Source organism: Salvelinus namaycush, chromosome 23, assembly GCF_016432855.1.
Source record: "Salvelinus namaycush isolate Seneca chromosome 23, SaNama_1.0, whole genome shotgun sequence".
Lineage (NCBI taxonomy): Eukaryota > Metazoa > Chordata > Actinopteri > Salmoniformes > Salmonidae > Salvelinus > Salvelinus namaycush.
Genome location: NC_052329.1, coordinates 10,360,560 through 10,504,738, shown reverse-complemented (window position 1 = coordinate 10,504,738; position 144,179 = coordinate 10,360,560). Strand labels below are relative to the sequence as shown.

The 144,179-nt window shown below is 44.2% G+C and overlaps 4 protein-coding genes and 1 pseudogene across 5 annotated transcripts; 4 read left to right on the top strand and 1 right to left on the bottom strand.

The window, feature by feature from the left end:
- The first annotated feature begins 12,959 nt into the window (after window positions 1-12,959).
- Window positions 12,960-13,826, top strand: LOC120018954 (olfactory receptor 52N5-like). Its single transcript, XM_038962164.1, has 2 exons — window positions 12,960-13,241; window positions 13,371-13,826. Exons 1-2 carry the CDS (start codon window positions 12,960-12,962, stop codon window positions 13,824-13,826), a joined length of 738 nt encoding a protein of 245 aa, XP_038818092.1.
- A 35,651-nt stretch (window positions 13,827-49,477) lies between these two features.
- On the top strand, window positions 49,478-51,688 carry LOC120018953 (annotated as a pseudogene).
- Window positions 51,689-56,069: 4,381 nt separating this feature from the next.
- On the bottom strand, window positions 56,070-59,296 carry LOC120018070 (rho-related GTP-binding protein RhoG-like). Of its 2 annotated transcripts, XM_038961033.1 has the most exons (3): window positions 59,183-59,280; window positions 57,493-58,072; window positions 56,070-57,430 (listed from the first exon to the last, which is right to left on the bottom strand). In XM_038961033.1, exons 2-3 carry the CDS (start codon window positions 58,044-58,046, stop codon window positions 57,409-57,411), a joined length of 576 nt encoding a protein of 191 aa, XP_038816961.1. In that variant the 5' UTR covers window positions 58,047-58,072; window positions 59,183-59,280; the 3' UTR covers window positions 56,070-57,408. The 2 variants fall into 2 exon arrangements, with proteins under 2 accessions (XP_038816961.1, XP_038816960.1); XM_038961032.1 differs by having other exon boundaries at window positions 56,070-58,072; window positions 59,183-59,296.
- Window positions 59,297-61,531: 2,235 nt separating this feature from the next.
- stim1a (stromal interaction molecule 1a) lies at window positions 61,532-100,266 on the top strand. The gene is made up of 13 exons (XM_038961031.1): window positions 61,532-62,065; window positions 62,675-62,798; window positions 68,401-68,531; window positions 70,247-70,361; window positions 72,208-72,316; window positions 72,426-72,541; window positions 80,494-80,671; window positions 87,963-88,140; window positions 89,995-90,162; window positions 91,931-92,031; window positions 92,146-92,378; window positions 96,805-96,868; window positions 97,831-100,266. The coding sequence occupies exons 2-13, from the start codon at window positions 62,687-62,689 to the stop codon at window positions 98,363-98,365; spliced, it is 2,040 nt and encodes a 679-aa protein (XP_038816959.1). The 5' UTR covers window positions 61,532-62,065; window positions 62,675-62,686; the 3' UTR covers window positions 98,366-100,266.
- A 906-nt stretch (window positions 100,267-101,172) lies between these two features.
- LOC120018952 (protein sel-1 homolog 3) lies at window positions 101,173-110,093 on the top strand. Its single transcript, XM_038962163.1, has 17 exons — window positions 101,173-101,623; window positions 102,344-102,459; window positions 102,561-102,597; window positions 103,632-103,843; window positions 103,972-104,151; window positions 104,262-104,381; window positions 104,468-104,608; window positions 104,718-104,780; window positions 104,879-105,052; window positions 105,158-105,285; window positions 105,375-105,458; window positions 105,549-105,643; window positions 107,144-107,227; window positions 107,324-107,433; window positions 107,563-107,690; window positions 109,282-109,387; window positions 109,745-110,093. Exons 1-17 carry the CDS (start codon window positions 101,173-101,175, stop codon window positions 109,841-109,843), a joined length of 2,328 nt encoding a protein of 775 aa, XP_038818091.1. The 3' UTR covers window positions 109,844-110,093.
- The last annotated feature ends 34,086 nt before the right edge of the window (window positions 110,094-144,179 follow it).

The window sequence follows — 144,179 nt, the reverse complement described above, 5'->3', positions numbered from 1 at the left end:
TGTTGATGCTCTATCACAACATATATCAAATCACATGTTATAAATTCATATTGTATCTAGTCATATCTATAACTCCTTCCTTCCTGTTGTGTCAGAACGTCCACAGTAAGAAACATTTATTAAGTATCTATTAAAATAGGAGGGGATAAGGGAATATGTGGACACTGACCTATGGGATTACAATGGGGACAAGCGGGCCTCTTTACCAAAGTGGCGTATAGAACTGGGGAATGGACTGAAGGGATAGGTTAATCGTTCCACCCAGGAGAGATAACCCTTTTGGACAGGGAGGTAGTTAATTACTTTTAGAGTGGTGTGTATTGTTGTGAATTGTTAGATACTACTGCACTGTTGGAGCTAGAAACACAAGCATTTCGCTACACCCACAATAACATCTGCTAAATATGTGTATGTGACCAATAACATTTTATTTAATTTTATTTAATTGAATCGAGCTCTGGTCATTGTTAGTTGATGAAGGGTTAGGGCGAGGCCACCCCTCTCGTGACTGGAGGAGTACTGTAGGATCCTGAGGGATGGAAGACTCACTTTACGCACTGCTAGCCGTGCGTCACAAACCCACTGAATTGGTGGGGAATTAGGTCTTTAAAACATATAAAAACAGAAAAGATTTACACCCCTTGACTTTTTCCACATTTTGTTGTGTTACAGCCTGACTTTAAAGTGGATTAAATGTAGATTTTTTTTTGTCACTGACCTCCACACAATACCCCATAATGTCAACGTGGAATTATGTTTTTCAGAAATGTAAAAAATTAATGAAAAGCTGAAATGTTTTGAGTCAATATGTATTCAACCCTCTGTTATGACAAGTTCAGTACTGTAGTAACTATGTTATTAACAAGTTAAATAATAAGTTGTATGGACTCACACTCGGTGCAATAACAGTGTTTAACATGCTTTTTGAATGACTACCTCATCTCTGTACCCCACATATACAATTATCTGTAAGATCCGTCAGTGAATTTCAAATACAGATTCAACCACAAAGACCAGGGAGGTTTTCCAATGCCTCACAAAGAAGGGCACCTATTGACAAAATGTATAAAAATAAAACACTAAATATCCCTTTGAGCATGGTGAAGTTATTACACTTTGGATGGTGTATCAATACACCCGTTTACTACAAAGATAGAGACGTCCTTCCTAACTCAGTTGCCAGGAGGAAGGAAACCGCTCAGGGATTTCACCATGAAGCAAAGTAATGCTGCAATAAATGTGGCAAAGCAATTAACATTTTGTCCTTTATACAAAGTGTTGCATTTGGGGCAAATCAAACACAACACATTACTGAGTACAACTCACCATATTTTCAAGCATAGTCGTCCTTGCATTATGTTATGGGTATGCTTGTAATCGTTAAGGACTAGGGAGTTTTTCAGGAATTATTTTTTACAGAATGGAGCTAAGCACAGGCAAAATCCTAGAGGAAAACCTGGTTCAGTCTGCTTTCCACCAGACACTGGGTGTCACGTTCTGACCTTAGTTCTTTTGTATTTTCTTTGTTTAAGTATGGTCAGGGTGTGAGTTGGGTGGGTAATCTATGTTTTGTGTTTCTATGTTGGGTTTTTCGTTTGGCCTGATATGGTTCTCAATCAGAGACAGGTGTTAGTCATTGTCTTTGATTGGGAACCATATTTAGGTAGCCTGTTTTCTGTGGTGTTTTGTGGGTGGTTGTCTTCCGTGTCTGTTTGTTCACGTTACGGGACTGTTTCGTTTTTCTATTCTATTCACTTTGTTATTTTTGTATTGTTGTCGTGTTCAGGATTATTAAATATAATGGACACTTACCACGCTGCGCATTGGTCCGACCTTTCTTACTCCTCGTCAGATGAGGAGGACGAATGCCGTTACACTGGGAGATTCATTTTGAAAATGTATATCGGCCAAATGTTTCGAAATCACTTAGAGACTGACACAGAAATTCCCAGTTGTAATCACTGTCAAAGGTGCTTCTACAAAGTATTGACTCAGGGGTGTGAATACATATGTAAATTAGATATTATATTTTGATTTGCAAACATTCCTAAAAACATGTTTTCACTTTGTCATCATGGGGTATTGTGTGTAGATGGGTGAGCAAAAAAATATATTTAATTAATGTTGAATTCAGGCTGTAACACAACACAATGTGGAAGGGGTATGAATACTTTCTGAAGGCACTGTACAAAACATTGCTTTATTAGGGTATTATTGATAAGATATCATGTTACAGGTGACAATGTTCTGATCTTTTACAGAACCATATTCGCTAAAGTATCATTTCTACCTGAGAAGAGGATAAAAAGCCTTCAGTCATGCTCTAAATCAAACATTACTAACATTTTTCAGGAGATTTCTTAATATTTGAATTTTTGAAAACATGAATGCAACTAGATGTAAGGTCTTGTTAATTATTCTAAAGGACCATCTGCTTTAATAACAGGGTTAAGAATTTGACTTTACAGTCCTCTTTAGTTTAATTGCAGTAAGTTGAGTCCCCGACTAAGTCCCACTGCAAAATGTATACAGTACCAGTCAAAAGTTTGGACACACCTACTAATTCAATGGTTATACTTCATTTTTTACTATTTTCTACATTGTAGAATAATAGTGAAGACATCAAATGAAATAACACATATGGAATCATACAGTAACCAAAAAAGTGTTAAACAAATCAAAATAGATTTTAGATTTTAGATTCTTCAAAGTAGCCACCCTTTGCCTTGATGACAGCTCTAATGTTTCTTGGCCCAAACATTTGTTAAGCATTTATTTGATCTGCAATCTGAGGTGCAGTAAACTCTAATCAACTTATTGTCTGCAGCAGAGGTAACTCCGGGCCTTCCTTTCCTGTGGAGGTACTCATGACAGCCAGTTTCATCATAGCGCTTGATGGTTTTTGCAACTGCACTTGAAGAAACATACTTTTTTGGGGACATTTTCCTGATTGACTGAACTTCATGTCTCAAAGAGTCATTTCTCTTTGCTTATTTGAGCTGTTCTTGCCATAATATGGACTTGGTATTTTACCAAATAAGGCTATCTTCTGTATACCACCCCTACCTTGTCACAACTCAACTGATTGGCTCAAACACGTTAAGAAGGAAAGAAATTCCACAAAATGACTTTTAAAAAGGCACACCTGTTAATTGAGGCTGGTTGGAAATACTGCCAAATTCTCTAAAATGACGTTGGAGCTGTCTTATGGTAGAGAAATTAACATTAAATTCTCTGGCAACAGGTCTGGTGGACATTCCTGAGGTGCTGAGGTGCTGACTTGCTACACCCTCGATAACTACTGTGATTATTATTATTTGACCATGCTGGTCATTTATGAACATTTGAACATCTTGGCCATGTTCTGTTATAATCTCCACCCGGCACAGCCAGAAGAGGACTGGCCACCCCTCATAGCCTGGTTCCTCTCTAGGTTTCTTCCTAGGTTTTGGCCTTTCTAGGGAGTTTTTCCTAGCCACTGTGCTTCTACACCTGCATTGCTTGCTGTTTGGGGTTTTAGGCTGGGTTTCTGTACAGCACTTCGAGATATTAGCTGATGTACGAAGGGCTATATAAAATAAACTTGATTTGATTCCTGCAGTCAGCATGCCAATTGCACGCACCCTCAAAACGTGAGACATTTGTGGAATTGCATTGTGTGACAAAACTGCACATTTTAGAGGGGCCTTTTATTGTCCCAGTACAAGCTGCACCTGACTAATGATCATGCTGTTTAATCAGCTTCTTGATATGCCACACCTGTCAAGTGGACGGATTATGTTGGCAAAGGAGAAATCCTCACTAACAGGAATGTAAACAAATTTGTGCACAACATCGTTCCATATGCTTTTTGTGCGTATGGAACATTTCTGGTATCTTTCATTTTAGCTCATGAAACATGGGACCAACACTTTAATTTGCGTTTATATTTTTGTTCAGTGTAAAAAGCTAATGTTTAAAAACCCGAAAAAGCAATTGTTTACCTTGTAGATTTCTAAACACACTATGTATTTGTTCGGCTCGCAACCTAACACTCAGATCATATTTTGGCCCAAAAGGCCCAAAGGTTTGAGCACCCTTGTTTTATTGATACAAAAGTTTGGATAACGCACACATACTTTTTTTAACAGTAAATGTAGCCATACTAATTTGTTATCACATCCACTAGTGTTTTCCTCTCCATTGCATCATTCCTCTCCCTGGTGGGAATTAGAGTTTAGGGATCCTAGATAATTAGCCCTCTGTGATTAGCCTGATTTGTTAGTGCTACAGTACATAGTGATCATGGCGTTCATTAGTTCCTATTGTCGTTGTACTCTTTTAAATAATTATAGGCCAATCTCAAAGCTGTCACCCCTGGTGAAAATACTTGAAACCCTTGTAAGCTAAAATAGTTTTTATTTACTAACTCTATTTTATCAATGTACCAATCGGGCTTCAGGAAGAAGCATAGCACAATTACAGCAGCCATGAAGGTTTTAAATGGTATCACTGAAGCCCTTGACAAAAAACAGCACTGTGTCTCACTTTTTATTGATCTCTCTAAGGCTTTTGATACAGTTGATCATGCTATACTAAGGCAGAGATTGTTGAGTGTAGGTCTTTCGGAGCATGCAGTTGCATGGTTTGCTAACTATCTCTCTGATAGAACTCAGTGCACTCAATTTGATGGGCTTATGTCTGTTAAATTGTCTGTCCTTAATGGTGTGCCCCAAGGCTCTGTACTTGGTTCTCTCTTAATCACTATTTATATAAATGATTTAGACAAAAATGTCCAAAATGCACAACTTCATTTTTATGCTGATGATACTGTTATTTACTGTTGTGCCTCGTCTCTTACAAAAGCTTTCCAGAACTTGCAAACTGCTTTTTATACTGTTCAACATACCTTGTGTCAATTGAAGCTTATCCTCAATACTGACAAAACTAAACTAATGGTGTTTTCTAATGCAAGAAATAGACCTCTGAACCTTTCACCTATTACTACCTGTCAGGGCAAGGAGATTGAGGTTGTAACCTCATATAAATATCTTGGAATTCTAATTGATGACGGCCTCTCTTTTAAATTGCATATTCAACAATTTACAAAAAAAATTAAGCTGAAATTGGGATTTTATTTTAGGAATAAGGCCTGTTTTTCTTTTGAAGTCAGAAGGAGGCTAGTATCAGCTACATTTATGCCTTTACTAGACTATGGGTATATTTTATATTTGAATGCTTCCGCTCAGTGTTTGAGATCAATTGACACTCTTTACCATGGCACTTTGAGATTTATTTTAAACTGCAAAACCCTTATGCACCACTGCACTTTGTATACCAGGGTTGGCTGGCAATCTCTAGTCACTTGTAGGCTCAGTCACTGGTATACTTTTATTTACAAAGCCATTTTGGGTTTACTACCTTTTTATTTGGGCATTTTTATTGTTCAGAAATGTGGTGGGTACTCTCTTCGTTCGCTGGACTTTATCCTGCTAACTGTTCCAAATGTCCAAACTGAATTTGATAAAGGGCTTTTATGTACTCTGCGCCATCATCTTGGAACACCTTACAAAATAATTTTAAACTGGAAGAACTTGTCCCGATTGGTGTTTTTAAATCACTGATGAAGGATTTTGAGGCTGATTCCCTGACCTGTCAATGTTTTTAATTTGCTGTTTTTGATTTTGTTATACTCTTGTGAATTCAATGGTTTTTACTAGATTACTTGTAGTTTTTCATGTTGTTTGTCTGTAATTTTTGTAATGACTTGGTGCTGCCTATCTTGGCCAGGACGCTCTTGAAAAAGAGATTTTAAATCTCAATGAGCCCTTCCTGGTTAAATAAAGGTTAAATAAAAAATAAAAAATAAAATAACAGCTTGACCAACCATAGAAAACAGACTTTTTAATGCCAGGTAACTATCACCTGACCCACTGTCAATATCAAATGTATCCACTTGCTCCACTTGGGTAATTAACAGTGAAATTATGTCATTCAAAGAGGGTTGCAGACAGGTGTCATTTCACTGACAAAGGGCACCAAATTATAGGTCTAAGTCATTGTTGAGAGTATGACAGTAGGCCATAAACGTAGATATTTATAAACATTGTGTAACGCTTGTGTTCTGGAAGAGAAGAAGAGGACCAAGGTGCAGCGTGGTAAGTACTCATAATTACTTTTAATGAAATACGAATACTAATAACAAAATAACAAACACGACAAACTAACAGTCCAGAAAGGTGAAAACAAACACTAAACCGGAAACAACCACCCACAAACACAGGTGGGAACAGGCTACCTAAGTGTGATTCTCAATCAGAGACAATGAATGACAGCTGCCTCTGATTGAGAACCATATCAGGCCAGACATAGAAATACAACACAAGGACAACATAGAACACCAGACATAGAATGCCCACCCAAACTCAAGCCCTGACCAACCAAAACAGAGACATAAAAAGGATCTCTAAGGTCAGGACGTGACACATTGAGTATATACTGCATCGTCTAGTTTACTGATAATTAAACAGCATAACTTGATTATTTGTTGCATATCTACGTACCATAAAGACTGAATGCTGTAACCAATGTGTCTCAGGCACATATTGGCCTAGAGAAGGGTGAAGGCCTGAATTAAATCACTTGAGGTATCAGCATAAAATACACTACAAGACTAAAAGTATGTGGACACCTGCTCGTCAAAAATCTCATTCCAAAATCATGCATTAATATGGAGTTGGTCCCCTGTTTGATGCTTTAACAGCCTCTACTCTTCTGGGAAGGCTTTCCACTAGATGTTGGAACATTGCTGTGGGGACTTGCTTCCATTCAGCCACAAAAGCATTAGTGAGGTCGGCGCTGATGCTGGGCGATTAGGCCTCGCTCACAGTCGGCGTTCCAATTCATCCCAAAGGTGTTCAATGGAGTTGAGGTCAGGGCTCTGTGCAGGCCAGTCCAAAAAAATTACTCCCCCTGACCCGCCAAGTAGAAGCCAACAATCTCACCCACCTTCCAACACTACTAGTCTGTTCCCTATCAGACGACCAGCGGGAGAAGTATACATCGCTACTGCGTGCTTTGAACGATTAGTTTTCTCGTCGTTTTGAGGATTTCAATGTGTTGGAAAATGACATGCTGGTTTCCTCTCCTTTCACCTTCAATGTAGATAACGCTCCTACTGAGCTTATCAATCTTCAGTCTGATGCAGTGACTGGAGAACTATTCAAAACAATGTCACTGACGAGGTTCTATGCATCTTTCGATGAACAAAACTTCCCAAAGATTAGGAGTCATGCTCAGAAGATGTTTGTACTGTTTGGGTCAACCTATGTATGTGAACAGACATTTTCAGTGATGAAATATAACAAGTCAAGGCACAGATCATCTCTTAATGACTCTCAGCAATCCTGCAAAAAAAATCCAAGATGGCGTAGCAGTCAGACGTCTTTGTCTTGTCTCGTCCCATGTATATATCTTTTTATATATTTTTCTTCGCATTCTATTTAATATTTTTCCTAAACCTCAACTTCAAAATACTCTCCTGCAACCCGCCTCACCCAATGTGGTGTGGATCTGTTTTTTTTTTCTAAAGTATTTCTATTTACCTCCGAACTGGGATACGTCAACGGAAGCTATCTAGCTAACTAACTACCAGCTATCAGTCAGCTAACCTTTAGCTCGTAAAGCTCCCACCAGTTCGTACAACGCGTTTCAAACCAGAGCATACCGGACATATTTTTATTTTTCTCTCCATATCCCCGGATTCCTACCGCAAACTCTGAACCCTTTCATCTGGATCATGGCAGCTAGCTAACCGCATCCCGGATTGACAACTCCTGGCTAATGTTTCCGTCCCGGAGCAAGCACCAACTAGCCTGGGGCTAGGCCATGCTAGACCCATCTCCGGCTAGGGCTCCTGGGCTACTCCTGAAGCCCACTCCTCGGCTACAATATCCGGACCCCTTCTACTGCCGGTACGGGGCACGGAACCCCGCTGATCCTTCACGTCTGGAATACCGACATAATCTGCCCGAGGATCCCAACAGGCCACTCATCCCCTGAAGGCCCATTCTGCTAACCGCGGCCTGCTAGCTATCTATAGCATTTTGGACTGGTAGTTGATCCACCGGCCAGTTTCTTGGACCACTATACCCATTTTGCCAATTAGACTTGGACCCCTCTGCTACTTGGAACCCTACTAATTCCACGACTGTTTTATCGATGTCACCGCACGAGGAGGCAAAAACAGACTTTTCCCGCATCGCGACGTCCCTCTAAGGCCCTTATGCTAGCCTGCTAGCCCCAGCCTGCTAACTCTCTGAATCGCCGTGTACCCAGCCAGCCCAACCACTCACTGGACCCATACGATCACTTGGCTACGCATGCCTCTCCCTAATATCAATATGCCTCGTCCATTACTGTCCTGGTTAGTGATTACTGTCTTATTTCACTGTAGAGCCTCTAGCCCTGCTCAATATGCCTTAACCAACCATGTTGTTCCACCTCCCACATATGCGATGACATCACCTGGTTTAAACGTCTCTAGAGACTATATCTCCCTCTTCATTACTCAATGCCTAGGTTTACCTCCAATGTACTCTCTTCCTACCATACCTTTGTCTGTACATTATGCCTTGAACCTATACTATCGTGCCCAGAAACCTGCTCCTTTACTCTCTGTTCCGAACGTGCTAGATGGCCAGTTCTTATAGCCTTTAGCCGTACCCTTATCCTACTTCTCCTCTGTTCCTCTGGTGATGTAGAGGTTAATCCAGGACCTGCAGTGCCTAGCTCCATTCCTACTCCCCAGTTGCTCTCATTTGTTGACTTCTGTAACCGTAAAAGCCTTGGTTTCATGCATGCTAACATTAGAAGCCTCCTCCCTAAGTTTGTTTTATTCACTGCTTCAGCACGTTCTGCCAACCCAGATGTCTGAGCCGTGTCTGAATTCTGGCTTAGGAAAACCACCAAAACCCCTGAAATTTTCATCCCTAACTATAACATTTTCCACCAAGATAGAACTGCTAAAGGGGGCGGTTGTCATGCCCTGACCTTAGAGAGCTTTTTTATGTCTCTAGTTGGTTTGGTCAGGGTGTGATTTGGGGTGGGCATTCTATGTTTTGCTTTCTATGTTTCTTTATTTCTATGTTTTGGCCGGGTATGGTTCTCAATCAGGGACAGCTGTCTATCGTTGTCTCTGATTGGGAATCATATTTAGGTAGCCCTTTTTCCCTCCTTTCAGTGTGGGTAGTTAACTTTGTTAGTGGCACTATAGCCCTGTAAGCTTCACGGTTGTTTCTTTCGTTTCTTGTTTTGTTGGTGACGTTCCAATAAAAGAGAATATGTACGCTCACCACGCTGCACGCTGTCTTCCTTTAACGACGGCCGTGACAGCGGTGTTGCAATCTACTGCAGAGATAGCCTGCAGAGTTCTGTCTTACTATCCAGGTCTGTACCAAAACAATTCCAGCTTCTACTTCTAAAAATGAACCTTTCCAGAAACAAGTCTCTCACTGTTGCCGCCTGCTATAGACCACCCTCTGTCCCCAGCTGTGCCCTGGACACCATATGTGAATTGATTGCCCCCATCTATCTTCTGAGTTCATGCTGCTATGTGACCTAAACACCCCGGCCATCCTACAGTCTAAGCTTGATGCCCTCAATCTCACCCAAATTATCAATGAACCTACCAGGTACAACCCCAAATCCGTAAACACGGGCACCCTCGTAGATATCATCCTAACTAACTCGCCCTCCAAATACACCTCTGCTGTTTTCAACCAAGATCTCAGCGATCACTGCCTCATTGCCTGCATCCGTAATGGGGACCACCCCTCATCACTGTCAAACGCACCCTAAAACACTTCTGCGAACAGACCTTTCTAATTGACCTGGCCGGGGTATCCTGGAATGACATTGACCCCATCCCGTCAGTAGAGGATGCCTGGTTATTCTTTAAAAGTGCCTTCCTCGCCATCTTAAATAAGCATGCCCCATTCAAAAAATGTAGAACTAGGAGAAGATATAGCCCTTGGTTCATTCCAGACCTGTCTGCCCTTGACCAGCACAAAAACATCCTGTGGCGTTCTGCATTAGCATCGAATAGCCCCCGTGATATGCAACTTTTTAGGGAAGTTAGGAACCAATATACACAGGCAGTTAGGAAAGCTAAGGCTAGCTTTTTCAAACAGAAATTTGCATTCTGTAGTACTAACTCAAAAACGTTCTAGGACACTGTAAAGTCTATGGAGAATAAGAGCACCTCCTCCCAGCTGCCCACTGCACTGAGGCTAGGAAACACTGTCACTACCGATAAATCCACAATAATTGAGAATTTCAATAAGCATTTTTCTACGGCTGGCCATGCTTTCCACCTGGCTACCCCTACCCCGGTCAACAGCCCTGCGCTCCCCACAGCAACTCGCCCAAACCTCCCCCACTTCTCCTTCATCCAAATCCAGATAGCTGATGTTCTGAAAGAGCTGCAAAATCTGGACCCCTGCAAATCAGCTGGTCTAGACAATCTGTACCCTCTCTTTCTAAAATGATCTGCCGAAATTTTTGCAACCCCTATTACTAGCCTTTTCAACCTCTCTTTCGTATCGTCTGAGATTCCCATAGATTGGAAAGCTGCCGCGGTCATCCCCTTCTTCAAAGGTGGAGACACTCTAGACCCAAACTGCCACAGACCTATATTTATTCTACCCTGCCTTTCTTAGGTCTTTGAAAGCCAAGTTAACAAACACATTACCAACCATTTTGAATCTCACCGTACTTTCTCCGCTATGCAATCTGGTTTCAGAGCTGGTCATGGGTGCACCTCAGCCACGCTCAAGGTCCTAAACGATATCATAACCGCCATCGATAAGAGACATTACTGTGCAGCCGTATTCATCAACCTGGCTAAGGCTTTCGACTCTGTCAATCACAACATTCTTATTGGCAGACTCAACAGCCTTGGTCTCTCAAATGATTGCCTCGCTTAGTTCACCAACTACTTCTCCGATAGAGTTCAGTGGGTCAAATCGGAGGGCCTGTTGTCCGGACCTCTGGCAGTCGCTATGGGGGTGCCACAGGGTTCAATTCTCGGGCCAACTCTCTTCTCTGTATACATCAATGATGTCTCTCTTGCTGCTGGTGATTCTTTGATCCACCTCTATGCAGACGACAACATTCTGTATACCTCTGGCCCTTCTTTGGACACTGTGTTATCTAACCTCCAGGCAAGCTTCAATTCCATACAACTCTCCTTACGTGCCCTCCAACTGCTCTTAAGTGCAAGTAAAACTAAATGCTCTTCAACCGATCGCTGCCCGAACCTGCCCGCCCGTCCAGCATCACTACTCTGGACGGTTCTGACTTAGAATATGTGGACAACTACAAATACCTAGGTGTCTGGTTAGACTGTAAACTCTCCTTCCAGACTCACATTAAAGATCTCCAATCCAAAATTCAATCTAGAATTGGCGTCCTATTTCGCAACAAAGCATCATTCACTCATGCTGCCAAACATACCCACGTAAAACTGACCATCCTACCGATCCTCGACTTCGGCGATGTCATTAACAAAATAGCCTCCAACACTCTACTCAACAAACTGGATGCAGTCTAACACAGTGCCATCCGTTTTGTCACCAATGCCCCATATACTACCCACCACTGCGACCTGTATGATCTCGTTGGCTGGCCCTCGCTTCATGCTCGTCGCCAAACCCACTGGCTCCAGGTCATCTACAAGTTTCTGCTAGAGAAAGCCCCGCCTTATCTCAGCTCACTGGTCACCATAGCAGCACCCACCCGTAGCACGCACTCCAGCAGGTATATCTCACTGGTCACCCCCAAAGCCAATTCTTCCTTTGGCCGCCTCTCCTTCCAGTTCTCTGCTGCCAATGACTGGAACGAACTGCAAAAATCTCTTTCTACTTCACAATAACATCACTTACAGTTGACCGGGGCAGCTCTAGCATGGCAGAATTTTAAGAACTGACTTGTTGGAAAGGTGGCATCCCATGACGGTGCCTCGTTGAAAGTCACTGAGCTTAGTAGTAAGACCATTCTACTGTCAATGTTTGTCTATGGAGATTGCATGGATGTGTGCTCTATTTTATACACCTGTCAGCTATGGGTGTGGCTGAAATAGCCAAATCCACTAATTTGAAGGGGTATCCACGTACGTTATATATAGTGTATCAGGATTTGATCCTTCACAGCACAAAAAGACCAGCTAGTCTAGTACCAAAACTGTTTGTACTGTCTATCCAAGTCCTATGTGGAGTAATTGTCACGCCAACCAGCCATGTTGGCCTGCTTGGTGTGAAGACGGCACAAACAGATCCAGGACCAGGCTAACAAACACCTACAGAATATCATTCAAAACATAGTTGCCAGATGGCTTCCATTAGTGGTCGCTCACACAATATTTTAAACATTTTAAATGTATAACAATTTCCTTCTCAAGAGGAGTTGTCATAACAATCTGCCTAGCTATAGCTCTTGAGACTATGACATGAAAATCCACATGTGACCATTTGACTTACCTCATCATTGTTGACATAAAATGAAGGATGATAAATGATGGGGGAGTGTTTTAGATAAAAAGGATCTGGCCGATACCTGTGGCAGGATTCATACCCTCTTCAGCAAGGTACAAGTGTGGCTTTTGAGGACTGCCTGTATACAGGTTTTCCTCTTGACTGACTACAGCTGTTAATGCTGCGGTATTCTTACTCACTCTGTCAAATGTGTTTATATGGGGTATTCAAAATTCCTAGCAGCAGATTTTAAAAAAGAGGATACAAACAGCATGTGTAGTATATCTTCATTTAAAACTTGTATTTACAATTATAACAAATGATCATTTTTATTTATATTTCTGTCCTTTTTTTACAGGTTTGCACTGCATTGCTAACAGGATGGACGACAACATGTCATTACCAAGCCATATCCTTCACATTCAGGGTTTTCAATTGCCACAGACATTCATGTATCCAATTTTTTTCTCCTTGCTGTTTGTCTATCTCGCCCTCCTTGTGTCTAACATTGGAGTCCTGGTCGCCATCATCACAGAGAGAAGCTTGCACCAACCAATGTATATCCTCTTCTGTAACCTGTCTGTAAATGATCTGATTGGCAACACTGTCTTGTTGCCTCGCCTCATGGCTGACATTGTTTCAACTGAGAGGTTTATCACGTACAGCCAATGTGTTGCTCAGGCCTTTTTCAGTCATACGTTTGGATCAGCCTCACATATGATACTGATCATTATGGCTTTTGACAGGTATGTGGCCATATGTTACCCGTTAAGGTACACGTCCATAATGACAACCAAAACTTTAGTTATGTTGTCTGTGTCTGCTTGGGGGGCTTCCCTTGTGTTAGTGTCTATCCTCCTGGGTCTCACCATAAGGCTTTCCCGCTGCAGTTCAATCATTCAGAATGCTTATTGTGACAATGCATCATTGTTCAAGCTATCCTGTGAGAACGTTTCAATCAACAACATTTATGGACTCTTTTTCACTGTGCTGCTCTTTACTTCCTCAATGGGAAGCATCGCTGTCACTTATTTCAGGATTGCTGTGATTTGCTGGACCAAGAAAAGCAAAGAGCTGAACAACAGAGCGTTGCAGACCTGTGCAAGCCACCTGGTACTGTATCTCATTATGCTGTGGAGTGGGTTTCTAACCATCATACTGCATCGCTTTCCAGACTATCCATATCTGAGAAAACTGGCTTACGTTCTATTTCATGTCGTCCCTGCTAATTTGAATCCAATTATCTACGGCTTGCAAACAAAGTCATTGAAGCAGAAAATTATACAAATACTCAGACGGAAAGTTACACACTCATAATACAGATATTTGTTTTGCACTTTGTAAATAATATTGACAGGCTTGTTGATTATTCTGGTATCCCTAAAACCCTAAAACAAAATGGATTAGAATTCACCACATACCATTCTTAAAAGTGATGTTTAAGGTACATTTCAAAAATGTTCTACTCCATATTCATAATCTCCAGCACCATCCCAACATCAACATATGTTAAAATGACACCTTTCTATGTTTTGTAGTCAAAAAGACAGAGGAAGATAAGTGTTTCCGATGACATCGAGTGTGTTTCGTGATTTTAACCAATTATGTGCAGGCAATGAACAGGCAATGTTTGGGAGTAAATTGCAATATTTCCCTTTAAAGGTTATGTCTTGCCATTTACACATTTTGATGTTGGAGATTATGAATATGAAGTAGAAAAATTGTGAAATCACCCTTTAAAGGTGATGTTCTGTAAGATATTAGGAAGTATGAATGAGGGAACTGTAAAGGTGACGAAGAGCACACATTGGTTAACAGGCTTTCCTGTCTGTGCCTAGTCATTACCTGACTGCCAGTCAAAATTGTATCTCACTCTAGTGTCTGTTAGCTGAAAATTCAGAGGGACGTCTGAGATGCTCAATTCCAAGATTTAAGGTCTGCAATACTGCTGGTTTTCAGGTGAATTGAGAGATTGTTCTTGATGGCCAGAGATTCCACTCACCTGTAGCTGATTCACTCTATAGAGTCAACCTGTAACTAATTCACTCTATAGAGTCAACCTGTACCTGATTCACTCTATAGAGCCGACCTGTAGCTGATTCACTCTATAGAGCCGACCTGTAGCTGATTCACTCTATATAGCCAATCTGTAGCTGATTCACTCTATAGAGCCGACCTGTACCTGATTCACTCTATAGAGCCAACCTGTAGCTGATTCACTCTATAGAGCCGACCTGTAGCTGATTCACTCTATAGAGCCGACCTGTAGCTGATTCACTCTATATAGCCAACCTGTAGCTGATTCACTCTATAGAGCCGACCTGTACCTGATTCACTCTATAGAGCCAACCTGTAGCTGATTCACTCTATAGAGCCGACCTGTACCTGATTCACTCTATAGAGCCGACCTGTACCTGATTCACTCTATAGAGCCGACCTGTACCTGATTCACTCTATAGAGCCGACCTGTACCTGATTCACTCTATATAGCCGACCTGTAGCTGATTCACTCTATAGAGCCGACCTGTACCTGATTCACTCTATAGAGCCGACCTGTACCTGATTCACTCTATAGAGCCGACCTGTAGCTGATTCACTCTATAGAGTCAACCTGTAGCTGATTCACTCTATAGAGTCAACCTGTAGCTGATTCACTCTATAGAGTCAACCTGTAGCTGATTCACTCTATAGAGCCGACCTGTACCTGATTCACTCTATAGAGCCAACCTGTACCTGATTCACTCTATAGAGTCAACCTGTACCTGATTCACTCTATAGAGCCAACCTGTAACTAATTCACTCTATAGAGCCAACCTGTACCTGATTCACTCTATAGAGCCAACCTGTAGCTGATTCACTCTATATAGCCAATCTGTAGCTGATTCACTCAATAGAGCCAACCTGTACCTGATTCACTCTATAGAGTCAACCTGTACCTGATTCACTCTATAGAGCCAACCTGTAACTAATTCACTCTATAGAGCCAACCTGTACCTGATTCACTCTATAGAGCCAACCTGTACCTGATTCAATCTATAGAGCCGACCTGTACCTGATTCACTCTATAGAGCCAACCTGTAGCTGATTCACTCTAGAGCCGACCTGTACCTGATTCACTCTATAGAGCCAACCTGTACCTGATTCAATCGATAGAGCCAACCTGAAGCATATCAGATATTATTATGAGTAACCAGCTCAGCGCAGTACAGTTCAACTCGGCTCAGTTTGACTATCGTGTGAATAGGAAACTGGTGCCCCAGGTCTGAATCAGTTCCTAGTTAGAGGGTAGAATGAAAAACAGCCTGGAATTGAGACAGTAAAGAGATATACACTGAGTGTACCAACATTTGTACTGGCATAGACTGATCAGGTGAATCCAGGAGAAACTATGATCCCTTATTAATGTCACTTGTTAAATCCACTTCAATCAGTGTAAATGAAGGGGAGGAGACAGGTTAAAGAAGGATTTTTAAGCCTTGAGACAATTTAGACATGGATTGTGTATGTGTGCCATTCAGAGGATGAATGGGAAAGACAAAAGATTTAAGTGCCTTTGACCAGTAGTAGGTGCCGGGCACACCGGTATAAGTGTTTCAAGAATTGCAACGCTGCTGGGGTTTTCACACTCAACAGTTTCCTGTGTGTATCAAGAATGGTCAACCACCCAACGGACAGTCAGCCAACTTGACACAACTGTGGGAAGCATTGGAGTCAACATGGGCCAGCATCCTTGTGGAACTTCGACACCTTGTAGAGTACACCCCCCGATAGTGGGGTGGGGGGTGGGGGATCACTGTAAATAAAGACAAAAAATGTTGAATAAACTGATATTAAAGAAGCAAGGTATTCACAGCTCGGGAGTCTGAATGTGAACTCAAATGTGCATAACCGGTCTAAGCATGGGCAACACTCTGGCAAAAGATGTGCATAACCGGTCTAAGCATGGGCAACACTCTGGCAAAAGATGTGCATAACCGGTCTAAGCATGGGCAACACTCTGGCAAAAGATGTGCATAACCGGTCTAAGCATGGGCAACACTCTGGCAAAACCATTATACTGTCATAGAAATATGTGCTATTTAGAACATTTTAACTGGCATCGGGCAGAAATGTGCTCTTTTTTAAAACACAACATTTTATGAAAAAGTAGACATTTAAATGATTTGAATCATAATAAACAATAAGCATCAACTTGTTATGACATTATTGCTATTCTCTATATACTTGTCTAGAAAAGTATATATCATAGGCAAAATATAATGTTTTTAATTACATTCATTTTATTTAGTCAATGCAATAAGATAGGATACTGTAAATGTTACCAGAAAACATTTGTCCTCTTTGCTGGCAAAGGAGACAGATAATATTGAATAAAATATTTCACAATCTCTTATAGATATCATTGTGACCTTGGCTGTGGCTAATTGAAATGACCATTGAACAGCAGGAAATATCCCAGATTGCCTTCAACTGATCCAAGGCCTTTTCCCTCTGAAACAGTTCCTACAGTCCTTCTGGTGCGCCCTCTCACAGGAGCAGAGCCAGGCAATTGACATTCATGTCTGTCTGTTAACTGATAACATCACAAGAGGGACATACAGTGAGCTCCAAAAGTATTGGGACAGTGACAAATGTTTTGTTGTTTTGGCTCTGTTTTCCAGCACTTTGAATGACTATGATGTTAAAGTGCTGACCGCCAGCTTTACTTTAAGCGTGTTTTCGTCCACATTGGGTGAACCGTTTAGAAATTACAGTACTTTTTGTACATAGTCCCCACATTTTAAGGGACCAAAAGTGCTGGGAAAAATGTACTTATGTGTATCAAAGTAGTCAAACGTTTACAGCAGTATTTGTTCCAATATTCATAGTAGGCAATGACTACATCAAGCTTGTGACTCTACAAATTTGTTGGATGCATTTTCTGTTTATTTTGGTTGTTTCAGATAATTTTTTTAATAAGAATATAATATTCTTCTAAACACTTCGACATTAATGTGGATGCTACTGTACCAGGATTATGGATCATCCTGAATGAATCGTGAATAATGATGAGTGAGAAAGTTACAGATGCACAAATATCAAATATGCACAAGTATACAGAAGATAGCCCTATTTGGTAAAACACCAAGTCCATATTATGGCAAGAACAGCTCAAATAAGCAAAGAGAATGACAATCCATCATTACTTTAAGTCATGAAGGTCAGTCAATACGGAATATTTCAAGCACTTTGAAAGTTTCTTCAAGTGCAGTCACAAGAACCGTCAAGTACTATGATGAAACTGGCTCTCATGAGGACCGCCACAGGAATGGAAGACCCAGAGTTACACAGCAGGAGAGGATAAATTCATTAGAGTTACCAGCCTCAGAAATTGCAGCCCAAATAAATGCTTCACAGAATTCAAGTAACAGTGTCACGGTTTTGTCACGATCGTCTTCTTTAGAGAGAGTGGACCAAGGCGCAGCGTGTGCAAAATACATCTTCTCTTTATTTTGAAGAAGAACAAACGAAAACAAAACAACAAAATGACAAACGTGAAGCTATAAATGACTAAATGACTAAGTGCAAACATGCAACATAGACTAGACATAGACAATTACCCACAACCAGCTAAAGCCCATGGCTGCCTTAAATATGGCTCCCAATCAGAGACAACAATAACCAGCTGTCTCTGATTGAGAACCAATTCAGGCAACCATAGACTCTCCTAGACACCTACACTGAACACTAAACCATCTACTCTACTTAACCCCCTAAACCATACAACACCCTAGACCAGGGGTGTCAAACTCATTCCACGGAGGGCCTAGTGTCTGCAGGTTTTTGGTTTTTCCTTTCAATAAAGCCCTAGACAACCAGGTGTGGGGAGTTCCTAACTAATTAGTGATGTTAATTCATCAATCAAGTACAAGGGAGGAGCGAAAACCCGCAGACACTCGGCCCCCCGTGGAATGAGTTTGACACCTGTGCCCTAGACAATACAAAAAACACACAAAGACAACCCACCCCAACTCACGCCCTGACCAACTAAATAAATAAAAGAAAAAGGAACAATAGGTCAGGAACGTGACAGGTTTTCTTCCATAGGTGAAGGAGAGGACCAAAATGCAGCGCGGCTAGTGTTCAACATGTTTAATTAGACGAATAAACGGTAACACTAATACAAGTAACAAAATAACAAATGTGAAAACCGAGACAGCCCTATCTGGTGCAGACAAAACACAGAGACAGGAAATAATCACCCACAAAATCCCAACACAAAACAAGCCTCCTATATATGATTCTCAATCAGGGACAACGATTGACAGCTGCCTCTGATTGAGAACCATATTAGGCTGGACACAGAAACAGACAAACTAGACACACAACATAGAATTCCCACCCAGCTCACGTCCTGACCAACACTAAACAAGCAAAACACATAAGAACTCTGGTCAGGACGTTACAATACCCCCCTCCTGAGGTGCGGACTCCGAACGCACCCATAAAACTCAAGAGGAGGGTCTGGGTGGGCATCTGTCCGCGGTGGCGGCTCCGGCGCAGGACGAGGACACCACTCTACCACTGTCTTTGTCCCCCTCCTTAGCGTCCTTTGAGTGGCGACCCTCGCCCCCGACCTTGGTCTAGGAACCTTCACCAAGGCCCCCCCTAGATAGAGGAGATAGCTCAGGACAGAGAGGTAGCTCAGGACAGAGAGGTAGCTCAAGACAGAGAGGTAGCTCAAGACAGAGAGGTAGCTCAAGACAGAGAGGTAGCTCAAGACAGAGAGGTAGCTCAAGACAGAGAGGTAGCTCAAGACAGAGCGGTAGCTCACGACAGAGAGGTAGCTCACGACAGAGGGGCAACTCCAGACTGAAAAGCAGCTCCGGACAGAGAGGCAGCTCCGGACTGAATGGCAGCTCCGGACTGAATGGCAGCTCCGGACTGAGTGGCAGCTCCGGACTGAGTGGCAGCTCCGGACTGAGTGGCAGCTCCGGACTGGAGGGCAGCTCATGACTGGAGGGCAGCTCCGGACTGAGTGGCAGCTCCGGACTGAGTGGCAGCTCCGGACTGAGTGGCAGCTCATGACTGGAGGGCAGCTCATGACTGGAGGGCAGCTCATGACTGGAAGGCGGCTCATGACTGGAAGGCGGCTCATGACTGGAAGGCGGCTCATGACTGGAGGGCGGCTCATGACTGGAGGGCGGCTCATGACTGGAGGGCGGCTCATGACTGGAGGAGCGGCTCATGACTGGAGGGCGGCTCATGACTGGAGGGCGGCTCATGACTGGAGGGCGGCTCTGGCAGCTCCTGACTGGCAGGTGGCTCTGGCAGCTCCTGACTGGCTGGCGGCTCTGGCAGCTCCTGACTGGCTGGCGGCTCTGGCAGCTCCTGACTGGCTGGCGGCTCTGGCAGCTCCTGACTGGCTGGCGGCTCTGGCAGCTCCTGACTGGCTGGCGGCTCTGGCAGCTCCTGACTGGCTGGCGGCTCTGGCAGCTCCTGACTGACGGACGGCTCTAGCGGCTCCTGACTGACGGACGGCTCTAGCGGCTCCTGACTGATGGACGGCTCTAGCGGCTCCTGACTGACGGACGGCTCTAACGGCTCGGGACAGACGGGCGGCTCTAACGGCTCGGGACAGACGGATGGCTCAGACGGCGCTGAGCAGATGGATGGCTCAGACGGCACTGGGCAGATGGATCGCTCAGACGGCACTGGGCAGACGAATCGCTCAGATGGCACTGGGCAGACGGATGGCTCAGACGGCGCTGAGCAGATGGATGGCTCAGACGGCACTGGGCAGATGGATCGCTCAGACGGCACTGGGCAGACGAATCGCTCAGATGGCACTGGGCAGACGGATCGCTCAGACGGCACTGGGCAGACGGATGGCTCAGACGGCACTGGGCAGACGGATGGCTCAGACGGCACTGGGCAGACGGATAGCTCAGACGGCGCTGGGCAGACGGATAGCTCAGACGGCGCTGGGCAGACGAGCAGTGCAGGCGGCGTTGAGCAGACGAGCAGTGCAGGCGGCGTTGGGCAGACGAGCAGTGCAGGCGGCGTTGGGCAGACGGCCGACTCTGACCTGCTGAGGCGCACAGTAGGCCTGGTGCGTGGTACCGGAACTGGAGGTACTGGGCTGGAGACACGCACCATAGGAAGAGTGCGTGGAGGAGGAACAGAGTTCTGGAGACGCACAGGAAGCCTGGTGCGTGGTGTAGGCACTGGTGGTACTGGGCTGGGGCAGGAAGGTGGCGCCGGATATACCGGACTGTGAAGGAGTACACGAGCTCGTGAGCACCGAGCCTGCCCAACCTTACCTCGTTGAATGGTCCCCGTAGCCCTGCCAGTGCGGCGAGGTGGAATAGCCCGCACTGGGCTATGCTGGCGAACCGGGGACACCATTTGTAAGGCTGGTGCCATGTACACCGGCCCGAGGAGACGTACTGGAGGCCAGATATGTTGAGCCGGCTTCATGGCACTTGGCTCAATGCTCACTCTAGCCCGGCTAGTGCGGGGAGGTGGAATAACCCGCACCGGGCTAAGCACACGTACAGGAGACTCCGTGCGCTCTTCCGCACAACACGGTGTCTGCCCGTATTCTCGCTCTCCACGGTAAGCCCGGGAAGTTGGCGCAGGTCTCCTACCTGACTTCGCCACACTCCCCTTTAGCCTCCCCCCAAGAAATTTTTGGGTGAGCCTCTCGGGCTTCCAGCCGCTCTGCCTTGCTAGCGCCTCATATTGCCGCCTCTCCGCTTTTGCTGCCTCCAGCTCCGCTTTGGGGCGGCGACACTCCTCTGGCTCTGCCCAGGGTCCTTTTCCATCCAGAATTTCCTCCCATGTCCATTCCTCCTGGTACCGCTGCTGCTGTCACTGCTGCCCGTTGCCACGCTGCTTGGTCCGGGTTTGGTGGGTGATTCTGTCACGGTTTTCTTCCATAGGTGAAAGAGAGGACCAAAATGCAGCGCGGCTAGTGTTCAACATGTTTAATTAGACGAATAAACGGTAACACTAATACAAGTAACAAAATAACAAATGTGAAAACCGAGACAGCCCTATCTGGTGCAGACAAAACACAGAGACAGGAAATAATCACCCACAAAATCCCAACACAAAACAAGCCTCCTATATATGATTCTCAATCAGGGACAACGATTGACAGCTGCCTCTGATTGAGAACCATATTAGGCTGGACACAGAAACAGACAAACTAGACACACAACATAGAATTCCCACCCAGCTCACGTCCTGACCAACACTAAACAAGCAAAACACATTAGAACTCTGGTCAGGACGTTACAAACAGACACATCTCAACATCAACTGTTCAGAGGAGACTGTGTGAATCAGGCCTTCATGGTCAAATTGCTGCAAAGAAACCACTGCCAATAAGAAGAAGACACGTGCTTTGGCCAAGAAACACGAGCAATGGACATTAGACTGGTGAAAATTTGTCCTTTGGTCTGGAGTCCAAATTTGAGATTTTTGGTTCCAACCGCTGTTGTCTTTGTGAGATGCGGTGTGGGTGAACGGATGATCTCCGCTGTGTTTTTCCCAATGTAAAGCATGGAGGAGGAGGTGTTATGGTGTGGGTGTGCTTTACTGGTGACACTGTCTGTGATTCATTTAGAATTCAAGGCACACTTAACCAGCATGGCTACCTCAGCATTATGCAGTGATACGCCATCCCATCTGGCTTGGGCTTAGTGGGACAATCATTTGTTTTTCAACAGGACAATGACCCAACACACCTCCAGGCTGTTTGAGGGCTATTTGAACAAGAAGGAGAGTGATGGAGTGCTGCATCAGATGACCTGGCCTCCACAATCCCCCGACCTCAACCAAATTGATATGGTTTGGGAGTCGGACCGCAGAGTGAAGGAAAAGCAGCCAACAAGTGATCAGTATATGTGGGAACTCCTGGTTGAGAGAATGCCAAGAGTGTGCCATCTGTAATCAAGGCAAAGGGTGGCTATTTGAAGAATCTCAGATATATTTTTTGTTTAACACTTTTTTGATTACTACGTACATGATTCCATATGTGTTATTTCATAGTTTTGATGTCTTCACTATTATTTTACAATGTAGAAAATACTAAAAATAAAGAAAAACCCTTGAATGAGTAGTTGTTCTAAAACTTTTGACTGGTAGTGTACATTTTCCCCGACACCCAAAAGTACTCATTACATTTTGAATGCTTGGCAGGACAGAAAAATGGTCCAATTCACGCACTTATCAAGAGAACATCCCTGGTCATCCCTATTGCCTCAGATCTGTCAGATTCACTAAACACACATGTTTCATTTGTAAAGTACGTCTGTGTTTTTAGACTTTGCCCCTTGATATCCATTAAAAAAAACAAGGAAATGGTGCCGTCTGGTTTGCTTAATATAGGGAATTTGAAATGATTTATTCTTTTACTTTTGATACTTAAGAATATTTTTGCAATTACATTTCATTTTGATATTTAAGTATATTTAAAACCAAGTACTTTTAGACTTTTCTCAAGTAGTATTTTACTGGGTGACTTTATTTTTACTTGAGTCATTTTCTATTAACGTATGTTTACTTTTAATCAAGTATGACAATAGGGTACTTTTTCCACCACTGGTATATAGATTATGTTCTTCTACTTAGTATATTTAATCACTGCATGAATAATGTATAATTTAATATTAAATCACAGTGTATTGGACCACAGTGTATTGAAGGGTCTCTGTGTTCTGATTAAACCAATTAGAGCTGGTGTTGTAGGTCCCAATTATGAGCTTGTGCCAGACAACATAATAAAAAGGTCCCAAAGTGACTCCTGTGTTTTCTGTCTAATTAAAAAGCTTCCTGAAAAGGATTACAGAGGAAGAGCGGGTGAAGAGTTGTTATATAAATTCCCACATTATGCAGCTCTTCCTCAATCCCAGAGATGCGGGTCTGGTGAGATGACCAACACAATGGCAAGTAAGTGAGAACTTCAGTGCTTTCTATGACATGAAAATTGTTTGTGTTTTCTAATTTTCCAATTGGAAAAATCTAATGATACAAGAGCTGTTTAAGGAACAAGAAGAACGGCAGCCATATTTAACATCTTAAATTTCTCTTTCAGGTGAACAAAATTACGTTCCCAATATTTAAATAGGAATAACTCACCATCTGATTCATTTTAAAATATATTGTCAACAGTGGCTGGTGAATTGGAGGATGCTAACAATTTCCTGGTTTCTTTAGAACGTCCTGTTAAATGTTTTTAAAATGCAATGACAACAAAATGTATAGCTACAATTGTTATCTTATTTGAGTCGATGTATTAACCCTAACATAATCCATTCAACCTTTGCAGATATTCTTTCTCCCATGACCATTTGTTTTGTCTCTGTTTGTTAAATGTATATTTATTTATTTTATTCTCAGTTGTGTGAATCAATGTTTTTTTTCTAAGTGGGATGCTTTGGATGACCCAACTCTGACCTCACCCCATTGAAATGTAAAATGGTTATGGTAAGGGTTAGGGTTGGGGTTAGGTAAGGGTTTGTGTAATGGTCAGGGTAAGGGGTCAGGATTTAGGGTAGGGTCGTCCCAAGGAACCCACTTAGCATCTAGCGAGGCTCTATGATTACCTGTGGCAACTTTAGACAACCATGCCCTTGTCTGGATCAACCTTACTCTAAACCTCCATTTGAAATGTGCTCAATGCTCATCACACTGTTGTTTGATGTTTGGTTTGGTTTCTAATAGTGAATCTTGATTTAAATGAACATCAACAGTGTAGCCTAGTGGTTCAAATACCTGAACCGGCAAAACAGTTCATCAGCAACTGCTCCCTGTGCGCCAATTATGTTGATTAAGGCAGCCCCCCCGCACCTCTTTGATCCAGCGTGGTTGGGTTAAATGCGGAAGACACATTTTGGTTGAACGCACTACGTTGTGCAACTGTGCAACTGTGCAACTGTGCAACTGTGCAACTGTGCAATTGACTAGATATCCCCCCTCCATTGTCAGCTGATTCCATACAAATCTTTGCTTTTGAGTTTTCAGTGTTGTCTATTGGTGAAACGTCTTTACCTGAACAGTGAACAACTATCAAACTAACTCTTATTTCATCCTCAGCCTTAAAAGTATTTTGTTTCATTCTATTATGATGTAACTTCTGTATCACTTGGATTTCAAAAAGGTCCTGCTATATGTGTGTGTCTGTTTGTGTGAGTGCATGTGCGTGTGTGTGTGTGTGTGAGTGTGAGTGTGTGTGTGTGTGTGTGTGTGTGCGTGCGTGCGTGCATGTGCGTGCGTGCGTGCGTGTGTGTGTGTGAAAATACTGCATGCAGATGTTGTACCTATTCATAATAAGGTCATAACAACTATACTGCTTAACAATGTACTCCTTGTAGTTACACTGTGCCTGACTATATGCTTACTATGTAAATATAAACCAGTATGTGTTTTAGACAGTACTTCCTGGATACATGTTTTTACATGAAAATCTCATTCTTCTCATGATGTTTTTCAGATGTTTCTCAACCACTGGAGTTCAACGTGAGCCTGTTTTCAGATTTCCTGATACATGGAGGGGAGCTGGGTCTCAAGGAGATCTACACAGACTTGGCCATCTTTCTTCTTGTGGTATACATCATGGTCCTCATCGGCAACGCCCTGATCATCACTCTGGTGTTGCTCGACTCCAAACTTCACACACCAATGTATATTTTCCTCTGTAATCTGTCTCTCACAGATATAGTGATCACCACCAGCGTTCTACCTAAAATGATATCAGTGTGTTTGTGGAATGATGTGTCCATTTCATTTGCAGGTTGCTTCTTGCAGATGTATACCTATTTGACATTCCAAACTGCAGAGGGATTTCTCCTATGTGCTATGGCCTACGACCGCTATGTTGCTATCTGCAATCCTTTACGCTACAACAGCATCATGACAATCAAAGTGTGTGTGATCCTGGCCTCAACAGCATGGGCTTTGGGGATAATTCTTCCAGCATTGAATGTCATTCTTGCATCACAACTACCTTTCTGTAGTAATCAGATAATGTATTGGTTTTGTGATTATCCTCCGATTGTTACATTGTCTTGTTTGGACACAACACTGTTGATAGATCTAGCCCTCGCATGTGCTTTATTTGTAATGTATGTTCCATTCACTGTCATAATTTGGTCATATTGTAAAATCATCAAATCTGTTTGCAAAATTGCCACATCTGAAGGACGGAAAAAAGCTTTCTCTACCTGCTCCTCTCATCTCATTGTTGTCCTTACCTTCTACATTGCTCATTCATGTGTCTACATCAGTGCTAAATCATATCATATTCATCCCAATGTCCTCATCTTGATATCTATTGTCAACTGTATTTTAACTCCTCTTGTGAACCCACTTGTTTACAGTTTCAGAAACAAACAGATAAAGGATTCTGTCCTGAAACTCTTGTTCGCCAATAAAGTTATTCCATAACGCACCGTGTTTGGATTTTATTACTTAAAGGTCCAAAACAGCCGTTCTTTTTCATACTTAAAAAAAAAAATCTCTAAATCAAATCATTTCTGGGTAACAATTAAGTACCTTACTGTGATTGTTTTCAATAAAAATTGTAAAAAATCTTAGCAATAAGCAATTTCTCAAGCAATACTTTTGCTAGGACAGTCTGGGAGTGGTCTGAGTTGGGAGGGAAAAACTGAAAACTAGCTGTTATTGGCAGAAAGGTTTGGAACTCTCTTTCTTATTGGTCTATTAACAAATTTACCAGGCAGGCCAAAACTCCATCTCACCAGAACAGACTGAAATTTCAGGCAGTCTTTTAAAAAATGTCTCATACTAAAAGGGCATTATCAATTTCACAGTATTATTCCAACTTCACAGTGTGGAAATATGTATACAACACAGGTAAATCACATTTCTGTCTGCACTGGGCCTTTAACAATCAATTAGCAAGTTTTTACATATATACACTTGTTCTTTCACCTTTATTTAAATAGGCAATTCAGTTAAGAACAAATTCTTATTTACAATGATAGCCTACTGGGGAACAGTGTGTTAACTGCCTTGTTCAAGGGCAGAACAACACATTTTTACCATGTCAGCTTGGGGTTTCAATCCAGCAACCTTTCAGTTACTGGCCAAACACTATGACCACTATGCTACCTGCTGCCCCTTTATAACTATACTCAAATATGATTATGTTACTTTGAAATGGTAAAAGGTTACACAGCGAGGAAAAACCCATGTCTATACATTCCGGGTTGATATTGGCTGGAGCTTCCAGATTTTAAAACTATCACACACATTTAAGTTCCATTGAGGTGTACAACTCCTTGCTGGCAACACAAGGCTGTTTGCTGCATATCAGCATTTGCAGTGAACACCTAGCTAGCCGGTGGAGTTTGTGAAGAGTTTGTTGAGCATCTATCCATGCATATAAACATTTTAGAGGATCAAAATGATGTGTTGGATATAATTAATCAGAAACGATTTGCCCCAGTCATAAGCCTACATAATGATGCAACATGGGAAGGGAAGTACAGAATAGAGTAGTAGTTATTAATATCCATTTTAGCTCTGCTCTCGTTTGCCATGAATTCCATGCACGTATTACCAATCAATGCATGCTTGGGAGTTATTAGGCCTACTGTTGTGTGAAACGCTGATTGGCTGGAATAATCCCAGGAAACCAACTATGTTCTGTAGAGTCTGCAGTTAGAGGAGGTGTTTGGAAGCCCCTGGGAACTGCAGGAGCGCCACAACATAGACAGGACAACAGAAACACAACACTTGGTCTCTAGATCAAGTCCACATGATGACCTGTACATTGAGATAAACTAGTCATATTGTCAAGTCACTATCAGATTGATATGTTATTCTGTGAATGCAGTCGTGTTAATGTAATTCATTTTGCAAACTGTATTAAGCATCATTGTTTTGTGCACACTACACAGACGGTAAGTGTTACTGTATGGTGGGCAGGCATGTCCAATCATTGGTGTTATTGGGCTAATTCAATACCAGATTCATCAATTCATCATTTGCATCAATGGCTATTCAAAATTGTTGATATTAAATGTAGTGTTTACAATAGAGATTAATGATTCATGCTTGTTTTGCTTTTTTGTGTGTCTTTTCACAGAAACAGTCCAAATAATATCCAAATCTGGAGTGTCGAAAGCATAAATGCCCTGAACACATCTTTCACAATTTAGAAAGTAAGTGTCTCATAACAAATAAGATAGTCTCATACCAAATGTCTCATACCAAATGAGATAACTATTTATGTCTTTCTCAAGCAAATGCTGATATTGTGCACCTTTGTAAAATGATCTTCCTTGACCACCAGGTGACTCGCCTTCAAGCCAATGTGACTGTTGTGACTGACTTCCTCTTTGTTGTGGGTGAGAGGGCTGAACATCTTCTACCCAGAGCTGGCCATCTTCCTATTGGTGGTCTACCTGATGATCCTGATTGGAAAGCTCATCATACTTACCCTGGTGGCAACAGACCCCAAGCTGCAGTCTGCCATGTACATTTTCCTCAGCAACCTGGCCCTCACAGACACTATGATATCAACCAGTGTTTTCGCTAAGATCATGGCAGTGTGTTTGTGGAATGACATAACCATCTCTAAGCGTGTTTCATCCGGTTGTATGTGTCATTTGAAACCATTGAGAGGGAGCTGCTGTGTGTCATAGCCTATAACCACTACGTCGCCAGCTGCATTATCACTAAGAGAATGGGGTCTATCGGCTACAGCTGCATTATCACTAAGAGAATGTGGTCTATCAGCTACAGCTGCATTATCACGAAGAGAATGGGGTCTATCGGCTACAGCTGCATTATCAGAGCATACAGTTCAGGATCAGGATATACAGTTCAGGATCAGAACATACAGTTCAGGATCAGAACATACAGTTCAGGATCAGACATACAGTTCAGGATCAGAACATACAGTTCAGGATCAGGACATACAGTTCAGGATCAGAACATACAGTTCAGGATCAGGACATACCGTTCAGGATCAGACATACCGTTCAGGATCAGACATACAGTTCAGGATCAGACATACAGTTCAGGATCAGACATACAGTTCAGGATCAGGACATACAGTTCAGGATCAGAACATACAGTTCAGGATCAGACATACAGTTCAGGATCAGGACATACAGTTCAGGATCAGACATACAGTTCAGGATCAGGACATACAGTTCAGGATCAGACATACAGTTCAGGATCAGGACATACAGTTCAGGATCAGGACATACAGTTCAGGATCAGGACATACAGTTCAGGATCAGGACATACAGTTCAGGATCAGGACATACAGTTCAGGATCAGGCAATACAGTTCAGGATCAGACATACAGTTCAGGATCAGGCAATACAGTTCAGGATCAGACATACAGTTCAGGATCAGGACATACAGTTCAATCCACCGTAAACAGGGAATAAAGCCTGGTTTACGAAACAGGTAACACTTAAAGGGATACACTTTGTTTCACTTAACAATTTCACATGCATGTTAAAGTTAAATTGTCCCTTTTAGTATGGCAGACAGACACTGGATCATGTACTGTGAGATATTGTGATGCTGTAAAATTGCTCAAATTAAGATCCGACATCTGTATGACAACTAAATTGTAAAAGTAAACAATAACGACATCTCTAGGTAACATACAAACATGAAAAAGGTTTGGAATATCAAAAAATGTAATAAAACTGGTGAAATCTTTATTAAATCCTTGTGTTCAGATTAGGCCCTGTCGTGGAAAATCGGTTCAAATATAACGCTTATAAGAACTTGTGAAATCAAATAGGCTTTTAATACAAAGTATAGTAAGCCGGAATGGTCCGCGGAACACACACCGCTTCCCAGAGCCCCGGCTCCTGTATTTATACATATATAGCATATGAGTCCGTCCCACATGCAAATAACCATTATTCCCCTAATTCCTCTGCCACCATTATCTTTTTAGTTCAGGCTTCCTGCTTGTTCACGCCTACTAACGCCCATATCTGCTTTCAGTTAGATTATAATAGTGGCAGAGCCCTTGCTTGTCCTAAAAATAATATATGACTCTCTATCCTATAGGCCTATGTCTTGGCCCTGTATTTAGCTCAGTATGTTCTCTGGTATGTGTGCCCTTATTAGGATCAGCAGACTATGTGTCTCCTCTATCATTAGTGTGTCCAGTTGTACTAGGCGCCTATGTGTCGCCTTCTCTTCGTATGGTCTGTTTTTAATGTTCAGCTTTCCTATACGTCTATGTGTTGCTTATGTGTCTCATTCACTCCCACAGCTCTCATGTATAAAAACGTGGGAGGTGGAATCTGATCATTACATACTTATTGCACACGTCGCTTTACCTGTTCTCTCATTTTGGTTATACGCAAAAGGTGTAAAACAGAAAACATTTCAGGTAATACCTCCTTAATTTCAACATATTTTCTCCTGTTCCGTACCTAATGAACACAGCCCAGGTCTGAAGTTAGATGGCTTTCACCATGATGAGCAGGCTCATGGAAAACACCATGAAGAAAAAGATCCACATGAAGAATCGGTCCAACATTTTCGCCACCTTCTTCCACTCCCCAGTCCTTTTCGCTGTGGCCCTCGTATCTCTGTAACAGTTGACAGTGTACTCAATATTTCGGAGGAACTGCTGCTGCTTCAGGTTCACTGGTTGTTACACACCTCCTCTCTCGCTCTACTCTGCTGCTTCAGGTGCACTGGGTCTTACACACCTCCTCTCTCCCTCTACTCTGCTGCTTCAGGTTCACTGGCTGTTACATACCTCCTCTCTCCTCTACTCTGCTGCTTCAGGTTCACTGGGTCTTACACACCTCCTCTCTCGCTCTACTCTGCTGCTTCAGGTGCACTGGGTCTTACACACCTCCTCTCTCCCTCTACTCTGCTGCTTCAGGTTCACTGGGTCTTACACACCTCCTCTCTCCCTCTACTCTGCTGCTTCAGGTTCACTGGCCGTTACTGTTATGAATTTTATGAATAATGACTAAATGATGTATACATTTAACGTAGAACTATAACTAACAGAATCCTACCCTGTCACTGTATGATTGTATGAAATTTATTAGAATCATACATCTAAATCTGATGTGTGTAGTTTTAGTCAGAACTAGTACAAGGACTTTTTGTTCCTTTTAGTATGTAAGCAGGTGTAACGCTCTAGGTGTCGGGGTGTAGTGGAATCAGACGCAGGAACAGCAGAGCTTCAATACGTTGAGTTTAATTCCCAACCCGTAAACCAAAAATGTCCAAACCGGACTACTGGGTGTCAAACAAACACCTGTCTTCAAACATGAAGACAAAACCAGTACACAAACACGAACCACTCCCGAAATCCAAAGAAACAGACGAACAATCCCGCACAAAGAAGCAGACAGGCTGGCTGACTAATAAAGCCACCCTGATTGCCAATTCCCTCAAACCAGGTGATACACATAAACACATAAGGAGGGGGAGGAAAAAGAGTCAGTAGCAGCTAGTAGGCCGGTGACGACGACCGCCGAGCGCCACCCGAACGGGAAGGAGAGCCTGCCTCGGTTGAAGTCGTGACAGCAGGGTGCAAGTGTGAGACAATGTATGAGATAAGAGGAGCTATCGACAGACAAGCTGTACTACTGCGTTCCTTTCAGGACATTCTGTCCCCACCCAGGGAGGGGAGAGACCTTGGGCTTGTAGTAGATTGTATAACAGGTGGCAGGCAATGTATGAGAAGGAGAAGACTCGTGAACTATATTTTCATTGTTTCTGAGAGGAGGAGGGACATTTATGACAAAATGTGAGGTATATAGACCAATGTACAGGAAATGATAAGCAGAGCTCTCGTAAATACACCTGCTGACTATGTAGACTGGCCTCTGTCTGTTTCATTTTAATAAGAACCTTACAAATTCTTAGTAACAGACAGAGTATTTTAATTGAATTGGTTAATGAACATGAGAACAAGATTCTCCTAACAGTTACACACCTCCTCTCTCCTCTACTCTGCTGCTTCAGGTTGACTGGGTCTTACACACCTCCTCTCTCCTCTACTCCATCCTACTCCGTTGCTCACTACCCCCCTTCCGGCTCCTCCTGGCCGTGACCGGCCCTGGTGAGTCCCCACAGTCCATGCTCAGGAACATGACGTTTCTCCAGGCGCTGTAGTGGTGGGCGGGGTTCCTCCACATGGAGCCGGTGGGGCTCTTCAACTGATACTCTTGTCTCCTCAATTATTTTAATTGCCATATTGACCTCTTTCCACCTTCAGAATCAAGTCCTCATGGACTACTTGTCCATTCATGGTGTAGTTGTTACTGCTCTGAGGTGTAGGTTGAGGTGACATGTCCTGTTTCTCAGGCTGGAAAGACATGCAGTTCTCCCCTACTTCATACACAAAGCACACCCTGGCCATGTACTGCAGGATGAAGATCTTGGCCCACCTGGGCAAAGGCTTGGTGTGTGGGCCACAGTGGTGGATGTTCGTGATAAAGATGGTCAGGGCCGTGGAGGCTGTTATCATGGTCATGGTGGCTATGTAGTACTTTCCTGTGGTACGTTGACAGGGGAAGATACATGTATTACTAACACTATCCTGATGTCACTTTAAGGTCATGTTTTCCCCTTGACATAGACAGTGAATGGAGTTCAATCAACAACAGAGTTACAGATATGTTCATCACTAGCTATATTATTGCCCTCAGGGGCATTTCGGGCAAATATAAAATGGGCTGGTTTTAGCCCAGTGGGCCTGTCTCACTTGGTGTTTTTTTGCTAATAATGGTGGACCCTCTGGAGGTCCATCTGGTTACCGTTGTAGGTCCAGGAGCCGTCGGTGAATCTGCACTACTGGGCATCGAACGGGAAGAAGGATACGTCTACCTTTCAGGAGCTCTTGGTGATGACAGAGGAGTCCCACATGATCTGCCCATCATGGCTGATGAACACATTAGTGTCCATGGAGCCTGTGAAATGGCTATCAGCACTGAAATACATACAGAGAGAGCGAGAGAGCGAGAGAGAGAAAGAGAGAGAGAGTGTGCGAGAGAGAGAGAGAGAGATAGAGAGAGAGAGAGAGAGAGAGAGAGAGAGAGAGAGAATTCTACTAGTTGTGTAATATTGGTTTAGTGCTAGACCAACAGAGGCTGAAGTCCATTCATATGAAGACAGTAACACACAATGTAAAGAAGTGTCACGACTTCCGCCGAAGTTGGCCCTTCTCCTTGTTCGGGTGGTGTTCGGGGGTCGACGTCACCGGCTTTCTAGTCACCACCGATCCATGTTTCAGTTTCGTTTTGTTTTGTCTGTATTACACACACCTGGTTTCAATTCCCCTATCATGTTCCCTATTTAACCCTCTGGCATACATTTCTGTTCTGTCCGTGATTGTTTGTGTCGTTAGTGGTGGTTGTAGGTGCATGTGTGTTTGTTATTATTCCTATGTGGAATTTTGCGTGTATTTTGAGTAAACTCCGTTGTGTTGCTCAACACCTGTGTCCTGCGCCTGACTCCGCTACATATCTGCACACAATCGCTGACAATAAGAAAGACATGTTAGAATAACAGACGGGCAACCAGGCATGACATGATTAGCCAAAGGCACAAGAAAAGCAACGGAAGAAGAGGGAACTCCTTATGAGAAGAGTTTGCGCTTCTTCGGTTGCCTCCACCTTGTTTCTGCATTTTATTGTCACATACACCAAGTTGGTTGCAGTGAAATGTGTTGTTCGGACAAATCTTTCAGCAGCTTCTTGGTATACTTCCCATGAGCACTCCAACAGGCTAGGACAGGGCAGAAAGAAGAGTGTCTGCTAAATGACTAAAATTACTTATTAGTCATTTAAAATGTATAAGAAAGAACAATATTAAACATGGAGAGGAATGTTAAACATGTTCAACATCGTTCTCACCTAAACACAACAGAACACATTTCATTTAATTACATTTCATTTAATTTCATTAATTTGTAATTTAGTGAACACTTGACAATTTTCACACATTTATTCAAAATTACAATCTGTGACAACCTGATGTCATCCAGAGCAAAGTCTCTGGGATATACAGATATACTGCCTGAATAAAGGAAACACCAACATAAAGTGTCTTAATAGGACGTTGGGCCACAAGGCATCAGAACAGCTTCAATGTGCCTTGACATAGGCTCTACAAGTGTCTGGAAGAAGTGTGACACCATTCTTCCATGAGAAATTGCATAATGTGGTGTTTAGTTGATGATGGTAAAAACTATGTTTTCAGGCGCCGCTCTAGAATCTCCCATTAGTGTTCAATTGGGTCTGGTGACTGAGAGACACACACACACACACACACACACACACACACACACACACACACACACACACACACACACACACACACACACACACACACACACACACACACACACACACACACACACACACACACACGCACACACACACACACACACACGCACACACCCTTTAAACCCCCTATGCTATTTTGAGACCCTACTTTCAAAGTCACTGAGATCTCTTCTTCTAGCCATGGAAGCCAAAATAAAGGGCAACTGGGCAATTTTACACATGACCCTAACTAAGCATGATGGGGCGGTAATTACTTTGTGGAAGCACCTGCTTTCAATATACAGTATTTTGTATCCGTCATTGTTTCCTTTATTCTGGCAGATACCTGTACATGGGTAAAAGTCTTCATGTGTAAAAGGACACGTGAACACATGGCAGATTATTCAGAACACTGCAATGATTTGGGAGTAGACTACTGATGCTATAGCAAGAGATCAAGCAAAGCTGCAATTAGGAGCCAGCAGATGCAACTGAGGTATCTGTTGACCCTAAGGAGAGATGTGTTGACACACATCCTAATAAACATGCAGATGGCTGTAGGGCCCTCTAATAGACATACTGTACACTGTTCTTGTAGGTCAAATGCATGCATAAAAAAAGGGGGGGGGGGGAAATGTCTTCATTGTCACACACACTAGATAGGTGCAGTGTAATGTGTTATTTTACAGAGTCAGGCATTATTTTGGTGCCCCGGGAGTAATGAGAGTAATGATCACTCCATGTAGGCTGGGTTACGTTCCTTGCTCAAGGCTACAATCAACCATTTTTTCACCTTGTCGTCTCAGGTAGCGACCTTACTGGGCCAACGCTCTAACCACTTGGCTACCTGCCACATTGAAGTCCTCTATCCTTACTTTTTCCCCCATTTGTTTAGAAAGATCTTTTGCATGAGTTTTCCACAAGATACATCTGGACAAATCCTCTGCATACTATGAATTTACTCGACCATTTCACTTTCTCTCCAGTCTTTGAACCTGTTTAAAAAATATATATATTAGAGGATATTCCCACATGTTAAAGAATATGTTTTTTCTAGGAAATAATTTCCAATTCTTAAACATAATTGAATTCGGAACACTGCCAGAAGCAACTATTTAAAGTGGTCTCAGTGGATTTGAGTGAGCCAGATGTTACTCTGCTTCGCTGTTTCAATAAAGCCTTTTGAGAGGGATGCAGAGAAGGGCCACAGGTTTACATTATATAAGACGACCCCTAAACAACTGGATCCTGCCTCCTACTTGGGAAACAGCGGTGAAGGTTTTCTAATGAGAATCTAACTGGTATAGAGGAAATAATCAGTCACTGTCACAGTGATTCATCATTACCTCTTAGCCTACAAAATCCATCTCCTCACAAAATCATATGTTGCATCTGAATAGTTTGGCCTAAAAACTATTACTATGACCATTCTATTGAATAGCTGAGACTCCCGTTTTGCTCTAGGATGCCCAAACCTCAAAATCGTTGTCTGAAGGTCCCAGGTATCAGTTTAAAAATGTAAAGGAAGTATATATAGAGATAGTTGAGTGCCTAAAATAAGGGGATAAATACACGTAAAAAAAAGAATATATATATATATAAATATATATATACACACCATATATACACACCATACATTGCTGACAGGTGCATAAAATCGAGCACTCAACCATGCAATCTCCATAGACAAACATTGGCAGTAGAATGGCTTTACTGGAGAGCTCAGTGACCATCATAGGATGCCACCTTTCTAACAAGTCAGTTTGTAAAATGTCTGCCCTGCTAGAGCTGTCCCGGTCACCTGTAAGTGCTGTTATTGTGAAGTGGAAACATCTAGGAGCAAAAACGGCTCAGATTCGAAGTGGTAGGCCACACTAGCTCACAGAACGAGACCACCGAGTGCTGAAGCACCTAGTGTGTAAAAATGGTCTGTACTCGGTTGCAACACTCACTACCGAGTTCCAAACTGCCTCTGAAAGCAACTTCAGCACAATAAATGTTCGTTGGGACCTTCCTTAAATGGGTTTCCATGGTCGAGCAGCTTCACACAAGCCTAAGATCACCATGTGCAATGCAGAGCGTCAGCTGTAGTGGTGTAAAGCTCGCCGCCATTAGACTCTGGGCAGTGAAAATGCGTGCTCTGGAGTGATGAACCACGCTTCACCATCTGTCAGTCCGACGGACGAATCTGGGTTTGTCCGTAGGAGGATGCTACCTGCCCGAATGCATAGTGCCAACTGTAAAGTTAAGTGCAGGAGGAATAATGGTCTGGGGCTGTTTTTCATGATTCGGGCTAGGCCCCTTAGTTCCAGTGAAGGGAAATATTAACACTACAGCATACAATGACATTCTAGACAATTCTGTGCTTTCAACTTTGTGGCAACAGTTCGGGGAAGGTCCTTTTCTGTTTCAGCATCACAATGCCCCTGTGCACAAACTAGGTCCATACAGAAATGGTTTGTCGAGATTAGTGTGGAAGATCTTGACTGGCCTGCACAGAGCCCTGACCTCAACCCCATCGAACACCTTTGGGATGAATTGGAACGCCAACTGCCAGCCAGGCCTAATCGCCCAACATCAGTGCCAGACCTCACTAATGCTCTTGTGGCTGAATGGAGGCAAGTCCTCGCAGCAATGTTCCAACATCTAGTGGAAAGCCTTCCCAGAAGAGTGGAGGCTGTTACAGCAGCAAAGGGGACTAACTCCATATTAATGCCCATGATTTGGGAATGACATGTTTGACGAGCAGGTGTCCACATACTTTTGGTCATGTAGTGTATATCTCTCAGATATAGGACAGACACTTCAGTACAAACATCCTTTAGATTTTCTTGGGGACTATCTGTTTTTCCATGTAGTGAATCTGTTATTTAATACGTTTCTTTTGGCTAATAGCGGTAATGCCAAATTTAATGTTTCCCCCAATAAATGCTTTATATATACACTGCTCAAAAAAATAAAGGGAACACTTAAACAACACAATGTAACTCCAAGTCAATCACACTTCTGTGAAATCAAACTGTCCACTTAGGAAGCAACACTGATTGTCACGAATCCCGTTTCCTGAGTCTGTTTTTTGCCTGTGTTCTGTTCTGGAGTGTTTTTTCCGGTGTCCTGGAACGCACCCTGTCTGGTTGCCGGGCGATTTAGCTAGTTGGGAGATCTCAGATTACCCGCACCTGTATCCCATCAGCTATCTGCACACCTGGTCCTGATCATCATCTCTCCTCTTCATAAGCCCGGACCTGACATCCATTCCCTGCCGGATCGTTAGCCATGAACAGTATGTTGTGCCAGCGTATCAGCCTCCAGCTTGATAGAATTTGTTTTGTTGTTTTGTACGTCTTGCTTGCCTTAAACTTACCTCCGTTTGTTCTGTCTTCAGTTATTCACCCGGATCACTTACCCCATTCCTGCCTGGTCGTCGGAGGCTTCCGCTACTCCCTTGGACCCACCTATTCACTCCCATCAACTCACCACCGCTGCCCGCTACGCCACCTGGATATTTCTACCCCTTCATATTCACTTGTAAATAAATACTCACCTTCTTCCTACTCTCCTTGTCCTGGTCTGCTTCTGGGTTCGATTTTGAAAGAACGTGACAGAACGATCCGGCCAAGGATGAACCCAGCGGACCTGGACTCCGTTTGCCATGCCGTTACCCAGCAGGGGAAGATATTGGAACAACACAACACGGCGCTACAGGAGATAGCGGGTTCAGTCCGGAACTTATCTGCTAGCTTGACGAATATCCAGGATCAGCTCAGTTTGCCGGCGGGACATCCACCACCTGTTTCACCCATCTCACCTGCCGATTCTGGAGAGGTTTCCTTCCGTGAGCCCAAGGTTCCGACGCCTGATAAGTACGAGGGGGATTTCGGAAGATGCCGTTCATTTCTTATGCAGTGTGGCTTAGTTTTTGATCTACAGCCCTAATCTTACGCCACAGATAAGGCTAGGATAGGTTTCGTGATTGAACTGCTGCGTGGTAGAGCTCTGGAATGGGCTTCAGCCATTTGGGAACGACAGGACACCTGCATGGCTTCATACCAGGAGTTCACGGCGGAGATGAGAAAGCTTTTTGACCATCCAGTCCGAGGTAAGGACGCAGCTAAACGTTTGTTCACTCTTCGCCAAGGAGCTCGCAGTGTGGCAGACTTTATGATCGAATTCAGGACATTGGCTGTGGAGAGTGGTTGGAATGAGGAGTCACTACAAGCGGCTTTTTACCAGGGGTTGTCGGAGCAACTCAAGGACGAGCTGATATCCTATCCAGAGCCTAGTGACCTAGACAGCTTGGTCACTTTATCTATTCGGGTAGATAATAGAGTCCGAGAGAGGAGGGAGAAGCAGTGGGGGCCGTCCAATCAATCAGCAACTCGGTTACCATTCGGTTCAGGAAATGGACCAGAACGTGTTGATCATGATTCCCCACACGGGATTAGTGGAGGGGTCTTGCCACCAGATCCTGAACCAATGCAAGTGGGGCGACACGGGCTAACTAAGGAGGAGCGCCAACGTAGACGTGAGACCAACAGCTGCCTCTACTGTGGTAGCTCGGGACATTACATCTCCGCTTGTCCACAGCGCCCGTTAAACTGCCCGGCTCGCTAGTTTTGGGAGGAAATTTTTGCGAGCCAGTTTCAACCTCTCAAGAACCCTGTCAGACCCCGTTTTCCTGCGACCCTTATGAATAAAGATCAGAGCTTAGAGATGAACGCTTTTATCGATTCAGGTGCCGATGGCAGCTTTATTGATGCCGACTTGGTGGAACAGCTGGGGCTTTCCAAGGAGCAATTGCCGGAAGCCATTGAAGCAACCACTCTGAACGGCAGTAGTCTGGCATGGATCACTATGAGGACTGAACCGGTTAAGATGTTGTTGTCGGGGAATCATTCAGAGTTTATCTCCTTCCTCATTCTGTCCTCGCCCCATGTTCCTCTGGTTCTTGGTTACCCCTGGCTGAAGGAACACAATCCCTCGTTTGATTGGGTGACGGGTAAGGTAACTAGTTGGAGCATTGAGTGTCATGCTAACTGCCTTAGGACTGTCTGTTCTCCTGCTGTTCCCAGTCAGGTCAGTGACTCTGCTCCTCCTGATTTGTCCCTGGTTCCAGAAACATATCACGAGTTGGGTGAAGTATTCAGTAAGCAGAAGGCTCTGTCGCTTCCTCCCCACCGACCTTATGACTGTGCGATTAATCTGTTCCCTGGAGCTGCCTTTCCCAAGGGACGGTTATACAGTATCTCTCGACCTGAACGTGAAGCCTTGGAGACCTACATCAAGGAATCTCTAGCTGCAGGTCTCATTCGCCCCTCGTCATCACCTCTGGGAGCAGGATTCTTTTTTGTGAGTAAGAAGGATGGCTCTCTTCGACCATGTATTGATTATCGGGGGTTGAATGATATTACGGTCAAGAACAAGTATCCCCTGCCCTTGATGAGCTCTGCTTTCGACTCTTTACAGGGTGCTACGGTTTTTACGAAGCTTGACCTACGTAATGCTTATCATTTGGTTCAGATCAAAGAGGGGGACGAGTGGTTGACTGGGTTCAATACTCCTATGGGACATTTCGAGTACCAGGTGATGCCGTTTGGACTGACCAACGCTCCTGCTGTGTTCCAAAGTATGGTGAATGATGTTCTGAGAGATATGATTGGTATTTTTGTGTTCGTTTACCTGGATGATATCCTCATCTTCTCGAGGGAGCTTTCTAGCCACGTCCAGCATGTCAAGCAGGTCCTGCAGCGGTTATTGGAGAACCGTCTGTTCGTGAAGGCTGAGAAGTGTGATTTTCACGCCCACACGACGTCCTTCCTCGGGTACATCATCTCCAGGGGAGAGATCATGATGGACCAAGAGAAGGTTCGGGTGGTTCGGGATTGGGCCCAGCCCGGTACGAGATTGCAGCTCCAGAGATTCCTGGGGTTTGCGAACTTCTATCGGAGGTTTATCCGTGATTACAGCCGGGTGGCCGTCCCTTTAACTGCCCTGACGTCTTGCACCAGAGATTTCTGTTGGACTCCTGAGGCAGACCGAGCATTTCTGGACTTGAAGAGCCGATTCACCAACGCCCCGATTCTCTCTCAACCTGACACTTCCCGTCAGTTTGTTGTTGAGGTGGACGCGTCTGATGTGGGGGTGGGCGCCATCCTGTCCCAGCGTAGCTCCACTGACGGTAAACTCCATCCCTGCGCCTTCTACTCTTGTCGTCTTTCTCCAGCTGAAAGAAACTACGATGTGGGTAACCGGGAGCTTCTCGCTGTGAAGCTTGCCTTGGAGGAGTGGTGTCACTGGTTGGAGGGAGCGGAGCAACCGTTTGTGGTCTGGACTGACCACAAGAATCTGGCTTACGTGCAATCGGCTAAACGTCTCAACTCCCGTCAGGCCAGGTGGGCTTTGTTTTTTGGACGCTTCAATTTTTCCCTGACGTTCCGACCTGGGTCGAAGAACGGGAAGGCGGACGCCCTGTCCCGGATGTTCTCCAAGACGGAGGAGAGTGGGGCCAAGACTGAGACGATTCTTCCCCAGAATGTTGTCGTGGGAGCCGTTACATGGAGGATTGAGGAGGATGTGATGGCGGCCCTTCGGACGCAGCCCGGGCCCGGTAACGGTCCACCCGGTCGGTTGTTCGTGCCTGAGTCGGTCCGTTCTGCTGTCCTTCAGTGGGCCCACGCCAGCAAGATAGCTTGTCACCCTGGCGTTGCTCGGACTATGGCGCTACTGCGCAGACGATTTTGGTGGCCCGCCATGGGAGAAGATACCCGGAGGTTTGTTGCCGCTTGTCCTGTTTGTGCGCAGAATAAGAGTACCAATCGGCCCAGCTCTGGGCTTCTTCACCCCCTACCTATTCCCCGGCGACCTTGGTCGCATCTGGCCCTGGACTTTGTCACGGGGTTGCCCTCTTCTGTTGGTAACACGGTTATTCTGACCATTGTGGACAGATTCAGCAAGTTTGCTCACTTTGTCCCCCTCTCCAAGCTGCCTTCTGCCACTGAGACGTCCGAGATCCTGGTTAGGGAGGTTTTCAGGGTCCACGGGTTGCCCTGTGACATTGTTTCTGACCGTGGTCCTCAGTTTACCTCTGCTGTCTGGAGATCCTTCTGTTTGGCCATTGGAGCTACAGTCAGTCTCACTTCTGGATTTCACCCCCAATCTAATGGTCAGGCGGAGAGAGCCAACCAGAAGATGGAGTCCACGCTGCGCTGTCTTGTTTCCTCTGATCCCACCTCTTGGTCCTCTCAATTACCCTGGGTCGAGTATGCCCATAATACTCTCCCTTCATCTGCTACTGGGATGTCTCCCTTCCAGTGCCTGTATGGTTACCAACCTCCCTTGTTTCCTTCTCAGGAGAGGGATCTCTCGGTTCCCTCTGTCCAGACCCACATTCGTCGTTGCCACCGGACCTGGCATAGGGCCAGGAAGGCTCTCCTTAGAGTTTCTGACCGGTATCAGATCCAGGCGAATCGTCGCCGTATTCCTGCCCCCGCTTATACGGTCGGAGATAAGGTTTGGTTGGCTACACGGGATCTTCCTCTACGGACTGAGTCGAGGAAACTGTCACCGAAGTTCATTGGTCCGTTTGTAGTGGAGAGAATCATTAATCCTGTTGTGGTCCGACTCAAGTTGCCTGCAACACTTAGAGTACATCCCACCTTTCATGTCTCCTGCCTCAAGCCGGTTCTCCTCAGTCCTCTGTTGCCCCCTCCTCCTCGTCCTCCTCCTCCTCGGATGATCGGAGGTGGTCCTGTCTACACGGTGCGCCGCATCATGGACTCAAGACGGCGGGGTCGAGGGTTCCAGTATCTAGTGGATTGGGAAGGATATGGTCCAGAGGAGAGGAGTTGGATTTCCCGGCGTCAGATCCTTGACGCTGACCTGCTTCGTGACTTCTACCGCCTCCACCCTGGCGCTCCGGGTAGTCCGCCCGGTGGCGTTCGTCGGAGGGGGGGTACTGTCACGAATCCCGTTTCCTGAGTCTGTTTTTTGCCTGTGTTCTGTTCTGGAGTGTTTTTTCCGGTGTCCTGGAACGCACCCTGTCTGGTTGCCGGGCGATTTAGCTAGTTGGGAGATCTCAGATTACCCGCACCTGTATCCCATCAGCTATCTGCACACCTGGTCCTGATCATCATCTCTCCTCTTCATAAGCCCGGACCTGACATCCATTCCCTGCCGGATCGTTAGCCATGAACAGTATGTTGTGCCAGCGTATCAGCCTCCAGCTTGATAGAATTTGTTTTGTTTTGTACGTCTTGCTTGCCTTAAACTTACCTCCGTTTGTTCTGTCTTCAGTTATTCACCCGGATCACTTACCCCATTCCTGCCTGGTCGTCGGAGGCTTCCGCTACTCCCTTGGACCCACCTATTCACTCCCATCAACTCACCACCGCTGCCCGCTACGCCACCTGGATATTTCTACCCCTTCATATTCACTTGTAAATAAATACTCACCTTCTTCCTACTCTCCTTGTCCTGGTCTGCTTCTGGGTTCGATTTTGAAAGAACGTGACACTGATTGACAATAAATTTCACATGCTGTTGTGCAAATGGAATAGGCAACAGGTTGAAATTATAGGCAATTAGCAAGACACCCCCAATAAAGGAGTGGTTCTGCAGGTGGTGACCACAGACCACTTCTCAGTTCCTATGCTTCCTGGCTGATGTTTTGGTCACTTTTGAATGCTGGCGGTGCTTTCACTCTAGTGGTAGCATGAGACGGAGTCTACAACCCACACAAGTGGCTCAAGTAGTGCAGCTCATCCAGGATGGCACATCAATGCGAGCTGTGGCAAGAAGGTTTTCTGTGTCTGTCAGCGTAGTGTCCAGAGCATGGAGGCGCTACCAGGAGACAGGCCAGTACATCAGGAGACGTGGAGGAGGCCGTAGGAGGGCAACAACCCAGCAGCAGGACCGCTACCCCCGCCTTTGTGCAAGGAGGAGCACTGCCAGAGCCCTGCAAAATGACCTCCAGCAGGCCAAAAATGTGCATGTGTCTGCTCAAACGGTCAGAAACAGACTCCATGAGGGTGGTATGAGGGCCCGACGTCCACAGGTGGGGGTTGTGCTTACAGCCCAACACCGTGCAGGACGTTTGGCATTTGCCAGAGAACACCAAGATTGGCAAATTCGCCACTGGCGCCCTGTGCTCTTCACAGATGAAAGCAGGTTCACACTGAGCACGTGACAGACGTGACAGAGTCTGGAGACGCCGTGGAGAACGTTCTGCTGCCTGCAACATCCTCCAGCATGACCGGTTTGGCGATGGGTCAGTCATGGTGTGGGGTGGCATTTCTTTGGGGGGCCGCACAGCCCTCCATGTGCTCGCCAGAGGTAGCCTGACTGCCATTAGGTACCGAGATGAGATCCTCAGACCCCTTGTGAGACCATATGCTGGTGCGGTTGGCCCTGGGTTCCTCCTAATGCAAGACAATGCTAGACCTCATGTGGCTGGAGTGTGTCAACAGTTCCTGCAAGAGGAAGGCATTGATGCTATGGACTGGCCCGCCCGTTCCCCAGACCTGAATCCAATTGAGCACATCTGGCACATCATGTCTCGCTCCATCCACCAACGCCACGTTGCACCACAGACTGTCCAGGAGTTGGCGGATGCTTTAGTCCAGGTCTGGGAGGAGATCCCTCAGGAGACCATCCGCCACCTCATCAGGAGCATGCCCAGGCGTTGTAGGGAGGTCATACAGGCACGTGGAGGCCACACACACTACTGAGCCTCATTTTGACTTGTTTTAAGGACATTACATCAAAGTTGGATCAGCCTGTAGTGTGGTTTTCCACTTTAATTTTGAGTGTGACTCCAAATCCAGACCTCCATGGGTTGATAAATTTGATTTCCATTGATAATTTTTGTGTGATTTTGTTGTCAGCACATTCAACTATGTAAAGAAATTTAATAATAATATTTCATTCATTCAGTTCTAGGATGTGTTATTTTAGTGTTCCCTTTATTTTTTTGAGCAGTGTATATTTGATACATAAAGGGGTCTTAAAATTCAAAATAAAAAAGCTAAATTATCCTTGGTATGACATCTTAAAATAATTCCATATGTTAGCTAAGACCCGCCCCCCATCACCTCCTCCTCCGGGAGACCAGTAATAATGGGGTTAGTTACATCAGTAACCCTTGTGTTGTTTCAGAATCCCCCCCAGAGGGCTCTGTGGGACTAGTGTGTAGCGTGTGTGTTGTTATTTATGTCTGGCTGAAGCCACGCTGTCTGACTCTCACCCATCTTCACCCTTTATCCCCCTCAGGTGAGAGATGGATATCTCATCCAGTCATGGCTTCAGCCAGTCGGACAATAGCCATGTGTCTCACCCTGTGCACGCTCAAACCACACAGTCTCTCCAGGTCCTGAATGGCTAGCCAGCGTGACCCACACTCTCCAAGGGAGTCAATATTGCCGTACCTGAACGTGAACGTGAGCGTGAACACAGAGTGAGTTGTTATTGTTGTTTAGCTTGCCTTTGTATATCACTGCGTAGCTATTACAATGTTATATGCTGACATTGTTATTAGTATAGGCTACTATTACCTTTTAGTGTAATGCTTGCTATTTATGTTGCCCATTTGTATAGACTCCCTGTATGGTATTTGGTAAGATGTTTACATGAACTCTGCTGTTGGTATTATTGTACTATTATGTCATTCCTGGTTATTAGATACTGTTCTTACCAATTGTGCTGTTGCAGGTCTGTTCCATTTTTATTCTCTGTTGTAGCTCCTTTGATATGCATACATTCATCCTGCTCTACTCATTGCATTCCATGTTTATATTTATTATCTCTCAATTTCTGTGTCTTTACAGAACCACTAATAATGGTGGGAACGGAGCAAATAGAATGGCATCAAACACCTGGAAACCATGCCTGGATTCGAACCAGGGTGTCTGTAGTGACACCTCTAGCACTGATCTGCAATACCTTAGCCGCTGCGCCACTCGGGATCATTAACTAAAATCAACCGTGGGCCGATTTTGTCTTGAGCGGATGGTCAGGTGGCCAGAACATACTGTACTTACAAATAAATTGCAAACTGACAGCAAGAAGCCCAAACAGATATATTGTTTAACGAAAACATAATCATTTCAAACCTTGCTTACATTTGTATATGATCACGTGTCTCTTTATTATGCGTGGGAATACTTGGGACTAGATTTCTTAAATAAAAATCCCCTGGAGCTGATTTCCTGGTGTTTTAACAGTCTTTTATGGCCAACAACGAAAATAAAAACCCTTTTCTTTTTCTTTTCATTTTTTGCTTAGAAAACTCGGGAGGTCAAATAAAACTATCCCCGTGCCAAATTTCGCCCACGGGCCGCCAGTTGGGGAACCTTGGTATATACATTCCTAAATATGTACATTGTGAATATACCATTTTCAACTGTGCATAGTTCAGCAAAAGAGAGAAATTATAGCCTACCTGGAATAATATTCAAAGGGAGAATTCAATTCAGTGAAGATCGAATTCCACAGAGTTTCATCTTGCTGTTACAGGTTACTGACTTCAAACAAGGTTCAGAATATCCACTGACTACCCTTCAATATTGCACACCCTTTAGTTTGTCCAATTTCATCTCACACGTTTTCACATAATTTTTTAAAAACTTTCTAATTTCAATAGCTCCTTGGTCATGTCACCTACTGACTTTAAACACAGTTCAGAATGTACACTCAGTGGGCCTACACATTGCACACCCTTAGTTTGCCCATTTTCATCTCACACGTTTTACATGAATTTGCCTGCTCTTCCCCCCTGAAGGAAATTGTCACTCACACACCTATTCACCAGGGCCTTCTCCCTGGGGCCTTCCTGACCTCCAGACAGGCCCCCATTGACCTGGTGACCTCTGACTCCTGGCCTCTAGACCTACACTCCCTGCCCGCCTGCCTGCCCTTTCCCTGGGCCTGAGAGTGTATAGCTTACTCCCTGGAACTACATACCTCCAGGCCTCCACACCTACTCTCCCTACCTGGTCAACACCCCTCTCCCTTGGCCTTAGAGTATAGCTTACTCCCTGGATTTACAAAGATGTCTATAGTCCCGCTGTCAGGATCCACGTGCACCTGGTAACCCGTAACAGGCTCTGTACGTGTGGTAATTCGAAATAGGCTTTGTGCACCTTTTAACCCGAAACAGGCTCTGTGCTTGGATTGAGGGCTGACTTTCAATAGATCGCAGCGAGTGAGCTGCTCTGCGACATACGAAACCCTGCCCAGAATCAGGTCGTCTACGAGTGATTTAGCACCAGGTTCCCCACAAACATCCGGTGTGCATCAGGAGAGGGGCAGCAACTCATCCAGCCACACCCCAACCCCATCACGAACAGCCTTACTCTCCTGCCGCACAAAAAACTTGCAATGGTGGCGAGAGCAGGGCGACGGAGCAACTGCTCCCCCAGCCGCGGTTCGAGCCCAGCCCCGCTTCGCACCCCAGCCCGACCGACCCAGCCCTTAGAGCCGATCCTGAAGTTACAGATCTTTTTTGCCAACTTTCCTTACCTACATGTCACGATCTTTCAAGATCGAACCCAGAAGCAGACCAGGACAAGGAGCGTAGGAAGAAGGTGAGTATTTATTTACAATAAAATGTGAAAAGGTAGATATGTCCAGATGGCGTAGCGGCCAGCGGTGGTGAATAGATGAGAAGAAATAGGTGAGTCCAATGTAGTAGTAGAATCCTCTGTCAACCAGGCGGGAATGGAGTGAATGATCCAGGTGAGTAACTGAAGGCAAAACAAACGGAGGTAAGTTCAAGGCAAGCAATACGTAAATGAAAACAACAAAACAAATACTATCCAACTGGAGTCTGGTACTCAGGCACAACATACTGTTCATGGCTAACGATCCGGCAGGGAATGGAAGTCAGGTCAGAGCTTTTGAAGGGTAGAGATGATGATCAGGACAGGTGTGCAGATTACTGATGGGAAACAGGTGCGGGTGAACATCAATCTCCCAATGAGCTAATTCGCCCGGCAACCAGACAGGGTGCGTTCCAGGACACCTGAAACACACTCCAGGACAGACACACAGGCAAACCCAGACTCAGGAAGCGGGATTCGTGACACTACATTGTTATAGCATACAAGAGGCTGTTCATCTTGGAGACCTGCTGCGGATATGGGTAATTCCCGGCGTGAGATTTACACACCAGGGAGAGCCAGGGAGGGCTCACCAGACACCGCCGAAACCACAACGCTTTCCAGGGCTTGGGCCCCTCTCTCGGGGTGAACCCATTCCAGGGTGCCCTGCCCTTTACAAAGAAAAGATAACTCTCGCCAGCTTTCCGGGATCGGTTGCGTTACCGCACTGGATGCCTCGTGGCACCCGTCTCCACCAGTCCGTGGACATTCTGAAAGTAGTTTGAGGTCAGTTGCTAATGAAATTTTAAGTTTGGAAAAATGAATGTAGAATTGTGTGAGATGAAAATAGACAAGCTAAAGGGTGTGCAATATAGAAGGGTTGTCAGTGGACATTCTGAACCTTTGTTATGTCTTTATTTTAGTTTGGTCAGGTCGTGAGTTGGGGTGGGCATTCTATGTTATTTTTCTATGTTTTGTTCTGTTGGTAGATTTCTATGTGTTGGGCCTAGTATGGTTTCTCAATCAGAGGCAGGTGTCAGTCGTTGTCTCTGATTGGGAGCCATATTTAGGTAGCCTGTTTTTCATTGTGTTTTGTGGGTGATTATTTTCTGTTCTGTGTTTTGTTTCACCGTACAGGAGTGTTCGTTTGTCGTTTTATTGTTTTTGTTCAGTGTTCGTTATTCGTATTAAAACAATATGGACACTTACCACGCTGCGCAATGGTCCTCTTCTTCCAACCACGACGAGCGTTACAGAATCACCCACCAACCAAGGACCAAGCAGTGTGGTATCGGGCAGCAGGGAGTTCTGGACTCCTGGACATGGGAGGAGATTTTGGACGGGAAAGGACCCTGGGCACAGGCTGGGGAATATCGCCGCCCCAAGGCAGAGCTGGAGGCAGCGAAAGCTGAGCGGCGGCGATATGAGGCAGCACGGCAGCGCGACAGGTACGAGAGGCAGCCCCCAAAAATGTTTTGGGGGGGTGGTACACGGGGAGTGTGGCAGAGTCAGGTTGGAGACCTGAGCCCACTCCTCGTGCTTATTGTAAGCAGCGCGTCACTGGTCAGGCACCGTGTTATGCGGTTAAGCGCACGGTGTCGCCAGTACGTGCCCATAGCCCAGTGCGCTATAGGACAGCCCCCCGAAAGTGTCATGCGAGTGTGGGCATCCAGCCAGGGTGTATTGTGCCTGCTCAGCGTGTCTGGTCTCCGGTACGCCGTTTCGGTCCAGGGAATCCTGTGCCGGCTCTGCGTGCTGTGTCTCCGGGGCGCTGGAAGGGTGCAGTGCGTCCTATGCCTGCGCTCCGCTCGTGCCGGGCGAATGTGGGAATTGAGCATAAGGGGGAGGTGCGCGTAGTATGCACCAGATCTCCAGTGCTCACCGACAGCCCGGTTCAACCTGTGCCTGCACTCTGGAGGGTCCGGGCTAGAGTAGTCATCCAGCCTGGGGGAGTGGTGTCAAGGCTGCGCACCAGAGCTTCAGTGCTCCCCCACAGCCCGGTCCTTCCGGTGCCTCCTCCAAGCACCAGGCCTCCTGTAGGTCTCCCCAGCCTGGTGGGTCCTGTGGCAGCCACACGCACCAGGCTGTCTCTCCGTCTCCTCCCTACAGGTGCTCCCGTCTGTCTTGAGCTGCCTGAGCCGCCCGTCTGTCCTGAGCCGCCTGAGCCGCCCGTCTGTCCTGAGCCGCCTAAGCCGCCCGTCTGTCCTGAGCCGCCTGAGCCGCCCTTCAGTCAGGAGCCGCCTGAGCTGCCCTTCAGTCAGGAGCCGCCTGAGCCGCCCTTCAGTCAGGAGCCGCCTGAGCCGCCCTTCAGTCAGGACCAGCCTGAGCCGCCCTTCAGTCAGGAGCCGCCTGAGCCGCCCTTCAGTCCAGAGGCGCCTGAGCCGCCCTTCAGTCCAGAGGCGCCTGAGCCGCCCTTCAGTCCAGAGGCGCCTGAGCCGCCCTTCAGTCCGGAGCCGCCCTTCAGTCCGGAGCCGCCCTTCAGTCCGGAGCCGCCCCTCAGTCCAGAGGTGCCCCTCAGTCCATAGGCACCCCTCAGTCCAGAGGCGCCCCTCAGTCCATTGGTGGCCTTTATTAGGGTCCCCAGTCCTAGGTCGGCGGCGAGGGTCGCCGCGCCAAAGACGCCACTTAAGCGGGCTAAGACTATGGTGGAGTGGGGTCCACGTCCCGCGCCAGAGCCGCCACCGCGGACAGATGCCCACCCAGACCCTCCTCTATAGTTTCAGGTTTTGCGGCCGGAGTCCGCACCTTTGGGGGGGGGGGGGGGGGTACTGTCACGCCCTGACCATAGTTTGCTTTGTATGTTGTATGTCTAGGTTGTCTATTTCTGTGTTATGCCTAGTATGGTTCCCAATCAGAGGCAGGTGTTTGTCGTTGTCTCTGATTGGGAGCCATATTTAGGTAGCCTGTTTTCCTTTGGGTTTTGTGGTTGGTTATTTTCTGTGTCTGTGTTTCACCATACGGAACTGTCTCGGTCGTTTGTCAGTTTATTGTTTTTGTTCATTGTTCAAGTATTCTTATTATAATGGATACTTACCACGCTGCGCATTGGTCCTCCTCTTCTCATCACTACAAGGATCGTTACACTAGGATGCTGCAGGGTCCACATGTCTTGGGTTATGAAACGCCTCTGATCAGAATATCATTCACCTCCTGTGTTGTGGGCACCATCAGTCTGCCACTGCTTGGCGTAATTACCTGCATCTTCATCTCCTCCGTGTTCCATTTCCAAGACTCCACTTACACTCTTTAGCAAGATAATCAATCATGTCCCTTTATTAAAAACGTAGCATGCAAATACATGGTCTGACTCTCTTTTTGTTTTAGTTTCCCAATGATCTACGTTCCACTAGTGCCTCCATAAGCCTGAGACCAGAGTGCCATATCTGGCGTTTCTGCATTGGCCTGCACTCTGCTCCCAGGTTCCTGGTGGCAGTGGCATATTTTAACTTCTATATATAAGGGCCTCTTCTCCACAAGGTTCCTAGAGTGGCTGCTCAGCTGCCTCAACTTTATCTGTGCCATCACTGAGAAATTTGGCCTCTTGCTGCTCACCTACGTGTCATCCAATGCCCTTTTATGCCCTTCTTTGTCCCATAGTTGTCCACAAGGAAGGTTTTGTCCTGTTCATTGCCAGTTATCCACATGGTGTTAACTTCTCGGCTGTGGCTGGTTATAAATAAGTGCTCACTGATTCCTGAGGTAAGGCATCGTTCCTTCCCTTCAGCCCTGTACTTGACCAGGAAATGTAGAAAGTGCATGAAAGACAGAAATGTAAAGTGAAGTTATCTGTAAAATGTCCCACACAACTAGCTAAATCATTTTTGGATTCCATCCCTGTTTTTTTGGGATGGCCCCCTGGTTGGGAACCACTGCTTATTTTTCAACTGAATGACGAAGTGAACCAACTCTAAAATTTCAGGTTGTGCTCATTTGGTGGTATGAGGCAGTTTCCTGGTGAAGCAGACAGTATAGTATAGGTCCTCTGTTAGTAGAGGGGCTTTTGGTGACTTAATTGTCTCCAATGTCGACAAAGTTGACACTAGAGCCCTCTAGAGTAAAAACCAACTGCTGCAGCCTAATGAAACTGCATTGTCAAGTGCAGTTCAAAGCTGTGGTAGATTCTCAAATGTTTTTTCTCGACTCCTCGCGTCTTCTCTTCCATCCTCGCCTCATCTCCTTTTGAAAAAAGTCAAAGGTAATCGAGGAGGGGAGGAAATATGGAAACAAATGCACTTGTATGAAATGAAACTCTCCTTCTCCACTAGCACATCATTTGCAAATGACCTTTACAGGGGTGGAATCCAAAAATGATTTAGCTAGTTGTGTGGGACATTTTACAGATAAAACGGTAAGAAGTGTATCATTTTTAAATGTTTGTTTCTTCTTTGAGAAAACAACAGCTGATTCAAGGGGGGTGTGGCGGATTTCAAAACACTTTGCACTACACATGAGTATCCTCGACTGTAGGAGGCAATTGAGGAGAGGAGAGGAGCAAACTCTTCCCTTTCACCTATTAACGAATTGACACTCTCTTAAACATGGCAACTGCCTTTCGGTTTGCGGGTCATGGAGGAGAGGAGGACGGAGGAGTCGAAGAGAGACAACAGACTTTTACCTAATTGAGAAGCTCCCTGTTTCCTTTCCTTTCACTCATATTTTCCATGACAACATGTGGATCCTAGAAAAATATATAATTAGAATCAAAAACAAACATTTAGCTGTTAGCTTAAAATCAAAGCAAATAGGTTTTGTGTTTGGAATTGCAGTATGTATTTAGTTTGAAAATTCAGACGTGAGCTAGCAACTTTTGAGACTGGTTTCTTCTGGACAAACAAAAAACTACCAACATCTTCTTTGGAGAAAAAAAACGTATGAGATCTAATATTTGCATTGGGGGATAGCTGTGAGGGTTATCAAACAGGATCACCCCATCTGTTCACCTCGAGCTCATTAATGATAGAATGTTCATATTTGAAGATGGCAGAAAAGACAATCTCTTTGGCAATAACAACGAGTGGCAAGGAGTGGAATGTTAGATAAAGATACTGGTCCTCAGGCTCAGCAAGAATATTATATAATCCATAGATATGTGTCAGTGTAAGAGTGCAAGCCAAGTGCGAGCACGGTTAATGTCTTTGTGCTTGCTACAATGTGTGTGTGTGTGCACGTTTGGTGAACATGACAGCCTACACTCCCAGTGAATTGTGTGTGGTGTGGAGGGGTGTGCTGGTCACAGCCCCAGACTGAGTCAGGAAACAGCTGTTCCTCCAGAACAGAGGCCCGGGTCCTGACAGGGTGAACACAGCCAGGGGCTTCTTCCAAGTCTGACTCAACAGGCCTTCAGTAACGCCCTGTACCACTGATCTGGTTGGGATAAAAATGCTGCTCTTTCTCCTAGAGTCCTAACACAGAATAACAGTGGTCCAAGTCCATCAACAATGTAGCAAGAAAAGGAAAATGAGAGATTCTATAAATAAGATTGTAATTTTTTTTAGCTAAAATGATTGACATGGCTAAATACAATAGATTGGCAGTAGCCTGCATCAGTGTGAATGTTATTTCCAACAAACAATAAGCAACTCTGCTGAAATCCAGCTTCATTGCGCACTCTTGGTCGTTACTAGTTACCACAGCCACAAAGTCATAATTCTACTATTCTCTTCTTAAAATATGATTTTAAACCTATCCCTGACATTAACCACACTGATAACCGTATGCCTAACCCTAACCTTAAATTAAGACCAAAAGGATTTTTTATTTTTCATACATGTTTACGTTATAGCCAATTTTGACTTTGTGGCTGTGTTAACTAGGGGACTCTGGCAATTACATGTAGTGGCAAGGAGTGGAATGTTAGCTAAAAAGACCGGTACCCATAAGGGCTGCTGGATATCGTTTGGAGATGACACGCCTCATACAGAACTATTAGGCTGCCACTACTGTATGTCATACATGTTTTATGGGCAATTGCCGTTGGATAATAGTTTGATACGGAGTTTGTAATCGTTTTTCATGATAACCTACTGTGGGCATTTTAGGGTAGGACCAGTAAATCATGTTGCTTGAGACACATACTGCCAGTGATCTGCAGTATAAATAGTATTTGTGGAAGGATGTGGCTGAAACTGTTTTTACAGCAGCTGCAATGTGTTACTGATGTCTCATCTCGACAGTTTCTCAGAGGGCTTAATTAAGCAGGTTCATTGTGTTCCTCATCAAGTCATACTAGCTAAATTAAATGTTTTAATTGTTCAAGTTGTAAAGTAGGAAAATACAATCGCATAGTACAATTACACGGTAGTCAAATCGAGCGAAAACCAAGCCATGAGGTCGAAGGAATTGTCTGTAGAGCTCCGAGACAGGATTTTGTCGAGGCACAGATCTGGGGAAGTGTACCAAAAAATGTCAAATCAAATCAAATTGTATTGGTTACATAGCAGATGTTAATGCGAGTCTAGCGAAATGCTTGTGCTTCTAGTTCAGACAGTGCAATAATATCTAACATGTAATCTAATAATTCCCCAACATCTACCTAATACAAACAAATCTGAAGGGGTGAATGAGAATATGTACATTTAAATATATGGATTAGCGGTGGCCGAGCAGCATAGGCAAGGTGCAATAGATGGTATAAAATACAGTATATGAGTAATGTAAGATATGTAAAAATTATTCAAGTGGCATTATTTAAAGTGGCATTGTTTAAAGTGACTAGTGATCCATTTATTAAAGTGGCCAGTGATTGGGTCTCAATGTAGGCAGCAGCATTCTGAGTTAGTGATTGCTGTTTAGCAGTCTGATGGCCTTGAGATAGAAGCTTTTTTTCAGTCTCTCGGTCCCAGCTTTGATGCACCTGTACTGACCTGGCCTTCAGGATGGTAGCGGTGTGAACAAAGTGGAAAATGTCAAGGGGTCTGAATACTTTCCGAAGGCACTATATATTCATTAGCTCACCTTAACTGACAGCTCTTTGAATAATAATAATAAAATCCTCTCAAGCAAATTTGGTGATACACAAAGTAACTCAAACATCCTTTTTTTATTTGAGCCTACAGTTTGGCATGTATCTTGGATGCGGTTCACAGCAGCATTGACGGATGTGTTGACTTGACAACTGCGTCAGGGTTTTGAAAAACCCTTCCCCCCCTTTTGTTCCAGGCTGGCGGAAGACCTAGCTAGCCAGTAACTAGCTAACATCAGACACAGATGAAGACCTGGCTAGCCACTATAGCTAACATCAAACACAGATGAAATGGGAAACATATAAGTTTCTTTGACATAGATGAATAGTGTAAACTTTTAATTATATTTGCTGACATTTTACAGTCACATTTTGGCACCAGTAGACTAGTTATCTGTCACGACTTCTGCCGAAGTCGGTTCCTCTCCTTTTTCGGCGGTGTTCGGCGGTCGATGTCACCGGTCTTCTAGCCATCATCGATCTATTTTTCATGTTCCATTTGTTTTGTCTGGTTGTCGCACTCACCTGGTTTCAATTCCCTAATTACATGTTGTATATGTTCCCTCTGTTTCCCCCATGTCCTTGTCGGGAATTGTTTATTGTAAGTACGTGTGATTTATGTGACTGGTGCGTTACAGGTTTTTGTGCCCATGTGTTTTGTTACTTTTGTATGCCGGTAGTTATGTACATTAAACGGCTCCGGCTATTTACCAAGTTCTGCTCTCCTGCGTTTGACTTCCATGCCACCAGTTACGCACCCCTTGACATTATCTAGCTATATAAACTGCAAACACACCTTCTCCGATGCTGGTTACAAGGCGGTCATTTTTTAAATTAGGTAACAGAATATCATGTTACCATTGGTGTATTAAAATGAGCGGTAAGGTGATGTCACCTTGTTCCCTTAATAATGAATCCAAGTGTTTGACATGGGGGAGGGGCCAGTAACTTTATGATCATACTTTGTTGATCATACTTTGAACTGGTTTCCTTCAAACATCATCCAATTTCTTGACAAAGATTATTTAATAAACATTAGATACAAAAGTCTATTTTCCTTTTACATTTTTTGTTAAAGTCTCCTGTCTTTCCTAACCTCTACAGGCTACACTTTTTTCACCCTCTTTGAGTATTGTGTGGTGTTCTCCAACATGGCCTTCCACACCTAACAGCCTTCTGGGACTTTAAGAGCAGAGAGACGGTGGTCATCTCCCAGAGGAGTGCAAATACTTCGGACTGGGCAACAGAGGGTCAGGTGAAAGGGGTTCAACCACTTAGGACACACCTAGCAGAGATGACACTGTTACTGAGGAGGAGGAGCAGGAAGAGAGCACCTTCTCCCATGTATTTACATGATGGTGGATGTCATAACTGTAAATAATAACTTTATTTATCTGGACTGCAACCTATAATTTAATCTCACTGCACCAACACTTTGATAATGTTGATATTTAACATACTGTATGATCAATGACATACTTAGAGTGCTCTATGATTTGGGACAGTGGGGCCACTTCGACTTGATCACCTTGACTTATGAGTATGTCCATATGTAGTCATGCTCACATGTCTATTACTTGTGAAATTTCAGAGATTTTATTTTTATGCTAATAGTGATTTTTTTTGCGTAAACATTTAGCTTTATTAAACAATTATTTCAGAAATGTTGAGTTCCACCATTACATTTAGTGAGTGAGTCAGTCAGTCAGTGAGGTCCACAACCTAAATTAAGGAAGTTACAAATACATGTTCTTCCTCATTTGTAGAGAGAGAGAGAGAGAGAGAGAGAGAGAGAGAGAGAGAGAGAGAGAGAGAGAGAGAGAGAGAGAGAGAGAGAGAGAGAGAGAGAGAGAGAGAGAGAGAGAGAGAGAGAGAGAGAGAGAGAGAGAGAGAGAGAGAGAGAGAGAGAGAGAGAGAGAGACTAGTAGATTGGGGTGATGTATACAGTAACAATATATATTGTACTAAAACAGTAAGGAGATCTATCTGTATGTCCCTCTACTGTTCCCACACAAAGAGGTGTCTGTTATCCAGCACACAGAGCAGAGGCTTTATTTCACTGTCAAATGAGTCCAGTGGCCTGAAGTATGGGAGAGGACAGTGATGTTTGGGCATCACATGAAAATAAATATTTCACAACTCTGTAACAGCCAGCTGGATAATTTCACTTCCAAATCATTTTCAGGCAAATCAGGGACTTCATCGTTGTTCAGCACGCTGGTTCTATCACATCCCATGCCTCCCTTGGAAAGGTATTGGTATTCTTGAAGTATCAATTTAATTGTATGCATTGATCAATGGGTTTGTTTGTTTCAATTTGAGACACATTTATTTGCTGTTGCTTATGATAAGAATAAAGATATGTCACATTAATCTACACTACAGTTTGTACACAATTTCCATCTCTCATTTATAACAGTAGATGTAATAATAATAATTTGGTGGGTGCTTACATTTGTCCTATTTCACACATGTAAAATGTTGTATTAATAAGCATGTGTGAAATGGAAATGTATTTTTTGCATATCCCGACTCTCCCTGAGAAACTCTCGGAGTGGGGTCACAGCCGGGGTCACCATATCCCAACTCTCCCTGAGAAACCCTCGGAGAGTGGGGTCACGGCCGGGGTCACCATATCCCAACTCTCCCTGAGAAACCCTCGGAGAGTGGGGTCACGGGCAGGGTCACCATATCCCAACTCTCCCTGAGACACCCTCGGAGAGTGGGGTTACGGCCAGGGTCACCATATCCCAACTCTCCCTGAGAAACCCTCGGAGAGTGGGGTCACGGCCAGGCCTTCTCAACATAATTGCACAACCTTAAAACAACCAGAACCCCACCATAACAAAATAGATGGCAACCTATGGACTTTCAGAGGGAAGTTACAACCAGGTTCCCTTTTTTGATCTCTCTCTCTCTCTCTCTCTCTCTCTCTAACACACACTGACTAATGACCGCAATAGGAAAATCAGCCTATGCATTTCTTATCAAAGACCTCTCTGCATTTCCTCTTTTGTGTCCAGTATTCAACACAATCAGACAGAGTAGACTAGCACTAACTTGGTGGCTTGATAGTCACACACAGCACACAAAAAAACTGATGGTGTAGAAAAACCTTCTTCTATGTTAGCTTAAAAAAAAATGATGTTTTAAACCCACTATACAGTACATTGTAAAACAAATATAATGGGAGAATTGGTATGTAGCCCTTTCCTGCAGTCAAATGACATAGTGGCTTCATGGGTGGAATGATATTAATATTTTTCATAATTAATACACTTTTTTTTATTTTTTTTAAGTTGCCATTATTTTAAAAAAGCAGCCGAAAATCCAGTGTTTCTATGTTAAATGGTTTTGCTATATTTCAGTCTTCTGTGATGTATATAACGATTAATATAGGATGCTTTATATCTTTATATATCTTTACAACTTTATATCGGACATGGTACAGGTGTCTACTTTTTTAGCCCATAGGTCTATACTTTTGTTTCAAAGTAGATTTGTTTAAGACTACCAAGAAACACTGTGTGATCCTGTTTTCGCCCACTGCAGTAAATTAAATTCCTGATATTATCTTTTTACACGTGCATTATTTAATTACTTTTGTAAAGGCCATACATGTCCAAATTTGACAATTATTCGAACACAGATAAATGAGTGAATGTATCTCCCATCAAGTCTCAGGTTTTGTTTGTCAATTGCTTTATAGGAAGAGGGAAAAATAATGGATATACAAAAGCAAGGATTCTGACAGACAAAGTTTGAGCAAGGCCCTTCTCGCCTACCTAACATTGGGTCAGTTTTGAAGCATGCATCTTGAGCCAATGCCTCTGAGATCCCCTTTTTTCTTAATGAAGTCTTGATATCGCAGTGTTTGTTATTGGCAGTACAACAAAAACATATTTCACAATAAAATCAACTCCAATGGTTTACACACATTAAATTAATTAATATTGTTCTATTGGATATGCATCTGTGATAGTATCTCTACTGCCTTTACAATAGCACACAGGGTTTCCTACTGCCTTTACAATAGCACACAGGGTTTCCTACTGCCTTTACAATAGCACACAGGGTTTCCTACTGCCTTTATAATAGCACACAGCGTTTCCTACTGCCTTTACAATAGCACACAGGGCTTCTTGGTGGCGACAGGTTGTGGGTTGAGAAAGGCTCGCACACCCTCAGCAAACACTTCTTTGATTCCATCTTGGTTGAGGGCAGAGCATTCGAGGTACTTGATGGCTTGGATCTGCCTGGCCAGGGCGGTGCCCTGCTGTTGGGTGATGGTCGTCTGGTTCTGATCCTTAAGCTTCTTCAACACCTCTGGGTCATTACGCAGGTCCTTCTTGGTGCCCACCAGCAGAATGGGCGTATTGGGACAGTGGTGGGTGACCTCTGGGTGCCACTTGTGCTTGATGTTCTCAAAGGAGGGGGGGCTGGCAACAGAGAAGCAGATGACAAACACGTTGGTCTGGGGGTAGGAGAGGGTGCGCAGGCGGTCGTACTCCTCCTGGCCTGCTGTGTCCCACAGGTTGAGGCTAATAGTCCTGCTGTCCACAGTCACCTGGGCGCTGTAGTTGTCAAACACAGTGGGGATGTACTCCTTGGGGAAGGCGTTGGTGGTGTAGGAGATAAGGAGGCAGGTCTTCCCCACTGCACCGTCTCCTACCACCACACACTTGATGCTCTGCATTCTGGCCCCTTCACTGTCTCAGACACCTGGACATGAGAAACACAGGGAGAAATGCACTTTATGCTACAATTTTCAGATGCACTTTACACCAAAAGAGACACTGGCTAGGGCCCAACAAATGTAAACTGTTGAAAAGTAAGGTTTGTGGTTTAAATTGCTCTGACACTTTATCAGATATGAACATCACTTTCACACCCTAGATATCACAATACAGTTTGACACTTTCAATTCATATCCGTCTTTGTTGATCTATTATCTTTCATTTCGACTTGAAAATAATGTTTATCTGTGGGCCTACTTAATTTATAGTTACAGTACAGAAGGCGTATGTTCCCCATGAATTCAAGTGAGAAAACCGAAACTACAAAATATGGGTGGAGACTGGATAGTATGAAATAGAGGCAGTAATTGTAATTCATTGTGAGAGAGGAGAGCTGGACTCTTCCCACTACTCTCTGAGAATGTTGGAGAAAATGTGAATATAGCTCAACCCAGCCTACAGGGACCTGAGACTGGGAGCACTGAAATGTACTGCTCTGCACACTGACTGGGGATACTATATCAAATCCAATAAACCTTTGTATTCATCACCACTGCCACATACCATTGGCCTATCCACTGAATATCTATGATAGGTGCATTTCACAGTGTAGGCCATCAACAAGGCCATAGCGTTCTGATCACATATTTTTCTAATATAATTCACCTAGATTATTAGGCTACAATTAAGAAAAGCGCTATGCGTAAATAGGGCATAATAGTACCCCTGAAATTAGAAAATATTTCAACATGAATTACAGTGAATGTTCTTCACCACCACCATCATCATCATTTCATAGAAAAAGAGCCAAATATAATCACTAGAGACACTTATAACTTTGAGCGGGCTAAATGAAACACAAAATAACTGTCACAAATAAGTATTACAATAGTGGATTTTAACATTGCTTGCCTATGGTAGGCCTATAGTGTTTTGATATAGAATAGCGCCTTCCGAAATTATAACAGCAGTAGGCTACCTCACTTTATGTTGCTCACTCAAGTGCTTCCGTAAGATTGTGTTCTCAGCCTACATATCTATTATACAGTAGTAGTACATAAAAAACATGCAAAGGTTAAAAACAAGTCAGACTCACCAAACATACTATCTTCAGTGGCAGGGTTTGTATGAACATATAGCCTACAATCTGTCCGAGAGCGTCAAAGCAGTCAAGCAAAGTGTTGCTGTAGTGGAGGAAGTGTGAGTGTTCACTGAAGAGGAAGCCGCTTGAGCAATAATAGCACTGTGAGGAAGTTTGTCTTCTCACCATGACAGCCTGAGCTATTGTTTTAAATAAACGTTGCTGGTAGAATATTAAACAGGATTTTTACATACAAATGTTACCCAATGAATTACCTTATTTGACATTCAAATGCACAGAATAGGAATAACCACATAGTCGTTAGAGGCCCATTGCAGTCAAAATTTGTTTTTCCTGTGTTTTTTATCATCTTGTACAACGGCTGATGAAACTAACACTGCAAACGTGTGATTTAAAAAAAAATAGTGTTACTCCTGATATAGTTCCTGGTTGAAAATACAATCTACACAGGACCTTCTAATCAGCATGTTTGCATGGGTGGGGATTTCTAATTCCCTGGTGACATCACCAGTCTGTAAATTGGTTAATAGACAAATAACAGAGAGTTCCGAACCTCTCTGCCAATAACAGCTAGTTTTCAGTTTTCAGACCACTCCCAGACTGTCCTAGCAAAATTCTTGCTTGATAATTTTTTGTTGTTGCTAAAAAGCTATTTTTTTTATATTTTTTATGGTAAACTATTACAGTAAGGTGCTTAATTGTTACCCAGAAATTATTTTATATTGATATACATATGGTTGCATTGGGCCTTTAAACTGAGAATTCGAGGACGTATCATTAGCTTATGATATATTATCAGATCAAGGTGTATCATACACCTTTATTATAAAAGGTTGGGATTTAGCATGATAAGGCCTACTGGCTGTCCCAGTTAGGCTCAGATTTGTTCTGATGGGGGTATTAAGACCATCAGAAGATGTACCCCCCCCCCCTTCTGATGGTATGCCTCCCCATAAAATCATGTCTCCCCTCCTGTTTTACTGTTTTCCTGTTAGCGTTGTGTAGCCCACAGCCTCAAGGTGGCATGCTTGAGCTTAGTTGTGTGGAACTGATGAGTCGATGAGCTCCACCGTTCATATGTTGTAATAGCCTACATCCACACACCTTTAGGTGGAGGTATAATGTCAGAATCAGATTGAAGAAGTGGACAGCATAGGCTGCAGTCTTCCAGCTATCGTTAAAACTACCTTCCGGTAGTCGTGACGTTGGATCCAATGCGCTGCTCATCATGATTGCTTTAACCATAGACTTATATTGACATCGCATCATTGTATCTGTTCTTTTATGGCGTATTTGGGAGCACAGGCACCGCCATTGAGGCCATATCCATTTTGAAGTAGTAAATGTTATTATTTTACAACTTCTATGAGTTGGCAAACAAACTGAAAGGGTGCACACTGCCATCTATAGTGTTTTGTTTGAACAAGTATAAGGCCAAGGTTGGCGATATACTGCCACCTGCAGATATGGTTTCCTCACAAGTATAATTAATTGGCTGATCCCTCCTGGTGACCTGGATGGAATAATGGGATCCTTCCTGAAATCATACGAAAGTCCCACCCAGTTGACTACTTCAAAATATTGAAAGTCCTGGTGCTGCACATGCTAAAACTAAGTTTTGGGCACTAGAGTTCTCTATCTATCTCTATGCCTCAAACACATCTGAACTAATATGTGTTTGAAGCCAGCATGAGCAACAGCTAGCAACATAAGGCCTAGGCGATTTCCTGAAAAATAAAAAAAAGTTACGTGTCGATATTGGTACAAATGTAGGATACTATGGTCGAAATACATTTCTTATATATTTATAAATATATATATAAATGTATATAATATATATAAATATATATAAATGTGTATATATATACACACACAGTACTTAAGAAAAAATACTTTAAAGTACTACTTAAACGTTTTCTCTGCTACCGCACGGCAAGCGGGACTGGAGTGCCAAGTCTAGGACCAAAAGGCTCCTCAGCAGCTTCTACCCCCAAGCCATTAGACTGCTGAACAATTAATAAAAATCGCCACCGGACAATTTACATTGACACCACTTTTACCTTGAGTAATTTTCTATAAAGTAAAAAAAAACTTTTACTCAATTATAACAATTAGGTACTTTTCCACAACAATACATATATATATATATATGCATGTGTGCTATGATGTGCTATGATATATATATATATATAAATATATTCAAATATATAAATATATATATATATATTTTAAATTGTATCTTCATAATTCGTTTACACCATTTACAGGGTGGTACTCTTATTTTGAAGGATTACTAAAAGCACGTGACAGGAAGTGATTCACTAAAATTGCTTGATTCACAGGTGAAGCAACCCAGTCCAGAGAATTGAACGAGTCAGCTCCAAAGCCAGCTTTTTTGAGTGTGGGGGGGAAACCAGCTGTAGCAGACATGTAGTTAGTGGATGACAATCGCTCTGTGTTTGAATCAATCATAAGTACTTTTTTCCTTACTCGAGTGTATTTTATCCAGTAAATTGACGTAAGAGGACGGGTTGGCTCGTGTGCTATGATTAGCTGCTGACAATGATCTGAAGCCTGCGTTGGTGCGTTGGTTAGCTAGCTGAAGACGCGGCCCGAACCATTACGTTACTAAGTTATCTTTATCTTAGTGTCTGTGTTAGTCGACCACCTCGGCCCTTGCCTTGGATTGCCATTAGCGGGCTAAACAGAGCGGAAAATCATTTGTCATATGCAGCTAGCCAGCTAATTTAGCTCTTTATCCATGGAGTACAGAGGGGTTTCTCTTTGCAGTTTGGACCTACGATTGATGACGTGCCTTTGATTCTACTGTAACCACGAGAGTTGTAAAAAGAGCATCAAATGCACAAGTCTTGAAAGGTAAATAACTACAATTTAATGCCTACCTATAAAATCATGGAACAACTGACCCGATTATGATCGCTATTCAGGCCTGGCTGTCAAACTCACTTATGTTTTGATAAGGGTGGTTAGCCAGCCATTTTTTATTGTCAATTAGCTGTTAACGCGTTAGCAATGATTGCTTGTGATCCATATCCAGCTAATATTGTCTTGTAATGATTTTATTGAAATAGCTAAACATGTTAATTGTTTGCTAGTAGTATTATGGTCATGATAATGTTTAGCATGAGTCAACCACTGATTTTGTTAGGGGCTGTAGGCAGGTAGAGCCTGTACTATGTGACTTCTAAACTGAGTAACTAGCCAAGTTAGATGTCCCAGATATGGGCTACCAACCCTCCTTGTCTGATGATAGTTTGCTTTTAAAGTTTCCGATGTGATCTCATTTGACACTTTTTAGCTAGTTCTTTTAGATTGTAATAATAATTTAAGTCATTGGTTTGTAATTGGTGTCATTGGTTTGAAATCTTGAGTTGTCATAGTTAAATCACTAGGCTAGTACAGTATCTAACGTTATACATTCATGTGAGATGTCACTAAAACATTTCTTCTCCACCCTCTTCCTAGCAAACCTCCATTATGGATTTCAGCAAATCGTTGACCTTGTGGATTGTATGCTTATGCCTCCTGAGCGAAAGTTGGACGGTCCAAGCCATCTCAGACCACCATCATATTGATAGTGGTGTGTCAGGTATGTAAATATCATTGAGAAATGTCCAAACATTATGGCACGCCTGCAAGTGTGTATTCATACAATACTCCATACACAAAGTGATCAAAATTGGTCACTTGTAAACTTTTGTTGCATTATCAGTGCACTAGAATCTCCAGTACCAGTTTTGTATTTAGAAATTGCGCCAGCTCTAAATGCAGCCATGCTGAGAATAGTTAGGGTATGCATTCTCCATTAAGCTCTGTCCTCGGGTGATCATGGCACACAGTCAAGTCAGGGAGTCGTGCATCTTGGTAGTGTTTTTTTCTTTTCTTGTCGATTTGACAAGTCAGTCAAAATGTATTTTACTCATTGTCACTAGTTTTGCCACAGCATTCAATATAATTCCAAAACGGAATGTGTGAAACTATTGTCATAAGTTATTTAAACTAAACAATGTGACACTGAAGATGTTTGGGACTTAGCAAAATGTAAGGAACATCATATAGGTGTCTAAGCCTCATGTCGGCTACAGTAGTACGCTAGACCTAGCCTATTCATTGTTCGTTTTAGACCAAACCAGTCTCCTCTTGTTCCATTTTGGGTGGGTATGTATACTAAAGTCATATCATATTTATACAGCTGTGGGTGAATTGGGTGCCTGCCCATAATTTTATCAACACTGTTTACACAGGGCTCCTATGATTGCACATGAACAGTGTTGATGTTGAACTTGTGGCATTTGTAATGTATCATGTAGTGCCATGCTTCCTGTCCAAGGGGCCCTTAACTATTGTAAGCCTATTCCTAAAAAATGGAGACATTTAGAAATGAATAACAATAGCTTTGAAGACTACTCTCGGCCATGACTTTTGAAAGTTAGCCTATTCTATACCACTTACAGTAATTGTGCCTCTACTTGAGAGGTTTTTTGATTTACGTCATGCAATGAGGCCAGACTGTGTAAAGGCTTCAGCTGAATTGGACAGGCCCAGTCATGGAGTGATACATGTTGGCTGTCACAGTCACCCATCTCCAATAAAGATTGCATTTGTGGTAAAACATTGAAGACTGTTGTAGTGGTCTGTTGGACCTGTTGGTGGTGAGACATTCAGTGAATGTGGCCTAGCTACCCACATACATAATGTATAGGTTGTCTGTGCTCAGAAACAGTTTAACTAGCTTGTGGCATTTGTGTGATGACGAGACTCGGGCCTGGAGAGGGTTGACTACTACAGCCTACTGCCAGCTACAGTAAGCCTGGTTGGGTATCCTGGAGTCAGGATGGAAACAGTCATTACACCGGTGAAGTGGAGTGGTGCAGAGGGCAAGTGTGTGTTCAGTCTTCTACAAGCGAATACACAGAGGGTTAGATAACTTAAACCTCTTTGAAAAGGTAGTCTCGTATGTAAATATTTAATATCCATCTTGTTTGCAAACCAAATGAGGAAGAGGGTGTGTGAGAGCTGCAGGTGATAAACGTCATTATTTTTTCAATATGGCCGTGTTTGCTGAAGTACTGGGCTGCAGTTCTGGAATGTAGACACTCTGGTATTTTCAAATGCACAGAAAACAGCCCAAAAAGTTACTTTTTCAACCAGCACCACCACACCCTTGGGTTTTAGACTTAACCTTTTATCTAGTAGGCTAGCTGTGTTCAGCACACTGACTTGCGTGGGTTGATTTGGAGCCCCCAGCAGGATTTATGCTGTTAGATTGTTGAATTAAAGAACAGGTTGACCTGAAAAGGGTTTGTTATTTGGTTATCTGGAGCCATATTAGCCAGGAGGCTTTCATTTAGAGCTGCATTGTTATTGTCTAAGTAGTAGGCCTTTTAGCTTCGGTTACTCTGTTTGCTAAAGGCTGTACGCTGGCACAAGATTGCTCAGATAGGCTACTCATTGCACCTGAAATGGGGACCAATAGGGGTGTGACTTTAGAGTCAAGCTGCCACTATAGATGTTTGAGATTCACTGCCTTCCATTGCAGCTGTAGAGCCTAGTTATGGCAGAGGAAATACTGTTTTTGATCAGAAATGCTCCACCCCACTTTCTGCTGCAGTGCAGTGGCACATTTATGTGGCATATGCTGCTGCCTGTATGTGTTGAATAGAAGGCTTTACAGTCAAAGAATGTTAACATGTCTTAACAAGCAGCTATGGGCAACCTGACAGCATGTCAGTTGATGGATTAGCAGCTTGTTGTAGCATACTTACACTTTTATTCATTTCTTTATTTTCTTGTTGGAGTTCCCAGTAGAGTGGGAGGGCGTGTAACCAAGTTGGCCGTTCCCTCCTGCACATAAAGGCTTCTTGAAGTCAGGAACAGTTTTACTCCAAAGTTGAGCATTTATTTGAAAAATAGATTGTATACATCTATGGTTAAAATCAGGATTTGAGCTAAAACAAGGATGAAAAGGTAAGAGCAAAACATGTTCTCTATTCTTGCTTTCAACCCTTCTCACTGCCTCTCATAACCACATATACCTGTATTCAATTATCTTCTTAGCCAATCCTGACTCAACACATTCCTCACATAACTACACACAACTGTAGCAGAATATACGTCTGACTGGCAGGATATGAAAAATGACTGCAAAACTGGGCGCTTTAACAAATGAACATGAACAGTCACACACACAATGGGGAATGTATGAGTCTTTAGGTGAGGATGTGTCAGCTGTGGTGGTGTTTGTTGATATGCCTGGGTATTATAGAATTGATTCCACAATGGCCACCTGTCGTAGCCTCTGTGGCTGGCTTGCTCTAGATCTTGACCGTTCGGGTATAGTGACTTTTGTGGATCCAAACAAGTTTAACAATTGACCCCTTTTCTGTAGTTGCCTACAGCTAGGCTGCTTGATAGAGTGCAATTCCACAGCTTTACTTTTCTGGCTTTGTTGCCATTTTCTTTTCAGCCCTTGCTGCCTTAATTAAGTCTTTGTCATAAATAAATCTGCAGCAGTATTCCATGCCAGAGAAGTTCCTGCCTGCCTTGTGCTGTGCTATGCTGATTCATGCCTATAAGTTGCACTCTGCATGGGGCAATCGGGGTAGGTCTTGCCTAGTATTGTAATACTACGAGTTGCCTTGTGCAGCAAATGGGAGAGCAAGCTGGAAATAAACACACACATGCACACTTGTTGTGTGCTTCCTCATGATAGATTGCACCACTCAGGAATAAACCTGATATCACGTTTCTTAGTGTGAGAACTGAAGACATTGTACTAATCCAGGCCATGACCTATTTCATTTCTGTTTTGGGCTGGTTTCTGGGCAGGATAACCTACAGTCATACAAGCAGCAATGTTTTGCAGACTCTTAGCTTTGATCTAAGTTTTTTTCCCCATTTAGGGACTATGCTATGACTTCTTTCAGCCATTTTGCCTGCTTTTAAATAGTTTTTATCCTGCTGTTTCAGCATGTAGACTACATTGCAAAGACATAGAAGGTACATTCTTTTGACCTGAGATTGTGAACTTGAAATTTAGAACATTGAAGCTTTCTGAAATGACACTTGGCTACACTGAAAATCTCTGTGGCTTAGAGGCAGCCTTGGTCATGCTCCTGCACACAGCCCAGAATGTCTGCAGACAGCAGCTCAGGCCAAACAAGGCTTTCCTGTGACTTGAAGCAAGGCCTTATCTGTGATCTGCTGAGGGTTTTTAATCCCCCAGGAGAAGGGGGAAGACTGCAGGCCAGGCAGGCTTAGATGCAACACAACAATTTCATAACCATGAATACACCCAGAGATACTCTCAGCATGTAACACCATTTTATACAACTTTTAAACAACTGAGTTGTTTTTGCTAACAGGGTTTACGTGTTATGCTCTACAAGTTGTTTTTGCTAACAGGGTTTACGTGTTATGCTCTACAAGTTGTTTTTGCTAACAGGGTTTACGTGTTATGCTCTACAAGTTGTTTTTGCTAACAGGGTTTACGTGTTATGCTCTACAAGTTGTTTTTGCTAACAGGGTTTACGTGTTATGCTCTACAAGTTGTTTTTGCTAACAGGGTTTACGTGTTATGCTCTACAAGTTGTTTTTGCTAACAGGGTTTACGTGTTATGCTCTACAAGTTGTTTTTGCTAACAGGGTTTACGTGTTATGCTCTACAAGTTGTTTTTGCTAACAGGGTTTACGTGTTATGCTCTACAAGTTGTTTTTGCTAACAGGGTTTACGTGTTATGCTCTACAAGTTGTTTTCCACCATAAAATGGAGAAAGAGTAGAACCAACACAAATAACACTGTTATTTGTCTATTAGATGTTCAATGTTTCTTTATAAAAAGTATTTAAAAAGGAATAGGCCTTGTATTTAAAAAGGAATAGGCCTTTACCATATTAAAACAAGAGTTCAGTTCAAGTAACAGGGTTGACCTTTAATGAGGGACGGACTTAATCACTATTCACATGACATAAAGTTATTTCTGAAGATTATTAATTATCAAAGCAAGAACATAACTTGGGCTTTACAATGAGGGTTAAAACTTGAAGAAATGTTGGGGTTAAGTTTGTAAAAATCTTTCTAGTAGTCGGAAAAACATGACGAGGGACATTTTACACTTTCACAAGTCATGTATAGAATCAAATTTTTATTGAATTTTTCCATGTGCTCTATATTAAAGGACACTTAGTTTAATGGGCCTACTAGTAGGCTATGCAAAGGAAAATGACGTCAGCCTAGTAATGAATCATGATTTGTATGTTTTGCCCTCATAGTTCCCCCTTGTCATTGACTTTTCCCTCACTAGAACTCTACTTCCCTACACACGTGTTGCACTGGGATTGATGACATAATATCAGCACTCATGTCACATTGAGTGTAGGCAACACTCTGCTTACACTGTTGAAAAGAAAGCAAACTCCTACCCTCCCCACCATTCTCCAATGTAACCATACAGCTGGACACAGCCTGGTTATAAATAGCCTCTTGCAAGGTTTAGTTAACGCTCAGCTAAATTTAGCATCCCTATGCTTTTCTGCTGTGAGCAGCAAAGCTCCCAGGTTACTATGGGGATTTGAACAAATGGCTCGGGATGGTTTCAAGGTGGACAGAGTTTTGGCTGTTGGCCTACCCAAAAGCTGCGGTGTGTTACAGGTCGATAGCCTCTAGTCCTACTGTATGATGTAGGGATGGGCTCTATCCAGATGTTCACATCTTGAAACCGTTCCTGTACCATACCGGGGAAACGATATTACTGGCTGCACACATGGGGCACTGCTTATTTCCCCCCAAAAATAACTATGTATTTTTGTTTTGACACACAAAACTAATTTAGGCAGCAGGGATCTTGATCCAGGATGGGTTGATTGTCTCTGCTGTAACCAAGTAGCTTGATTTGGACGCTAGGGCTTAGCTAGCAAGTTAGCAAAACAAATGCATAGCTGGAGCCCTGAGTTGGAGATGATTTATTTGGCACATCTTGGATAGTTAACTTAGTTATAAGCAGTGGTGTAGCTTTAGGGCACCCCAAACTGTCATACCATCGGTATTTCAAAATACCCTGTTATACAGTTTACCTCCCAAGCCTAGTATGATGGAGAACATATCAGGTGTTGTTGGGAGCCCTGTACAACTGTTATCACTTCAAACTTCAGTACGAGCTCTGACTCAGGTTGAACTTGTCTTTTTTCCCTCAGAACTCTGTCGCATCGACGAGCCTCGGTGTCACGATGAGAATACCATCCTCAGTTTCGAGGCGATCCGCAGTATCCACAAGCAGATGGATGATGATGCTAATGGAAATGTGGACGTGTCAGAGACGGACGGGGTGAGTAACTCTAATCCCCTGTCATCCACCAGCAGGGACTCCTTCCCAAGATGGCCAGAGATAATGAGATTAGTTAATGGCTGCCTGGTAATGGCCTTTATTTTGCTATTGAAGTAAGTGGTGGATTTGTGCACTTCCTGGCCAGGCATTGGTCTCCCAAGAGGCGCAGCGGTCTAAGGCACTGCATCTCAGCGCTAGAGGTGTCACTACAGACACCCTGGTTCGAATCCAGGCTGTGTCACAACTGGCCGTGATTGGGAGTCCCATAGGGTGGCGCACAATTGGCCCAGCGCTGTCCAGGTTTGGCCGGTGTAGGCCGTCATTGTAAATAAGAATATGTTCTTAACTGACTTGCCTAGTTAAATAAAGGTTGAACAAAAAAACATTGAAAAAATGTCTGCAGTCAGAGGTCAGGGCTGCTAAAATGACACCGATGTGGCCTGCCCTCCTCTACCGTCCCCGTAGCAGGCTTCTCTCTTGCACTGCATCCAGTAGTAGGGCAGGCTGGGAGAGGAGAGGCCTGTATGGCAGCCGGAGGTTTCTTCCTCTGCAGCTTCTTCTGCAAGGGCTGAGTAGTTTTAGAGAAGGAGACACTGGCTTTGGTTGATGATCCTTGAAGCAGCCAGCCTGTGAATTAAGCACATATCTCTGGTACCAGTCCTGGCTCAGAGCCAACACTGAGGAAGGCTGAACAAAACATGTGGAGCGTTCGGACCAAAGCAGCTCTGATGCCTGGGCACTTCTTAAAGAAATAATAGGTTTTTTTGATCATATGTTTTGGAATTTTATTAGGATCTCTATTAGCTGTTGCGAAAGCAGCAGTTGCTCCTTGGGTCCACACAAAACATGAAACATGACATAATACAGAACATTAATAGACAAGAACAGCTCAAGGACAGAACTACATTTAAAACAAGATAAGATAATTGTAACATGACACAACTAAAAAACACATGTTGAACACACCATACTAGGATTTTTAAAACATCAGCTCTTTGGCTATTTTGTCAAAGAAATGGTATGATAACAGCATGGGGGCTGGCTAGAGATGGATGAAACATAATGTCAGCTAAGCCCTGTCGCTGCACTGCTATGCTGTTGCTCAAGAGAACTGGAGACACTCAATGTGTCCGGTATTACTTACTGTAGGCTCATTAGATTGGAATATTGGTCGAGTGTTTAGAGTAGAAAGAGGAACACCTGATTTCCTGTTTTGTGTTCCTCATCATCAAATTATGTGTCCACATCTGTTAGCAACAGAGTTATAGGTTTGTACTTTACATCACAGGTTTTCAGGCCAGTAAAGCTTCAGTGGAAAATGACACATGTGCATGCTCAAACCTATAGATCTTTATTGACGTTCAGTCATAAAAGACCAAGTGTTTTCTAGCCCCTTCTCACAGTGTGAGTAAAGCATGGGCTTCCTGGCTGTTCCACACAGCCTCCTCTACTGCTTGTCATGAACACTGATAATGTTACAAGGCCGGATGCACACTGCAGGCACAGGGACGCACAAGGCTTGCTTCTCTGTTGCTTATTCTCTGAGCAAGCTAACACTTTGCAGTCTCCTAAGTCTACCTCAGCCTGGATGAAACGGTTTGATCCCTCTGCTCTGACATCATCCTATAAGTGACAGGCCACATAATCCTTCTGGCTGATTTGATTGACACCTCTCTTCCCTTCTCTCCCCCCTATGTGACCTCGGTGACCTCCAGTTCCTAAGGGAGGACCTGAACTACCACGATCCCAAAGCCAAGCACAACAGTTTCCACGGAGATGACCAGTTCATCAGTGTGGAAGACCTGTGGAATACCTGGAAGGGTTCTGAAGGTGCTGGAACTAACACCGTAGTGTTGCTGCAGCTCCCCACTCTCTCTGCTCTTTTCAGGCTAGCAGCACAAACAAGCCTCCCCTCCAGGCACGCTGCCCCACTCAGTGCATCTGTTTGCATATAAGAGAGTCTCAGACGATGAATCTCATTCGGTACACTGTGTTCTCTTCCCAGAGCTCTGCCGGTCCAGCCCACCTTGTTTGATGTCTCACTGCTGACTGACACCGTGTTAGCTAGACTCCCTGTGCTTTGTCTGTTTTAGAGTACTGCATTGTATTTACGGTTTTATCTTCAGTAATTAGATTGAATGCTTGATGTTTTGTGTGGTGACTGTAGGTAAGGGAGAGTTCTTGCTGCCCAACCATCCCAGCTACAGCAGTCAAACTTATTAGCTGGTATGTCAGCATTGTCAAGTAAAGTGCAGACCACTTAGCAGGTCAAGCATCCTGGCAGAGGGTGATCAGTGGCCCTGTCATCATAACATATACACACACAGATAGCAACCATCCACACTGACGTTCCACCGACGCCTCCTTGTTCTGCTGGCAGGACTCTGTCCCGTTTATCATATACCGTTCATGGCTTTTCACATCTAACTCTCTTTTCTCTTCTCTTTGTCCCTCACCTCTTCTTCCTCCCGCTCTCTTCATCTCCTTCTCTCTTTCAACCCTTCCATCTCCCTACCTTGCTGCTCTTTCCCCTGTTTCTCCAAATCTCTTTCACCCCCCCAACACCCTTTCTGGTTGTCTCAGTCTCTCTGCATTGCAGCTTCCTGTCAGGGGCTCAGAGCGGAGGTTGGGAGCCAGGAAATTGTCTGTGCTCAGGCCAGCAGCATGCAGCAGCACATTCATCCATCCAGCTAGCTAGCCAGGCAGCAGCACATTAACCCACCCAGCTAGCTAGCCAGGCAGTAGCACATTAACCCACCCAGCTAGCTAGCCAGGCAGTAGCACATTAACCCACCCAGCTAGCTAGCCAGGCAGCAGCACATTAACCCACCCAGCTAGCTAGCCAGGCAGCAGCACATTAACCCACCCAGCTAGCTAGCCAGGCAGCAGCACATTAACCCACCCAGCTAGCTAGCCAGGCAGCAGCACATTAACCCACCCAGCTAGCTAGCCAGGTATCAGCACATTAACCCACCCAGCTAGCTAGCCAGGCAGCAGCACATTAACCCACCCAGATAACTAGCCAGGCAACATCACATTAACCCAGCTAGCTAGCCAGGCAGCAGCACATTAACCCACCCAGCTAGCTAGCCAGGCAGCAGCACATTAACCCACCCAGCTAGCTAGCCAGGCAGCAGCACATTAACCCACCCAGCTAGCTAGCCAGGCAGCAGCACATTAACCCAACCAGCTAGCTAGGCAGCAACACATTAACCCACCCAACCAGCTAGCTAGGCAGCAACACATTAACCCACCCAACCAGCTAGCTAGGCAGCAACACATTAACCCAGCTAGCTAGCTAGGCAGCAACACATTAACCCAGCTAGCTAGCTAGGCAGCAGCACATTAACCCACCCAGCAGCACATTAACCCACCCAGCTGACTAGGCAGCCTGTGCCCACACCACACTGCTGCTGACTCCCTGCCAGTCCTGTTTCCCTTACTCTGTCTTTTATTAAGAGATGTCTAACGTGTGTAGCTACATTTAACAGTGTGTTATGATAGAGGATACCTCTAAGGGATTTTGGATACACTCCTAAGATATAAAGCAGAATCACAGATGTTCTCTGTGTGTGGGTCGGCGTTGGCTCAAAGTTGGCGTACAACCAGTGATGGGGATTACTAAGGCTCATCTGAAACGGTCAGAGAGAGGTAATATCATGTTTTTGTATTGCAGTGTGCAACTGGACAGTGGACGATGTGGAGAATTGGCTCATCTACGTGGAGCTGCCGCAGTATGTGGACGCCTTCCGCAAGATGCACTTCAACGGCACTGTCATGCCCAGGTAAATGAACCTATAGCATCCTTCATACTAACCCTCCTGGTCTTGCTCTCTTCCTCAATGTTCCTGTGACTGCACTGGAAAATCTCAATCTGTCTGTCTGTTCCCTCAGGCTGGCTGTGAAGAACGCCACTCTGACTGTGTCCATTCTGAAAATGCTGGATCGAAGCCATGTTCAGAAGCTGCAGCTCAAGGCCTTGGACACTGTGCTGTTCGGCGCCCCACTCAGTAAGTGGATTATTATTTTTTACAATTACATGACCTATTAGTGTGTATCTTTCACCCAGGCCGATAAAGGAGAAATTCTGTTGCATTCTGAAGCGACTGTTAGTGACTGTAATTATAAGAGGAAGAACAGTGTCTGCTCTGTTTGTCTCTCCAGCTGGAGACAGTTGGTTTAAAATCCACCACTCCAAACTGTGTTCATTAGTCTCAAGCAGCAGCTTGGCAGTGCTAGAAAATACTAGTTCTTATCAAGTTTCAAGTTTTAATGTCACATGCACCACAAATACAGTGAAATGCCTTTCTTGCTGCTCTAAACCCAACAATGTGGTAATCAATAACAATGTAATACTCAAAATAACAAGGTAGAACAAAAAAACACAATACAAAATAAAAAAGCTTGTCCCCCTATACGTTTAGCTAGTAATCGTCTAGGACTACCTGCAGGCAGCCTTGTTGCTGCAGCACAGAAAACAGTGAATCAGTATGACTCATTTCAATTCTGCTACAATGTCCTTTGATAAATAACAAACTGTGAGTATCACCGGGGTTACTGTAAGGCCATAAACCATGTTTTCCTGTAAAGGAAGTGAAGCCCTCTTTAGGAAGGCTATAATTTGTGGTGCTCTGTGTGCCGTACCAAAAGCCAGCCTGTTCCAGCCTCAGCAGAGAGAGAGCAGTACTATAGAAGAGGAGGTGAGTTGATGCTCAGGCTGAGCTACTCTGTATTCTAGGCACACCTCTCTGGCGCAATGAGACAAACACACCACCTCTCTAGGGCCCTATAAAATCACACCTCTCTGGCGCACTGAGACAAACACACCACACCTCTAGGGCCCTATAAAATCACACCTCTGGCGCACTGAGACAAACACACCAAAACTCTATAAAATCGGTGTTGCGAATGGAATCATGGAATACAGAGATTAAAATGGAATTCAACAATTATTAAATGTACTGAACGTAGTAGGAAATCAACTAAATGTATTGAACTTATTAGAAAATTCCGACATTTTCCCAAGTTACTCATCAGATATTAACAAAATGAATCAGTGATTTGTATTTTCCTGCAGCGTTTTGAAACAGCACAGGTATGCCCGTTTGTCCGTGACGTGCGCGTGTATGCCTACACATGTAGGAGTTAGCGATGATGCTAATGATAACATTCTAGTAGAGATGGAAAGGCTTTCCCAGAATCCTTCTCAATTAAATGTTAACTACAAAGTAGCCAATGCCTACCTGGCAGAATGATATCATGATTATTTTCATCAATCCAGTGGCCATTTGTTTTGAAAATTCTGCATTCACATGAGCGCTATAGGAACATGGCTAACCAAACAACGACCAAACAACGGTCTCTTGCTGGTGCACACTTGCGTTAACAAGGTGCATGTCCCAACCTGGCCCTAAGTCCTACCAGTTATGGAGTTAAAGGACCTGATAGGAAACAGAACATGTCAGTTGTATTTATGTGGAGCATGATCAGTCATTCCCACAGCAACCCTGGGCCTGGTTAAACAGGAAGAACACAGGACTAGGTTCCTGACAGCTATCTCACAGTTACATATTTCAGCCTGTTGCAGCATGAATCTTTAGTCCCCGGAGGCTCCTGCTGTATCAGTGGTTGGTCATGTAGATACACCCTTTTCCCCCATTGTTTTCCTACTGTAAATGTATGTCATTCTGTTGGTCATACCCTGTCAGTGGGGGCTGGGGCTTGAGAGAAACTACTGATATAATGTCACCATCAGACAAGGGGGTTCATGGGAATTGTACCAGGGAGGGAGAACCTGATGGCTCACATTCTGGGGCTGCACCACAGACAGATTGTGTAGAGTGGAGTGCGGTGGCTTTATAAAATCTTATAATATTCAAATTCCGTTTGTGGTTTTCACTCTCAAAATCACACTTTTCTAAATAGAACATCAAATTGTGATCTTTAAGTGCACAACAATGTTTAAACCACATCAGGAGACCACTTTTCAGGTCTGTGAAAAATCTAAGAAATGTTCATTTTTGGCTGTAGAACAAGAATCCGTGATCAGGTTATGTAAGGAAACCAGAATATTAATGTCGCCTTGGGCTTCCTCTGGCCTTGAAGTTCTGTCTGCTCTGCTCTCCATACTAGAGAACGGGGGGAGAAATAAAGGAGAATTTGGGTTGTTTTATAAGAAGGTTGCAGCAGCATCAGGATAAGGGAGAGTTAAGGGTCTGTCTGGAATGTGTCATTGTGTTTGTTTAGGGAAGAGTCTCAGCTGGAGGAAGAGAGGGGGTCGTCTGGACATGACAGCCCCGGGCAGAAAGCCACAGGTCCTGCTGTTGGTGGCACAGACTGTCTGTGCACAGCAGCAGCATTTTAAGACACCTTTCACAATGGGCCCGTCAGAAATGGACAGTACTCCTTGTCTTGTCTTAATGGCTGACACATTTACCAAAGGGAACCCATTCCACAGCCCTGTTTACGACTTATTACATGCAGCTGGACTGTTCACCTGAAGAAACCGGTTTGCGCAAAGTCATTCCCAGTCTAATGGTCAGTTAAACATGTCACTTTGGACTTTCTAGGCAACATTCCTGCTAATCAGCGACGTGTTTTCAGAGAAAGAAAAAGCTAATGGAGGAAAAGACCTACATGTACAGTGTCTTTGGAAAGTCTTCAGACCCCTTGACTTTTTCCACATATTGTTACGGTACAGCCTTATTCTAAAATGTATTAAATAAATACAATCCTCAGCAATCTACATACAATACCTTATAATAACAAAGTGAAAACGGGTTTTTATACGTTTTAGCAAATGTATTAAAATGTAAAATCAAATACCAATAAGTATTCAAACCCTTTGCTATGGTACTTGAAATTGAGCTCAGGTGCATCCTGTTTCCATTGATCATCCTTGAAATGCTTCTACAACTTGATTAGAGTCCACCTGTGGTAAAGTCAATTGATTGGACATGATTTGGAAAGGCACACCTTTCCTATATAAGGTCCCACAGTTGACAGTGCACGACAGAGCAAAAACCAAGCGATGAGGTTGAAGGAATTGTCCGCAGAGCTCCGAGACAGGATTGTGTTGAAGCACAGATCTGGGGAAGGGTACCAAAAAAATGTCTGCAGCATTGAAGGTCCTTAAGAACACAGTGGTCTCCATCATTCTAAAATGGAAGAAGTTTGGAACCTCCAAGACTCTTCCTAGAGTTGGCTGCCTGGCCAAACTGAGCAATCAGGGGAGAAGGGTGTTGGTCAGGGAGTTGACCAAGAACCCGATGGTCACTCTGACAGAGCTCCGGAGTTCCTCTGTGGAGATGGGAGAACCTTCCAGAAGGACTACCATCTCTGCAGCACTCCACCAATCAGGCCTTTGTGGTAGAGTGGCCAGAAGGAAGCAACTCCTCAGTAAAAAGCTCATGACAGCCCGCTTGGAGTTTGTCGTAAAGCACCTAAAGTCTCTCAGACCACGAGAAACAAGATTCTCTGGTCTGATGAAACCAGGATTGAACTCTTTGACCTTAATTCCAAGCGTCAAGTCTAGAGGAAACCTGGCACCACCCCTACGGTGAAGCATGGTGATGGTAGCATCGTGCTGTGGGGATGTTTTTCAGTGGCAGGGACTGGGAGACTAGCCAGGATTGAGGGAAAGATGAACAGAGCAAAGTACAAAGGGATCCTTGATGATCCTGCTCCAGAGCACTCAGGACCTCAGACAGGGGCAAAGGTTCATCTTCCAACAGGACAACACACGAGTGGCTTCGAGACAAGTCTGAATGTCCTTGAGTGGCCCAGCCAGAGCTCGGAACCCAATCGAACATCTCTGGAGAGACCTGAAAATAGCTGTGCAGCAAAGGTCCCCATCCAACCTGACAGCTTGAAGAAACTCAAAATACAGGTGTGCCAAGCTTGTAGTGTCATACCCAAGAAGACTCGAGGCGAATTTCTGCCAAAGGTGCTTCAACAAAGTACTGAGTAAAGGGTCTGAATGCTATTGTAATTGTCATATTTCATAAAAATAATAACATTTGCAAACATTTCAAAAATCCTGTTTTTGCTTTGTTATTATGGGGTATTGTATGTAGATTGTTGAAGGAAAAAATTATATTTAATCAATTTTTAGATACACATAACAAAATGTGGACAAGTCAATGGGTCTGAATATTTTCCGAAGGCACTGTAACTACCAAAATAAAGGAAACACCAACATAGTGTCTTAATAGGGCGTTGGGCCACCAGAACAGCTTCATTGTGCCTTTGTATAGATTCTACAATTGTCTGGAACTCTATTGGAGGGATGCGACAACATTCAAGATATTCCATCATTTGGTGTTGATGGGGGTGGAAAACGCAGTCTCAGGTACCGCTCCAGAATCTCCCACTTTAATAATGTTTACATATCTTGCATTACATTTATTTTATTTAACCTTTATTTAACTAGGCAAGTCAGTTCTGAACAAATTCTTATTTACTAGGAACAGTGGGTTAACTCCCTTGTTCAGGGGTAGAACGACAGATTTTTACCTTGTCAGCTCGGGGATTCAATCCACCAACCTTTCGGTTACTGGCCCAACGCTCTAACCACTAGGCTACCTGCCGCCCCATATCACATGTATTTACCGTATTTTATACCATCTATTGCACCTTGCCTATGCCGCTCGGCCATCACTCATCCATATACTTATATGTACATATTCTCATTCACCCATTTAGATTTGTGTGTATTAGGTAGTTGTTGGGTAATTTGTTAGATTACTTGTTAGATATTACCTCACTGTCGGAACTAGAAGCACAAGCATTTCACTACACTCGCATTAACATCTACCATGTGTATGTGACCAATAAAATTTGATTTAATTAAGTGTTTAATAGGGTTAAGATATGCTGACTGAGACACATGCACACACACCTGTTAAACCCCCTATGCTCCTTTGAGACTTGTCTTTCAAAGTCACTGAGATCTATTCTAGTCACGGTCTAGGCATTTTTAAACATGACCCTAAGCATGATGGGATGTTAATTAAGTAATTAACCACACCTGTGTGGAAGAATCTGCTTTCAATATACTTGTGTCCCTCATTTACTCAAGTGTTTCCTTTATTCTGGCAGTTACCTGTTTTGTGCTGGCAGTTACCTGAACATGTTTGTGTGTTAAAATGGTTGTATTCAACCACCGGTAATTGGACTATAGCAACAGGAGATTTAAATGATTTAGTTGAGTATGACCTTAGGGGATCATATATTCCTCTGCAGTGTCTGGTCTTCCACGGATGAAGAGTTGGATTCTAATGCTGCAGACCCACTGCAAATTGAGCGTGAAGACACTGAACTGAAATGTCATGACGACAACGCGAGAGGGAGTTATTTTCCTGTGGGAGGGAACGGATGATTGGCTTGATATCTATAAAATCGAGCACACAGCCATGTGATCTCCAAAGAAAAACATTTCTGGAGTGGTGTAAAGCTCGCCACCAATTGACTCTGGAGCAGTGGAAACATGTTCTCTGGAATGATGAATCACGCTTCACCATCTGGCAGTCCGACGGACAAATCTGGGTTTGGCGGATGCCAGGAGAACGCTACCTGCCTGAATGCATAGTGTCAACAGTCAAGTTTGGTGGATGAGGAATAATGGTCTGGTGCTGTTTTTCATGGTTCGGGCTTGGACCCTTAGTTCCAGTGAAGGGAAATCTTAACGCTACAGCATACAATTACATTCTAGACAATTCTGTGCCTCCAACTTTGTGTCAACAGTTTGGGGAAGGCTCTTTTCTGTTTCAGCATGAAAATGCCCCTGTGCACAAAATGAGGTCCATACAGAAATGGTTTGTCGAGATCGGTGTGGAAGAACTTGACTGGCCTGCACAGAGCCCTGACCTCAACCCCACCTTTGGGATGAACTGGAACCCCCGACTGCGAGCCAGGCCTAATCGCCCAACATCAGTGCCGGACCTAACTAACGCTCTTGTGGCTGAATGGATGTTTCAACATCTAGTGGAAAGCCTTCACAGAAGAGTGGAAGCTGTTCTAGCAGCGAAGCGGCGACCAACTCCATATTAATGCCCATGATTTTGGAATGAGATGTTTGACTAACTTTTGGTCATGTAGTGTATATTAGATGATTAATAATATTATGAACCCTGTTATCTCTCTTCTGTCAGGCCACAGACACACACAGCTCTGCTGTACTGTTACTGTAGGAAGCCCTAGTGCATTGTTCCCATATAGGCAGACCGCGGGCCAAATTTTTCCCACAAGTGATTTTTATTTTGCCCACAATTTCTCTCAGTAAATCAAAAAACAAACAAACGTTTGTTGGACATAACTTTAAAATCAAAAGGAAATCGGCTCAAAGTGATTTTTAATTTACGAAATCTGTTCCCAAGTATTCCCACGCCTAAATAGAGGCTTATGTGATTGTATCCCAATGTAGTCAAGGTTAGAATTATTCTGTTTTTGTGAAATACCATATCTGTTTGGGTTTCTTGCGGTCAATTTGCAGTGTACAAATTATTTATAACTATGTTCCAGGCCCCCGACCATCCGCTCAAGGAAAAATATGTCCACAGCTGACTGTAATTGGGGACGCCTGCCCTAGAACTTTATAGCCAAGCTAGTTCCCCCTCGTATGGTTTTCCTGGTTGCTGTATCTTTGGCCCGACACCAGTCTAGTCATTCACCACTATCCGGCCAAGTTCCACTGTCAATGGCCAACTGTTTGTACTGAATTGTGTAGGCAAGGCTACAAGAGCCCACACAGAGCTCTTGACTCATGACGGACTAATGATGAGCACATTACCCTATGTTGGTGACATTAAAGGGAGCCTTGTGTCAGGGGGATGTTGTTTTTCTGTGAGACGGAGGGAGGTCTTTGTTCCATGTCAGTAACAGCCAGCAGAGAGAGCTTAGTGTGTAAGGCTTGTTTGTAAGTTGGCACGCCCTCTGAGCCGGTATAGAGAGGGATGCCAGGCCCAGGCTTTAGCTGACACTCCACTTCCTCTTTTGTTTCACTCCAGGAAATAAGTGCTGTGTTTGCTAATAGGTTATGCTATGTGTTTGCGTAGATCTTATCCCTTTCCAGGCCCTACGGCGGCTCACAGCTTTAAGAGAATGGGCTTTGTAATCCTTTGTCTCTCTGTGCTTTAAGGGTGATGGATCGTGTCTAAGGCGTTGTGGCTAATTTTACATGAGGGTTAGTTGCTGCCTGCCTGGCTGGCGTGCTGTCGGTGACTGAGGAATGGGACTGTTCTGGATCCCTTAGGATGTCAACATTATGACTGAGGACATTCACACCTCTCTACCCGGGCCGAGTCAATCCCTCAGAGGACAGGAAGGGTGAGATGGTGGCTGTCAGGGCCGGGGGTTTGATTCGTTGCCTCATGTAAACGTAAACTCCCATGTCCTCGTGTTCTTCAGCGTCTTTTAGCAGACTGAAATAGCGTGTTAATCTGCCTTTTATCTTGGTCTTTTGGCCTGGTGCCTCCTCACCCCCCCCCCCCCCCCCCCACACACACACACACACACACACTACTATCACACATCTCTATTGGACAGACCTCGCCACAGTCGAGTATCATGACTTGAATTCATTCAGTTTCACATTTTCATATCATTAGTTCACCACCAATGAGTTTTCTGGATGAAGGGACAATCCGAAAACGTTACCGCCATACAATGTGTGCTATTCTTTAAAGGGATACATTTAGGCAATCAAGCCCTTTATCTACTTAACCAGAGTCAGATGAACCCATGTAGACCATTTTATGTGTCTGCATCCAGTATGAAGGAAGTTGGAGGTAGTTTCACGAGCCAATGCTAACTAGGGTCAGTGCAACAACTGGAAGGCAATGGTATCCACTAGCATGCTAACAGACTTCCAGTCATTGCGCTAATGCTAGGGGAAGTAAATAAAGGGCTTCTTTGCCAAAATCCTGAAGTATCCATTTAACCTAACACTTTTCTCTCTCCCCAGTGAACAGACATAACCACCTGAAGGACTTCATGCTGGTGGTGTCCATAGTGATCGGCATTGGAGGCTGCTGGTTCGCCTACATCCAGAACCGTTACTCCAAGGACCACATGAAGAAGATGATGACGGACCTGGATGGACTACAGAGGGCTGAGCAGAGCCTGCATGATCTACAGAAGAAGTGAGTGTCTTTCACTTCAGCCACTGTAGCAGAAGGAAGCAGGCCAATCAATGTAAGCCCATAGAAGTAGTGACTGAATTATATCATTCTAGAATTATAATGGAGCCTCATTTATCTGCTGGTGTTTCATAGTATCAGCCAGTTCCATGCTATGTTGTTTTTGGTACTAATCTAGGCTCTTTCTATTAGGCCTGCTTCATTAGCAGATTAATCATATTGGTTTGCTGTTCTCATAATAAAACGTCTCCTACTTGATGTCGTGGTGGCTTGACGTTGTGGTGGGAATTTGGGGACAGTCAGTGTCCATTTAGTCAAGAATTAGCGGCTTTTTCAAGTTTGTCATGTTGAAAGGCCAATCCATAATCTAACGGAAACAGAAGGTGGAGGTTTAACTGTTCTGAGGCCATCAGTTGAGTTCCTCATTCTATAGATGTAGTATTTATTAGGATCCCCAATTTTAGCGGCTAGTCTTACTTGGGTCCAAACTTTTAGTGCAGTCAAAAAAAAATCCTGTCCGCAAAGAGTGGAAGTGATCTCTATGGAACAGCAATGAACATCCTTTGAACTAAGCCTCACAGCTGATCACAAGAGGAACTTGTTGTCACCTGTCCATGGAAATGATTTTTCTTAATGATTATTCCGCAACCACCTTTTGAAATCTGAGCTAGCATATGCTTGTGGTTTGACTCGGAGAGAGAAACTGAAGTCTTTGGTTTCTCCCATTGGGATCTAGTGGAAGTATACCTCAACTCCCCTTCCTCTTCTGTGGCCCTCTCTCTCTGGCGTCTGTCCTGGTCACTAGTATTATAGTACCCCGCACAGCTGCTTTGGTGGGGTGTGCGTGGGTGGGTGTTTCTGTATCGTGACAGGGGAGCGGATAGTATGTCTTACAGCATGGTGTAGTGTGGCTGTTGAATACAGACCAACAGGCTCATTCGCCATTCCAGGGCATGGGGACAAGCCAGGAAGGTCAAACTCTTTCCCCTGCCAGGAGGCTCAAGCGCTTTCCCCTTTGCCAGGAGGCTCAAGCGCTTTCCCCTGGCAGGCAGACTGCCTGGCTGTCCTCCCCTTTTTTTATGCTGCAGTCTAGGCTTGGGCGATAAACCGTATACCAGGATATTTTAGATATACAGATGGCATGATTTTCAGTACCTTTTAAAAAAAGTGCTACGCCACTGGTTATATCAAGAAGTTAAGTATAACTATAAGAAATCTAAGACATGTCAAATAAATGATATCCAGCTTCAGCTATGCATTTGGTTTGCTAACTTTCTAGATAGGTGGCTAGATGTCAAGATTAAGCTTCTTGTTTACAGCAGAGAGATTCAACCCCCTCCAGGATCAAGATCTCTGTTGCCTAAATAGTTTTGTGTGTCACTGTTTCTTATTTGTAATATAAATTTGAAATAGTGCCTCTTGTATGCACTTCTGGTAACGCCGTATCCCCGGTATGGTACAGAAACAGTATGAACATTTGTAGAACACTGTAGTTTCTTGCCTTGTAATTTCTGCCATTAGCACTGACTATATTCATGCTTTCTGATGACAGGATGGAGATGGGTTATTTTCACATCCTCCTGTTCATCTATGGCTCAATCATGCTGACTCGTACAGTGGCTTACTTGACGTAGAGCACAGGAGGCTGCTGACTGGAGAACAGCTCATAATAATCTCCAGAACGGAGCTAATGGAATGGTATCAAACACCTGGAAACCATGTGTTTGATACCATTCTACTTATTCCACTCCAGCCATTGCCACAAGCTTGTCCACCAGCCAACCTCCTGTGACGTAGGCCTACTGATCCACCAACCTAGCCTAACCATAAAGAGGTCCCCATCTGATGTCCTTGCTACCAGGTCATTGATTCTGCATGGGCGTGCTGTGTGTGTTCCATAGCCTTGCTAGCTGAGAGTTTTACCGGGGCTGTGTCCTGTGCTGAGAGGAGAGCAGCCCTGGAACAGAGTCATGTTATGCCTCTTGACGTCCCTCTCTCCCCAGACAGAAACGTTGTATATCACATCCTGTCAGTTGGGAACAGGGGTTAGTAATGCCCTCCCTGTTCATTCACTGTGATAGTAAAACATCTCTGGCATTCCTCACGCCACCATGTTGTCTGTGTTGTCTGTTTTAAAAAACAATCTCACCCCCCTGCTGTGGGACATTCAGATGAGGCTGCAACTCTCTGAAACACCTAGTGACTGTCTTATAAAGCATAATCATTTGACGTGCCAATTAGATGTATGTATGTATTCTTGTTTTTTTTCAGAGGCAGTGCAATATCTCATGCATACTAGGTAATGTGCATGCAGTTTTTGTATTGTTGCTGTTTTGTAGTTTGTTACTATGGTGTTATAGACTTTCATCTACAGTTGTTATACCACAGCAAACCAAAGCATTGAGATGCCTGGTACCCTCCTGTTAAACACTTGTTACTGTAACAGTGAATGGGAGCATACAGACTGACTGTGTGGGAGTGTGTGAGCCCTTTAATGGAAGCAGGGGAACAGAACATGCAAGACAGGGTGACTCAGTGTGACTGGGTGGACAGGCTGGCAATGTCTCCTGTGCTCCTCCGGGGAGCTGGGGAGAGGGGTCATCTCCTCTGTGTCTTTAGCCGTTCCTGCGTCCTGCTGCCAGCTGCTGTCTGGCCAGACCTTCAAGGGAGATCCCGTGGCCGGATCAAGTCGCCTGGCCACGAACCTCAGCCTTCCGTTTTAACTGCAGTGGGACGGATGTAGGGAGGGACGTAAGGGAGGGAGGGGGCGCTCCTTGGAGCGGTAGGCCTATTTGACCTCGTTTTTACTCTGGGTGCCTTTTAACAACACCAGCGGGTGCCAGGCATTACCTCTTCACACGCTTTCCATGTCACCTCCACCACTTACTCACTCCTATGTGGACGGATGTCTGCTGTAGTGTGTGTCTGCTGTAGTGTGTGTCTGCTGTAGTGTGTCTGCTGAATGCAGGACAAGGACAGGTCTCTACTAAACAGGATCATTAGATGATGTGGGTGATGGATATTGTGTTTATACACCTCCTATATATGGCTCTTGATAGGTATATTTAAGTGATAATGCCAGAGAAGCCTGTGTTTGTAGCATATATTGGCACGGATGTTAGGCCCGAGACGAAGTTGAAATGCGCCAATATATCCTCCAAACACTGGCTTCGAGGGCATTATCACTTTTATACAATGGGTTACAAACATATTCAAATAATGATTGACATTATTTTATTTTTATTTTTTTTATTTATTCATACTATTTCATCCTTCCACAAGATATAGTCCCGACACAAATCTAGGGTTGCTACCCAAGCCGGCTGGTTGTTGTTCTATCAGTTCCGTTGCCAGAGACGAGACCCAGTCGTTCAGTCTTTTTGTTCTGTATCTATGGACGCGACCCAGGCGTTCATTCTATATGTTCCATTGCGATACTGGCTGGTAACGTTCTTCTTGCTTGCTAGCTAGCCAACTACGGCTAATTTATGGTCACGTCAAATAGTGCAGCCAGAATAACAGCAAAGTAGCTACATTTGCATTTGTTTAAGCTGTATTATTATTTGGATACATCCATAACAATGAGCTAATGAGGTGCAATTTTGTCTGGCATAGAAAATGTGCTCACTTGTCAGGACACTGTTGTTCAGAGGAGCTAGCCAACAACACAGCTAACAACACAGCTAACACAATCACTTCAAACTGAAGCTGGAAAGACTGCAAACTAGCTGCACTCCATTTCGTTTGACCTTTTTTCAATTGACATTTCGTTGTATACAGTGCATACGGTATATCTAGTCCTCATACAGTATACAGTGCGCATTCAAAGTATTCAGACCCCTTCAACTTTTCTAAATGTTATGTTACAGCCTTAATCTAAAATTGATTAAATAAATGTATTCCCTCATGAATCTACACACAATACCCCATAATGCCAAAGCGAATTTTTGCTGTGGAGATGGGAGAACCTTCCAGTATGACATCCATCCCTGCAGCACTCCACCAATCAGGCCTTTATGGTAGAGTTTCCAGACGGAAGCCACTCCTCAGTAAACGGCACATGACAGCCTGCTTGGAGTTTGCCAAAAGGCACCTAAAAGATTCTCAGACCATGATAAACAAGATTCTCTGTTCTGATGAAGCCAAGATTGAACTTTTTGGCCTGAATGCCAAGCGTCACGTCTGGAGGAAACCAGACACCACCATCACCTGGCCAATACCATCCCTACGGTGAAGCATGGTGGTGGTGGAATCATGCTGTGGGGATGTTTTTAGGGACTGGGAGACTAGTCAGAAACGTGAGAGAGATTAATGGCGCAAAGTACAGATGCTTGATGAAAACCTGCTCCAGAACGCTCAGGACCTCAGACTGGGGTGAAGGTTCATCTTCCAACAGGACAACGACCCTAAGTACACAGCCAAGACAATGCAGGAATGGCTTCGGGACAAGTAACAATGTCCTTGAGTGGCCCAGCCAGTGCCTGGACTTGAACCCTATCGAACATCTCTGGAGAGACTTGAAAATAGCTGTGCAGCGACGCTCCCCATCTATCCTGAGCTTGAGAGCATCTGCAGAGAAGAATGGAAGAAACTCCTCAAATACAGGCTGTCATGTGGTCTGAATACTTTTTGAATGCAGTGTATCCATAAAAATGATGCCAGCTGATCCATAATTTAGACAGGCAGCGTTTCTTAGCCAGTCTGACTCGTCCCAACTCCCGACACGTTCATTACTATGGGACAGCTGGAGATCAAATTTGAATATTAGAACAATGATGCAAATGTCGGAGAGACAGACAAAGGTTTATACAAATCTCCGCTGTTGAAAACTAAATGCTAGTCTAAAAGAAATGTAAGATAATGTCTAGATGCTTTTTATAGTGGAGATCAAGTGTATAAATTGTCTGGCTGGGCTGATGAGACAGTGGATTGCACAGTCAGATGGAACAGAGTAAATAGGCATTTTAACATCATAGATTTAGCTGGTGGTAACTTGTGGAATAGACACCGGATGAAATGCGGTTTTAACCAATCAGCATTCAGGATTAGATCCACCCGTTGTATAAACAGATGTGTATATATATCTCCACATTCTGCTGCTGTTCATTTTCCAGTTGCTCATAAATGACATTGATTTAAAACTAGTCTCACTCGTAGGAATGCTATTCATGCAAATCTATATCAGCCCAGTTACAGCCTGGAGGTACTGAGCCGGTCCTGCAAATAGGCTTTGATGATGTTCGCTTGTACAGTACATAAGTCCTTTGTTGGACCCTGCAGTGCAGTGGGGCTGAGTGTCTGCATTGGTCTTCTCTCAGTGGAGTGCCTGCCTGGCCTGCCGTTGTTGTTGCTGCTGGAGCTGTGGCTAGTGAATGGTAGAGGTCAGGGTCGAGAGCATTAGTGGGAGGGCCCACTGCCCACATTTTCCATCCTCAGACCCCAGGATCACCTTTCACTGTTGCCTAGCTACCCATCCACATCATTCCGACCAACAGATGTTTCTTCTCCATGATCAGTCTGGATTTGCCTCCCTCCCTGACAATTTCTAGAATGTGCAACACATTCTGACCATTCTGATTGGCCCCAGAAACTAATGGGTTGGGCCAGAGCCAACCTACATGATCATGTTGTCAACTTCGATACTCTGGTTAGATTTGTTAGGCTATCGAATCGCTGATGAATTTTTGCATAACACTCCCCACATTTTGAAATGAAATCACACAAACAACATGTAGGATGGCAGATTCAGACAATGTATGTAATAGAGCAGCATAATTCAATTCAGGGTGATTCGTCAGGCTACTCTTGACTGCAGCTCTGCCACCTCTCCCTCTGGTGGGAGGAGGCTGCTCTCTGGTGGTGTAAAACAGCATTCTCTCAACCCACACCCAGTAAAACCTGTTATCACTCTTACTGATTGTTTTTGTAACTTGTGCGGATACTCCATGGATTCAGGTTAGTTTATATAAATTGAAATTCTGTTAATAATTCCAATGCACCAATTCTAATCAGATATTGATCATCTCAAATATATGTGATCTCTTTAAAACATAGCAGCCTAGGTTGTATACAAGCTAAAGCAGTCTCCCTGTGGATCACGTGAATATCTACAGTTCTATCTCTCCATGTGGGCCCTCTGTGTGTTTGAACTGTGGTCTTGTGACAGACCTCACAGGATAGTGTGACGTGACACTGTACTAGCCCAGCATGACAAAGCCAGCCATCCCACAAATGGACTCCATGTTGGTCTTGATATAGTAATGTTTGAGGCGCTGGGGACCACATGTTTATGATGGTAATACAGTACATTATCATTCTACTGTGGCAGAAGAAGAGCACCATAATCCCAACACAGAAAGACCATAGCGTACTGGGCTCTGTCACAGCTGGGGCTCCCATTCCTGGCCTGTCCAAGCCTTGATGTCATTCAGCCCTCTGACAGCTGCCCTCTGCACGTTAGCTATTGTTTTCAGCCACATACTGTAAGATGCAAGCCCCTCATTTTATCGTTACACACAGTCACTTACATACTTAGCCGCTGGGCTGGTGCAGCCGCATACTTAACTGCTGGGCTGGTGTTAAGCCTCATGGCATTGTCTACAGAGTGAGTAGACTCTCTCTTGACTGCGTCTCCGTTGCTTTTGTTCCACTGAATAATGCATTTAAGTTATTTTGTAGTTTTCATGAATGACGGTTCAGTTGTGTGTGTGTGTGAAATGTCAAGGAAGCGTGGAAATTCCTGTGATAGGCTTACAATCCGGAACTACAAACTAGTGCTCAACTGTTTGATGTAGTTACAAGGCAACAGGCTGCTGGAGGCAGTGTACTTCCACTACTGTAGCTAGCTCTTGAAACTGGGCCCTGCCTGGAAAACAAACCATGTCTTTGTCTGCCCGGGGAATCTCAACTACATGTAGCATATAAATCAGAGGACGACAGAGACTCCTAGCTCTCCAGTGATGGATCCCTTGCTTCCTTGGGCTCTATAGTGGTCATTCTTTATAGCCAGGAGCATTGAGGTCCGAGGACAGCTGGTTGGAGGATGCTATGTGGACATGCCAGTCTCCCTGGCATCTAGTAGTAAAAAGATACAGGCACTTCTATTGTTTGCCCCTGTCATTGCTGAGTCACTGATTACTAGCACCTGTAACAAGACCCTAGAATTCTTCCTGGTCAGGCCATGTGGTCAGGAAAAGAACAGATTACATCTCATGCTTTTCCTTGTCTGATTATTTCTCTCTCGCGCTCTCGCTCACTCACACTCACTCTCTCTCTCTCCCTCCCCCTCCCCCAGGCTGCAGATAGCCCAGGAGGAGCACCGTACGGTTGAGGTGGAGAAGGTGAACCTGGAACAGAAGCTGAGGGATGAAATTAACTGTGCCAAGCAGGAGGCCCAGCGGCTCAAGGAGCTCCGCGAGGGCACCGAGAACGAGCTGAGTCGGCAGAAATATGCCGAGGAGGAGCTGGACCAGGTACTGGACTGTACCACTTTGGAGAGGGACGGGTGGAGAATCAATGCAGGTGGATGAGGGGGAACTAGTCTAGTGGGATACTTTTTGAGAGACGAGGTGTGGTTGAGGCCAGTAACAGAAACCTGTAGAGTAAAGCCCAAGAGGAGAGACACCCCAACTGACAACCCTGTTAACCAGTATATATTCTCGGGAACCAGCTATATATTTAGATGGATTAGATGCCGAATGCGATCAGTAGGCATAACTCCCACTCAGCTCAGGAAAGGAAGCAGCGATCAGCCCGCACAAGACAGGTGAGCAGAGGGCTCATGTTGTGTACTCTCATCAATCTGCTACTTTCACTATGGTCTCCTGAGAACAAATCAAATCAAATGTATTTATATAGCCCTTCGTACATCAGCTGATATCTCAAAGTGCTGTACAGAAACCCAGCCTAAAACCTCAAACAGCAAACAATGCAGGTGTAGAAGCACGGTGGCTAGGAAAAACTCCCTAGAAAGGCCAAAACCTAGGAAGAAGCCTAGAGAGGAACCAGGCTATGAGGGGTGGCCAGTCCTCTTCTGGCTGTGCCTGGTGGAGATTATAACAGAACATGGCCAAGTTGTTCAAATGTACATAAATGACCAGCATGGTCAAATAATAATAATCACAGTAGTTGTCGAGGATGCAGCAAGTCAGCACCTCAGGAGTAAATGTCAGTTGGCTTTTCATAGCCGATCATTAAGATTATCTCTACCGCTCCTGCGGACTCTAGAGAGTTGAAAACAGCAGGTCTGGGACAGGTAGCACATCCGGTGAACAGGTCAGGGTTCCATAGCCGCAGGCAGAACAGTTGAAACTGGAGCAGCAGCACGGCCAGGTGGACTGGGGACAGCAAGGAGTCATCATGCCAGGTCGTCCTGAGAGGCATGGTCCTAGGGCTCAGGTCCTCCGAGAGAGAGAGAGAATTAGAGAGAGCATACTTAAATTCACACAGGACACATTGCAGTCTGCTGGAGGAAGCAATAGTCACTCCTTTATCTGAGTTCAGTTCTCAATATTTGACTAGAGAAAGGGCCTGAGATACATCCTTTCCTAGGCATGCTAAAAACAGGGAGCTATTTTATTTAGCCTACTTTCTGCAGAGGAACCACTGTGCTAAATTTCAGGAAAATCAAAAAATGCATTAATATTCTTATTCCGTTTTCACACATAATCAGCCAGAGAATATTTTGAATCCATCTCTGAATGCTTTCATATGACATAACAATTAGATTCGCAGCTCCTGACTGCAGGGCCCATTGCACCATACCCTAAACCATGGCCTAGTTCTTCAGAGGATTTGGAATGCTCATTTCATCTGGAGGGTTTCTCTGGAGGTTTGTTCTCTTGTTGTCGTGTCCCAGTGGAGGTCAAACCAGGTCAGCCCTCGTGCCTGCCTGATCAGACAGGAGAACCACTCTGATGTCACATGGCCCCCATATACAGCCCTAACTGTCCCTGTGCACATGGCTTGCAGGCCCTCTGCTCCCCTGGCTGGCCCAGTGCTGCTCCATTAAAGCTTGGCAGTGATTGAGTCTAAGGGCGTCTGGATGCCTCTGTGGCTCTGGGCTCATTTGCACAGCTCTTAATGAGGCTGTCAGGAGACAAAGAGCTCTAGCTTTCACGAGCCAATGAGATCACGTTTCCTTCTCCCACCTCCACATCCACACCAGAGAGACTTGTCACAGTGTGGGAATGACACATTTGTCCTGAATACTCAACTTGTGTGTTGGACTTTGACCTTAAAGTGTGGACTTTGGTGTGTTCCTTTTGCTGCTGTATTGAGTCAATAAGACGTTATGTGCTGTATGTTGACTTTGTGTGGGTGTGCAGGTGCGCATGGCCCTCAAGAAGGCAGAGAAGGAGCTGGAGTCTCGCTGCAGCTGGTCCCCACCAGAGTCCCTCCAGAAGTGGCTGCAGCTCACCCATGAGGTGGAGGTGCAGTACTACAACATCAAGAAGCAGAACGCTGAGAAGCAGCTACTGGTGGCTAAAGAAGGGGTGAGATGCCACAGGACTGGATATACCGCATGAGGACTAGAGATGGCGATACTGCATGAGGGCTAGATGCAGTGCATTCGAAAAGTATTCAAACCCCTTGACTTTTTCCACATTTTGTTACGTTACAGCCTTATTCTAAAATAGATTAAATTGTTTTCCCTCCCTCATCAATCTAAACACAATACCCCATAATGATAAAGCAGGAACAGGTTTTTATAAATTTTTGCAAATGTAATAAAATAAATGAAATATCACATTTACATAAATATTCAGACCCTTTACTCAGTACTTTGAAGCACCTTTGGTAGCGATTTACAGCCTTGAGTCTTCTTGGGTACAAGCTTGGCACACCTGTATTTGGGGATTTTCTCCCATTCTTCTCTGCAGATCCTCTCTAGCTCTATCAGGTTGGATGAGGAGCGTCGCTGCACAGCTATTTTCAGGTATCTCCAGAGATGTTCAAGTTTGGGCTCTAGCTGGGCCACTCAAGGACAATTCAGAATCTTGTCCCGAAGCCACTCATGTGTTGTCTTGGCTGTGTGCTTAAAGTCGCTGTCCTATTGGAAGGTGAACCTTATCCCCAGTCTAAGGTCCTGAGTGCTCTGGAGCAGGTTTTCATCAAGGCTCTCTCTGTACTTTGCTCTGTTCATCTTTCCCTTGATCCTAACGAGTCTCCCAGTCCCTGCCGCTGAAAAACATCTCCACAGCATGATGCTGCCACAATGCTTCACCATAGGGATGGCGCCTGGTTTCCTCCAGATGTGACGCTTGGCATTCAGGCCAAAGAGTTCAACCCTGGGTTCATCAGAAAAAGAGAATCTTGTTTCTCATGGTCTTTGAGTCCTTTCGGTGCTTTTTGGCAAATGGGCTGTCGTGTGCCTTTTTTACTGAGGAGTGGCTTCTGTCTGGCCACTCTACCATAAAGGCCTGATTGGTGGAGTGTGCTGCAGAGATGGTTGTCCTTCTGGAAGTTTCTCCCATCTCCACCGAGGAACTGTAGAGCTCTGTCAGAGTGACCATCAGGTTCTTGGTCACCTCCCTGACCAAGGCCCTTCTCCCCCGATTGCTCAGTTTGGCCGGGTGGTCAGCTCTAGGAACAGTCTTGGTGGTTCCAAACTTCTTCCATTTAAGAATGATCGAGGCCACTGTGATCTTGGGGACCTTCAATGCTGCAGAAATGTTTTAGTACCCTTCCCCAGATCTGTGCTTCGGCACAATCTTGTCTCGGAGCTCTGCGGACATTTCGTTCAAACTCCAGACTTGGTTTTTGCTCTTACATGCGGGACCTTTTTATAGACGGGTGTGTGTGCTTTTCCAAATCATGTCCAATCAATTGACTTTACCACAGGTGGACTCTAATCAAGTTGTAGAAGCATTTCAAGGATGATCAATGGAAACAGGATGCACCTGAGCTCAATTTCAAGTCTCATAGCAAAGGGTCTAAATACTTATGTAAATAAGGTATTTTTATTTTTAATAATTTTTCAACATTTTCTAAAAACCTGTTCTCTGTCATTATGGGGTATTGTGTGTAGATTGAAGGAAAAAAATATTTTATCCATTTTAGAATACGGCTGTAACAATGTGGATAAAGGGAAGGGGCTTGAATAGTTTCCGAATGCACTGTATACAGTATGGGGACTAGATATACCGTATGAGTAGGGCCAGGAGATTTCTCTGACAATGTGAGCAGAAGAAACTCTGGACCCTTAGTGTGACAGAGTTGAAAGAACCTGGGATTAATGTTTTATCGTGTTTGTGACTGCAGGCAGAGAAGATCAAGAAGAAGAGAAACACCATCTTTGGGACCTTCCATGTGGCACACAGCTCCTGTCTGGACAATGTGGATCACCAAATTCTGACAGCCAAGTGAGTTTAATTACAGAGAGTATTTTGGGATTTGTCTAAAGCCAATATCTCCTATATCTATGTTCACATTGTGATTTCTGCTTGTATTCCTCTGCCCCCTCCTCTCCGATCCAGACAAGCCCTGGGTGAGGTGACTGCTGCTCTGAGGGAGAGGCTGCACCGCTGGCAGCAGATTGAGATTCTGACTGGGTTCACCATTGTCAATAACCCTGGCCTCTCCTCCCTGGCCTCCACCCTGAACCTTGACCCCAGCCTCATGGGTGGCCGGGCCACACCCCAGCACTTCATTATGTCTGATGACATGGACGACATGGACGAGGACATCATATCGCCCGGTACTCTGCAATGTAAGGGCTCGTCCGACTCCCTCGGCCCCACTGTGGGACTCTGTAGCAAAAGACCTCCTAAATACACCAAGGGCCTCCTGGGGAAATCCAAAAGTCAACCCTCATATGAAAATTAGCATATAGACACAAAATATTAACATTATAAACGATTATCTCAATTTATTAAAATGAGCAGCCAGGTTTGTGAAGGGGGTGTTTTGTCTGGGTTGTTGTCTGTGATTGAGAGTGTCCCACAGTGAGAGTCCCACAGTGGACCCCAGGAAGCGTAGTTGCTGCTTTCGCAACAACTAATGGGGATCCTAATAAAATACCCCAAAACGTGTTCTGTGTTTGCAAATCTGTAATGTATGAATTGTAATTTCACATTTTTTTTGTATTTTTTTAATACATATTTTCAGTTGGTTGGTGTTTTTATGTTCTCTCATTTTGGAAATGAGTGCCTCGATATATATATGGGAATTTCACTTCTGGGATGGAGTGTAAGACGAGAACAAGGTGCACAATGTTGATATCCATTGCTGTGGAAATTGAACCTCTGAAGAAATACATCATGACACCAAATCTTTGTGCTGATCTATTTTTAGCAGTTATCTCCTAGTCTGACCAATGGAATGTGCTGTTTGGACACGGCTGAAATGAAGGACTGAACATGAAGTATTAGTAAGCAATATGAAAGGCCATTGTCCTCCTATAAGGTTTAGCTTTGATCTAGACCTATTTGGGAAAGAGGAAGGCACAATGGTGCATGCACTCAATTAAGTCTCTCTTGTAGTGCTGCCCGGAAGACCATTTTAGTTCTCTCCTTACATAGCAAGGCTCTTTCTATTGTTGTCAAGTCATTCCCCTGGGGGTACACATTTATCACCTTGTTTCAGCCACTAAGGAATTAAATACTGAGGGTTTCTTCTTTTGAAATGGAGAATTACAGCTTTTATTAACCAGTTACGATCTCAAAGGGAGTTATGATGCGAACAACGTACTTGACTTCTTATTTCTAGTCCTTGTCTTGGTAACCTAAATGTATTATATTTATTGGAACATGTTTATTGACTTAATAGGTCAACATTGTGTTCTATGGTATTCTGGTAGCCAGCTCTACTGGGCAGTAACTGGGTTTTGATTATAGCAGACCTAGAGAGGGCTGATACTGTGAGTTATGATTATAGCAGACCTAGAGAGGGCTGATACTGTGAGTTATGATTATAGCAGACCTAGAGAGAAGGGCTGATACTGTCTGTTATGATTATAGCAGACCTAGAGAGGCTGATACTGTGAGTTATGATTATAGCAGGCCTAGAGAGGGCTGATACTGTCTGAGTTATGATTATAGCAGACCTAGAGAGAAGGGCTGATACTGTCTGAGTTATGATTATAGCAGACCTAGAGAGAAGGGCTGATACTGTCTGTTATGATTATAGCAGACCTAGAGAGAAGGGCTGATACTGTCTGTTATGATTATAGCAGACCTAGAGAGAAGGGCTGATACTGTCTGTTATGATTATAGCAGACCTAGAGAGAAGGGCTGATACTGTCTGTTATGATTATAGCAGACCTAGAGAGAAGGGCTGATACTGTCTGTTATGATTATAGCAGACCTAGAGAGAAGGGCTGATACTGTCTGTTATGATTATAGCAGACCTAGAGAGAAGGGCTGATACTGTCGTGAGTTATGATTATAGCAGACCTAGAGAGAAGGGCTGATAATGTCTGAGTTATGATTATAGCAGACCTAGAGAGAAGGGCTGATAATGTCTGTTATGATTATAGCAGACCTAGAGAGAAGGGCTGATACTGTCTGTTATGATTATAGCAGACCTAGAGAGAAGGGCTGATACTGTCTGTTATGATTATAGCAGACCTAGAGAGGGCTGATACTGTCTGAGTTATGATTATAGCAGACCTAGAGAGAAGGGCTGATAATGTCTGTTATGATTATAGCAGACCTAGAGAGAAGGGCTGATAATGTCTGTTATGATTATAGCAGACCTAGAGAGAAGGGCTGATACTGTCTGTTATGATTATAGCAGACCTAGAGAGGGCTGATACTGTCGTGAGTTATGATTATAGCAGACCTAGAGAGAAGGGCTGATAATGTCTGAGTTATGATTATAGCAGACCTAGAGAGAAGGGCTGATAATGTCTGAGTTATGATTATAGCAGACCTAGAGAGAAGGGCTGATAATGTCTGAGTTATGATTATAGCAGACCTAGAGAGAAGGGCTGATACTGTCTGTTATGATTATAGCAGACCTAGAGAGAAGGGCTGATACTGTCTGTTATGATTATAGCAGACCTAGAGAGGGCTGATACTGTCTGAGTTATGATTATAGCAGACCTAGAGAGAAGGGCTGATAATGTCTGAGTTATGATTATAGCAGACCTAGAGAGAAGGGCTGATACTGTCTGTTATGATTATAGCAGACCTAGAGAGAAGGGCTGATACTGTCTGTTATGATTATAGCAGACCTAGAGAGGGCTGATACTGTCTGAGTTATGATTATAGCAGACCTAGAGAGGGCTGATACTGTCTGAGTTATGATTATAGCAGACCTAGAGAGAAGGGCTGATCCTAACTGCAGCGGTAAGCTGAGCTCTAGTTCTGCAGTCTCCTTCTTGACCTCTGTCACTGCAGTCCGCTAGTAAGTCTTCTAATCCACATTAATCACGTCCCCTCCTCCCTCACTACCCCTCTCTGTCCACCAACACTTCTCTTTGGCTGCGGCGGCCGTTCGTGTCTCTGGTCAACCCCCAGACACCAATTGGCTCAAGGACCAGCGAGCAAGTGGTCTGTGGGTTCGGACAGCCAGTCCCTCAGGAAATACTCTGGTTGGCCTGTTAGCTACCCCTCGTCCTGACCTCAACCCTCCCTCTATCTCCTAAAGTCACCCACCCCTGTCAAAACCACAGAGCATATACTGTAACACTATGGGCAGGGCCTGTAGATGGATATAGCTGTAACACTATGGACAGGGCCTGTAGATGGATATAGCTGTAGCACTAATGGCAGGGCCTGTAGATGGATATAACTGTAACACTATGGGCAGGGCCTGTAGATGGATATAACTAACACTATGGGCAGGGCCTGTAGATGGATATAACTGTAACACTATGGACAGGGCCTGTAGATGGATATAGCTGTAACACTCTGGCCTGGGACAGGGCCTGTAGATGGATATAGCTGTAACACTCTGGCCTGGGGCAGGGCCTGTAGATGGATATAGCTGTAACACTCTGGCCTGGGGCAGGGCCTGTAGATGGATATAGCTGTAACACTCTGGCCTGGGACAGGGACTGTAGATGGATATAGCTGTAACACTCTGGCCTGGGACAGGGACTGTAGATGGATATAGCTGTAACACTCTGGCCTGGGGCAGGGCCTGTAGATGGATATAGCTGTAACACTCTGGCCTGGGGCAGGGCCTGTAGATGGATATAGCTGTAACACTCTGGCCTGGGACAGGGCCTGTAGATGGATATAGCTGTAACACTCTGGCCTGGGACAGGGACTGTAGATGGATATAGCTGTAACACTCTGGCCTGGGACAGGGACTGTAGATGGATATAGCTGTAACACTCTGGCCTGGGACAGGGACTGTAGATGGATATAGCTGTAACACTCTGGCCTGGGACAGGGACTGTAGATGGATATAGCTGTAACACTCTGGCCTGGGACAGGGACTGTAGATGGATATAGCTGTAACACTCTGGCCTGGGGCAGGGCCTGTAGATGGATAAGGCGTCCACATACCCCTGGCCGTACTGTCTCCAGCTGTCCAATGACTTGCTCTTCTTCCTTAGTCTGATCCTCAATCTTCTTCCTCATCACCCAGAGAACTCTTCCACTCACCAGTAACTAATGTTCTTAGACCCCCTCACAACATACTGCCACTGACTGTTTTTACAAATAATGATCTACAATGAAGGGGAAGGGTTGGTTATGATTAAAGATTTTAACTTTCGTCCCCCCTGCAAGAATCCTCACCAGGCACCAGCCAGACATCTCACCAGACAGACATCTCACCAGACAGACATCTCACCAGCCAGACATCTCACCAGCCAGACATCTCACCAGCCAGACATCTCACCAGCCAGACATCTCACCAGCCAGACATCTCACCAGCCAGACATCTCACCAGACAGTGCCATCCCTCCTGTTCTCTTGTCAATACTGGCATAGCTAAGGCCCAGGTGTTTGAACATCTGATATTTTGCATCCATCACTTGCATTTCTCTCAACCGAACATTACTGAATTGCTCAACACAAAGGTCAACAACACTAATTCAATACTGAAATGTCTCAAACACCCATGTCTTCTGCTAGTGCCCTCCCAGTCGAATTCCAGCCTACTCTTGTCCCTCACCCTGTGTTGTATGTGTATAATCAGAGAGTGGTTGTTAATGGTGGTGTTCTGTGTTGTCTCTATAGCTCCCAGTATGATGTCCCTGCGTCAGCGCCACATGGACACCCAGCTGGCCATGGGCTCCCAGAGGTTGGTAGAGACCTGCCTGTTGGCGGGGCAGCAGGGAGACGGTACCTCCTACTCATCCAGGCCTAGGGCCACCCTCCAACAGTCACACAGCCAGTCCTTCCAACAGTTTGAGGCTCTCCCCCTGCCTCACCTGTCCTCGGCTGTCTCTCACCCCGCAATCATCTGCTCCTCCCCATCTCTTTCCTACTGTCAGCCCCACTCCTCCCACTTCCACTCTTCCTCGTCCTTACACTCCACCACTCCTCATTCCTCCCATGTCTATCACTCGTCTTATTTTCAACCCATGGACACCATCCCAGACTTCCAGCGCAGCAGCAGCTTCGGGTACCCCTCTGCTCTCTTCCCTCCACACGCACCGCATGCGCCTGGGATTTTCTCTCTGCCTACATTTTCACCCCATTGAACTATAACTCACCCATTTAGCAAAATGTGACATTTTGCGTACATTCTTATGCATTATTACTTTTTCTTTAAATACATTTTTCTGCCTAATTCATTATTTCCTATTTTAGTTTTTGCCATCCACTCCCAACTCTTGTCTTGCTCGATTGCTCAAACAACCCGTCCCTCTGCCTGCACTACTAACAGGAGGTGGAGTTGCTGTTGGCGAGTAGTGCCCACTGTGTCCTTGGCTTTACAGGCATGGGATAGATTACTTCAAGCATGCAGTAGTTTAGCTTGGATCCACTTTTCAGTCAGGCTCAGTCCAGAACAGCCTCTACCCCATAGGCCTTTACCCCATAGTTCTGAAACGATTAGAAATATGTAGGCATTCCATCTGATGGTAAAAAAGCCACCTAGCCTATCAGAGGGGAAAATGGAGATACTACCATTGCTTATATCTGTCCAGTTCTTTCGGGTCTACTTGAAGTGCCTAGGGGGTAGAGGCTATAGAATGTCTCTGGACCCCGGGCCTCACTGTACCTCTCTTCCTCCACCGACTCTCTTCTGTTCTTCCACAGGGATTTGAACCGCTCAGACTCAGACTCCTCCCTGTCCCTCTCCCAAATCGGTGATCGTCTGTCCGCCTACAGCTCCAAGGGCCAGCTGGTGAAACCCACCTCCTTCCTGTATGGCCAACCCGTCCGCTCCGCCTCCGACGAGCCCTCCCTGCATGCCCACACCCCTAACGGAGGGAACCGTGGCCATGAAGGAGGAGCCCTGGTCGAGCCAGTCCCAGAGAGCCCTATCCTGATGAAGAAGGTGTACAGCATCGAGAAGTCAGCCAGCCTGGGAGAGATGAATGTTGGTCCCGTTGGTATATCTATGTCAGAGTCCTCCCGCTCCCTCAGCCCCAACTCCACTGATGCTGACACCCCCTCCCCCACGGGGGGCCAGCCTGGGGCCGCAGGGACCAAGGGCAGCAGCCGCATCCCACAGCTCTCTTCCAAGAAGAGCCCTCTGGAGGAAGACAGCGGCTCCACGGGAGAAGACACAGACTCCGTCGCCAGCCGTAAGAAACACACCTTCAAGATCTTCAAAAAACAGAAGAAATAATAACGAGGGCTACTAAAGACTATTAAAGAGCTGTCCAATGTGTTTCACTTATTATTGTTTCTGTTTTGGAGAAGTTGTTTTGGGTTGTTCACTGGTCACACTCGATGGAGCAACTCTTTGCCTTTATGGATTTGTAGGTACTTTCCCTGAGGAACTGTGGGAGCAACCAGCTATCTGATTATATGATTTTTGTCCTGATTTATGTTGGGAATGGGTGGTATTGTATAGTGGAATGTAAAGCACTATTTATTTAGTAGGAAAGGGTGCCAGTCTCTGAAAGGGAAACAAGTCTCCTGGGTGGATGTCTTTTGGTTTACTTCAACCTGTATCAGTTTGCATGTCTTCACCTTTGTTTGACTGATAGTCTCTGAATGTTCCTAGGTGTTTGCTTGGTTCTTGTCCCTATTCTGCTTAGACAACACTTAACTCAGTTTCATTTGGTTAATCCCCAACCACCTTTGTGTTTTGACAAAAAACGGTGTCAGATGGACCTTTTTAAGTACTTAATGGTAGTCATTTTGGTCAATTGTTAGAGGGGGGGCTGAACAATACTTGCAAAAACCGCCCGAGTCAATTGTGCTAACAAGAAATCTAGCAATCAATGTTAGCAGAACTCTTCCAGTACAGCTGCAGACACAGCAACACACTAGGCAAACATTTCCCTCGGATTGTGCACCTTTTGGAAGTGATGTAGAAGTGCTTGATTTAAACCCCTTGAAGACCCCCAGCACATACAAAGCTAGGTAGCCTGTGTCACAGGGCAAGAAGTAATTGTCCACGATCTAAGTTCCCTAATAGAGGGGAAAGTTATTAAAAGGACTACTTGAACTATATGAATGTAATATCAATGTCAAATGTTTATTGAAGTAAACGTCTACATTTTCAAATTGCAAATCGTATCAATCTACTTTGCAGTTGTTGTAAGAGATATGTGAATCATTAGGAGTGCTGTAGGTGGATGTTGGAGATGCCAAAACAAAGACTCTGGTCCAGTGGCCTTTATTCTCATCAGCTATATATGTACTGTACGTTAGAGGCCGCTTTAGAATGAGTAGCACTGCCTTCCATTTTTGTATCTGGGAACTCCAAACCAAAATAAGGTGATCAATTTGACATTGTCACCCACATACTTTCAAGCAGAGAGTTTCAGGCAGTGTTTGTATTTTAAAGACTCCCAAGTTGTTCAGAGCATTCTGGAGAGGTGTGTGCTACTTTAGCTTGTACTGTAGACTACCCTGATAACCCATATTCACATTATACAGATCCAAAGTCAAGCACACAATAACAGTAATGGTATCTACTTGTCACAATTATGAACTCACTTGCCATTAATGGTTTTGAGGGCACACATGGTTTAGAAAAGGATGTCACGATACATTCTGGTAGTAGGGACTCCTATAACTTCCTAAACAATTGACTTGCTCGACTGCTCCTGGATCTGTGTAATAACCACAGCAGTTCTCCAAACGATACCATCGCCCCCCATTGGAGGCCTCACACAGTGCGATGGATGAAAATGTAATTATTTTCTTTCATTGATCAGTTGAAAACATGAACTTCCAATTGGTACTTTTTAAAGTGTAATTTGTACCTCTTCTGCACGATGAAGCTGTAATATGGATTATGCCGTCTATCTATGAGTGTCTGTCTGTTGCCAGGATACTGAGTTGTATTGATGCATGTCAGCTACTGTATTAACGTCTATAATGGGCTTGAGGCAGAGGTCAGCTCGAGCATCATGATGTCATCATGACTCTCTCCACCCCTACTTTAACCCCCGACTTCTCCTTTTGAGCTTCTATTTATGAATACATATATTTGTACAGAGAAAAAAAATGTTGCATCTTCTGTGACGTTCTCTAGACTTTTATGGCACTCCTGCATGATAGCAATAAACGATTTTGAATGAAAGACATGGCCTTTGTTTATCAGATACGAAGAGCTCTGTTTGGTGTGCTATAAGTGGGGATACTAACACATAAAACAGTAGCAAGGCGTAAATTGTTATCGTATCACAGGTTTTCTAGAGTAATTCGCACGAACAGACTTGGGTATTGTTATTTTTTTTTTTAAACATTATTATTCCTCTAGTTCACAGTGAAAGACAAGCGCAATATGTATTAAATGTGTAAACATTTTCGAATGCCGTAACACATTCAGAGGGAATTTAGGCGAGTTGGACTGCTCCGTATATCTAATAACCCGTCAATCTATTGGTTACGTGACGCGTCTGATTGCGCAGCTAACAGGTGGAGCTGTGTGTGCATTTATTCCAATATTTACATAAGCACTTGTTTCACTTGTGGACAAAGCAGGATATTAGTCCGGGTTCTCGTCATTGAAACTTTCTCAGGTCTCTTCCAGTCAAAAGGACAGCAAACGCACCTTTTTTAAACTAGATTTGACAATATGGCCCTTTATTGGCGTATTTACTGCTAACCTTTTAATTTGACATATTTTAGTGTTTGTCTTTCGTGTGCTTCTCAGCATGAAAACATTTAAAACTACTTTTTATTGAGCAGCCATCATCTTAAAGGAATTAAACACCCCCACACTCGGACCATGAATCACACTCGGACCATGAATCAGCATTACTTGGATAAGTTTGTATTACTGTTTCTCCTCAGTTTACAGGTAGGCTATGTTGTACTATATCTATTTTCTAAATACCTGTTATACGCACACACAGTAATGTTTCAATTTAGGTGCTTAATTTTAAAGAAATGTATCAACTTTCGATGTACATACTATTTTGGTGGCTTTCCTCCTCTCCCTCCACACAGATGGTTTGGTGTTCAGATCATGTGATGTTTCTGAACCCACCAGCTGAGCCAGTGCCTGGCTACTCTCTGAAAGTGTTGTACTCCTGTTCTAAACCAGCTGTGGTGCTGGTGGAGTGTCTGGTGTCTTATGACACTGGAGTAAGCTCCACAGTATTCCAGAGACACTGGAGCTGTGAGCCGGGTCCGGACCGGATTAGGACTCTGCTACTGAGCCTCCCTGACTGGCTGGTGTACCAGCCTGACTGGGTTGTGCCTGACACTCAGTGGGTGCTCAGTGGCATGCTGCGTGCCTCAGTCAGTGAGCAGGAATCTGAGGACAGTTACAGGTCAGGCCAGGCCACTGCGGTGGTCAGCTTGCAGCCCACGTCCCCTCTCAGTCGCCCCATGAAGCAGCATCAACTCTGCCCTGGCTGGGCTACACAGATGCTGTGGTTAACCCGCAGGACCACCACCTCACAATGCCCTGTGGAACAAGGTAATTACTGTAGTGCAGAGTTAGTTAGAAAAATGTCAGTCCACAATGATACAATAGTTGACAATACAAAGTAAAGATTTTAAAAACGACATTGTGGACCACTCAAATAGAGCATTGAGACACTAAAAGCAGTCATAGTCAAACAAGGTATAGTAGTGTAAGACATCTATTAATTTTCAACATATTTAGTCTATAAACTATAACAAACTTCATACAAACCTTTATATCCTAGCATTTCTCATTTTATCACCAAATAATCTCCCATTCAGAGACAGTCCATTTGTTGTCGTCCATGTATGCCTCAACTGGAGAGAACTTTGGCATCACCAAGACTTTAAATGCCTATAGCAACGAGGTCCTGGAGTACTTGCGACTTCAAGATATTTCTTTTCCATGGTAAGACCACTAGCTACATAGTCTATGTGCCTGCTAAAAGACGTGGGCTTCATGTTGGGGATATTAACATAGGATAATATTTGATACTTTTATTCTCTCCTGTTGCCAGGTGTGTGTTCTCCATCTGGGTGTTCCTGACCCAATCCTGCCAGGAAAACTTGTGTGCCGTTTTTCACCACATAGACTATCAAAATAACTATGCCACTCCCAATTTGTTCCTTAAAAGATCAGGTAACATTGCTCTTCTATCCTCACTTCTCAAATGGCCAGATGCATTATTATACCAGTATAATGCCTATTCCTTAGTTATAACGTGTTCTGCAGGCCAGCTGCATGTCCAGATGCATGGGGAGACTGGGAGATCCTCAGCGTTCCTTTGCCCGTTCCAGGTGCCCCTGGCCCAGTGGTGCCACATCAACGTGGAGCTGCGTGGCAGAATGGTCAGTATTAACCCCATACCCACAGCAGACAGGAGATCAGTGTTTTGGGAGTCTAACCAGTAATGTCTCTTCTTCTCACTCTTCTTCTGGATTCTTTTTAGGTGGATGTCACCATGGTGTGCATTGATGGGAAGCAACGTTTGGTTCATACTGCAGAACACATGTAAGGATGAACACAGAACAAAAGAAAGAAACCTATAGCACAGGGGTGTGCAATTCTAGTCCTCGAGGGCCTGATTGGTGTCACAGTTTTGCCCCAGCCCCTGCTAACACACCTGAATCCAATAATCACCTAATCATGATCTTCAGTTTAGAATGCATTTTGATTAATCAGCTGTGTTTGCTAGGGTTGGAGAAAAAGTGTGACACCAATCAGGCCCTCGAGGAGTTGCCCACCCCTGCTATAGCATGTCAGCATCATTTTGAATATGGAACTGGTTTCCTACAGGTTCAGAGATCCTATACACCTGGATGACACGGAGGGCTACTTTGTGGTCAGTGGAGGTCAATTTATGAGAGGAATTGAAGGTTATTATGGACCGTTGGTGTACTATCGAAACAGAATACCTGAGGTCAGGCCGGTAAGAATCACAGTCAAACGCATCCAAATCCATCTGTAATTCAACAAAACATGTTACACCTGTATTAATTGGTCTCCCGCAGTCTGAAGTCATTGTTCCAGACCCTATTAGGATTCTGAATTTGACTGGATGGCTACAGTCCTGTCAGGAATTTCAGTTGGAGCTTCATGTCAAAATGACTGGATATTTACTGAGAGCCAGAGAGAAACAAGAGTCTGGTAATGACTTGTAATATCCACTAGATGGCATGATGGTGTATAAAATATTCAGTGGCTCACAAACTCCATCCAAACTGAAACTACCTCTGTTTTCCAGAGAACTGTATGGATGCTTATCATGAGTGGACATTAAAATGTAATTTAGCTGTGACACCACACTGTGAACCCTGGGAGGCACCCAATGCCCCTCAAAGACGCTATGCAGTTAATCTGGCAAAGATACTGGCCACCAAGCATGGTAAGAGCTGGTCATAATAATACTCTTCTACAATTATTTGAACCTACGAAGGTGTTCCACCAGTTAACACCATCAACACCATTTAATGAGGATGTTGCAATCTCTCTAATGTTATTGTTTATACTGTATACCCAGGTGGCAGAAAGGTTGATCTGGCATCAGTGGGAAGGGCTTTGTACTCCTTGTCTCTGCGTAAGCTGCGTCAAGAGAGCACTGGATTCACTGCAGTAGTTAACAAGATAATGACCCTTCTGCTGCAAGCTGGCTGTCTGGGGAACAACAGAGCTCTACACCTGTCATCAGTGCTCTACAGCAGTGGTGTAGGAGTGGAGAGGCAGCCCAATAAGGTGGGTGGATGAGTGTGTGTATTCAGGTGTATGTCGTCATGTCTACGGCCAGGAGTTTTTCATGGTCAGGAGAAACTCCAGACCTCCTATTTGTACTTTGCATGTCTCTTATTCCCCTCATCCTCCAGGCATGGCTACTGTCCCTGCTGTCAGCCCAGAAGGACTGGAGACTGGCCTTGCTGCGTCTGGGGCACCTGCACCAGCTAGGTGAGCATGGCATCCCCCCAGACTCTGACCTGGCCTATGCCTACTACTCTAACATCGCCAAGCAGACATCCTCCGACCATCACAACCCCTCACCTCAGCAGGTAGGCCTTTGTGCCTGAAGCAAGATCATCTCAGTCTGTGCAAGTATTATACAATCCTAAAACATGTTATTTAATGGAACTGCTCCTCATCTAGTATGTCTGTTTTGTAGATGTTTGTAGAATCTATTTACCTGAACAATGAGGAAGTGCTTCGGTTCCAAACCAATGAAAACCATGATATCTTTCACTGGTTAAAACTCCAGGCTCGCAATGGAGCCGCAGATGCAGAGGTACTATACATCTGTCTGATTGTTTTCAGTATTAAACATAATCTCAATAAATCTTTTGTGATAATGGTTAAACTGCTCTTCTATAGCAAGCTGTGGCCCGTATGCTGTTCTGGGGCCAGCAGGGCGTGTCTCCAGACATCCAGACTGCTGTGAGACACTATGAGAGAGGAGCTGTCCGTCTGGGGGACCCGGTGTCCATGTATGACTATGCCATAGTCCTCATGCAGGTCGGAGGTCAATTATTCAGTTTGATGACACAGTCAGTCTCTATAGTCATTCTAAGTTCAATGATAGTAATGTCTAGCCTATTTTGACAATACCATCATTACGTTTAAGGGCCAAGGAGTCAAGAAAGACATTCCAAGGGCAGTCACTTTCCTGAAGAAAGCAGTAGAGCAGGTTGGTCAAAATTATGTTCAGGACTTTATCATTTTGCATGGGCTGTAGGACTACAATGACGCCTTCAAAATTGCTCATCATACCATTCGATCCCACAGGGTTTCACGCCAGCGATCAACGCCCTTGGCTGGTACTATGAGCAGTTTGAGAAAGATTACCAGCGGGCAGTGCAGCTGTGGGAACAGGCTGATAAACAAGGAAGCTCAGATGGTGCTATGAATCTGGGTGTCATGTACTCCCAAGGCCTGTATCCTGGGAAAGCTGCAGACAAGGTCAGGTCGACTGTCAGTATACCCTGTGGTCTCCTACGTAGCTTACACACTGACCGGTATCTATTGGACTGAGATAATGAACCAACAGTGTTTTGTCTCTCCCAGTTCATGGCCTATACCTACTACCTGAAGTCTGCCCAAAGAGGAAACATAGATGGCTCCATTCAGCTGGCTGATGTGTGGACCACAGGGATCCCTGGCCGAGTCAAGAGGCGTCCAGCAGATGCTCTATTGTTAGTCTCTAAATTCATTAGTTCTTTTTAATGAATCTGATTAAAACATTACTTTGCATTGCTTGCCAATCACTCTGTTTTTACCACAGATGGGTTAAGTGGGCAGCTGAGCACAACGGACACCTTGGAATGGTCCTCAGGAAGGCCTTGGATTCCTATTTTAAAGGGGATAGGTGACCATCTCTCTTGTTAGAACATTACATGATAACACTAATTTGTAATGTTTATTATTGTATGAACCTAATGTCTCTACTGTTTTACAGCTTAATGGCCTTGTTGTATTACATGATGGCAGCTGAGTCAGGATTTGCAGCCGCCCAGTTCAATGTGGCGTACCTATGTGAACAAAACCCTGTGAGTTTGATTGGTGAAACTTGTTTCCACTGTGATGATACAGTATATCAATGCATAACTATAACTATACTGAACAAAAATATAAAACGCACCATGCGAAAAGATTTAATAGAAGGAAATCAGTCAATTGAAATACATTTATTAGGCCCTAGTCTATGGATTTCACATGACTGGGAATACAGATATGCATTGGGTTTACAGATACCTTAAAAAAAAGGTGACGTCATACAGCGTGACACATCTCCTTCGCATTGAGTTGATCAGGCTGTTGATTGTGGTCTGTGGAATGTTGTCCCACTCCTTTTCAATGGCTGTGCGAAGTTTCTGGATATTGCCGGGAACTGGAACACGCTGTCTTACACATCGATCCAGAGCATTCCAAACAGACACAATGGGGGACATGTCTGGTGAGTATGCAGGCCATGGAAGAACTGGGACATTTTCAGCTTCCAGGAATTGTGTACAGATCCTTGCGACATGGGGCCGTGCATTATCACGCTGAAACATGAGGTGATGGCGGCGGATGAATGGCACGACAATGGGCCTCAGGATCTCATCACAATATCTCTGTGCTTTCAAATTGCCATCAATAAAATGCAATTGTATTTGTTGTCTGTAGCTTATACCTGCCCATAACATAACCCCACCGCTACCATGTGGCACTCTGTTCACAACGTTGTCATCAGCAAACCACTCGCCCACAGGATGCCATACACCCTTGTCTGCCATCTGCATGGCACAGTTGAAACCAGCATTCATCTTGCCAAGCATGCCAGTGGCCCTCGAAGGTGAGCATTTGCCCACTGAAGTTGGTTTACGACATTGAACTGCAGTCAGGTCAAGACCCTGGCGAGGACAACGAGCACGCGGATGAGCTTCTCTGAGACAGTTTCGGACAGTTTGTGCAGAAATTCTTCAGTTGTGCAAACCCACACTTTCATCAGCTGTCCGGGTGGCTGGTCTCAGGTGAAGAAGCTGGATGTGAAGTTCCTGGGCTGCGGTTGTGAGGCTGGTTGGACGTACTGCTGAATTCTCTGCAACATGGACTTGGCTTATGGCAGAGAAATTCACATTAAATTATATGTCAACAACTCTGGTGGGAATTGCTGCAGTCAGCATGCTAATTTCACGCTCCTTCAAAACTTGAGACATCTGTGGCATTGTGTTGTGTGACAACTGCACATTTTAGAGTGGCCTTTTGTTGACCCCAGCACAAAGTGCACCTGGGTAAAGGTCATGCTGTTTAATCAGCTTCTTGATATGCCACACCTGTCAGGTGGATGGATTATCTTGGCATAGGAGAAATGCTCACTAACAGGGATGTACACAATTTGTGCACAACATTTGAGAGAATTTGGAACATGTGTATATGGAACATTTCTGGGATCTTTTATTTTAGCTCATGAAACATGGGACCAACACTTTTCATTTTGCATTTTTATTTTTATTCAGTATATATAAATACGTGACACATGTAGTTATAACTGACCTTTCCAATAGGGAGGTTTCCTGGATCCCACTTTTGCAGCGCAGTGTATGAGGAGACACTACAACCTGACCAGCCAGGCACAAGATCCTGATCCCTATGGTGAATTGTCTTTGACATATACAGTCTGCATTGACTCCGTCGTTGCACTTTTCTCAGAGAGATTGTTTTAATATTACCTCCATCCATCCTCTCCAGCCCTGATCAGGATGGGTGACCTGCTGTATGAAGGACATGGGCGGAGACCAAGAGATGTGGCAGCAGCAGCAGAGATGTACAAACAGGCAGCACTAAGGAGTGACCCTCAGGTATGCCAGCCATGTTACATACGTGTGATGTCATTGCCATCTCATTAAAGAAATGCCTTCCCACTCATCTGCAACCCTTGTGTGCGCATGTGTGTGTGTGTGTGTGTCTCCGCATGCTTTTTCTCACAGGGCTGGTACAGTCTTGGTGTGCTTGTTCAAGAGGAACAGGGGTTACCGTTGTCCGTCCTGTCTGAACTGGGTCTGACACAGCATTACATGGCAGATAACACTGAGCTGGCGACTACACTTTACCGCAGGTATGTACTGTGGTACTGTACACCATTTACAACAGGAGAATGCCATGCACACTACCTGAGGATATGATGGTATATCAGTGGCGGTCGGTGCCGTTAAGATTTGGGAGGACGATCATTTTTTTTAGGATCATGGCCTTATTTCTGTTACAGCATATTGGATGACTGTCATTCATATTCCATTCACCCAGTTCAATTTAACATCGATAGGTTTAGACTACTACATAATATTCTAATTTTCCCTATACCAATCATGAGGTTGCTACAACCTAGCCTATGAATGAAAGTTTACAACGTAGGTGCGCACAAGTCGAGATACATTTTAGTAATCAAGGTGACAGACATTGAAACATTCAATACTGCCTTACACAATCTTGCCTGCATCTAGCTGATATAAGGTGTAATCATTAGTCCAAGAGTTGCAAATGAGAGTTTGTATTGGAATAATTCAGGTATGTTTATCCCCGCTTCGTTCCGTTTGCTTCCGTTTAAGAAACCTTTTTCAACCGAATCGGCGGAATGAATACACCCCTGATCACATGCAAACACAGTTCACTTTCATAGCAGCCATATCATTGTATAATACCTTCTCGCATCTACAAGCTCTCTCACCTTTTCCCTTCGCTTGTGGACATCAGTGCACAACACATCAGCTGTCTGTGTGTTGTGCACAGAAAATCTTTAACCTTTATATCAAAACTGCTAACCGCTACACACAGCCTTCATCATTGTCACCATATTAGCTAACATCAAGTCAACAACATAGCTACCAGAACTAACACGTTAGTAAATCCACTACTATCATGCAGTACAGTGTACAGTTAGCAAGCAGTTTAGCAGTTACACTGCTGGCAATAAATTAATAAAACCAAAAGCTTACCTTGACTTGGAGGAGTTAGCCATAGCCAGCTAGGTAACATAGCATCCCTCTCTGTTTGAGCTGGGTGTTTGCATAGGCTAAACTAACTAGCTAGCTGCATTTGCTAGCTAAGTAAGTGTAAAAACAAATCTCTCTCTCGCGCTTCTCCTTCATTTTTGAATAAATGAATTTGTTCAAAACTGTTTAACTATTGTCTTTCTCTCTCTTTGAGTCAACTACTCACCACATTTTAAGTAGTACTAGCTAGCTGTAGCTTATGCTTTCAGTACTAGATTCATTCTCTAATCCTTTGATTGGGTGGACAACATGTCAGTTCCTGCTGCAAGAGCTCTGATAGGCTGGAGGACATCCTCCGGAAGTTGTCATAATTACTGTGTAAATCTATGAGAACCATGAGCAACCTTGGTTTTGTATTGAAGTCAATGTACCCAGAGGAGGATGGAAACCAGCTGTCCTCCAGCTACACCATGGTGCTACCCTACTGTTGAGGCTACTGTAGACATTCATTGCAAAACAGTGTGTTTTAATCAATTATTTAGTGACAATAATATATTTAGTATAGTTTTATCTAAAAAGGATAACTTTTATAATGTTTCACTATTTTAATTTTTATGAAATTCACTGAGGAGGATGGTCCTCCCCTTATCCAGTCTGGTATATTATTATCAACTGGTTAGGCTGTTCTCACTGTACAATTCCTATACTTTTCCATAGGTGCAGAGACTCCAACAGCACAGCAGAGTCCTACTTACCCTGCAGCATTGCCCTATTCCATGCCTATCTGCAGTCTTTCCAAAAGGACTACAGTGCTACTATCAAGGTATGTATGATGTTTGAACATTGAACTTGTAGTATTCAACATTTACATTTACATTTAAGTCATTTAGCAGACGCTCTTATCCAGAGCGACTTACAAATTTTACCTTTTTTTTTATATTTAACTAGGCAAGTCAGTTAAGAACAAACTCTTATTTTTCAATGACGGCCTAGGAACAGTGGGTTAACTGCCTGTTCAGGGGCAGAACGACAGATTTGTACCTTGTCAGCTCGGGGATTTGAACTTGCAACCTTTCGGTTACTAGTCCAACGCTCTAACCACTAGGCTACCCTGCCGCCCCATTCAACATAGGTACAGTATGCCATGAACGTTGATATTGGGCTGTCTTCTCTCTCTCAGGTCTCTGGTACTGTGGTCATGGCAGTTGCAGTTCCACCAATCCTCTTCATCATCCTCCGTGTTCTGAGGGGGCGTGGCATCATGTCTTATTATCACTAGGACCAGGAGACCCATCAGCCTATCAGCACTATGAGGAAGAAGACTTGATTGTATCGGGAGCAAAAACTTTTTCACCGATTTTTTTTTATTTGACTGATTTTGTTTTTATAGCTAAAGGTAAATTGTTTTTGTGTTTTTATCTTTGTTTTATCTGGAATGAAGATAGCACAATTTCTTAAACTGAATGTATAAAGGTATTTCAATGTTCTGTATGATCATGGTTTACAAAACTGTCTATTGATTGAGCAGTATTAATAAAGCAAACTGATTTGAAAAATCATTACTACTGACTGGGGCTCCAGTGTAGAACAGATCATCCAGGGGGTGGGGATTGACTAGCACCGTGGTGTCCCTGACCAGAGTCATTTTCCAGGCCCATGGAGAACCGTGCTGTGGGCCTCTTGGCTCCTGGTAATGAATGGCTGGTAATGCCCCAGGGGTTCACCAGGCCTGGCGCAAACAGCAGGTGAACAGCAAGTTGTCACCTGTACACAGACAAACTGGAGACTGGAAAGCACACAGGTAGTTACCCCTCTAAATGAAACAACATGAAATGACTGAATCATGAGCTGGGCCAGTTGTCTGTTATTAGAGTGTGGTCTGTGGTAACGTCACAGTCAAACCTCGCAATACATTCATAAGCAGGGTGTACATTACTCTGTGTACCACATGTTTTCTCATACCAGAGTTCTCTGTATAGAGATGTTAAGGTACAGTAAATGTAAATACTACATGATACTGATGATCAGGTTATTCATGTAATTATTTTATTGTTTTTTCTACTCATAAACATGCTTTTGCTAATTGCTACATTTTTATGACATGCATAATCAGTCCCCCCAAAAAAAGAAGTTATCCCAGGTGTGTTAGATTTTACTCTGAATTTGGCAACTTACATAAGCAAGCATAACTGTTTTAAATATTTACAGCAGGCTATACACTGAGTGGACAAAACATTAGGAACCCATTCCTAATATTGAGTTGCACTCCCTTTTGCCCTCAGAACAGCCTCAATTTGTCGGACTCTACAAGGTGTTGAAAGGATTCCACAGGGATGCTGGCCCATGGTACCGCCAATGCTTCCCACGTTGGCTGGATGTCCTTTGGGTGGTGGACTGTTGACTGTTGAACGTGAAAAACCCAGCAGCGTTGCAGCTCTTGACACATTCAAACCCGTGCGCCTGGCACCTACAACCATACCCCGTTCAAAGTTACTTAAATATTTTGTCTTGTACATTCACCCTCTGAATGGCACACATGCACAATCCATGTCTCAATTGTCTCAAGGCTTAAAAATCATTCTTTAACCTGTCTCCTCCCCTTCATATACACTGATTGAAGTGGATTTAACAACGGCATCAATAAGGGATCATAGCTTTCACCTGGATTCACCTGGATTCATCTGGTCTCCCCTTCGTCTGCACTGATTGAAGTGGATTTAACAAGTGACATCAATAAGGGATCACAGCTTTCCCCTGGATTACCTGGTCAGTCTGTGTCATGGAAAGAGCCGTCTGTGTTATGGAATGTTTTGTATACACAGGCAAAGGCCTGTGACTAAGATTCCCTAGTGAGATAAGCTGATATGACGGCTTGGTGGGCAAAGGTCCACCAAGCCATCATATCAGCTTATCTCACTAGGGAATCTTCCCTATCATTGTTAGTAACCAATATCTACTGTTTGTTATGCATTTCTGTGATTATTTAGTTGGTTAGTAAATAAATTATTAAGCCAATTGGTGTATGGATGATTCATGGTTTAGGCTGGGTTCGTGCAGATAACCAACAATTTACGACGTTTGGAATGAGACTGACGTAAGGTAAAGAATAATTAATTAATAGACTAATTGATCAGATATTAAATTATCGGAAGATTTATATTCAGAAAATTATAACTTTGCAATCTAAAATTTTTCCATGGTTTCCCGACTTCCTAGTTAATTCAATTTACATGATTAGTTTAATCACGTAATAATAATTACAGAGCATTGATTTGATAAAATAACAGTCTTTAATGATGCCAAAGACACGCCAAAACCAACAAGTGGGGTGACTGCCTTTTGACTGAGAACAAATTATATAGCCTATTATTGTGCCTTTAATTTACTATCCATAACACAATCCAATAAGCAGGACATGTTTGTGCTGAGAGAAATACATCCCAGTGCCCAAAATGAGCCAGAGATCTGCTAATATGATTCCATTGGAGGAATGTTGCGGGCCTCATTGATATTTGAAGAAACAGCACCTTGTATTTTACTGCTCTGTCACAAAAGCAATTTCCACATTTATTAGTTTGAATTTAAAGTGCATACTCAAATGAAACCCCCATGGATTTGGAGATAAAGTTTCCATGGGAGGCTGGGCCCAGTGAGCCACCATTTAGGACACAATGAAAAGTAGGCAGCCTGGCTGTTAAAACAGGAGGCACAACTGTCTTCCCTTCAGCTGCCATATTAATCAATTGACCATGACCTTCTGACACATTTTTGCAGCCTAATTTTGAGAAGTACACCGCGTGTCTTCCGGAGCGTGGCATGTTAATTACGCTGATGGACTCCAGTGGACTTTCCAGAGCGCCCGGAGGAAGCTGGAGCGCCGGCCGGGCTGAGAGGCACTACCTTCACAATTCAAATGAGAGACGCTGTGTCAGCCTTTGACAGGTATACATTTCATTCACTGTATAAATCTGCTCATAATATACAATAATACAAAAAACATGCTTGTGTCCTGTGCTTATATTTTACTGCTCAAGCAAGATACATTTGCCATGTCATGGAAGTAGATTTACTGCACAGATAACGGCAACAGGTTCAGCAATAATACAGCAATACTACTACACTACGTACAGTATTCAGTTCTTTTTGGCAGTCAGTTAACCTTTGTCCTGGGAACATCCCACAGTCTGTGTGTTATCATAACTGCCACAAATGACCACCAGACAAACAGACAGAAGTAGCATTGATGGTCAAGACACACTTCAGTCACACTAGACATACTGAAGTTCAATATGTGCTGTACACGGTAGCTGCACCAGACCACATGCTATATTTCGACAGTATTTTACCTGAAGATATTGGAGAGAAATAGTTGGACTTTAACTCCCATTAACTGCACAGCAGGACAGGTTAATTTGTGGTCAGAAGCTGGGGAGCCAAAATGTGAATAAATGAATGGCAAAGAAGCCATGCAGTTTAATGGAGGGAGACCAGAATCAAATCAGTTTAATTAAGTCTGGTGAGATGACAGAGGCTTTTACTCCACTTGGATTGGATTACCAGAAATGCAACCCTCCTATGGCAATGTGCATTATCAAGGCAATTTCTCTCCCACTCGCTCTCTTTCTTCCCTCTCTCCCCTCTCTCTCCCCCTCTGCCTACCTCCCTCCCTCTCTCTTTGCTGTACTTGGGCAACGGGAGAGCGCTTTACCGGTTGTGTGTGTGCAGGAGAGGCAGAGAGAAGGAACTCCAAGCTCTGTTAGGTAGAACAAGAGTCTTGATTCTCTCTCAGGCAGAGAGAATGAACTCCAAGCTCTGTCAGGCAGAACGAGAGTCCTGATTCTCTCTCAGGCTTGTGGGATATACAGCAGTGACACAGTCCTGTGGTGCCACAGAACCCACAGATCCAGGTAAGACAAATGTGTGTGTGTGTTTGTTTGTAAGGATGTACTGTATATAACTTGTTTACCACAGTAGGGTAGGCTCATGGTTACCCTCTCTGGATAGGTCTGTATTAGTAGGAACGTTGGAAGCATTGGAGAGAACGAGAATAATTTTCAGTCCTCAAATGCCACTGCTTTTCTCTCAAATTAGATATTGATTTATTGAAGAACTGTTCAGTTGGAGACAAGTACTTTGTTTGTGATATTTTGCTAGATGTATAAATTTGGGTTGATTAATACCTGTTTAGGGCATCAAAATCAGTCAACAGTGTTTTGGGTCAGGACTGTCATTGTTACTGCCATATGTTTGTGTTTGTACAATTTAAACATAATCTCTGCTTTATTTCAGTCAAGTTTATTTTGACTGTCCTTTAATGTCCAACCTGATACAGTGACTTTGGAAAGTCTTCAGACCCCTTGACTTTTTCCACATTTTGTTGCGTCACAGCCTTATTCTAAAATGGATTAAATAAATAAAAATCCTCAGCAATCTACATACAATACCCCATAATGACAAAGTGAAAACAGGGTTTTAGAAATGTTTAGAAATGTATTAAATATAAAAACCATAAATACCTTATTTACATAAGTATTCAGACACTTTGCTATGAGACTCGAAATTGAGCTCAGGTGCATCTTGTTTCCATTAATCATCCTTGAGATGTTTCTACAACTTGATTGGAGTCCACCTGTGGTAAATTCAATTGATTGGACATGATTTGGAAAGGCACACACCTGTCTATATAAGGTCCCACAGTTGACAATGCAGGTCAGAGCAAAACCAAGCCATGTGGTTGAAGGAATTGTCCATAGAGCGCCGAGACTGCAGCATTGAAGGTCCCCAAGAACACAGTGGCCAACGTCATTCTTAAATGGAAGAAGTTTGGAACCACCAAGACTCTTCCTAGAGCTGGCCGCCCAGCCAAACTGAGCAGTCTGGGGAGAAGGGCCTTGGTCAGGGATGTGACCAAGAACCCAATGGTCACTGTGACAGAGCCCTACAGTTAGGAGAAGGACAACCATCTCTGCAGCACTCCACCAATCAGGCCGTTATGTTAGAGTGGCCAGCTGGAAGCCACTCCTCAGTAAAAGGCACATAACAGCCTGCTTGGAGTTTGCAAAAAGGCACCTAAAGACTCTCAGACCATGAGAAACAAGATTCTCTGGTCTGATGAAACTAAGATTGAACTCTTTGGCCTGAATGCCAAGCGTCAAGTCTGGAGAAAACCTGGCACCATCCATACGGTGAAGCATGGTGGTGGCAGCATCATGCTGTGGGGATGTTTTTCAGCGGCAGGAACTGGGAGACTAGTCAGGATCGAGGCAAAGATGAACGGAGCAAAGTATAGAGATCCTTCATGAAAACCTGCTCCAGATCGCTCAGAACCTCAGACTGGGGCGAAGATTTACTTTCCAACAGGACAACAACCCTAAGCACACAGCCAAGACAACACAGGAGTGGCTTCGGGACAGGTCTCTGAATTTCCATGAGTGGCCCAGCCAGAGCTCGGACTTGAACCCGATTGAACATTTCTGAAGACACCTGAAAATAGCTGTGCAGCAACGCTCCCCATCCAACCTGATAGAGGTTGAGAGGATCTGCAGAGGAGAATGGAAGAAACTTCCCAAATACAGGTGTGCCAAGCTTGTAGCGTCATGTCCAAGAAGAATCGAGGCTGTAATCGCTGCCAAAGGTGCTTCAACAAAGTACTGAGTAAAGGGTCTGAATACTTTTGTAAATGTGTTTATTTTTTGTATTTTTTATAACTTATCAAAAATGATTGATGAGGAAAAAATACAGTTAAATACATTTTAGAATAAGGCTGTAATGTAACAAAATGTCAAACAAGTCAAGGGGTCTGAATATTTTCTGAATGTACTTTACCAATAGAGCTATACCCACACCACCACCATGTTAATCTCTACAGTAAGCAGTGATTTATTTGGCTTTACCTTACCTTTATTAGGTCAATTACATAATCAATGCCAATGTATGGTTTTTGTAAAAGCTAACTTGAATTTGGTGCTGAAGCAATGCCTCCCACTATGTTTAATGGCATGCCGATACCGAGAGGCCACTGAGGGAATGGGAGGTCGAATATTTCTAGTCACGGCATGGAACACTTTTTAATCACCTCACCTCCACTGAGAAAGCCATAATTGGTTTGTGACAATGTTACCCTGTAAAAGCTTTTTTTTATCTCCGGCCCCCTGCTGTTTAGTTTGATCATGGCATTCTGTGCTTCAGCACAAGATAGCGATGTTGGATGTGTGAGACAGCTTGCTGAATATTTTGCATAGAGTGAACGCAGTATGCTTTTCACAGACTTATTTTGTCCTCAGTGGCACAGGAGGGCTCCTGCATAATTGCATTTTGACAGTGTGTCTGACAGCACCGCTGTCTGTACCTTACCCATGGCCAGAGTAGATTCTACACCTTACCCATGGCCAGAGTAGATTCACCACCTTACCCATGGCCAGAGTAGATTCTACACCTTACCCATGGCCAGAGTAGATTCACCACCTTACCCATGGCCAGAGTAGATTCACCACCTTACCCATGGCCAGAGTAGATTCACCACCTTACCCGTGGCCAGAGTAGATTCACCACCTTACCCATGGCCAGAGTAGATTCACCACCTTACCCCTGGCCAGAGTAGATTCACCACCTTACCCATGGCCAGAGTAGATTCACCACCTTACCCATGGCCAGAGTAGATTCACCACCTTACCCATGGCCAGAGTAGATTCACCACCTTACCCATGGCCAGAGTAGATTCACCACCTTACCCATGGCTAGAGTAGATTCTACACCTTGCCAGAGTAGATTCACCACCTTGCCCATGGCCAGAGTAGTGGTGTGTCTTACCCATGGCCAGAGTAGTGGTGTGTCTTATCCATGGCAGGAGTAGTGGTGTGTCTTACCCATGGCCAGAGTAGTGGTGTGTCTTACCCACAACAAAAGTAAGAACCTCATATTGGAAATGTGGATTCAGGACCTTGGACAGTTCCTCTTTAGCAGTTCTCCATTTCTAGTAGAACAGATGATGGAGAACCCCTTCGTGTGTTTTTTCAGCACTGCTGTTCCATGAGAGTGGGTTGGGGGAGAGTAATATATAACAGATTGCTGCATTACCACGTTGTGGTATGTTGCTCTTCCAGGAGGCAGGCAGGCAGGCAGAGGAATAACACAATCCTAATACTTGCGTTCTAAATAATAGGCTTTATGGGATTGCGAAATATAACTTTTTTTAGTACGTGACACTTTGAAAGTTGAGAATGTTATAAATGCTAGGATGCTATACTCATTTAGTTTTTTCCTCTAGTAGAATTTATTGCATGCTTTTTAGGAAGAGAAGTGTTTTTTCATCTTGTCGAATTCGCAGCATGCTATTGAGGAAGAGATTTGTCTTTTCATTTAGTAGAAATCGCTGCACGCTATTGAGGAAGATAATTGTTTTTTCATCTATTAGAATTCGCTGCACGCTATTGAGAAAGAGAATTGTATTTTCATCTCATAGAATTTACTGCGTGCTATTGAGGAAGAAAGTCGTTTTTTCACAAGTAGAATTTGATGCACGCTATTGAGGAAGATAATTGTTTGTTCATCTAGTAGAATTCGCTGCACGGTATTGAGGAAGAGAATTGTTTTTTCATCTAGTAGAATTCATTGCACGCAATTGAGGGAGATATTTGTTTTTCATCTAGTCGAAATCGCTACACGCTATTGAGGAAGATAATTATCTTGTAATCTCGGAGAATTTGCTGTGCGCTTTTGAGGAAAAGAATTGTTTTTTCATTTTGGAGAATTCGCTGCATGCTGCTGAGGAAGATAATCGTTTTTTCATCTAGTAGAATTGAGGGAGAGAATTGTCTTTTCATGTTGTAGAATTCGATGCATGCTATTGATGACAATATCTTTTTTTCTATCTAATAGATTTCGCAGCATGCTATTGAGAAAGAGAATTGTCTTTTCATGTAATAGAATTTACTGCATTCTATTGAGGAAGATAGTCATTTTTTTATCTCGTAGAATTTGCTGCATGCCATTGAGGTAGAGAATTGTTTTTTAATCTAGCAGAATTCTCTGCATGCTACTGAGGAAGAGAATTGTGGTTTCATTTTAGTAGAATTCGTTACACACTATTAAGGAAGATAATAGTTGTTTCATCTAGTAGAATTTGCTGCACGCTATTGAGGAAGAGAATTCTCTTTTCATGTCGTAGAATTCGCTACACTCTATTGAGGAAGATAATTGTTTTCCCATCTAGTAGAATTTGCTGCATGCTATTGAGGAAGAGAATTTTCTTTTCATGTCGTAGAATTCGCTACACTCTATTGAGGAAGAGAATTGTTTTCCCATCTAGTAGAATTCGCTGCATGCTATTGAGGAAGATAATTGTTTTCCCATCTAGTAGAATTTGCTGCATGCTATTGAGGAAGAGAATTCTCTTTTCATGTCGTAGAATTCGCTACACTCTATTGAGGAAGAGAATTGTCTTTTCATCTAGATGGGCTCCCGAGTGGCACAGCGATCTAAGGCACAGCATCTCAGTGCAAGAGTGGTCACTACAGTCACTGGTTCGAATACAGGCTGTCTCACATTCAACTGTCCCATAGGGCAGCGCACAATTGGCCCAGCGTCGTCCACGTTTGGCTAGGGTAGGCCGTCATTGTAAATAAGAATTTGTTCTTAATTGACTTGCCTAGTTAAATAAAGGAAAATATATATATATTTATAAAAATTCGCTGAGTGCTATTGAGGAAGAGAATTGTGTTTTCAACTAGACTAATTCACTGCACGCTATTGAGGAAGAGAATTGTGTTTTCAACTAGACTAATTCACTGCACGCTATTGAGGAAGAGAATTGTGTTTTCAACTAGACTAATTCACTGCACGCTATTGAGGAAGAGAATTGTCTTTTCAGACCCACTTGTGTCTGACAACAGCTGATTATCAGCTGATAATGACGCCAAGTATGAAAATGAACGAAAGCGGGAAACAACACAGTTGGGCCTCAGATGACGCATTCTCAGTACGGGTGAGCAGTATGTTGATGTTTGGTGTTTACTGCATACATTTTAACTAAACAGGACGTTCTAAATGGTATATTATATGATTAGTACACAGTATTAAGTTTTAGTAAGTAGTAGGCCGAGACATATTTCGGACACGGCCACTGACTAATGGAGCCACATGGCTGGTGCTACGCTCCTTTTCAATCTGTTTCCCCCTGGGACTGTGTCCAGCTCAGTGCCTTTCTGTCCAGCCCTGGTCCTCTGACCACCCACTCCCCTCTCTATCCAACCCTGGCCCTCTAACCACCCACTCCCCTCTCTGTCCAACCCTGGCCCTCTAACCACCCACTCCCCTCTCTGTCCATGTCACACCCTGATCTGTTTCACCTGTTCCTCTAATTGTCTCCATCCCCTCCAGGTGTCACTCATTTCCCCCAGTGTATTTATCCCTGTGATTCCTGTCTCTCTATGCCAGTTCGTCTTGTATGTTTAGTCAAGTCAACCAGCGTGTTTTTCCCGTACCCCTTTTGCTATTCTCCTTTTTCTTTCTGGTCTCTGTACCCGCCTGCCTGACCATTCTGCCTGCCTTGACCACGAGCCTGTCTGCCACTCTGTACCTCCTGGACTCTGATCTGGTTTTGACCTTATTAAACATTGTAAGACTCCAACCTCCTGTGTCTGCATCTGGGTCTCGCCTTGTGCCTTGATAGTCCAACCCTGGTCCTCTGACCACCCACTCCCCTCTCTGTCCAACCCTGGTCCTCTGACCACTCACTACCCTCTCTGTCCAGCCCTGGACCTCTGACCACCCACTCCCCTCTCTGTCCTTCCTGCCCCTCCGACCACCCACTCCCCTCTCTTTCCAGCACTGGACCTCTGACCACCCACTCCCCTCTCTGTCCTTCCTGCCCCTCTGACCACCCACTCCCCTCCCTCTCTGTCCTTCCTGCCCCTCTGACCACCCACTCCCCTCTCTGTCCTTCATGCCCCTCTGACCACCCACTCCCCTCTCTTTCCAGCACTGGACCTCTGACCACCCACTCCACTCTCTGAATTAGACATGACTCCAACTTCTCATGGAAGATTTAATAACAGTGGGTTTTATAGTGGTAAATACACTGTACAATGAAGTGGGAATGCTAAATAGGGATCTCAGTGATTATTGTTTGTTCAATTCCATTAGGAGGATCATGATTCTACAACTTGGCTACTTTTCAGAATTCCTTTACTAGATATTGAGTAGGTCTAAGTGAGTTACTAAACTGTTATTATCTTAGTGGTCCACTATTTAATGTGATAATATTTCACTTGCCTCCTCTTGCATAGTACTGGAGCTGGTGTCATGCTGATGACCTTGGAGAAGACTCTCAATGTCTTTCGACTTTCAGAAGTGAAATTGAACAAATTCTGTCCTATCATGAGAGACAAATTATTATATTTAATAACACACAGCAATTATACCGTCACTCACAGGAAATTACTAGTTTGTAAATGATCACTTTTGACAACTTCAATTTGAGGTGAAGTGTATCTGTTCTACTTAGACAGACTTTACCATGTCCTACTTCCTGTCTTTGGAACAGCTTTACCTTCTCCTACTTCCTGTCCTTGGAACAGCTTTACCATCTCCTACTTCATGTCCTTGAAACAGCTTTACCATCTCCTATTTCCTGTCCTTGGAACAGCTTTACCATCACCTACTTCCTGTCCTTGGAACAGCTTTACCATCACCTACTTCCTGTTCTTGGAACAGCTTTACCATCACCAACTTCCTGTCCCGGGAACAGCTTTACCATCACCTACTTCCTGTCCTTGGAACAGCTTTACCATCACCTACTTCCTGTCCTTGAAACAGCTTTACCATCACCTACTTCCTGTCCTTGGAACAGCTTTACCATCACCTACTTCCTGTCCTTGAAACAGCTTTACCATCACCTACTTCCTGTCCTTGGAACAGCTTTACCATCACCTACTTCCTGTCCTTGGAACAGCTTTACCATCTCCTACTTCCTGTCCTTGGAACAGCTTTGTGGTTGTTTGGCATCATGAAGGTGTATGTAAATGATTACACCTCACCAATAATGAATCTCTCTCAGGGGTGTCTGGATGGGAAGATAAATGGCTGAGATGTAAGTGTACGCTTATTGATTTTCCTCCCTCTGGAAGCTTGTTGTGAAATGTCAGAGTGACTGATAGCACTTCATGAACTGTGTCATGTGATGTAGTCCAACGTTGGTTATGGGCAGGACTGGACACGGCTGGACTCTCTACTTTGGGAATGCGTCCTACTTCACTGTTTGCTAAGGCTAAATGGTGATATCTTCATTCTCCACCCAGATGGAGACCTGCCCCAGCTCTGCCTGTCAGCACAAACAGATGAGGTAGTCGGGCTACGGTAACGTCTCTTTCACACTGCAGTGCACAAAGTCATCCATATGGACCAGAGGAGGCTGGTGTTGGGAGCTATAGGAGGATGGGCTCACCGGCCTCCTCTGATATGGATACAATGGAGATAAAGAATAGTATCTATATCAGCTGGAAGCCTATAGTCTTTCAATAGATCTATGGAGACTTTTAGAACACACAGTTCCTGTACATTATGATGTCACAGTCACACTCATTTTATTCCCACATAGTCACTTTAAAAAGCTCAGCAACTTCCGGGACAAAAATGGCACCGTCCTTTTTTATAAATGTCGGGTGGATAAATTTCTCTGCTTCAACTTCCAAAAACGCCATGGTTAGAAATTAGAATGGATTTTGTGTCTTTCGGGGCGGTCCTCTGACAGTTTTTCTTCAGATGGTAGATGACTATCTTATTTCTCATTAACTGGGGACTGTATCCAGAACTGGTACATTGTAGGTGTTATACAGGCCTGGGGAAGCTCATCTGCTTAATGAGCTCAGCCTCATCTATCATCTGACTTTTATCTCTTGTATACTGTAAATATTCTGGCCAGACCATTCTGCCAAGCTTTTAACTTGTTCCACCGTCTATCTGCTGGCATATTTTATTCACTCAGATCATGAAGAAATAATACTTAATTAAGTATAATGGTAACACCATAAATTTTGCCCCAGATATGCATGGCTACAAATGTATCCTTAAGATTTGATGAATTGTTGGTTCATAAAAGCTTTGTGTTTAATGACTGGTTCATTCAGACCAAAGACTTATATTTAGCAGTATTACACTCAGTGAATTAAAACAGGCTTGGCTGGGTATCTTTTTTTGTTATTTTATTAGTATCCTCATTAGCTGTTGCGAAAGCAGCAGCTACTCTTCCTGGGGTCCACACAAAACATGACATAATACAGAACATTTATATACAAGAACAGCTCAAGGACAGAACTACATCAATTTAAAAATGGCACACGTAGCCTGCATATCAATACGCACAAACAAACTAACTAGGGCAAATAGGGGAGAGGCGTTGTGCCGTGAGGTGTTGCTTTGTCTGTTTTTTGAAACCAGGTTTGATGTTCATTTGAGCAATATGAGATGTGTATAATACTGTACACTTTCTTGAATTTGTTGTGGATTTGAGGACTGTGAAAAGACCCCTGGTGGCATGTCTGGTGGGGTAAGTGTGTGTCAGAGCTGTGTATAAGTTAACTATGCAAACAATTTGGAATATTCAACACATGAATGTTTCTTATAACGTATCCTTTCACATGACAGAGTGCCTGCTCAGGAACTACTTAGCAGTATTAACAGACCGCTAGCAGGATGTTACTCAAATCTGTAATATATATTCTATACAGTGCCTTGTGAAAGTATTCACGCCCTTGGCGTTTCTCCTATTTTGTTGCATTACAACCTGTAATTTAAATGGATTTTAATTTGGATTTCATGTAATGGACATACACAAAATAGTCAAAATTGGTGAAGTGAAATTTAAAAAATAAAAAACGGAAAAGTGGTGCGTGCATATGTATTCACCCCCTTTGCTATGAAGCCCCTAAATAAGATCTGGTGCAACCAATTACCTTCAGAACTCACATAATTACTTAAATAAAGTTCACCTGTGTGCAATCTAAGTGTCACATGATCTGTCACATGATCTCAGTAATTTACACCTGTTCTGAAAGGCCCCAGAGACTGCAACACCACTAAGCAAGGGGCACCATCAAGCAAGCGGCACTATGAAGACCAAGGAGCTCTCCAAACAGGTCAGGGACAAAATTGTGGAGAAGTACAGATCAGGGTTGGGTTATAAAAAAATATCAGAAACTTTGAACATCCCACGGAGCACCATTAAATCCATTATTAAAAAAATGGAAATATGGCACCACAACAAACCTGCCAAGAGAGGGCCGCCCACCAAAACTCACAGACCACGCAAGGAGGGCATTAATCAGAGAGGCAACAAAGAGACCAAAGATAACCCTGAAGGAGCTGCAAAGCTCCACAGCGGAGATTGGAGTATCTGTTTATAGGACCACTTTAAGCCGTACACTCCACAGAGCTGGGCTTTACGGAAGAGTGGCCAGAAAATGACCCTAAGCATAGTGTTAAAGCAACACTCGAGTGGTTTAAGGGGAAACATTTAAATGTCTTGGAATGGCCTAGTCAAAGCCCAGACCTCAATCCAAATGAGAATTTGTGGTATGACTTAAAGATTGCTGTTCACCAGCGGAACCCATCCAACTTGAAAGAGCTGGAGCAGTTTTGCCTTGAAGAATGGGCAAAAATCCCAGTGGCTAGATGTGCCAAGCTTAGTGCCAAGGTGGCTCTACAAAGTATTGACTTTGGGAGGGTGAATAGTTATGCACGCTCAAGTGTTCCATTTTTTTTTTGTCTCATTTGTTGTTTGTTTCACAGTAAAAAATATTTTGCATCTTCAAAGTGGTAGTCATGTTGTGTAAATCATATGATATAAACCCCCCAAAAATAAATTTTATTTCCAGGTTGTAAGGCAACAAAATAGGAAAAATGCCAAGGGAGCTGAATACTTTCGCAAGCCACTGTATTACATTGTTATGTTGTCATAGTTCAGGACCAACTGGCTGTGTCAACTCTTTAGTCATCATAACGTCTGTTGAGGGATTTATTGCTTCTTGTAGCCAGGTGAGCTTATGGTTTGCCCTTCCCACAAGGATGATATTTATTTTAAACAGCTAAAGAAAGTGCAAGACATCAACTATTATGTTCTGATGATGTAATATGATGTTATGATGTGTTCTTCTGTGGTTTAATTCAGTTGGTCCGTTGTGTTCCCAGAATCCAATGGTTTGATGGCCCCAAGACAGGGCAGTGTGGGACTTATAGGTCCTCCAGCAGGCGTGCCTCTCCCCTTCTTCCTACTCCTTCTCAGCCTCTGTGGCCAGACACTGCATGCCCAGGGTCAAGGTAAGACTTTGATTACTCTCAGTGTTACTTCCACATGGCTCTGTAGGGTTTGGATGTTCAATAGGACAACACCTTTGGGAGCAACATTGCTTGTCTAGGGTAATTTCCAGCTATGTATCCAATGTGCATTTTGTTCCATCCAGTTGGACAATTTGTATTCCCAGGGGACTGCAGCCAATTTCAGTGGTATTGCTTTCCTATGCACATCTTGTTTAATCTGGGAAACCAGTTTGTGCTTTTCAGTCTTGAACTGTTGTTCATTCATCACATAGACCTCTTCCAGGGGTAATACTGACATTTTGCATACAGTAATTGGGTGCTTGGCTTATTACCTGGGTGCCATGTGGGCTGGGCTTTGGGTCCAGATTGAATGTGCATCTCCCAGGGAGACAAGGTCACTGTGCCCTCTGCTGTCAGATCCCTCCACTGGCTGCCCACAGGGAGAGGTGGGCATCTTATTTATAGCATGGTGGGAACTGCCACACTAACTGGTGAGGGCACAACACACACACACCATGCTCTCTCTCACTCCAAACAATTTGCCAAGTTTTGGGGTGGGGGTGTGCAGATGGAAGCAGCTACAAGGTTAATGTGTAGGAGTGGAGAGGAGTGAGAATTTTAACATTCAGCCCCCATACAATGAGACCTGATTAATGGGACTCAATTGTGGCACATGCCAGGGTAAAATATACCAGCCATAGAGGAGGACGGGTAAAAACCAGGGAGGAACTAGGGTGAGAAACACAGACCTTTACATGAATTCAAACCTAAGTCGTATTGAAAGGATATTAAAAGGAAACACAGGTTATTATGTCAAAAAGCCTAATGCAGTCTAATCTTATTTCTGTTTCTGAGTCATTTCTAATGTAGAAAGCTTATGTACATTGAAGGAACATTTCAGGATAGGGCTAGTTTTAAGGGAGTGGGGTAAGTTGAGCATTCAGCATCACTACATCAAGGGAAATATATTATTTATATACATATATTTCAGGATGTTGTGTATGACTAGAAATAATCAGAACTTACGTAAACATAACAGTTTTGAAAACAGCTTGTCCAAAAACGTGACCTTTTGGCACAACCCTGTCCCTTTGCTCAGTAAATTGAGCAAAGGGACAGGGTAAATTGAGCTGCCTTGAGGTAAGTGGGTGATGGTGTCCTGTGACAATTGGTGATTGTGCTGGTAGCTCAAAGTTGAATTCATGGAATGAGGGTGTGGTATATTGTATATATTAAATGTATGCCTACATTCAGATATACTGTAGATATTTTTGTTCTATATCACTTACCCAGTTTCTTGGGACAGAGATGTTGTTTCAATGTGTCAATTCGTAGGCAAGTTCTCTGCATTTGAGGCTACTAAGCCCACGAAACTGGTCTGTGAGATTCTTGATATGTTTAGCAAACTCAGACTCCATGTCATCAGATAAGACCTTGTGTGTCTCTGCTACTCTGTCACAGCCTCTCTTTAGCACAGGCTCATGTTCATTGTCTTTTTTGTCAGTGTACCTCTTCATTGTCATTCAGTCTCTTTTTTCATCCCTAGCTGATGGAATGGATTTCTTCCCTTCTCTCACTTCCTATGCTGCTCTCTCAAGAACCTCAAGGGGGGCTAGACCCCTGCTTGTTTTATATTTGTATGAACGGGGTATGATAAAGTCTGCTCAGTAACAATAAAAATGCACAATCTTGAGTTCATATGTATCACACATTGCAAAGATAATATACATACAACTAACTAAAGGTAATAATAATTTCTATGAAGAATAGTGGCCATTGGCTCAACTTACCCCAAGGCAAACATTTTGACTATTAGCCCATACAGCTACAAGGACGCACATTCATGCTAGGTTTAGGACCTCATATTGTAGCTTATAGAGACCCCAACTGATGCATAGAACAATCAGAAAACAATCTACTTTGGTTTATATACAAGCATCAAGAACCGTATATTACCATGCACTCATTTGACTTTGTGAAAATCGTTTTTTTTGCACCCAATTTACCACTTTTTCCATGTGGTTTCTTCCTTCACAGACTCCATTAAATGATGACCTCTTCCTAAATCTTTGGTCACATGATTAATTTTGTGTATGGTTACCAAGAAACAAGGGGAGGCCCAACTAACCCTTTGACTTAACTTACCCCACTCTCCCCTACTGGATGAGATTAAGATCCCACAATAACCTTCAAACATGAAACTTTGTCGGAGAGGTGAACGCTGTCTTTCTTTTGGCTCTTGTTGCGTCAAAAGGCTATGATTGATTGCTGTGAAGGCTCGAGTCTGGGCGGCAGAGAACATAAAACTTTAGACAAGTGCCTATGTAGTTTGTCTTCTACAAGAGCAGTGAATTGTATTGAAAAAGGCAACAGGAGGGAGGGACAAAGCCACAGAATGTGAAAGGCCTGTATTATCCTGACCTGTAATATATGATGCTCCATGAGCCAAAATGTCATTCAACCTCTGACCTTAGTGGATGTCATATATGAATAATCAGAAATAGTATGGTTTGTCATATCTGTAGACACAGTAGGGCATAAACCTGATGATGTTTGAGGAAGTCTGAGTGTGCCCACGAGACCATTGCGTCATGGATCCCACCATCTGCAGTGGCTGGAGCAGCTGCCTTGTGGACTAACCACATTACTGAAGATCCATCTTCCTTACCTCATCTGGTTTGGTTCCTGTGACTTTGTTTAAAACTTCTTATGGCTGCAATCCCGGTAACGGGATCGATATGACAAAAACCAAAAAAAGTGCAGGGCGCCAAATTCAAAAAACAGAAATCTCATAATTAATATTCCTCAGACATTCATGTGTCTTATATCATTTTAAAGGTAATCTTGTTGTTAATCCCACCAAAGTGTCCGATTTCAAATAGGCTTTTCAGCGAAAGCACTACAAACGATTATGTTAGGTCACCACAAAACCACAATAAGCACAGCCATTTTTTCAGCGAAAGATAGCTTTCACAAAAACCAGAAATAGAGAAAAAATGAATCACTAACCTTTGATTATCTTCATCAGATGCCACTCATAGGATTTCATGTTACACAATACATGCATGTTTTGTTTGATAAAGTTCATATTTATATAAAAAAATCGGAGTTTACGTTGGTGCGTTAGATTCACTAATTGCAAAAAAATCAAGTGATTTTGCATAGCCACATATTTTCAACAAAAATACTCATCATAAATATAGATGATAATACAAGTTATACACATGGAATTATAGATATACCTCTCCTTAATGCAGCCCTTCAGAAGATGAGTTGTAACCTTCATAGTGGTAACTATCCTCCTTCCTTTCAGTCTGTGGTTGGTAACTATCTTCCTCCCTTTCAGTCTGTGGTTGGTAACTATCCTCCATCCTTTCAGTCTGTGGTTGGTAACTATCTCCCTCCCTCTCCGTCTGTGGTTGGTAACTATCTTCCTCCCTCCCAGTCTGTGGTTGGTAACTTTCTTCCTCCCTCTCCGTCTGTGGTTGGCAACTATCCTCCTCCCTCTCAGTCTGTGGTTGGTAACTATCCTCCTCCCTCTCAGTCTGTGGTTGGTAACTATCCTCCTCCCTCTCAGTCTGTGGTTGGTAACTATCCTCCTCCCTCTCAGTCTGTGGTTGGTAACTATCCTCCTCCCTCTCAGTCTGTGGTTGGTAACTATCCTCCTCCCTCTCAGTCTGTGGTTGGTAACTATCTTCCTCCCTCTCAGTCTGTGGTTGGCAACAATCTTCCTCCCTTTCAGTCTGTGGTTGGCAACAATCTTCCTCCCTTTCAGTCTGTGGCTGGTAAACTTTCTTCCTCCCTCTCCGTCTGTGGTTGGTAACTATCTTCCTCCTTCCTTTCAGTCTATGGTTGGTAACTATCTTCCTCCCCCTCAGTCTGTGGTTGGTAACTATCTTCCTCCCCCTCAGTCTGTGGTTGGTAACTATCTTCCTCCCCCTCAGTCTGTGGTTGGTAACTATCTTCCTCCCTCTCTGTCTGTGGTTGGTAACTATCTTTCTCCCTTTCAGTCTGTGGTTGGTAACTATCTTCCTCCCTTTCAGTCTGTGGTTGGTAACTATCTTCCTCCCTCTCAGTCTGTGGTTGGTAACTCTCTTCCTCCCTCTCAGTCTGTGGTTGGTAACTCTCTTCCTCCCTTTCAGTCTGTGGTTGGTAACTATCTTTCTCCCTTTCAGTCTGTGGTTGGTAACTATCCTCCTCCCTCTCAGTCTGTGGTTGGTAACTATCTTTCTCCCTTTCAGTCTGTGGTTGGTAACTATCCTCCTCCCTCTCAGTCTGTGGTTGGTAACTATCCTCCTCCCTCTCAGTCTGTGGTTGGTAACTATCCTCCTTCCTTTCAGTCTGTGGTTGAGTCCAAAGCTTTTCGAGATTCAAATCCATCAAACGTACATTAATCTGATAAGCGATAAAGGCTCTTCCTCTTGCATTAGGAAAGACACTACAGTTCCACTTGCACAAAAAAGCGCTGCTTTCTCACTGGCTTCATTTCATCACATTGTTCCCAATGGGACCATCAGGACATGGTGACCAGTCTGACTACTTATCTATGCACTCAAATTGTGGATTTTGCCCAGCACCCGCTAGAAATGTACAGATGTGTTATAGGTACATTCAACATATTAGTTCAGCCTAGTCAAACCCATAGTGTCTGTTTCTGCCCTACCACGCTGGGAGCACAGTACATTGCACACATGACTGAGGATCAACCTCTATGGACTAAGTTTTAGTTGCAGGGGTGGGATTAATTTGCTAGAGTATTATAAACTAATTTGGGCTACCAATCAAGCAGCCTTTGAAGTAGAAATTGAAGCCGTGCCTTTTAAGAATGACAGAGACAACTTCACGTCCCTCAGCGTTGGAGACATTTAATCATATCCTTTACATAAACCAATAAGATCCAGCTATGATGTACGGTATAAACATGTAGAATGGGCATTATACAGCTAGTATAGGAACTGTTGTGTGGTTTACAGCCTACAGCACACGTCCTATGTGTTCGTCATAAGGATGTCGTGTTCATCAAAGGATGTCGTGTTCATTATAAGGATGTTGTGTCCATCATAAGGATGTTGTGTTCATCATAAGGATGTTGTGTCCATCATAAGGATGTTGTGTCCATCATAAGGATGTTGTGTCCATCATAAGGATGTTGTGTCCATCATAAGGATGTTGTGTCCATCATAAGGATGTTGTGTCCATCATAAGGATGTTGTGTCCATCATAAGGATGTTGTGTCCATCATAAGGATGTTGTGTCCATCATAAGGATGTCGTGTTCATCATAAGGATGTCATGTCCATCATAAGGATGTTGTGGTCATTATAAGGATGTTGTGTTCATTATAAGGATGTTGTGTCCATCATAAGGATGTTGTGTCCATCATAAGGATGTTGTGTTCATTATAAGGATGTTGTGTTCATTATAAGGATGTTGTGTTCATTATAAGGATGTTGTGTTCATTATAAGGATGTTGTGTCCATCATAAGGATGTTGTGCTCGTCAAAGGATGTTGTGTTCATTATAAGGATGTTGTGGTCATCATAAGGATGTTGTGTTCATTATAAGGATGTTGTGTCCATCATAAGGATGTTGTGCTCGTCAAAGGATGTCGTGTTCATTATAAGGATGTTGTGTCCATTATAAGGATGTTGTGTTCATCATAAGGATGTTGTGTTCATTATAAGGATGTTGTGTTCATTATAAGGATGTTGTGTTCATTATAAGGATGTTGTGTTCATTATAAGGATGTTGTGTTCATTATAAGGATGTTGTGTTCATTATAAGGATGTTGTGTCCATCATAAGGATGTTGTGCTCGTCAAAGGATGTTGTGTTCATTATAAGGATGTTGTGGTCATCATAAGGATGTTGTGTTCATTATAAGGATGTTGTGTCCATCATAAGGATGTTGTGCTCGTCAAAGGATGTCGTGTTCATTATAAGGAAGTTGTGTCCATTATAAGGATGTTGTGTTCATCATAAGGATGTTGTGTTCATTATAAGGATGTTGTGTTCATTATAAGGATGTTGTGTTCATTATAAGGATGTTGTGTTCATTATAAGGATGTTGTGTTCATTATAAGGATGTTGTGTTCATTATAAGGATGTTGTGTTCATTATAAGGATGTTGTGTTCATTATAAGGATGTTGTGTTCATTATAAGGATGTTGTGTTCATTATAAGGATGTTGTGTCCATCATACGGATGTTGTGTCCATCATAAGGATGTCGTGTTCATTATAAGGATGTTGTGTCCATTATAAGGATGTTGTGTTCATTATAAGGATGTTGTGTTCATTATAAGGATGTTGTGTCCATCATAAGGATGTTGTGTTCATCATACGGATGTTGTGTTCATCATACGGATGTTGTGTTCATCATAAGGATGTTGTGTCCATCATAAGGATGTTGTGTCCATCATAAGGATGTTGTGTCCATCATAAGGATGTTGTGTCCATCATAAGGATGTTGTGTCCATCATAAGGATGTTGTGTCCATCATAAGGATGTCGTGTTCATTATAAGGATGTTGTGTCCATTATAAGGATGTTGTGTCCATTATAAGGATGTTGTGTCCATCATAAGGATGTTGTGTCCATCATAAGGATGTCGTGTTCATCATAAGGATGTCGTGTTCATCATAAGGATGTCGTGTTCATCATAAGGATGTCGTGTTCATTATAAGGATGTCGTGTTCATTATAAGGATGTTGTGTTCATTATAAGGATGTTGTGTTCATTATAAGGATGTTGTGTTCATTATAAGGATGTTGTGTTCATTATAAGGATGTTGTGTTCATCATAAGGATGTTGTGTTCATCATAAGGATGTTGTGTTCATCATAAGGATGTTGTGTTCATTATAAGGATGTTGTGTTCATTATAAGGATGTTGTGTTCATCATAAGGATGTTGTGTTCATCATACGGATGTTGTGTTCATTATAAGGATGTTGTGTTCATTATATGGATGTTAAACAGTAAGTGTCTTAAATGTAGGTCTCCTGCTCTATGTCCTGTTATGTATCAATCTGTCACACTATCAGGCAACTCACTGCCCTGGCAGATGTGCTGTCTCCCCCCGTGCCACGCTGACACACACACACACACACACACACATCTCAGGTGTGCAGCAGGCAACAGCTGCATCTTATTTACGACCCCTTCCAAGGCAGGACTTCCTTCTGTATTTCATCATGACATCTACATCTGCTGTCAGGCTGGTTTTACTGCCTGGGTGAGCTGCTGGTCCCTAGACAGGGGGCTGCTGATGACTAAGTCAGAACTCATCACATTCAGGAAACAGGTCGGAAGGTCCATGTCAGCAGCTGTACTTGCCCAGAATCTGTGTTCCTGTTTCAGAGCACCCTGTTTGCAAAGGTCTAAGTTGAAAAAGATTAGATCACTACTTCTCTGCATCCTGTAAGATTTCTTAGGCCTAGATTAAATCCAGACTGCGGAAGATCCGCATTATAGCACCATTGAAATGTAAATGGTAATTTCCCATTGAGCCGACATATGCAAAATAATGTCTTAATTTGGTCTCCGCGAATGCAGGTCGTCTTTAAAACATGTTTCGAGAACAAAACACGATCGGAAAAAATGTTGCCCTTAAAACCCTCTAGAGTCTAAGCCCTGTCTAAGCGGATCTTCTTTTTAATTAAACATTGAATTTGGCATTACTGCTATTAGCCCATAGAAACACATTGAATAACAGATTCACTACATGGAACAACAGATAGTCCCCCCAGAAAACACCACATTCCTGTACTGTGTAGTGGTGTTATTCCCATACTGTGGTGTTGTGTTATTCCCATACTGTGTTGTGGTGTTATTCCTGTACTTTGTAGTGGTGTTATTCCTGTACTGTGTTGTGGTGTTATTCCTGTACTATGTAGTGGTGTTATTCCTATGCTGTGTTGTGGTATTATTCCTATGCTGTGTTGTGGTATTATTCCTGTACTATGTAGTGGTGTTAGTCCTGTAATGTGGTGTTATTCCTGTACTATGTAATGGTGTTAGTCCTATACTGTGTTGTGGTGTTATTCCTGTTCTATGTGGTGGTGTTATTCCTATACTGTGTAGTGGTGTTATTCCTATACTGTGCAGTGGTGTTATTCCTATACTGTGCAGTGGTGTTATTCCTATACTGTGTAGTGGTGTTATTCCTGTTCTATATAGTGGTGTTATTCCTGTACTATGTGATTGTGTTAGTCCTGTACATTGTAGTGGTGTTATTCCTATACTGTGTGGTGGTGTTATTCCTATACTGTTTAGTGGTGTTATTCCTGTACTATGTAGTGGTGTTATTCCTGTACTATGTAGTGGTGTTAGTCCTGTACTGTGTAGTGGTGTTATTCCCGTACTATGTGGCGGTGTTATTCCTGTAATGTGGTGGTGTTATTCCTATACTGGTTAGTGGTGTTATTCCTAGACTGTGTAGTGGTGTTATTCCTGTACTATGTAGTGCTGTTATTCCTGTACTGTGTAGTGTTGTTATTCCTATACTGTGTAGTGGTGTTATTCCTGTGTTGTGTAGTGGTGTTATTCCTGTGCTGTGTAGTGGTGTTATTCCTGTGCTGTGTAGTGGTGTTATTTCTGTGCTGTGTAGTGGTGTTATTCCTGTGCTGTGTAGTGGTGTTATTTCTGTGCTGTGTAGTGGTGTTATTCCTGTGCTGTGTAGTGGTGTTATTCCTGTGCTGTGTAGTGGTGTTATTCCTGTGCTGTGTAGTGGTGTTATTCCTGTGCTGTGTAGTGGTGTTATTTCTGTGCAGACAGACAGTCGCTGGGGTGTCTCTGTGACTCCTGGCTGCAGTTCCGTCTGGTTATTAGCTCCTCTGCTTCCCTTAAGCAACTGTTTCCATCTTCCTTCCTTCCTTCCTTCCGCCCAGCCGTCCGGCTGGGGTATGGCACACTGTCAAGGTGAACTGGCTGCTGCTGGGCAGGGAGACAGACTGACGTGATGCCAGGCCAGAGGAGCAAGACCGCTCTGGAGTTATGACCTGTTACATGGCTGGTAGAAGTGCATGAGTTGTTATAACACTAACAGTGGAAGTTAACAGGTAAATAGCATCACATACACTGAGTGTACAAAACTCTTTCCATGACATAGACTGACCAGGTGAAGCCAGCTGAAAGCTATGATCCCTTATTGATGTCACTTAATTAAATCCGCTTCAATCAGTGTAGATTTTGTATTTGAATTTATTAGAGATCCCCACATATTAAATCAATTGTATTATATTTATAACAAAATATATAACAGTACATCATATAACATTATTACACCACTACATATCTACAATACAAAATGTATAATACCACCATACAACAATATCACAATGTGTGCATATGCATGTATCTGTACCTTTGTCAGTGTCTCTTCTCATTCCCCGTTGTTCCATAAGGTGTATTTTTTACCAGTTATTTAAAATCTGATTCTACTGCTTGCATCAGTTACCTGAAGGGGATGAGACAGGTTAAATAAGGATTTTTAAGCCATGAGACAATTCAAAGGGTGAACGGGCAAGACAACAGATTTAAGTGCCTTTGAACAGGGTATGGTAGTAGCTGCCAGTCGGACCGATTTGAGTGTGTCAAGATCTGCAACGCTGCTGGGTTTTTCACACTCAGAAATGTGTTGTTTATCAAGAATGGTCCACCTCCCAAAGGACATTCATCCAACTTGACACAACTGTGGGAAGCATTGGTGCCAACATGGGCCAGCATCTCTGTGGAACGCTTTGGACACCTTGTAGAGTCCATGCCCCGATGAATTGAGGCTGTTCTGATGGCAAAAGGAGGTGCAACTCTATAGTAGGAAGTTGTTCCTAATGATTTGTCCACTCAGTGTATAATAGGCATTGCATTGCTTCTGATATTTATTGTGGATGTTTTCTTAGACATGGCTTTAATCTTTGACAGCAAGAATAAGAATTGCAGGCTTCCGCAACAGTTATTTCCAACCTGAAAACGATTGAGATTGTTATTCCGTAATGGCTCTGAGAGTCTCTGAAGGAGAAGTCATCCTCTGTGAGCGGATGTGTTTTATTCCCCTGGTCAGTGTTCAGCTATTGTTGGCTGTCAGACTGAGCCTCGGTCTGTCATTCGCTGCTCTAACTCATCTCCAGATAATTCCCAGAATGCATCATGGAAATTGCTCAGGATTGGCCATTAGTTGTTTTGTATTTTTCTTCCCTGTGAAACTGGACGACTGATTGATATTACAGAGAGACATTTCAGATCAAAAACGAGTGAAATTACAAGAACCAACATCTAATAGATGGCTCGGGTGAATTTGTAATGAGTAGTGCTTTTGACAAATGAATGTCAGAGACATTCTTCAAAGTGATTGTGTCCCAGGTGGCTTCATAGACTCATGCGGCTAACCATAAATACATTTTTCCTCATTAGAAGGGGTAGAGGTCAGGACTAGTTATCATGACAAATGGCAAAATTACACGCACCCCTTTCCCAGAATTCTGTTTGAGCCATGAGTCATATAAACTTAATAGAATATGATGAATTCTCTGGAAACATCCAAACATTATTGAGCCTTTGGCATCACAGTCCCCACTGGGTTCAGGCCTTTGGCATCACAGTCCCCACTGGGTTCAGGCCTTTGGCATCACAGTCCTCACTGGGTTCAGGCCTTTGGCATCACAGTCCTCACTGGGTTCAGGCCTTTGGCATCATATCCCCACTGGGTTCAGGCCTTTGGCATCACAGTCCCAACTGGGTTCAGGCCTTTGGCATCACAGTCCCAACTGGGTTCAGGCCTTTGGCATCACAGTCCTCACTGGGTTCAGGCCTTTGGCATCACAGTCCTCACTGGGTTCAGGCCTTTGGCATCACAGTCCTCACTGGGTTCAGGCCTTTGGCATCACAGTCCCAACTGGGTTCAGGCCTTTGGCATCACAGTCCTCACTGGGTTCAGGCCTTTGGCATCACAGTCCTCACTGGGTTCAGGCCTTTGGCATCACAGTCCCCACTGGGTTCAGGCCTTTGGCATCACAGTCCTCACTGGGTTCAGGCCTTTGGCATCACAGTCCCCACTGGGTTCAGGCCTTTGGCATCACAGTCCTCACTGGGTTCAGGCCTTTGGCATCACAGTCCTCACTGGGTTCAGGCCTTTGGCATCACAGTCCTCACTGGGTTCAGGCCTTTGGCATCACAGTCCTCACTGGGTTCAGGCCTTTGGCATCACAGTCCTCACTGGGTTCAGGCCTTTGGCATCACAGTCCCCACTGGGTTCAGGCCTTTGGCATCACAGTCCCCACTGGGTTCAGGCCTTTGGCATCACAGTCCCAACTGGGTTCAGGCCTTTGGCATCACAGTCCTCACTGGGTTCAGGCCTTTGGCATCACAGTCCCCACTGGGTTCAGGCCTTTGGCATCACAGTCCCAACTGGGTTCAGGCCTTTGGCATCACAGTCCCCACTGGGTTCAGGCCTTTGGCATCACAGTCCCCACTGGGTTCAGGCCTTTGGCATCACAGTCCTCACTGGGTTCAGGCCTTTGGCATCACAGTCCCAACTGGGTTCAGGCCTTTGGCATCACAGTCCTCACTGGGTTCAGGCCTTTGGCATCACAGTCCCCACTGGGTTCAGGCCTTTGGCATCACAGTCCCCACTGGGTTCAGGCCTTTGGCATCACAGTCCCCACTGGGTTCAGGCCTTTGGCATCACAGTCCCCACTGGGTTCAGGCCTTTGGCATCACAGTCCCCACTGGGTTCAGGCCTTTGGCATCACAGTCCCCACTGGGTTCAGGCCTTTGGCATCACAGTCCCAACTGGGTTCAGGCCTTTGGTATCACAGTCCTCACTGGGTTCAGGCCTTTGGCATCACAGTCCTCACTGGGTTCAGGCCTTTGGCATCACAGTCCTCACTGGGTTCAGGCCTTTGGCATCACAGTCCCAACTGGGTTCAGGCCTTTGGCATCACAGTCCTCACTGGGTTCAGGCCTTTGGCATCACAGTCCCAACTGGGTTCAGGCCTTTGGCATCACAGTCCTCACTGGGTTCAGGCCTTTGGCATCACAGTCCCCACTGGGTTCAGGCCTTTGGCATCACAGTCCCCACTGGGTTCAGGCCTTTGGCATCACAGTCCCCACTGGGTTCAGGCCTTTGGCATCACAGTCCCCACTGGGTTCAGGCCTTTGGCATCACAGTCCCCACTGGGTTCAGGCCTTTGGCATCACAGTCCCCACTGGGTTCAGGCCTTTGGCATCACAGTCCCCACTGGGTTCAGGCCTTTGGCATCACAGTCCCAACTGGGTTCAGGCCTTTGGCATCACAGTCCCCACTGGGTTCAGGCCTTTGGCATCACAGTCCCCACTGGGTTCAGGCCTTTGGCATCACAGTCCCAACTGGGTTCAGGCCTTTGGCATCACAGTCCCAACTGGGTTCAGGCCTTTGGCATCACAGTCCCCACTGGGTTCAGGCCTTTGGCATCACAGTCCCCACTGGGTTCAGGCCTTTGGCATCACAGTCCCAACTGGGTTCAGGCCTTTGGCATCATATCCCCACTGGGTTCAGGCCTTTGGCATCACAGTCCCCACTGGGTTCAGGCCTTTGGCATCACAGTCCCCACTGGGTTCAGGCCTTTGGCATCACAGTCCCCACTGGGTTCAGGCCTTTGGCATCACAGTCCCCACTGGGTTCAGGCCTTTGGCATCACAGTCCCCACTGGGTTCAGGCCTTTGGCATCACAGTCCCCACTGGGTTCAGGCCTTTGGCATCACAGTCCCCACTGGGTTCAGGCCTTTGGCATCACAGTCCCCACTGGGTTCAGGCCTTTGGCATCATATCCTCACTGGGTTCAGGCCTTTGGCATCACAGTCCTCACTGGGTTCAGGCCTTTGGCATCACAGTCCTCACTGGGTTCAGGCCTTTGGCATCACAGTCCCCACTGGGTTCAGGCCTTTGGCATCACAGTCCTCACTGGGTTCAGGCCTTTGGCATCACAGTCCCAACTGGGTTCAGGCCTTTGGCATCACAGTCCTCACTGGGTTCAGGCCTTTGGCATCACAGTCCTCACTGGGTTCAGGCCTTTGGCATCACAGTCCTCACTGGGTTCAGGCCTTTGGCATCACAGTCCTCACTGGGTTCAGGCCTTTGGCATCACAGTCCTCACTGGGTTCAGGCCTTTGGCATCACAGTCCCCACTGGGTTCAGGCCTTTGGCATCACAGTCCCCACTGGGTTCAGGCCTTTGGCATCACAGTCCCCACTGGGTTCAGGCCTTTGGCATCACAGTCCCAACTGGGTTCAGGCCTTTGGCATCATATCCCCACTGGGTTCAGGCCTTTGGCATCACAGTCCCCACTGGGTTCAGGCCTTTGGCATCACAGTCCCCACTGGGTTCAGGCCTTTGGCATCACAGTCCCCACTGGGTTCAGGCCTTTGGCATCACAGTCCCCACTGGGTTCAGGCCTTTGGCATCACAGTCCCCACTGGGTTCAGGCCTTTGGCATCACAGTCCCCACTGGGTTCAGGCCTTTGGCATCACAGTCCCCACTGGGTTCAGGCCTTTGGCATCACAGTCCCCACTGGGTTCAGGCCTTTGGCATCATATCCCCACTGGGTTCAGGCCTTTGGCATCACAGTCCCAACTGGGTTCAGGCCTTTGGCATCACAGTCCTCACTGGGTTCAGGCCTTTGGCATCACAGTCCCCACTGGGTTCAGGCCTTTGGCATCATATCCCCACTGGGTTCAGGCCTTTGGCATCACAGTCCCCACTGGGTTCAGGCCTTTGGCATCACAGTCCCCACTGGGTTCAGGCCTTTGGCATCACAGTCCCCACTGGGTTCAGGCCTTTGGCATCACAGTCCCCACTGGGTTCAGGCCTTTGGCATCATATCCCCACTGGGTTCAGGCCTTTGGCATCACAGTCCCCACTGGGTTCAGGCCTTTGGCATCACAGTCCTCACTGGGTTCAGGCCTTTGGCATCACAGTCCTCACTGGGTTCAGGCCTTTGGCATCACAGTCCCCACTGGGTTCAGGCCTTTGGCATCACAGTCCCCACTGGGTTCAGGCCTTTGGCATCACAGTCCTCACTGGGTTCAGGCCTTTGGCATCACAGTCCTCACTGGGTTCAGGCCTTTGGCATCACAGTCCCCACTGGGTTCAGGCCTTTGGCATCACAGTCCCAACTGGGTTCAGGCCTTTGGCATCACAGTCCCCACTGGGTTCAGGCCTTTGGCATCACAGTCCCCACTGGGTTCAGGCCTTTGGCATCACAGTCCCCACTGGGTTCAGGCCTTTGGCATCACAGTCCCCACTGGGTTCAGGCCTTTGGCATCACAGTCCCCACTGGGTTCAGGCCTTTGGCATCACAGTCCCCACTGGGTTCAGGCCTTTGGCATCACAGTCCCCACTGGGTTCAGGCCTTTGGCATCACAGTCCCCACTGGGTTCAGGCCTTTGGCATCACAGTCCCCACTGGGTTCAGGCCTTTGGCATCATATCCCCACTGGGTTCAGGCCTTTGGCATCACAGTCCCCACTGGGTTCAGGCCTTTGGCATCACAGTCCTCACTGGGTTCAGGCCTTTGGCATCATATCCCCACTGGGTTCAGGCCTTTGGCATCACAGTCCCAACTGGGTTCAGGCCTTTGGCATCACAGTCCCCACTGGGTTCAGGCCTTTGGCATCACAATCCCCACTGGGTTCAGGCCTTTGGCATCACAGTCCCCACTGGGTTCAGGCCTTTGGCATCACAGTCCCCACTGGGTTCAGGCCTTTGGCATCACAGTCCCAACTGGGTTCAGGCCTTTGGCATCACAGTCCCCACTGGGTTCAGGCCTTTGGCATCACAGTCCCCACTGGGTTCAGGCCTTTGGCATCACAGTCCCCACTGGGTTCAGGCCTTTGGCATCACAGTCCTCACTGGGTTCAGGCCTTTGGCATCACAGTCCTCACTGGGTTCAGGCCTTTGGCATCACAGTCCTCACTGGGTTCAGGCCTTTGGCATCACAGTCCCCACTTCCCAGGTTGGTGCTGGGTGTACTCCATTAGAGGTGAGAGGGACACTGTTTATCTCTGGTTCCCTTGAACCTGAAGTCACACAAGTTTTACACACAGTACAGCCCCAGGACCTACAGTGAGGGCACGTCCAGCCCTTCAGGATGTGCCAAGATCCAAGATCCACCTTATCAGATGCCATGGATGCCTGCCAAACACCATGATTGATTTTTTTATTACGAAGAATAAATGGATATTGAATCTGAGTAATGGAGGGGCCTCGCAATGAAGACTGTAATGTTTCCCAGTGTCAGAGAGTGCTGTTTGACGGCCAAGCTGATTCTAATGGGGGGCAGTGTTTTACATTCACTCAATGGAGGGTATTATTATTGGCAGTGGACTAAATACATCACAACGTATCTCCTTTTCCTTTACCATATATATTTAGTGTGAACACCTGGAGCTCCTAAATGTATTTCAAAGGTTTCACTCATTTAGTTATAAACATGAAAAAATATATCTTACACACTGAAGCAATATAGAAGTGTGTATTATGAGTCCTTATTGAGATGAGGATCTGTTCAGGTTGAAATCCCTACCTACTGTACCTACTGTACCTACTGTACCTACTGTACCTACTGTACCTACTGTACCTACTGTACCTACTGGTTGGTGAGTTTGACAAGAGAAATGCTTTGTGACTGAGGCCCCCTTGTGGGATGATGATGATAAAACAACTCAGTCCTCTGATGATTGACTAGTACACGTGACAGGTTAGAGTGCTCAGTGTTAGGAACCCAACATATTGATGGGATACATAACTATTCATCATAGGAGATTAAACTGAGTGTGACCACAGATCACATCTGTCCTATTATTTGTACCAGACCAGTATATGTACTAGTCACTAAGACATCTCATGAATTTTATTGCCGGGTGAAACTCATTGAGAGTTCCTACAGATCTTTGTTCTACACCCCAGGATATCCATGTTAAGATACAGACTGGGGTCAGAATGACTGCATGGTTCCATTTTGTTTTGTGGATGGAGGGTGGTGAAACCCAATGGTAGAGCAGAAATACATGTGCATGCGGGAGTGACACTAACTCTGCACTAGATGGCACAATTGCTTTGTGTTGGACGTCGTCTCATACTGCCAAGAGTAGGAACAAAGACCTGTTTCAAAATCGTTGTGTAAGCCTATGGACATGACTGGTAAGATACTAAATAATAGGGTCATGATTTCCTGTTATACGTTGCTATTGAATACGATGCTGTATTCACAATGCCTGTGCACAACACCATCGGTATAACACATCATTTAGCTTACTGATTGCAAACAGTTCAACATTCCTGTGAAATGGACTGTACACATCGTGATGTTTGTTTATCTCTTGTTTTCCTACTGTTTGTGCGACTCCAGTCAGTCCTGTGGGGCCGCAGGAGGCCGTGTTCTCCTTCCTCTCCCAGTGTAAGTTCTAGTAGTGAGTCATCTAAGATTTATCAAGGCCGTGCATGGCTGGGCTGTTGTAGTCAAAAGCAATAAGGGCACAACACAGCGGGATGCATTGCCGCTCAGCCATTAATAAATTCAGAGGCATTTTATGAGAACCACTATTTAGACAGTTCATTTGGTTTGCCTGGTTATTTTATTTAGACGAACTTGTTGTCACTGATTCAGGAGACGGCATGGGAATGCATGCATCTCTGGTAAGACTTTTGTGGTTGTAGTGTTATGGGCTGTTCCACTATAGCTTCTCTAGCTTCAGCTCTCTTTCCCTCCCTAATGTCTGGCCATAGATGGGCTCATGAAACATTATAGAGGGCTATAAACAGCGTGGCTCTTACATGGCCCAGTACGGACGAGGCAGGGGGAGAGATGCCCCAGTGGACTACATCACATACCCATACAGCCTCATAGCCCCACACTGACTCCCAACACAAGGCGAGGCCCATTAACTCTACACTCAGCTCTACTACCTCCTCTTTTGAATAGAATTGATGATGATCTTTATTTCTATTTAAATGAGGAAACTGGCCGAGAAGCTGCACAGAGAGACTCATAAGTGAATATTATGAGGTTGTGTCCTCTGCAATCTGTTTTTCCTGATGAACTGGAGAGACCAGATAAATGGGAAATATTATCTAGATGCCACTGGTTTTATAGATGGGACCATTGTCAATATTATATTGCCCATTGTTTATTGTTGAAATAGCAGATTGTCTTGGATATTTTTGCATGTGCACTAAACCAACCTGACTTGATATCAAGGCACATTTTAGAACAGAAAAATAATAATACAAAAAATAAATATTGTTTCATTTTTTTCAAGGCACGTTTTTTAAAGGCTGTGTTTGGCGTTATAAATCCAAAGTACACTGAACACAAATATAAACGTAACATGTAAAGTGTTGGTCTGATGTTTCATGAGCTGAAATAAAAGGTCCCAGAAATGTTCCATATGCACAAAGAGGTTATTTCTCTCAAAATGTTGGAACAAATTTGTTTGCATCCCTGTTAGTGAGATTTTATACTTTGTCAAGATAATCAATCCACCTGACAGGTGTGGCATATCAAGAGACTGATTAAATAGCATGATCATTACACAGGTACACCTTGTGCTGGTGACAATAAAAGGCCACTGTAAAATGTGTAGTTTTGTCACACAATTTAATGCCACAGATGTCTCAAATTTTGAGGGAGTGTGCAATTGGCATGCTGACTGCAGGAATGTCCACCAAAGCTGTTGCCAGATAATTACATTTTAATTTCTCTACCATAAGCTGCCTCCAATGCCATTTTAGAGAATTTGACGTCCAACCGACCTCACAACACCTTAGACCACGTGTAACCACATCAACCAGGACCTCCACATCCGGCTTCTTCACCTGCGGGATCGTCTGAGACCAGCAATCCAGACAGCTGATGAAACTGTGGGTTTACACAACCGAAGAATTTCTGCACAAACTGTCAGAAACCGTCTCAGAGAAGCTCATCTGCATGCTCGTTGTCCTCACCAGGGTCTTGACCTGACTGCAGTTCAGCGTCTCAACCAACTTCAGTAGGCAAATGCTCACCTTTAATGGACACTGCCACGCTAAAGAAGTGTGCTCTTCACTGATGAATCCCGGTTTCAACTGTACCGGGCAGATAGGTGAGCGGTTTGCTGATGTCAACATTGTGAACAGAGTGCCCCATTGTGGTGGTGGGATTATGGTATGGGCAAGTATAAGCTATGGAAAATGAACACAATTGCATTTTTTCGATGGCAATTTGAATGCACAGAGATATGGTGATGAGATCCTGAGGCCCATTGTCGTGCCATTCATCCGCCGCCATCACCTCATGTTTCAGTATGATAATATATGGCCCCATGTCGCAAGGATCTGTACACAATTCCTGGAAGTTAAAAATGTCCCAGTTCTTCCATGGCCTGCATACTCACCAGACATGTCACTCATTGAACCCGTTTGGGATGCTCTGGATCGACATGTACGACTGCGTGTTCCAGTTCCCGCCAATATCTAGCAACTTCGCACGGCCATTGAAGAGGAAGGGCAACATGATCAACTCTATACAAAGGAAATGTGTCACGCTGCATGAGGCAAATGGTGGTCACACCAGGTACTGACTGGTTTTCTCATCCACACTCCTGCCTTGTTTTCTGTATTCCCAGTCATGTGAAATCCATAGATTAGGGCCTAAGGAATTTATTTCAATTGACTGATTTCCTTGTATGCGGAAATCAGGCGACACCAATAATCCTGTTTGTAAAACACCAAAAAACGACATCTGGACAGGACCCCAAAAAAAGACGTTGGCTCGTGCTTACTGGGGTGTAGCCTAACATGTCTGCCTGCAATGGCATTTCTGAATGCCCATGTTGTAGGCCCATCCATGTGGTAGGCCCATCCATGTGGTAGGCCCATCCATGTGGTAGGATCATCGGAAAACAGGCTGTTGCATTGGCTTTATTAGACCTGATTCCTGTGACCAATCAATTAGTCTATTTAAGCTCTGAATATCAGCTACCCAACTTTATCAGGAGTTATCGTGAGCCTATTTGCAATGTGTTTATGCTGCACAGCGGGAAATGCAGAAGTATTTTCTTTTTCGCTATGATCAGCTTGTCAAAAATGTATGGATAGGCTACAAACTTGAAACCACTGATCATTACAATGGGGTGAAACTCCTGGACAACAGTTGTGATTGTCCATTTTACTTTGTCCTGTCCTGTTTTTAGGATTTGTTGCTTGTTAACACGACAGCAAATGTTTTTATTTGATTGAGCGCCATTTAGGTTAGGCTATTTGATCGGAGAAACCTGTATGATTTAAAAAGTGTCCGTCTCATTACATTGTCAGACATTGTATCTCCAGCCTGTAGGCTACAGAAAGGCCACATACTCTTTATACCATATCCTTTATCTGCTACACGATTTATGACAGATCATTCTTTTGATTGAGCGCTGCAGAGATGTCTCTCCAGCAGCACCCTGGAGAAGCATGCTGGGAATGGACGAGCAAAATACTTTGTGCCCCGGCCTTTGATGGGTACTGCTTATAAAAGGGCGTCATCAGCGCTCACCTAAAAGCCAATATGCCACTGGTTGAGATAAAAAATGTTTGGGGCAGAATTAAGCATGGTTTTATGTGTTGTTGTTGGAGGTGCATCTTGGTCAGTTTAGCTCAGAAAATACCGTCCCTCGTCAATTTGCCTAATGAGCGGGCCGGCCTTGAGTGTACATCCGTCATTCTGAATCGCAATCTGCATTATTGTCCTTCAGAACATGGACTTTCCTTGAACAAGCACTAAAACCCAGGTGAATGTAATGCTGTGGAAGATCATGTATCCCTCTCCAAAATAAACACGTTGCTGTGATTTGACCTGCCCTGAGGGAAATGTTACACTTACACAAGAAAAGCTCCACCGTGCCCTCTGACCTCGGCATTGTGCGTCTCTGTGTTACCCTGGCATCCCCTGAGAGAGAGGCAGGCCTGCTCTTTCTCCTTTCCTATTCCTCCCCTCTCTCCTCTCCTCTTCCTCCCCTCTTCTCTCTTTTCTCTGAGGGTGATGGATGCCTCTTTCGTTGTCTCAGTCAGAAACAATGTTACTCCACCCTCTGCCTTGTCTTCTCCACAGAGACCAGATCACCCTTAGGGAAATGTCTGATTTGACAAATGAATCCTGGTCAGCAGATAGGGGTTGTTGAATGGGCAGAGTAGTATGTCTGTGCTGCTGGCACATTATCATTGTGGCTGCGTTGAGTGGGAGGGTCTCCAAGTGTCCTCTGAGTGTATTGGTGGCTGGTAGGGTGTCATCTGTATGGGTCTGTACTCCTGCAGTTA

What these genes read in the sequence shown, in the direction of transcription:
- LOC120018952 (XM_038962163.1), top strand. Translation starts at nt 101,173, where the DNA reads ATGTTTCTGAACCCACCAGCTGAGCCAGTGCCTGGCTACTCTCTGAAA. An exon ending in ACAACCCCTCACCTCAGCAG is followed by an intron (nt 104,152 to 104,261) that starts GTAGGCCTTTGT and finishes TCTGTTTTGTAG; the next exon opens with ATGTTTGTAGAATCTATTTA. An exon ending in ACAAGATCCTGATCCCTATG is followed by an intron (nt 107,228 to 107,323) that starts GTGAATTGTCTT and finishes CATCCTCTCCAG; the next exon opens with CCCTGATCAGGATGGGTGAC.
- LOC120018954 (XM_038962164.1), top strand. Translation starts at nt 12,960, where the DNA reads ATGTATCCAATTTTTTTCTCCTTGCTGTTTGTCTATCTCGCCCTCCTT. An exon ending in CACATATGATACTGATCATT is followed by an intron (nt 13,242 to 13,370) that starts ATGGCTTTTGAC and finishes TCTATCCTCCTG; the next exon opens with GGTCTCACCATAAGGCTTTC.
- LOC120018070 (XM_038961032.1), bottom strand. Translation starts at nt 58,046, where the DNA reads ATGCAGAGCATCAAGTGTGTGGTGGTAGGAGACGGTGCAGTGGGGAAG.
- stim1a (XM_038961031.1), top strand. Translation starts at nt 62,687, where the DNA reads ATGGATTTCAGCAAATCGTTGACCTTGTGGATTGTATGCTTATGCCTC. An exon ending in TATTGATAGTGGTGTGTCAG is followed by an intron (nt 62,799 to 68,400) that starts GTATGTAAATAT and finishes TTTTTCCCTCAG; the next exon opens with AACTCTGTCGCATCGACGAG. An exon ending in AACGGCACTGTCATGCCCAG is followed by an intron (nt 72,317 to 72,425) that starts GTAAATGAACCT and finishes CTGTTCCCTCAG; the next exon opens with GCTGGCTGTGAAGAACGCCA.